We start from the raw sequence: 144,179 nt of genomic DNA on the forward strand, positions 1-144,179 counted from the left end.
TTCTGGCATTAAGCAGCATTACCCTTAGTTTTTTCCCTTTTTTGTGTTCTAGGGTGGTAGGTTTAGAATTTGAGCCTTGCCTAAAAAAGGCACTATGGGGGTGGCAAGAGCCTTTGCCAATATCCGGAATCCCAGGGGTGACAGGTGCAAGCCGTCCCTTGCGAAGCAGCGTGGCTTGTCCAGCATGTCATCCCAGGCAGACAGACATTGGATCCCCTTTGAATGACACCAGAGTTTAAGCCAATTGTTAAAGCTGATCATCTTATCTCTGTATTGTGGCATCATTCTTGGTGAAGGTAGGATACTGCTCAAGGTCAGGGTCATACCTGCCTGGGCTACATAATCAGAGAGCTCCTCAATGTCTCTTTTCATGTAGTCCAAGGAGGTACGTCTCAGGTCGTTTACACCAGCGTGGACAATGACTGAGTCGTATTTGTACCTGCTGTTGAGAGACCTGAGTGCTTGCGTTATGTGGCGGATTCTAGCGCCCGACAGGCAGCTTACTGTGACCTTCTCCTTACTCAGTCTGGTGAGCGGGACGTCAGTGTGTCTGACTATGGAGTCACCAATGACTAGTGTGTCTGGCATTGTGTTTGGCCTTAAGGGCTGTGACTGTTTGACACTCTGACTGTGAGGTCTATGTGTTGCAGGTGTTGTGTTCGGAGGTGGTGGATGTTTGGGTGTCTGCTTTGGTGGCCTCTGCTGTTTTGGTAGATTTTTGATCAGAGCCATGAGTATGTCTTTGTGTGTTTATGTGTATGATTTGAGGTTGTGATGGTACTATGTGAGACTGGGTCTATAGTGTGTGTGGTAACCTTCTCCTCCTGACTGGTCTTGCCAGTCCTATGTTGAGAGAGCTCAGCCTCCAGTTTGGCCGTATAGTTGCAGCTCTCGCATGTATTTGTGTTTTGTGGGAGGAGGAGGAGAGGGTTGTCTGTGTACATGAGGCAATTGTAACATTGCCTCAATATTCCCAGGTTCACCAGCTGAGCAGGAGAGGACACTAGCAACTGATCCCTCGACATGCTAGAAGGACTAGACAAAAAACTTTAAAAGAGATTCCGGGGACGTGGGTGACCGAGAAATGGGGGTTTGCCTTTTGGGGTGCTATCTATAAGAGTGCCGTATCAAGGTAATAAGTACTGTAGGAGCAAGTGCTAGGTTTAACAGATAGAGAAAAGTCTACTTGGAGTCAAGTAGAGATGATCTTTTAGGTATTAGAGAAAGTGCTAGTAACAGGGATGCTTAAAGGTAAGATTGAAAAGAATGCACTCTGCAGTGTGCACTAGAGAAGTTAGATATGAAAGTAGGTAACTTGAGTTTTACCTGTTTAAAAAGTTAAGGTTTAGTGGAGAGTTACTATTTTTAAAACAGCAAGATGGACTGAAAGGGGTGGTTACTTTTGTATTTTGGTACTATGAAATACTGTAGGATGGCCAATAAATTTAAATAATTGAAGGGTGGGATTACAAAAGTGATGGTTTTGTGATTACTCACATAAGCCAGTGAAAGTAGAGAGAAATGAGATATATGGTCAGATTAACATAAGAGGCGGGCAACTAGAAAGACAGTGGTATTTAACAAGACAACTTAAATGGGTGGGAGGGAGGGAAAAATTCTGCCTGACTCAGAACAGAGAGAGCTGTGGTCTCTTTTGAAGTTTTAATATGCTGTTAAAACAGAATGCAAGCAAAACACAAGGTAAAGAAAACAAACTACAGTATTCAAAATATAGAAAGGCAATACAGAAATACAAATTGGTGGTGGATAAACTTTACCTATGGGCAATTTTCAAACCATAGGCCCTTGCACGCATTTTAGCACCATGGACACATGCATGTGTTCTTTAATTCACCATCCTGCTTGTATTAAATTATATTCCAGGTATAATATAGCACCACTTGTTATAATTTGTTTTAAATTTGTAGTTTTGAACATTTTTCCAGTAAGCAATGAAACTAAATGTATGAAACAATAATTATAAAACTGTTCATAACTTTTCAACCATAAAATGCCACTCAATATCAGTCAATATGCACAATTTATGCAGAAGTAAATATCACCTGAATAATTCCACATTAAAGAGATCTGTAACTAATGTAGAGGGTGCTGCTAGCAAACAACTTTATATTTCCATGTTTCACCTACAAATTCAGTGCCAGCTGCCCTTAAAGAAATAATTGCCTATGTTATGTTAAATAAATGGTAAGCTGGTAATATTTCAATAAGGAATGGATGGCAAACCAACAACAGGTTCCCAGTTACTAGGCATCTCATCCAAAGGAGAGCACACTCAGGACTGCAGCACCCCCCTTAAAGTACAACACAGTATCAGCAATACATCTACATGGTATGAGAGTAGAGCCCATAGCTTTCTGCATCAAAAACAAGCTTGCTACCTGTTGTGCTACTAACACTGCTTTCAATTTCTGTAGCACAAATAGTGATCACCATTTACTAAAAAAAACAGTTGCATATTGAAAACAGACTTAGCATGAACAGCAGTAAACTTCTTTTCCATTGAAGCTCATAATTCCTTGAAAATGAACTGAAACTAACAATTCTTTCAAAATGCACTGAAACTCAGTCTCTCGAAAATGCACTTTGAGTGCTCTGGTAGTTGGTGTAGAGGATTCAGGCTCTTGTCACCTGTAAGTAAGGTACAGGGTTTGAGTCTGAGCAAATTAACTTACCTGCCCTCCCTAACTAGGGCATTACCCCCCCCCCCACACACACACACACAAACACACACATGCCAAAGGGAGCTGTTAAGAATGATGCTCTTAAAAAAAATATTTAATTTTTTTATTTTATCAAAAACTAAATGCCATAGTAGCCCACAGGCCAGCGGGTCCCATCCCAGCCATTGGGCCCTAGGCGACTCTAGTGCTGGATCCAGTTCTGCCTGCAGGTGCAAGATTTATAAAATGCCTTCTCCCTGTGGTAGTGCATGTTTCTGCACATACACCATGAATGCTACCACAAGAATATGGCATGTAGAACTAAGTATGTATCCTGACTGATTACTGCATACCATTCAGCCTTCTTTCATGTAAGTGCTTGTATTGCAGTGAGTCAGACATCTCCCACCCCTCAGAATGGTCCAGCTATTTTTAATCATTCACTTCCACCCTCCCCCATATAGTTCCTGTAGTGCTAATCGATCCTGGTTTGCATGGGTCAAAGCTTCATCCTTCTTTCTCTGTCTGCCTGTCTATCTATCTATCTATCTATCTATCTATCTATCTATCTATCTATCTATCTATCTATCTATCTATCTATCGACTGGGTAAGCCCACTGGACAAATTTCCCCTTTTCAGGGGCTACCAGAGAGCACTGTCTAGTTAAGCAACTTACTCAGAGTCACAAAGTAGGTAGATGAAGGAATAAGGAATCAAACCATGTACACTGGACACAAGCAGCAGCTCATTAACAGCTCAGAGCTTTAGTCCTCTTTGCTAGTGGCTAGACTAACATACCAGGCTATTGATAAAAAGTTGAGATGAAACTAATTCCTAGTATTAAATAGTCCAAAATTAAAAGTTGATAACTAGGAAATAAATAGAAAAAAGTCAGACATGAAGAATTAGCACTTTATTGGCAGCAACAGTAGAACAGAAGAGGTCCCGGTTGGAAAGATGGGCTTTAAAGCAATAGGGATGAGAAAACAAAGAGGTGAAAGGGGAAGATAAACTGATGATTAGAAGAATTGGACCATAAAGAAAGAAAGTCAATGAAAGGACATTTTGGGTATGATAGAAGGTAGGGAAACAAGTATGAGTGAATGAAAAATAATAATGTTCTGCATTCCTTCTGAACCTTGTTTGCTCTAGCCTAAACCTTGTCACCACAATAAACAGAACATGCTGGAGGGATAGATTCCTGTCCCAGAGACTTCCCATACTCTGGAACAGACTACCTATGTCAAACAGAGCTCCTCATTAGCACTCTTCAAGAAAAATCTTGATGATTGGATGGGTAATAAGAAATTCACCCCGGGGATCACTTCTGTGGTTCTGCTTGACAGGGGCACATGAAAACAATTTTCTTGGGTGGCGAAAGCCAGGGTATCTTTTTGGCTAGGCTTGTATAGGCCCTAGGGCCAATAGCTTTGTACCTGCCTATGAACCTATAACATCCACAAATTAGGAACTTTGAATTGATGGTGGAAAAGGAACTAAGGCAGATCATGAGATCTTCTAGACATTTTAAACATAACCTTACTGCTGGGGAATGGAGAGTGTTGAATGAACTAAAGTATAACAATAAAGTTCGTGTTATGAAGCCTGATAAAGGGGGGATCAGTGTTAATGGATGAGGTAGTATATGAAGGTAAGATGATGGAAATATTGGGGATTCGGATACCTATTCGAGGGTATCTAGGAATGAGATTGTGGTGGCATACAAGAAGATTGATTTGGTTATCAACAATTTGTTGATGGATGATCTTATTGATATGGACACCTAAAAATAACTACATGTGGTTCCCCCCCCCAGGATAGCCACCATCTTTGGTATACCCAAAGTTCATAAGGACCCTGTAAACCCCCCTTAGACCTATTGTTTCCGCAGAGGGGTCAAAAACCACCCCCTTAGCTAAATTTGTCGACAAAAGATTGAAGGCCTTGTGGGGTTCAGAAAAAACTATTTTAAAGGATGCTTGGAAATTTCTAAAGGGCATTGATTTAAGTCAGCCCTTTGATAACATTATCTTTGTCATAAATGACATTAAAGACTTGTTTACAGTCATCCCACATGAAGTTGGCCTAGGTTGGCTGGAGGAAGCTTTGGTGGGCAAAGTATGTCCATCAACTGACCAATTACATATTGTCTTACACCTTGAAATTGATTTTGAAAAATAATTACATCTTTTATGGGGGTGAATTCTTCCACCAGATTAAAGGTGTTGGTATGGGGGCCAATTGTGCCCCCACCTATGCCAATATTATTCTGGCCTGGTGGGAGAAACATTTTGTGTTCAATTCCAGATTTAGTAAGCGTTGGTCACATTACCAAAAGTTTTTGGACGACATTTGTATATTTTGGAATGATTCCGAAGAGGTTTTGGGTGAATTTTTGGGATATATACAAACTATTACCACCTTTTTGCATTTCACGAGTAGTATTAACTATGATAGGTTGGATTTTCTAGATGTGAGTCCTTTGAAAACCTCTAGGGATATTAAGTCGCAAATGATTCGTAAGAACACTTTTTCTAACTCATACCTGCATTTCTCTAGCGCTCATCCACTTATACAAAAAAAAAATATATTTAAGAGCCAACTTATACAGGCTAGCAGGATGACATCTGTGGATGATGACTTTGAGGTTGAATATGATTTTATTGAAGGGCTGTTTTTAGAGAGGGGTTACCCTGGACAAATATTGAAGGAAACACATGGGTATGTCAAAAGCTTTCATCATTCAAGGTACTACCCCTTGTTGGGTAAGGGCCTGGAGACTATCTGTCAACAACTGGTTGACAATGAACATGTAGATTACTCCAGAGCCCTAATATTGAATTATAATGTGGATTCCAAGGCTATTGTGGAAGTGGCCAGTAAGGAATGGGACAAATTTTGCTCCTTCATTGATTTGGGTGGCATTAAAAAGGAGCCCATTAAAATTATATATAAAAGGGGTAGAAATTTGAAAGACCTATTTGAAGGAAGTAAGCCCCTTAAACTAGGCAATAATCATAAAAGGAAAGGTACTTTTAAATGCGGCTCTTGTGCTCAATGCAATTTTATTTTTGACACTGACTGTATTTATTTTCCTAGTAGAAATAAATATATTCATAGTCAATGTTTTAGTAATTGTAATATGAATGGTTTAGTGTATATAGCTATATGTAAGATCTGTAGGGGTTTCTATGTGGACAAAACCGAACGTAAACGTAAGAAGCGTATTTATGAACATATGTACGAGGTTAGAAAAGCTAATGTGAATAACGCTTTATACAAACATTCATTGGTTTGCCCACAAGCATCTTACACTTTTTTTTGTTTTAGAAGTGGTTATGGTTGATGTTAGAGGAGGTGCCTGTGAAACTACCCTAGAGTATAGAGAATTACTTTGGCAAATTACTTTGGATGCAGCTAAACCCCCAGGCTTAAATGAACTTGTTTCTTTAGCACCATTGCTTAAGCTTAGGGCTGCAAAGTTGTAATGATTATATTCTTTCATTTTTTATTACAATATTATACAAAATGTTATAGTTATATATATTGTATACATATATATATATATATATATATATATATATATATATATATATTTTTTTTCCATATTTTAACATGCTTTTAAGTTATTTATTTAGATGTTCTGGAGCATTTCTCCCCGGGCCTCCACTGAAAACAGGATCTGTGGAACCTAGTCGGACTTTCCCGGTCAACAAATGTTAAATAAATAAATAAAAAAATAAATGTTTATTAACTATCACATCTTCCCAATACAGGACATTTATTTGAATGTTTTGTATAGTTCAGCCTGTATAGAGTAATTTTTGTTATTTAACAAGGACCAGGTGATATTTGATTACGTGTGATGTAATATATTCAGTTAGTGTGTTACTGGTTAGTTTTTAATTAGTATGAGTAGATTAGGGTTGTAGTTAGCTGATGTCAGTATTCTGATGAAATTTTTTTATCTGACGAAAACGTATGTGAAGTGTTGTCAGCGTTTAATAAATTTGGTGTTTCTCAGACACTGGCTTTCCTCCTGCTTCCTCTACCTTTTTAGGGATTAATTCACTTATTTTTGATCCCTGCCCATCAGAGACATGGGCCAGACTGGGGATGAATTTGGGGTTTCCTATCAATCAAGTGTTTTTGAATGGGGTCAGGAATGAACTATGCTTCATGTTAATGGGGAGTGTACTCCACAGAGTGGGGATCCTTTGAAACACATATTGATCTCTCCAGTATGTTCTGTTTATGTCACAGGCAAAGCTCAGGTCATTGGATCTAGTGTTTCTGCTGCTGTTTGTTTTGTGGATGTGCAAGAGATCCATCAGAGCTGCATCTCAGAATGCCTTATATACAAGGTATAGCTTGCCTCACAGCAAGCTGTAGAAGACTGAGTATAGAAATAGGGCCTTAAGGTGATCTGTGTAGGATAGGGTATTCATACCCTGGATTCTCCTGGTGAACAACCTTTAAGGGCATTCCAGCTGTTGCAAGTGCCTGGTTAGGTACATGCTAAAGGAGGCATTGTACTCACTGATGGGTCTGATAAGGGTGAGTAGAGCAGTACTGTAACTTTCTTGGAAATGGATGCCATACCCTTGCTTATGAGTTGGGTGACATAAAATGATTTTCTTACTGTCTTGCCTACATGTTGGTTGAAGGTCAGATTACTGTCTACACGTTTCCAGATCCCTAACTATCGGGTCAACTCTTACAGGTGTTTTATCAGTGGAGTAATTAGCTTGCTTGGACAATTTCCCAAAGGGCATTATAATGCATTTTTTACACTGAGTTTTAATCTGTGGTTTTAACACCAGTCAATTGTTTGTGTTAGACCATCTTGTAAGATGTTGGTATTGTGGGATTGAATCTATGATAGCTCCAAATTTACAGTCATCTGTGAACATGGTGAGCCAGTGGTCTTTATCATTAGCCTTGACTTCCAATAAGTGGATGCCAAACAGTAGCACGCACAACACAGAACCCTGGAGTACTTCATTGGTGACGGGTGTCCTGGTGGATGTGGTCTCACCAATCCTGACTTCTTGTGTCCTGTCTGTGAGCCAGCCAGCAATCTAGCAAGTTCTGAAAGTTTGTCAACAGTAACTGAATGTAGTATTGCATCAAATGCCTTGATCAAGTCAAAGTAGGCAGCATGCAGCATTTTCCCTCATCCATAGCCTTGGTGATCCTTCACAGAAGTCTACCAGGTTGAGTAGGCAAGAACTTCCCTTAACAAAGCCAAACTGGCAGGCATCCAGTGTCTGTAGGTTGCTATTGTCCTTGTTGATCATTCTATTGATAATTCATTTTATGTGTTTGCATAGTAGACTTGCAAGACTGATGGGTGTGCAGTTCCAGGGTCAGTTGATGGCTTATGCTTTTGAAGAGGGATGACCTTTGCAGCCCTCCATTTACCTGGTATGTAACCTGTGTTTTAAGACTTTATTTGAAGAGTGCCTCATGTGGTCCGGCTAGGTCATGTTTTAGGCTTTTTAGGAAGCAACTGGGGATATTGTTGGGCCCACATAAGCTGTATTTTGGCCTTAGAGAACGCCACCAGGACCTGCTTCCTCATTGATATTTGGGGTAGAGATATTCTAGAGGGGTATACATAGGAAGTAGTGGGGCGAGTGAGGGTGAGATTAGAGCTAATTTTATCAGACAGATTTACTATGTCACCCTAGTCAGTGAAGGTTGTGCCATTACCACCAGTTTTGCACAGTTCTGAGTGCTACCTTTAAGATTCCTGACATACCCGAGGGAGGGCTTGTGATTTTTCTTAGCCTGGAAGGTTATCCTGACCTTGTAAATGGTCTTGTTGGACTTCATTTGACCTCCTAGTTTCTTGTTTAGTTGAATCAGAGAGCTCCTGTCTCTATGAGAGTTGCAGTTTCTGATTTTGGCCATTACTTTTTTCTTTTGTTATACACCCTGTTAAAGTAAGGATTCCACCACTGGGGATTGTTTTTGGTGTTAGATATGGACTTACTTTTGGGTAGTATGGCACCCTCAGTACAACCATTTATATGTTTGTACAGGGTTTCTGTAAACAATTCTGCATATATAGCTGTGTTTTCAGGGTTTGGGGGAGTCGTGAATTTTCACAAACCGTGCTTAATAGGATGTAGTTTGCTTCAGAATAGTTCCTAACCCATATAGGTTTGGTTGGGTTTTCTGGCTTGATTTTTATTTCAAGGTAAACAGCTTTGTGGTGTAACCTCACCAATGAAGACGTGACTCTGTGGGGGCAGTCTGCCATGTTGGTGAGTACTAGGTACAATATTTTTGATCCTCTGGTTGGAGCATGGACTATCTGGTCCAAAGTGTTTGTGTTGATAAAGTCCAGGAACGTTGTGCCTGTGAGTTAGAGACAGTGTATATTTCTCAGTCTATAGAGGGGTAGTTAACATCTCCCATAAATAGGGTATTTGGTTAAATGGTGGGCACCAACCTAACTCTAGGTAAGAGATGTTAGCTTCATGGGTCGTAGAGGGTGACCTGCAGCTTGCCAGGATATGGTAAAGAACCTTGTCTATGGAGATTGTACATGGATGAACTCCAGGGCATCATCCTGGATTTGTATTTGTTGCTAATATAGATTGAGACACATCCACCTTTAGTCCGTGTATGTTCTGCTGTTGGTCTAAATGTGTGGAATGCACTGTAGCATTCCACTACCAGAGTACTTTCTGTGGCTTTAAACCAAGTCTCAGTAACAGCACATATCTCTGCATTCTTCACAGTGAGGAGAGCTTGGGAGGTGTGGAGTTTATTATTTAGGCTCCTAGCACTGAGCAGTAACACCTTAAGGTTGCTTTGAGTGTTTTTTTTTTTTGCTATGGTGGTAATTTTGTCATTTTGACATTGCCTAAACAGGGCTCTAAGGGGTAGATAAAGTTTTATCCAAAGACTGAAAGCCCAGGGGGGACAGGTGCAGACACTTCTTGTTACCCATGTCCTCCCATGCTGATAGATATTGGATTCCCCTGGAGTGGCACCAGTAGCACAGCAGGCAGTACTGGGGTACATTTTCTGCTTCCCACCCATAGATCTATGTTGGTCTTGAATATGGACAGACATGAGCATTGTTTTATGTGGATGGGAAGCCTGTTCTAAAGCAGCTGTATATTCTGCGAGATAAACCTCTCCCTCCAAACCATTTTGTTGATGTTGCAGAAGAGGTTTAGATCCCTAAACCAAGTATTTCTGATACCATTGGACTTGCTGATGTGCAGTAAATCCATCAGTATTGGTTCAGAAGATGCCTTGTATGGCAGACATAGGTCATCTCTTAGCATGTTGTAGGATACCAAGTATAGTGATAAAGCTTTAAGTCAGTCGATGTAGGGCATATTGTTTAAGTGGTATCCTTTTAATGAAAAGACATATTTTTATATATATATATATATATATATATATATATATATATATATATATATATAAACAAAAAAACTAGGTTAGGGTGAATATTACTTTACTGAAATACTGAAACAAATTCCATCACATGATTTTCTGTAATGTTGTAAAAGTTCTTTTCCTTACCTCTCACTTTTGACTGTCCCATAACATCGGCCCACTGATCAAGGAAGACTGCCAAATCCAGAAACACTATCAGTAACCATATTCATAGTGGCAGTATGCATTCATCACCATCACACATACCACAAAGGAACATAATGGACCAATAACTTGCCTTACATTTAGGAGAAAACGCAATCATGGCAAGAGAAGAAAAGGTCAGTAAAAGAAAGTCATATGGAACAATGGATCATTTATTGCTAAATAAAGACATAATGGAGAACTGTAAAAAGGGGAAAACTCTAAGCATGGCATGGACTGACTGCAAAAAAGCATTTGATGGTATCCCATACTCATAGATGAAAGAGTGCTTAAAAATGTGTAAGATACATCCTACACTGATCAACTACATGGCAGTGACCATGAAACAGTGACAGACCACCTTGCAATTAAGCCACAATAAAGGGCAAATTATTATTCCAGGGATAAAAATCCAAAGGGGGATATTCCAGGATGACTCCCTGTCACCTATGCTATTCTGTCTTGCCCATAACCCATTAAGCTGTCTACTTAACAGATTAGGCCATGGCTATAATTTGAATCCTAGAAAACAAAGTGTAAAGACTTCTCATCTTCTCTTTGTCGATGATTTAAAACTGTATAGCTCTTTAGATGAGGAACTGAAAGCACAACAAGTTGTCAAATTTTTTTCACATGATATAAGAATGTTATTTGGTCTTGATAATTGTGCAAAAGCAGCCTTTAAAGCAGGAAAACTGCAACGCCAGGAAAACATAAGTCTGGGACAAGAATGTGATACATACGAACTTGAACAAGAAGGAGTCTATAAATATTTGGGAAATGATGAAAAATCAACAATAAAACACGAACAAATGCAAATAAAACTTAGTAAGGAATATTTTAGAGACTTAAATTAATCCTGAAAACAGCACTGACATCTAGGAACAAAATTCAAGCTGTAAACCAATTTGCTCTTCCTGTCCTAACTTACAGTTTTGGAGTGATTGAGTGGCCCCAAAATGTGTTGTATAGATTATATAGGAAAACAAGAAGCATACTTCATGCTCACCAAATGATTTATAAAATCAGTGCATACCAAGATTATATATTCTACATTAATCTGCTCAGCACCATCACTTACCACTCTACAACTACTCACTCAGGAATCCGTTAGCTCTGTGGAAAGATGGATTACTGATACCCAACTTATCCTAAACCCCAACAAAACTAAATTGCTCCTATTCACCCTCAGCTCTGTGGAAAGATGGATTACTGATACCCAACTTATCCTAAACCCCAACAAAACTAAATTGCTCCTATTCACCCTCAATAAATCTAAATCCAACCCATCTCCTTTATAATCACATCTAAAAATGTCATTGTCATTTCACCTTCTGCCCAGACCAAACTCCTCGGTGTAGAAATTGACAAAACCCTTCTCTTTGATGTCCACATTTCACAAAACATCAAAAAGGTAGACAAAAAAATGGGAACACTATATAGACACAAAAAATTCCTCTCAGATCAGGCACGGATCACCCTATCCCAAACACATCTGTTGTCCACTCCAATGTATGCCGCACCAGTTCTTACCCAGATCAGAAAAATTGATCTTGCCATGTTATAATAAAATGGTCAAGTTTGCTAACAACTCCACCTTCAGAACCCATCACTGTCAAGCTCTAAGGGAGCTACACTGGCTCGAACTTCCACAACTACTTCTTTACCACCAGCTTGTCATAGCCTACAATATTCTAAAGTATCCTGATAAAATCCTAGCACTAAGTCAACTACTCACTCACTACATAGCAAATCGTCCTCTCCGCTCTATTGAAAAATCACCCCTCTGCATTTCTGGGGTTAATAACATTGCAGGGAAAGCTTTATTCTCTCACACCATAGCTAAATCCTGGAATAACCTCCCCCCTTCTCTGACTTCTACCTTCACTATTACACAGTTTAAAAACTCACTTAAATCACATCTAATGAATACCTGGCTATGTTCATGCATTACATAATATTCATTGCTTTTACAACGCTACACAACTTCCTTCCTATAATACATACTGTAAATATGCTTCATTGTTTATAACTCTAAAAGTTGCTCTCCAGTTTAGTGCTACTTTGCTAACCATGTTGCATTAGTATATACTGTTATTGCTTATATGTGCTTGTCTGTCTCTTATTCTGTTTATTGTTCTCTACTGTGGAGCTTTTCTCCCCGTTCCTCCACTGTAAATGGACCTGTGTCCAGTCAGACCATCCCGGTAAACAAATGTAAAATAAAATATATTCCCCATTTTGAAGGCAGTATAAGCCTCCTTGAAATTGATTGCATGTATAGATCTGCAATTCTGTGACTGCATACATATCTGCTGACCATACAGGACCCAAACATAGAGAAAGTTTTGAAACATGAAGAGAATACATCTAGGATTACTTCCCTGCTTCGTCTAGCAAAAGCATATTGACGTCAAGCAGGACAAACAAAACACATGCAACACATACTTCAATAAATCAGTGTGTCAACCAATCACAGCCCTTAAGGCCAAACACCTTGCCTGATACACTAGTAATAGGTGACTCTATAGTCAGACACACTGATGTCCCGCTGACCAGGCTGAACAAGGAGAGGGTGACTGTGAGCTGTCTATCGGGAGCTAGGATCCGCCACATAACACACACACTCAGGTCACTCCAAAGCAAGTACAAATATGACTCCGTCATTGTCCATGCTGGTGTGAATGACCTGAGATGTACCTCCCTGGACTACATGAAAAGAGACATAGAGGAGCTCTCCGATTATGTAGCCCAGGCTGGTATGACCCTGACCCTGAGCAGCATCCTGCCCTCACCAAGAATGATACCACAATACAAAGACAAGATGATCAGCTTTAATAATTGGCTCAAGTACTGGTGTCATTCTAAGGGGATCCAATGTCTGTCTGCCTGGGATGACATGTTGGACAAGCCACTCTGCTTCGCAAGGGATGGCTTACACCTGTCACCACTGGGCTTCCGGATATTGGCTAAGGCTCTTGCCACCCCCATAGTGCCTTTTTAGGCAAGGCTCAAAAGACAAACCCACCTCCTTAGAAAACAAAAATGGAAAAAAACTAAGGGTAATGCTACTCAACGCCAGAAGTCTAAATCTCAAGATGCAGGCACTTGATGCACTCCTCAGCATGGAGAACATCGACGTCTGTGCAGTAACGGAAACCTGGTTCAAGGCTCCTGAGAGCACCCCAGCGCTACCAGGCTATACCTCGTATCATGCTTTTCGGCCCCAAAACCCGGGCCGAACCACAAAGGGAGGGGGAGTGTCCATATTCATCAAAGACACCCACACCTCCAGGTTAGTAGCAACACATGAAGCATCAGAGAACATACAGGTGCAACTAACCATAGTCAAAACTGTTATACAACTGGTAGCATGTTACAGACCAACCTCCCAATCTCAAGAACCCCACTCAGCCTTCCTGAAGACATTGGAGGATATGAATGTATCACAAAATACCATCATACTGGGAGACTTCAACTACCCAAACATAGATTGGGTACATTATTCTAGCCCTAATACCCTAGCCCAAAGGTTCCTGGAATTCATAAATTCAAATGCACTGGAACAACTAGTCACCTCTCCCACTAGGGGAGATAATATACTAGACCTGATCATCACAAACATGGGGACAAAATGCTCCACACCGGAAGTATACCCCTCACTAGTGAGATCTGACCACAAACTAATCATCCTGGATATACATATCCCACCTCCACCCCCAGCACAAAAGACCACAGTGAAAAACTTCTCAAAAGCAGACTTCACTCTTCTTAAGACTGAGATGGTATCCTTTAAGCCCACTGTGCCAGTGGATACCACATCCCACAATGCCGAATCCTTCACAAATGCTTTCTATGGACATCTCCAAGAATGCATGGATCATGCAATCCCAAACAAATCCAAGTCCCTTTCCACCAAAGGTAAGCATCCTGTCTGGTGGACCTCAGCCATAAACAAATTGTATAACAACAGAAGGAAGCTACTGCACGTCAGAGCAAAATCCCATGAAGGGAAGACATCTCTGATCAACATTAGCAGAAAACTACGTTCTCTCATAAAAACATCCAAGGCCAACTTTGAGAGAAAAATCGCTAAGGACACTAAAGATAACCACAAAGCCTTCTTCAGCTATGTTAGAAACCTGGGCAGAAACCCTCAGATATGCTCAGAGTCGGTTCACAACAACAAAAAATACACTGAACCCACAGATATTGCCAACATTCTGGCTGACAGGTTCAGTGCAAATTTCTCCCCTCCCTCACCCTCAAAAGAATAAATACTTATCCCAGCTGAATGTAATCACCCTGTCATCTCAGATGTCCAAGTGAGAACCACCCTAAACAAAGCAAAAAACACAGCATCAATGGGACCTGACGGTATCCCGGGTTGTGTGTTACGTGAACTCCAAGAGGAGCTAAACCCACACATAAAAATGCTATTTAACCTTAGCCTTACTTCGGGATATGTACTGGAACACTGGCGTACAGCAACAGTGGTCCCACTCCACAAGAGGGGTGCCTCTACAGACCCTGGAAACTACTGCCCCATAAGCTTAACCAGCCTGGTCTGCAAAGCTATGGAAAGAATCATTATGGAACTCATAAACAGAGACATAGGGGACCTACAGACACTTGACCCCACCCAGTTCGGCTTTGTAAAGGGCAGATCCTGCCTTTTAAACCTGGTTGACTTTTTCGAAACAGTCACTAGAGCCATTGATGATGGCAAAGCAGTCCATACAGCATACCTGGACTTGGCTAAGGCCTTCGACACAATACCCCACTCAGGCATCATAGATAAGCTCAACAGCTTAAAAGTAAACCCTTATGTCACTAGATGGGTTGCAAACTGGCTAAAGGACAGAACCCATAAAGTTAAAATCGCTGGAGCAATGTCAGACTCAAAGCCAGTCACAAGTGGTGTCCCACAGGGATCTGTCCTGGGACCCCTCTTGTTCGGCATTTATTTCTCAGATGTTAAAGCAAACATGGGAGGGCTGTGGCTGACAAAGTTCGCAGATGACTGCAAACTAGGCGCCATAGTCGATACTCCAGCAGACACATACATCCTACAAAAAGGCCTCACAGAAACGGACAACTGGTGCCGGAGTCACGGCCTTAAACTAAATGCCAAAAAATGTATAGTCATCCCCTTTGGGAAAAACAAAGTACCCACAAATTATCACATAGACAGCAACCCACTGAGTACAGAAAAAGTAATCAGAGACCTAGGGACCCAAGTTGACAGCGACCTCTCATTTGACACCCACGTTGCCAAAGTGGTTAGAAAAACATTCTACCTTGCACACCTCATCATGAAGGGATTCACATCCAGATCCAGGGATGTCATTGTACCCCTATATTCCTCCCTCATCAGACCCATGATTGAGTACAATGCCCCATTTGGTATGTACCTCACCCGGCATTTGCAACAGCTGGAGAGACCACAAAAGTACCTCACCAAGAGGATCAAGGGTCTCCAACATATGTCTTATTCTGCCAGACTAAAGAAACTTCAGCTCTATTCAGTAGCATACCGCCTGCTCAGAGGTGATCTCTGCCTGACGTATAAGGCCATGTCCAATCAGGATCTGATGGACATGCTCCACCTCAAAAAATCCAAATCCATCAGGACCACGAGAGCTAAAGACTTAAACCTCAGCACAAGTATGAATAGGACATGCTGGAGGGATAGAGTCATAACCCAGAGGCTTCCCATGCTTTGGAACAAGATCCCAGTTCGTATTAGGCAGAGCCCCTCACTGACTCTCTTCAAGAGAAATATTGATGAGTGGATGGGAGATCGTAAGTTTACCCCAGGGGTCACATCTGTGTCACTGCTAGACAGGGGCACAGTAAACTAATTCTATTATATAAGGGTCCTTCATTGTGTCACTACTAGACAGAGGCACAGTATTCTAAATTTATTCTGTACATTTTTTGTACCATTTCATGGGGTGGCAAAAGCCACATCACTATGGCTAGGCTTACAAATGCCCCAGGGCAGATAGCCTAGTACTATACTATGAAACTATGAATGGAAATCAAACCAGAAGCAGATAAAAATCAGGCGATAACTGAATGTGCTAAAAGCAAAAGAAAGAATATAAGGTGAAGGATCAAATGAGAAGGCAAGAAATGTGGAAAATGCATAAATATAGTTGTAAGTATAGACAACTTCTGGAAGAACCTCATGTTGATCAGGATTGAAAGCAGGAATGGTTAAGAAGAGGCAAATTCATACCAAAACATGAAAGGTTAATAATGGCATCCCAAGACAGTGAACTACACACACGTTGGTGTACAAAGTCCATTGAACATGAGAGAGAAACAGATAAATGTAGGTTTTGTAAAACAGAACTGGAAACAGTTGCACACGTTGTTGCTGGTTGTGAGATACTAATTACAGAAGGACTGTATACTGAAAGGCATAATAATGTGGTAAGACTGTTGCACTGGGGATTGTGTAAACATTATGGTTCTGAAGTAGCTGAAAAACACTGGAAACATGGGCCACAAAGCATCATAGAAAATGATAAAGTCTACATCACATGGGACCACCCATTACCAACAGTTCAAAAGATAGATGCTAGAAAACCAGATATAGTGGTCCATGAAAAGAAGACAAAAGTAGCATTGAACATTGAGATCGCTACGCCCAGTGACTACAGTTTCTTAGGTGCAGAGACACACACAGTCATAAAATATCAGGATTTGCCGGCAGAAACAAGAGCAATGTGCAAGAAAGATAGCCAGACAGTTCCAATAGTAGTAATGGCAACAGGTCTTATAAAAAAGAATCTACAATCGTATTTAGATATGGTACCGAAACATGTAACTCCATATGAATTGCAGAAGTTGTCTTTACTGGGCACATTACGGGTGCTGTGAAGAGCACTTCTGGCTGACATCAAAGATTGAAATAATTCTGACTTCATGAACTTTAATCTTACTTGACTTAGGAATGATAATAGAAACCCAAAACACTTGGAGAAATTAAAAAAAGAGCATAACTCATGCCAATATACTAAAATAATCTATATTTTGAGAGCCACAACTACAAGGTAAGATGCCTTGCCATTATTCAGTTTGCTCAGAAAAAAAGAAAGTTATAAGCAATTGCTGTTATTACAATCTGAAAAGTTTGAAAAAATGGATGTATCATCGACTGATGCATGACATGTCCCCCCTCCCTGCAACCCCAGCCATTCAGGTCCCATTTCTGTACCCTGCCCCCAGCATTCCTTTTAAAATATTTCATTTAAAAGAAAATTCTTCTTTTGAAGTGTAGCACCTGTTTGCTAGATATGTAGCAAACAGTTGCTACAATTTATACCTGCTGGAATCACCTACAGGCCTTCTCCCTTTATTCTTTTTTCCCTTTTATGTCTTATAAACTCAATGAGTAATGGATCCAAAAAAGTGCTAAACCATAAAAGTTGAACAGACTTCCACTAAAACCCACCCGCAAAGATCTAAATAAGCATTGTGTGTCTGGGGTATAGGTAAGTCTTGATCCTTCTGGGGTGGAGGTAAGTGTTGATGCATCTTTCCTTATGGAGCCAAGTTCCCCCACACCCCTGAATTTATATATGTGTATATAAAAGAAGAAACTCCACAAAAGTCATATGTCATACTGATCATCCTACTACCATTTGCTGTTTGACTGTGAGTCTAAGGTCATGAGCTACGTAGAATTAACAATATATGCCTTTTTATACAGGAAAGTATAGAACAAGGAATAAGATATAAAGTACCAATTTTCTGAACTACTGAAACAGTCCATGAAGTTCAGAAAAAAAGGATCACCACTAAGTGTAATTGCCCACCACAAGTACGTCAATTATTGAAACAGTGAGAAATGTGATTCAGAGACATCCAGGGCCATAATGAAAAAGACCTCATAATCAACGCATTAACATATCTCTAAATCACACTGGCTAACCCTAACATTGTCAGACCCAATGACAGCGGTGTTCTTGCTAACAACCCATACATCACATTGGCAAAGGCACTCCCCTGACATTAATACATAAACAAACACATTCAGATACCCATGTATACACACATACACACACACATGCATTTCAGACAATTGTGTGTGTGTATATATACCTATTTGTATGTATATGTATGTGTATATATATATATATATATATATATATATATATATATATATATAAACACAGACACACACACACACACACATATATATATATATATATATATATATATATATATACATACATACATACATATACACACACGCACATATTCACACTAATACTGCCCCCTACTCTGTGCCTTTGCTGAACTTACCTGCATGGCAACTGCTTCCATAGGAATGAAATGGCAACTGACATCTTTGATAATGTTCAGTTTTCCTCCAACAGTGAAATTTTACACTGCTCAGTGATTCTTTGACTTGCTCTGCAGTATATATCAGAGCAGCTTTCATTTCTAGGGGATAGCACATGGTTAATTAGCATTAACCACTCCCCGGGATGGCTGAGAGAGAGAGACCATCCTCTGTGCTGAGGACCTTGCTAACAAGAAACCTCAGCGGTAGAACAGTGTAAGAATCAATAAAGCTTATCATATGGGGGAAAACAGCTATGTTAAAGCATTCCCCTCACAGTAAGCCTTTCTATATCCTGGCCAGTATGTTTTCATTTATTTATGTTCCATAACAACATGACACATGAGGCTGCAAAGGAAAGAATCCCAGGCAGGTGAATGTGAATATGTTTTATGGTGCCTCTTTACCATCTTTAACCTCCCTTTAAAGCACTAACTCAGTAAATCTTTTTCTGGCCTTCTAATACTTCACTTTATTTTAGTACTTAAACTACTTCTAATTTAGCATAGCCAAATGTGACATTCCATTGCTACTTCTCTGTTAACATTTAAACTGGTAATGTAAAAGCAACGGAACAGTCAACCAGATAAATAATAGAAACACCTGCTCCAACCAGGAAACACCAACACGAAGCAATCGACTCTCCTGCTTCAACAATTACAGCACCAGCACAAAAAACAGTTCACGACTCACTTTCTTCCCAATCCTTTTATTGTTCATAGGTTAGTACTAAGCTAACTGCCCTTGGGAGCCATTTTTTTAAGCCTAGCCAATTATCCCTTGTGAGACTCAAACCCTGCACCTTGTGTTTGTAAGGCAAACACCTTAACCATTACGCCACCCTCCCAATGGATATAAAATCACATCCGACAAGTTGGTTAAGCACTTTCATCTAACAAGACTTCATCAGAACACTGACTCAATATTCTTTGGTCCCTTTATACATCCTCACTTTTACACATAATTACTCAATTAACTTTTAAAGTGCTAGTGCATTAACCATTGTATCATTATGAATTCTAAATGACAGTTTCTTCATACATACTTGCTAAATAATATATATATAGGTATAAAAAATTATTACCACCACCATTGGGTGACTACTATTAAACTGGAGGTATGAGTTACTGAACGTTTCTTTCCTATATAAATTAGATCTAAACTTCCCTTTCTCTGGTGTAATTTTTGTATCTAAATAGGGTATAGACCTTTTGTCTTCTCCAAAGGTGAATTTTAAATATTCACTACACATATTTAAATAGCTCTTAAATAAATGTACAAAATGCCCAAGTTATTATGTGGGCAAGGCTACCAGATGCTTAAGAAATAGAATATATGACCATGAGTATAGCATCAAAAAGGGTGATGACAAAAATGCACTTTGGAAGCATGTAAGGGACAATAATGATTGTACTAGTTTCCAGTTTGGGATACTTGAATTAGTTAAGGCAAATCCTAGGGGAGGTGACATTAAGAGGATAGTAGGGGAGAGGGAAGTGAGATGGCAGATCAGATTAAATGCATCCACACCCCCAGGAATAAATGAGTATCTGTCAATAAAACCCATCCTGGAAGCTGTTAGAAAATAGTTAGGGTAGAAGGGTTTGTAAAAGGCTTATAATAAAAAGGCTTTTATATTTTTACTTGTATTTTAACATTTTGGTCAGTGTAATAATATACATATATTTATATATATTAATTTACCTATTATTCATTGCAAATTTTAATATATTATGGAAGTGTAAGTTATTTTGAGTGAAAGTAATAATTTTTTATACATATATATATATATATTATTTAGCAAGTATGTATGAAGTAACTGTCATTTAGAATTCATAATGATATAATGGTTAATGCACTAGCACTTTAAAAGTTAATTGAGTAATTATGTGTAAAAGTGAGGATGTATAAAGGGACCAAAGAATATTGAGTCAGTGTTCTGATGAAGTCTTGTTAGATGAAAGCGCTTAACCAACTTGTCGGATGTGATTTTATATCAATAAAAGGATTGGGAAGAAAGTGAGTCGTGAACTGCTTTTTGTGCTGGTGCTGTAATTGTTGAAGCAGGAGAGTCGATTGCTTCGTGTTGGTGTTTCCTGGTTGGAGCAGGTGTTTCTAACATTTAAACTGGCTTATTCCCTCTAATTCCTGGCTCTAATTTATTTTTTAAATTACTCTTACCTATCTTATACACCCACCTTCCATCTGTAAATTCTCAATAAATTGTTGTATATTAATGTTTATGAATATCAACACAAATTTTATTATACTGACTACTATGCTAGGTATACATTGTAACTACATTATAAAAGCTGTTATTGTTAATATTGATTACATTAAATTTGTTACCTTGGAGCTTTTCTCCCCAGACCTCTACTGAAAAAGAAAACCTGTGCCCAGTCGGACTTTCCCATTAAACAAATGTTAATAAATAAATAAATAAAACATATACATTTCTGCATTCTGTGGAGCTCAGTTATGTGTTATTGCATATACAAATTGATCCCAGTGAAAGAACTCCATTCTGGTTGGTAGAAATACCAGCTATGACAGTAATTGTGCAGTTCTAAGATCAGTCATTTGTGCTGGTGTAAGCAAAAGTACCAATGCTAGGAAAATCTCGAAAGAATTACAATTTCACCAACAAACAGGAAAAAAATGAAGGTTTATTCAATAAAACCTGGTGCCCTGACTCCATATCTTTGTTCACATTTATGATGAAGAATGCAGTATAAATGGGAACATACAAGAACAATTAAAAAAATTGGGTACTAAAATAAACTCATTCACAGCAATGTATGATATGAAGTTCTACATTCATGCTGTATAATATCACATAATAAAACTTACAAATGAACAAAGCTGCTTGTTCTTTCATAATCACTTCTCTTAAATCATGCTTTGAATTAATTTTCAGTTACATTTTAAATATCAGTCTATTTAAAACTAATTATTTCACAATTAATAGTTACCAAGAATGTTTTGCTACAGTATTTCTTAGAATTGTCATTTATTTTTATGGTGCAATGGTTGATTGGAGTTGAAGCATGCCTTGAGAAATTAGATAGGAAAAACAGCCCTAATCCCGACAATGTCTACCCGCTTTTCTTAAACTTCATGAAAAATGCCTTTCCAAACCCAATGCCCATGTTTTTGACTTGTCACTACCAACAGGAATTCACCTCAGACAGTTTAAAAACTCTCCTAGTAACAGTCATCCCTAAAAAAACCCACTTCAAAATATCCCCTGCTGAGTTTCACCCCATCTCTATTTTTTTTGACTTGTCACCAAAGTTTTCAAAAACACCTGTATGACCAGATGGTGGAAGGGGTGGGTGGTTGGCATCATGGTTAAGGTGTTTACCTAACAGACACAAGGTGCAGGATTTGCTTCTCACATGGGGTAATTGGCTAGGCTTAAAATGGCCCACAAGAGCAGTTAGCCTAGTACTAATCTATAAACCTATAAGATGTTGGAGCATCTCAAAAATATAGGCTTATAACAGATTCACAGCATATGTTTAGAAACAGCAATAGCAACCTCACTCCCATCTGTACTGTTACTGATAAGATGATCTCAACAATTGAAAAGGGGCATTTGTCTGAAGCCAGCAGTATATATCTTACCAGATCTATTGAGGCTGCAAACTATCAAATTCTTCAGCAAAGAGCTGGAATTGCTCATTTTAACCCTAATGCATTTTTCTGGGTCAGGAATTAAAAGCAGAATAGATCATTTAAAGTCAAAGCAGGTAATCTAACCATGACCGAAGGCCAGTTTAGACGGGAACTCCAAAGGGATCAGGCCCATCTTATTCTCCACCATTTTAAATAACATTAATACAATCATACCATCCACAAATATCTCCCTGTATGCAGACCAGAAATGTAGTTAAGTTAGCTGGCATTCTGTGCAGTTCTCCAATCTGGCTTCAGCTGTTCTGTGCAAATCCTTGATCTGGCATCTCCTTCAAAGAAAAAAAATGTTCTTCCTGAGTTGAGGTAAAAACAAAAAATCTGCTTGGAAACTGTAACAAACCAGTAACAAGAGACTTGCTACAGTTAAAGTAATACTAGCAAAGTGCTTCAGCCATGACAGTAGATAGTATCAGCATTAATTTCTGAATGCTGGTCCTGCACTAACACACTATTAGCATCTGCCGAATTTGCTCCCTAAGACTTTGCACCTGTGGCAGATGCCTCCATTGCCCATCTATCTCTACACTTTTGATGTGATGTTCTCATGGTGCACAAAATAGGATTAATACCCTAGAACTACAATAAGTACTACAAAATGAATTCACCTCCTTGTCTGTACTGATAACTAAAAACTGCTGAAGGTAAGTAACAATAAAATCACCAACACAATTGGGGCATCTGTCTTATCCATCTGCCTCCTAAAAATTATTATACCCACTAATGTTCTCATTAATACCATTCACCACTACAAACATTTAGGCCTTACACTTGATCCCACTCTTTCTCAGTGTAATCACACAAACAGATAATGTAACTAAAAGTTTTTTCTCTTTCTTAAAGGAACTCATTCTAACTACCTCACCCAAAATGCCAGAAGTGCAATAGATAAGAATACACTTATTGCTGGAATACACTCTGCACATACTGACCCTACAGTGGAAGTTGCTAGGTTATCTGGAGCCCTATGTACTTCTGCAGTTTAGCATCTCCCATGATGAGTTATGGAGCAAGAAAAAAGAAACTTCTCAAAGCTGAGGACCTCTCAGAGATGAGAAGCAGCACTACTGCACAATGGACATCTGCATTATGCCCCCTAATGCCTTGCATCTGGGGCAGCTACCTCCTTTGCCCTGCTCTAGCTTCACGTTTACCCTACTCTCTACTTGCAACACCAACGTAATATAAACACATACTACTGTAATGTATTGATTTACAAATATCTCCCCTCCTTGTGAGGATTACTGTATTTCACACCAAAAAGCCATCTGCCTATCTACTATAGCTAGATTCAATCTCCTGTTATCCAGCCTTATTGTCAAAATCCTCTGTGAACACCATCTTTCCTGCCTTGGCTCTAAATTGCAAGTAAAACACTTTAATACTGCAAAACCAATATAACATCTTTGCACAATAGTGAGGCTTCCATTCAATTTGGAGACAGAAATTTTAGTAAAATTGTTCTTGGCAACTTGAGCAGCTTTTCTCAGGAAATAAGACATGTTCTGTTAAGTGAACGCAAGCATTTCTGGAAGGAAGTAAATCTTCTCACAGGCTACAAATCCACTGATCCCACCTGTCACCATCCAGACCTCTTAAGACCAGCTCTCAACCCCTGACTTTCTCAAGGAATTCAGACATCTCCCCAGTACCACAACCTCTACCCCCTTACTCACCCAGTCCTTCCTTTTATCCCTCTCTTCTCTTTAAAGAAACTTAAATAAACTCTCATCCACCTGCCTTCTCAAACAGTGTCAGCCAGAATATGCCCTCCCTCCACCCTATCACCATCCTCCCTACACTTTGGAAAATACCTGGAAATTTAATCTACAACCATCTGTCCACTTACATCCAGCAGTACCATCTCCTCACTCTTAAACATCATGGATTCTAAGCTGACCAGATTTAAATTACAGCACTGTGGTCACTTACAGTTGAGATCCTTCTCAACGTGGATAAAGGAAACCTTTCAGGAGCTCTCTTCATTGACCATATCAAAGATCTTATTGACCACTTCCTGCTCCTTCACTCCCTCCAAGAACTTAGGGTTAGCCTCGACATTGTCACCTGGTTCCAACATTTCTTAACAAATAGGTATTTCTGAGTCAAAATAGACTCATCACTTTCAACCCTAGTAGTACCCCTTACCAAAGGAATGCCCTAGTAATCCATTCTTGCTCCAATGTTGTTTTCCATCTTTTTTTAACAAACTACCCCTCTGATCTGTCTACGCTTCCTGTCACTCTTTTGAAGAAGACATGGTTATTGTTTAATCCAGTCCCTCACATTCCCAGCTTCAGTATGAACTCCACTCCCTTAATTCTTGACTAAACAAACATGAGCTACTCCTAAACTCCTGCAAAACAAAAAGTATGATATTTGGAACCTTAAAAAAATCATAAAAAATTCAACATTGCAGACCTCAGTGGTTCCTCAATAAAATAATCACATCCTTTAAATACTTAGTTTTATGGCTAGACCAGTCACTTAACTTCCAATACACATTAAAACACCAGGAAAAAGATCAGTTTTCTTTTATTCTATTCCTGGAACATATCTACCTTTCTCTCCAGACCATCTAGAGCTGCAACAGGCAAAGGAGTCCTCCTTCCTCAGTTTGAATACTGGTTCCCCATCATAGCCACAGCCTCTAAAAAAGTCATCCACTCTACAGTTCATGAAAATAAAATCTGTTGATTCATCTCCAATCCCCCCTCAGAAACACCACTACATCACTCTCTCCAAAGCCCAATTGCTACCAGTCTCCTACAGAGCTGAGCTATTAGGGTCTCTTTTTTTTTTTTTTAGACTACATCATCCATGTGCCTTCCCACCTCTTGCAACCCAACTCCATAATAAAACCACACATGTAAATATTTATATGTATGCACAACATAAATACATGCATTTCAGTTTTTTATACAAAAAGTATTTTAACATTTTGCATTTATTTGTATTTTGTAATATTTATATGTATATATTTATAAACATATATATAAAAAATGTATTTTATAGCATTTTATTTTGAATGATTGGTCATTGTATATTTTGCCCTTTTAGAAAAGTATGTTTTTGTTAGCCCTTTTAAATTTCATTCAACACAATTGAATTAATTAATTATTACATCATTTTTATTGTGAATTTTGATTGGGTATTGCTACTTCATGTGAGTATAAAAATAATTTCTTTTTTCTTTATTGTTGAATCTGATGAAGTCATGTTAAGCAGGATGAAATCACTTATTCCTTCATCTTAATAAAGACATTTGTTTGGATCTACTGCATCGTTTCACATTGGGAGTCTTTATGGTCTTAGTTCCATACAAGCCTGAACTTACAGTGTATTTTTCTTTTGGCTGGTTTTTACTGCTACATTTTGTAGTTGGATTTGTTAGCCCAACATAACGCATCAGAGCTAAGATTGGTTAAGACAGCGATTTACGTCGTAGCCTGCTATAGATCCCAGTCATGCCCAAGACTCACACTCCACATTCCTAAGCATCCTGAATGATGCCACAATATAGAGACAAGATGATCAGCTTTAACAATTGGCTTAATGTCTGGTGTCATTCAAAGGGGATCCAGTGTCTGTCTGCCTGGGATGACATGCTTGACAAGCCACGCTGCTTCGCAAGGGACGGCTTGCACCTGTCACCCCTGGGATTCCGGATATTGGCTAAGGCTCTTGCCACCCCCATAGTGCCTTTTTTAGGCAAGGCTCAAATTCTAAACCTACCACCCTAGAAAACAAAAATGGGAAGAAACTGAGGGTAATGCTGCTCAATGCCAGAAGTCTAAATCTCAAAATGCACGCACTCGAGGCCCTTCTCAGTATGGAGAACATCGATGTCTGTGCTGTAACTGAAACCTGGTTCAAGGCTCCTGAGAGCACCCCGCACTATTAGGTTTTACCTCATATCATGCATTCCGGCCCCAAAACCCGGACCACACCACAAAAGGAGGGTGTATCCATATTCATAAAGGATACCCACACCTCCAGGTTGGTGGCAACGCATAAGCTCGGAAACCATCCAGGTGCAACTAACCATAGGCAAAACTGCTCTACAAATTGTAGCATGCTACAGGCCACCCTCTCAAACTCAGGAACCCCACACAGCCTTCCTGAAGACACTGGAGGGTATAAATGTATCTCCAAACACCATCATATTGGGTGACTTCAACTACCGAATATAGACTGGGAACATTACTCAAGCCCTAACTTTCTAGCCCAACGGTTCCTGGAGTTCATAAATTCAAATGCCATGGAACAGCTAGTCACTGTTCCCACGAGAGGAGAAAATATACTAGATCTCATTGTCACAAACATGGGGACAAAATGCTCCACACCGGAAGTATATCCCTCATTGGCGAAATCTGATCATAAACTAATCTCACTGGAAATCCACATCCCGCCCCCACCCCAAACAAAAAAGACCATAGTGAAGAACTTCTCTAAAGCAAACTTTACACTACTCAAGACTGGTGTGGTATCCTTCAAGGCCCCTGAGCCAGAGGAAACCGCAACCCAAGCTGCGGAAGCCCTTACAAATGCCTTCTATGAACACCTCCAGGACTGCATGGATCAGGCAATCCCAAATAAAACCAAGACTCTTTCCACAAAGGGCAAACGTCCAGTCTGGTGGACCCCAGCCATTAACAAACTTTACAATAAGAGGAGAAAGCTATTACATGATAGAACAAAATCCATAAAAGGGAAGTCACCCCTGATCATTATTAGTAAAAAAATACGAGCACTCATAAAATCAACTAAGGCCAATTTTGAGAGAAAAATTGCCATGGATTCAAAGGACAATCATAAGGCCTTTTTCAGCTATGTTAGGAACCTGGGTGGAAACTCCCAGATATGCTCAGAATTAGTCCAAAATGATACAAAAATCACTGAACCCACAGACATTGCCAACATACTGGCAGACAGGTTCATTGCAAACTTCACCCCTCTCTCCCCTAAAGGAGAGATAACTATCCCAGCCCAGTGTAGCCTCCCGGACATCTCAAATGCGCAGCTGAAAGCTCCTCTCTCTAAAGCTACAAAGACAGCATCAATGGGACCGGATGGTGTCCCCGGCTGTGTGCTACACGAGCTAAATGAGGAATTAAACCCGCACATAAGGCAGCTGTTTAATCTCAGCCTTACCACAGGATACGTGCCCAAGGAGTGGCGTACGCCAACTGTGGTCCCACTCCACAAAGGCGGCGCCTCTACGGACCCTGGTAATTACCGCCCCATAAGCTTAACAAGTCTAGTCTGCAAAGCTATGGAGAGGATCATAATGGAGCTCATAAACAAAGATATAGGGGACTTGCAGACATTGGACCCGACCCAGTTTGGCTTTGTCAAGGGAAGATCATGCCTTTTGAACTTGGTAGACTTCTTCGAAACAGTCACCAAGGCCATTGATGAGGGAAAGGCAGTCCATACAGCCTACCTTGACCTTACAAAGGCTTTCGACACAATACCCCACTCGGGTATTGTAGAAAAACTTACCAGCTTAAATGTAAACCCATATGTCACAAGATGGGTTGCAAACTGGCTTAAGGACAGAACCCACAGGGTTAGAGTTGCTGGCGCTGTGTCAGACTCCAAGCCGGTCACAAGTGGTGTCCCACAGGGCTCGGTCCTTGGCCCCCTATTGTTTGGCATCTACTTCTCAGAAGTACAGGCCAACATGGGAGGACTTTGGCTGACAAAGTTTGCAGACGACTGCAAACTGGGCGCCATAGTGGAAAGTGCATCGGACATGGATATCCTTCAGAAGGGACTCACGGAAACAGATAGCTGGTGCCAGAGCCATGGCCTGAAGTTAAATGCCAAAAAAATGTATAGTCATACCCTTCGGGAAAAACAAGGTAACCCCAAGCTACCATATAGGTGGCAATCCACTAAGCACAGAAGAGGTTATCAGGGACCTGGGGACCCAGGTTGACAGTGGCCTTTCTTTTGACACTCACGTTGCTAAAGTGGTTAGAAAGACCTTCTACATTGCCCACCTGATCATGAAGGGATTCACATCCAGATCTAGTGAGGTCATTGTTCCCCTGTACTCTTCACTTATCAGACCAATGATCGAGTACAATGCCCCATTCGGAATGTATCACATCCGACATCTGCAGCAATTGGAGAGACCCCAAAAGTTCCTCACCAAAAGGATAAAGGGACTCCAAAATCTGTCATATGCTGCCAGATTGAAGAAACTCCAGCTCTATTCAGTCGCATACCGTCTGCTCAGAGGTGACATGTGCCTGACATACAAGGCCATGTCCAACCCGGAATTAATGGACATGCTCCACCTCAAAAAATCCAAATCCACCAAAACCACTAGAGCAAGCGACTTAAACCTTAGCACGGATATAAATAGGACGTGCTGGAGGGATAGATTTATCACTCAGAGACTCCCTATGCTGTGGAATAAAATCCCGGTCCATGTGAGGCAGAGCAGCTCGCTGACTCTGTTCAAGAGAAATCTAGACCTGTGGATGGGAGATCGTAGGTTTACCCCAGGAATCATCTCTGTGTCACTGCTGGACAGAGGCACAACAAACTAATGGGCACAGTATTTTTTCATATAAGGGGTGGCGTAAGCCACAAAAATTTGGGCTAGGCTTATAAATGCCTTAGGACAGATAGCCTAGTATAAACCTATGAACCTATGAAACTATGAATATTAGGGTCCAACCTAACAGTCTCATACTGGGTGACTTCAACTACCCCTCCATTAACTGGGAAAACTACTCATGTACCAATACACTTGCCCAACGTTTCCTGGAATTCATTAATTCCAATGCCCTAGACCAACTTATTCTTACCCCCACTAGAGGTAGCAACATCCTTTACCCGGCATTCCTAACATGGGTGACCATTGCTCTATACCAGTAGTCAACTCCTTCTTGGTTAGATCCAACCACAAACTAATCACCTTGACAATCCACATCCCTACTCCCCCCCCCGCAAAGGTAACCACCACTATGAAAAACATCTCCAAAGCTAACTTTGGGCTCCTAAAAACAGAGGTGGCTAACTTCACGGCACCCATACAAATCGAGAATAGTTGCATGACAGCCATATCATAAGCAAATGCACTGTTCATAGGTTGATACTAGGCTATCTGCCCTAGGGCATTTATAAGCCTAGCCAGAGTGTGTTTGGCTTTCGCCACCCTTTTAGATTAGTTGACTGTGCCTCTGTATAGTAGGTCACAGAAGGTAGCCCTTTTAAGGTTAGTTTACTGCACCTCTGTCAAGCAGGGACACAGAAGAGATCCCAGGGGTAAACTTATGATCTCCCATCCACTCGTCAAGATTTCTATTGAAGAGGGTCAGTGAGGGGCTCTGCCTAACATGGATTGGGATTTTGTTCCAGAGTGAGGGAAGCCTCTGGGATATGAATTTGTCCCTCCAGCATGTCCTATTTATTTCTGTGCTGAGGTTCAAGTCCCTGGAGCGTGTAGCTCTAAGGGATTTGGATTTCCTGAGGTGAAGCATGTCCATTCATTATGGGTTGGACATGGCTTTATACGTCAGACACAGATCGCCTCTGAGTAGGCAGTACGCAACTGAGTGGAGCTGGAGTTTCTTTAGCCGAACTGCATAGGGCATCTGTTTGAGCCCCTTGATCCTCTTGATGAGGTACTTTTGGGGTCTTTCCAGTTGCTGCAGGTGTCGGGTAAGGTACATCTCAAATGGGGCATTGTATTCAATTATGGGAATGATAAGTGATGAGTAGAGGGGCACAATGACCTCTCTTGATCTAGATGTGAACCCTTTTGTGATAAGGTGGGCTATATAGAAGGTCTTTCTAACCACTTTGGCAATGTGATTGTCAAAGGAGAGATTGCTATCTACTTGGGTCCCCAAGTTCCTAATTACTTCTTCCGTACTTAATGGATTACCACCTATGTGGTAATTTGTGGGCACTTTGTTTTTCCCAAAGGGGATGACTATGCACTTTTTGGCATTTAGCTTCAGGCCATGGCTCTGGCACCAGTTATCCATCTCTGTGAGACCCTTTTGGAGGATGCTTGTGTCAGCTGGAGAGTTGATTATGGCACCCAGTTTGCAGTCATCTGCGAACTTGGTCAGCCATAGTCCACCCATGTTAGCCTGTACCTCGGAGAAATATATACCGAACAAGAGAGGTCGCAGGACTGAGCCTTGTGGGATGCCACTTGTAACTAGTTTAGAGTCTGACATGGCACCTGCTATTCTGACCATGTGGGTTCTATCCCTGAGCCAGTTTGCAACCCATCTTGTGACATAGGGGTTGATATTTAAGCTGGTGAGCTTATTTATGATGCCCGAGTGGGGTATTGTGTCAAAGGCTTTTGCGAGGTCCAGGTAGGCTGTGTGGACTACCTTCCCTTTATCTATGGCTTTGGTAACTGTTTCAAAGAAGTCAACCAGGTTCAAGAGGCAAGATATGCCATTAACAAAGCCAAATTGGGTAGGATCCAGTGTCTGGAGGTTCCCAATGTCTTTGTTTATGATTTCCATGATGATGCACTCCATAGCTTTGCAGACCAGGCTAGTCAGGCTTATAGGGCGATAGCTTCCAGGGTCTGTTGTGGCACAACCTTTGTGGAGTGGGACCACTGTTGCTGTATGCCATTCCTTAGGTACATATCCTGTAGTAAGGCTGAGACTGAACAGTGACTTTATATGAGGGTTTAGTTCTTCTTGGAGCTCATGTAAGATGCAGCCTGGGACACCGTCTGATCCCACTGATGCTGTGTTTTTTGCTTTGGAGAGGGCAGCTCTCACCTATGTATCTGTGATCTCAGGAAGGCTACACTCTGTTGGGATAGACATTTGCTCTTTTGGGGGTGAAGGGGGGGAGAAGTTTGCACTGAACCTTTCTGCCAGAATGTTGGCAATATCTGTGGGTTCAGTGTATTTTTTGTCATTTTGCACTAACTCAGAACATATCTGGGAGTTGCCTCCCAGGTTTCTGACATAACTAAAGTAGGCCTTGTGATTATCCTTAGTGTCTTGTGCAATTTTTCTTTCGAAGCTGGCCTTACATGATTTTATGAGGGATCGTAGTTTCTTGCTAGTACTGATCAGAGACGCCTTCCCTTTTTGGGATTTTGCTCTATCATGTAGTAGCTTTCTCCTTCTGTTGTATAGCTTATTTATGGCCGGGGTCCACCAGACAGGTCTCCTGCCTTTGGAGGAGTGAGTCTTGGTTTTATTTGGGATAGCATGCTCCATGCATTCCTGTAGGTGTCCATAGAATGCTTTTGTAAAGGATTATGCATTTTGGGCCATATTTTTCACTAGCCCGGGGGCTTTGAAGGATTCCACCTCAGTTTTGAGAAGTGTGAAGTTTGCTTTTGAGAAGTTCTTCAATGTGGTTTCCTTAGCTGGGGGTGGGGACGGAATATGGATGTCCAGTGAGATTAGTTTATGGTCTGATCTTACCAATGAGGGGTATACCTCTGGTGTGGAACATAGAGACCCTATGTTGGTGATGACTAGATCCAATATGTTTTCCCCTCTTGTGAGAGTGGTAACCAGTTGTTCCATAGCATTTGAGTTTATAAATTCTAGGAAACATTGGGCGAGGGTGTTTGGGCTTGAGTAGTTGTCCCAGTCAATATTTGGGTAGTTGAAGTCACCCAATATAATGGTGTTTGGAGAGCCCTTCATATTCTCCAGTGTTCTCAGGAAAGCTGAGTGAGGTTCCTGTGTTTGGGAGGGTGGTCTGTAGCAGGCTACAAACTGAAAGGCAGTTTTGCCCACTGTTAGTTGCACATGGATGGTCTCCATCCAAAGATGTACACAAATGCATGGATCTCGCCATACCCAATAGGACCAAGATGCTCTCCTCCAAAAAAAGGAAGTCAATCTTGTGGTCACCTGCCATAAACAAACTCTACAACAGAAGGAAGAAACTGATCCAGTATAAGTTGAAGTCCCATGACTGGAAAAACCTCTCATCACCCTCAACAAAAAGTTGAGATCCCTCATCAAATCCTCTAAAGCTAGCTATGAAAACAGAATTGCAACAGATAGTAAAGACAACCACAAGGCCTTCTATAGTTATGTAAATAATCTCCACGGCAATACCCAGATTTGCTCAGAGCTACTGCACAATGGTACATACTATACCGAGCCAACAGATATTGCCAATATACTGGCCGACAGATTAAGTGCCAACTTTGCCCATCTCAGTCCCCCTCAAAGGACCAATCACAATACCAGTAGATTGCTAGGCACACAATATTACTGCTGCACAGGTTAAAACAGCACTGTCCAAGACCATGAATACAGCTTCTATGGGACCTGACAATATCTCTGGCTGTGTTCTACATGAACTACAGAGTGAACTGGCACCACACCTGTGTGCCCTGTTCAATCACAGCCTCACCTCAGTCTTTGTCCCTACTGAATGGTGCACTGCTACAGTCTTTCCTCTCCACAAAGGATGAGCGACTACAGACCCTGCGATCTATTGCCGCATTAGCCTAATGAGTGTAATATGCAAAGCTATGGAATGCATCATTATGGACCTAATAAACAAGGATATAGGGAATCTCCAAACTCTGGATCCCACACAGTTTGGTTTTGTGAAGGGTAGATCATGCCTGGTCAATCTGGTGAACTTTTTTGTGCAGTCACCAGAGCTGTGGATGAAGGCAAGGTGGTTCATTCAGCCTACCTTGATCTGGCTAAGGCCTGTGATACCATTCCCCACTCAGGAATCATAGAAAAACTCACTAAGCTAGGTATCAACCCCTATATCACTAGGTGGGTTGCAAACTGGCTCACAGATAGAACTGACAGTGTGAAAGTAGCTGACTCCAAGAAAGACTGCCGACAAGTCGTGAGTGGAGTTCCACAGGATTCGGTCCTGGGTCCTCTTCTGTTTGGTATCTACTTCTCTGAAGTTCAGGCCAACATGAAGGGACTCTGGCTGACAATGTTCACAGATAACTGAAGGTTGGGAGGTATTATTAACTCCCCAAGTGATGTTGACATCCTGCAGAAAGGCCTCACAGAGACCAACAACTGGTGTCAGAACCATGGCCTTAAGCTCAATGCCAAAAATGTTTCGCAATCCCCTTTGTGAAAAACTTAGTTCCCATGAATTACCACATCAATAGTAGTCCACTGAACATAGAAGGTGTTATAAGAGATCTGGGAACCTAGGTTGACAGCAACCTCTCTTTTGACCACTACATTGCCCCTGTGGTCAGAAAGTCCTTCTATGTGGCACATCTCATTACTAAGGGATTTGCATCCAGGAAAAAAGAGGTCATTGTCTCCCTCTACTCTTCCCTCACTAGGCCAATCATCGAGTACAATGCCCCATTTGCCTTGTACCTCACTAGACACCTGCAACAACTGGAGAGGCCGCAAAAGTACCTCACAGAGATTATCCTAGGCCTTAAACACTTGTCCTATATGGACAGACTCAAACAATTCCAACTATTCTCTCTGTCTCATATCACCTACTTAGAGGCAATCTCTGCTTGACTTACAAAGCCATGTCTGGCCTAGCTCTGTTAGAAATGATAGATCTAAAGAAATCCCAATCCCTCCACACCACACTCTCCAGAGACCTCAACCTTATTACCACAATCAACAGAAAATGCTGGACAGACAGGCTCATAAGTAAGAGACTGCCCATGCTATGGAACAGACTTCCCATGCATGTCAAACAGAGCACCTCACTGGCCCTCTTCAAGAGAAGTCTTGATGAGTGGATGGGAAATAGAAAATTCACCCTGATGATCACACCAGTGGCTCTACTAATGTCGGGTGGCATGATGCCAAGGTAATCCTATGGGCTATGCTTGTAGAGGCTCCAGGGCCATTAGCCTAGTACACACATATGAATCCATGAACCTATGAATTGCTTTTTGTACCTGGATTTGGCAGTGAAGTAACAGAAGTCCAGAATTTTTTTTTATTAGAATGCAATTTTAATTACTATTCTTTCTTATCTTTGTTGATAAGTCTTTTTGCCGTTTACAAAGCTGTTTAAGTATTATAAGGTCTGGGGTGTGTTTATTAGCTTGCCATCATTTCCAGATTTTATCCTGGGTGTACATCAGATCTTTAGTAGGTTTGATTAGTAATGGGGCGTAGTGTGTTTTGATCCCCCTTATACTTAGGTGTCCAAGGCTATTTAGCATATTCAGAAATGTGCTATTGAAATAGTTGCATCATCAAGTGAGAGTGTTTTTAGGTTATACCAGTTTATTTTTTTTCTAGAGTATCAATGAATGTAAGTGGGTTAAATTTAGTCAGGTTTCTTACTTGTTTATATTGGTGTTGGTTTTGATAGAAGGGAGGAGTATGGAGAATAAAGGCAGGGAGGAAAATGATCACTCAGGTTGTTTGGGAGACTACCTGCTTCAGATATTTTGTTCAGGTCATTGACTAAAATCCAATCTAAATGGACCCATTGTTTTTGTCTTTGTTAGGTCTAGTTGGGGAACTGATGAGTTGTGTGAAGTGGAATAGATTAATATTTGGGGAAGGGAGGTTAGAAGTAAGGTTTAGCCAATTTATATTTATGTCACCTAGAATGACAGTTTAATTTTTGATATTAGTAGAAATCCAAGGCAGGATATCATCTAATAAGGGTAAGTAAAGAGCTAAGATATAAACATTTTTGCAGTTATAAATTTTAGAAGAGAAATAAGGATTTCAGCATTAGAAAATTGAGGAACATGATTTGTATAAGGGACTATAGTATAGGAGTTAGAAAAGATCAGTGCTACACTTCCTCCTTTTTGTGAGGTCTGTCAGATCTCATTGTTTTATACCCTAGAGGAGAAATTCATAGTCTTTAATGTAAGGTTTTAGCCAGTTCTTAGTGGTGGCAATGATGTCAGGTTCATTATGAGATATTTATGTGTGAAAGTTAGGAATTTTGTTATGAACACTTTGTAGATTTAAAGATACCATGTATACAAATTTGTGAGAATTATTGCTGAATATTGGGCTGGCAATGTTATTTATAGGGAGACCTGTATGTCACCACATATTGGGACAGAAATAAACTTAAATGTGTATGCAAATGGCTTTTATTTATTTTATTTATTTATTTATTTACTTAACATTGGTTGACTGGGAAAGTCTGACTACGACAGCGGAGGCTCGTGGAGAAATGCTCCAGTGGTATGTCTTTGGAATGTTTGAGGAAACCGGAGTACCCAGAGGAAACCCATGTGAACCCAGAGAGGACATGCAGACTCCACACAAAAGGCAACCTAGCCGAGAATCGAACATGAGAAGCTCTTGTGAGGCAACAATGTTAACCGTTGAACCACTGCACCACCCAGTGAAAGTAAGTGAAAATTGTAGCATGGTGTGCTTGAAAAGAAGAGGTATTGTTGGTTATCAGGATAAAATGGATTTTGTTTGTAGTTGGGATAATTTTCACTGTATATTGAAAGAGAGGGTTTCTTTGGTAGAGGCTAGGAGAAATGTTTGTGTAGCTGTTAAATTGGATAGACAAGGAAGTGGTAATAGTAGCAGGCTAAGGAGGCAGGGAGATAGGGTTTAGAGCAGAGATGTTTAGTAGAGAAAAGGCAAGTATAGTGGAAAGTGAGAAAGAAAAAAATGTGTGAGGTTGATGAAAGCATGGTTATAGTTGGATGAGAGTGTTAGATAGTTTAGTAACAGTAAATTAGATAAAGACATGTAGTAATAGTGTGGGAGATTATGCAGAAAACAGTGAGTTACTAGTAGTTACTTAGGAAAGTGGTGTGGAAATGAGAGGTAAAGGTAAGGAGAGTGTGTGTTATAATATAAGTGATAGCCTGGATGGCAGAGAAGTAGATGGAGATGAGAAGTAAAAAAGAAGGTAGACGTAAGTTAAGGAGAGAAGAGGGAAGGGTATGGATAATTTGGCAGGAGGAGGAGAAATTGTGATTAGCTGGAGGAAAATGAGTGGGAGGAGTAGGTAGAATATATGTTTAGGGTGGGTGGAATTTGGGGATAGGGTAGTGAAGAGGAAAGAACCCAAGAGAAGCAAGGGCGAATAAAGGGGACACAGCCAGACCACAGGTCATATATAAACTCAGAAATAAAAAAAAAAAAACAGTGTGTGCCACTGAAAGCAATCTGAAACCAAGAATAACTAAACAAGCCAACATTGTGGCATACTTCCCAATAAGGCCGAGATTGTAAACAGTCCAAGCAGCAGTCCGAAGAATGTGCATTAAAATGGGCATGACACAAGCTTTAATAAAACCTAATAAAACAAGAAACCGTCAACTGCTTTCATCCATAACATTGGACTTCATCAGAACCATTTCAAATTATTAAACTTCGCTGAAATAGATAAAGTCATCATGTGATGCAATCATATGAATTAATAATTTCATCTTAAAGGTAAATAATCACCAAAAACAATAAAAACCACCAAAATAAATTGTCCAACAAAATTAATATAATATAATATTATAAAACCATAGCCCTCTTCCTTAAAATAGGTATGATGGTCATATCACATGATGACTTTTAACTATTTAAGTAAAGTGTAATAATTTGAAATGGTTCTGATGAAGTCAGAAAAATACAGTAATCCACTGCCTTTATTCTTGATAACACTCCGGGTTCATTTGGGGATGCCTCACGAGGGGTTGAAACAGTGGAAATTACAAAATTAAACATAGTATTCCATTGCCTTTATTCTCAAAAATGCTCCTTGTTCATTTCGAGGTGCTGCATGGAGGAGCTGAAAAAGAGGAACGTTTTTATTTTTATTTATTTCCAGTTTGATTACCGGGGAAGTCCACTGGGTCCAGAAGACCCGTTTTCAGTGGAGGCCCGGGGAGAAAAGCTCCAGGATAAAGAAATGCAAAAAAGAAAGATATACAAAATCAACCAAATACAAATAAAGTAGTAATATACAAGAACAATTATGTACATTCAGTGTCATGCATATTCAGCAGGAATCAAATTGTATAGGTTACAACTTATGTACATACAGTGTTAGGCATATTCAGCAGGAATCAATGTGAATTGTTATTAATGAATTTTACAGATGTTTTCATTTGAGCAAGCCACTTGTGTTGTGGTTGGGGAAGCACCTTAACATACATGCATATTAATAATAGTGATAACACTTTACTTGTGCTCAAAAATAAAATAAGCTATTTACAATATTTACAAAGTTGAATTAGTGTGCTGTTTAGTTCTAAGAGATCAGAGCTTAGATTGACTCATGGGTGAAGTAGCTATGGGTAATAGAGAGGTAAGAAAACTGGGAGGAAAAACCTCTTGGGGGCATGTTCTAAGTATTAGGTCGGGTGAAAGCAGGTGCATTTCCATTTGGTGGACAGGTGTTTGAACAGTAGAGATTTGAAGTTTTCTGAGTTAGTTGTAGTTCCTAACATGGCAGGGAGAGAATTCCATTTCTTGCCTAGTGAGAAAGATAGGAGACGTTGGCCGGCAGGACGTTTAGGTTTGTGGATAGAGATTGTTTTGGTGTTCAGATCTGAGTGTTCTGTTGGGGTTATAAGGGGGGAGGATATTGGTTAGGGCTGGACATTTAGTTGGGTGAAATATAAGTCTGTGAGCAGTGGTGAGTTGGAGGTAATCCAGGTAGTTTGTGAGTTCTAGCCAGTTCAATGATTGTAGGGTAAGGCAGTGATGGTGGATTTTTTAGATTTTGGTAGCAAATTTGGAGATCTTATTTTAGCACTTTTCTAGTTTGGAAGTGAGGGAGGAGGAGGATAAGTTAGTTAGGAGAGGGGCGCCATATAATAAGGATGGAAGAAGATAAGTGGTGGCCAGAGTATGCCTAGTGAAGTTGGATAGAAAGTGATTGTTTCTGTACAGCATACCTAGCTTTTGGTGTGTTTTCTTAATATTTTGCTGAATGTGGATATCGCACTTGAGGTATTCATCAATAGTGATACCAAGGAGTTTAGCAGAAGGGACCACTTCTATAGGTGAGTTGGATCGAGTAAGGACTTTGAAAGCATTTTTGTCATAGGAGAACATCTTTGAAGGAGGGAATAGTAGGATTTTTGATTTATTTGCACTGAGGGAAAGGTGGTTTTGTTGCATCCAGTTTTCAGTGGTTGTAAAAGCAGTTTGGGTTTTGGTCAGCAGTTCAGAGGGTTTTAAAGCGGAGCAGACTAAAGATGAATCATCTGCATATTGAATGATTTTAGAATAAGGAAAGGCAGTGTGAAAGTTGTTGATGAAAATATTAAACAGCATAGGCCCAAGTATAGATCCTTGTGGTACACCAATAGGGGTAGGCAGGAAGGTAGAGGTGGAGTTCTTCCATTTAACTGCCTGTGATCTTTCTGACAGATAGCTAGAGAACCAAGATATAGTATTTGGAGAGAGATGAAGGTTTGAGAGATGATGGAGAAGGTGATTGTGGGAAACAGTATTGAAGGCTTTAGAAAGATCAAGTAAAACAGTAGAAACTAGGTGTCCAGAATCACGGGCTTGGTTAACAATATCAAGGAAATAGAGTAGAGTGGTTATAGTACTATGTCCTGGGTGGAAGCCATGCTGGGTGGGTGTCAGGAGATGGTTGTGGGTCAGGAAGGGCATCAGTTGGGAGTGAATGCATTTTTCTAGGATTTTGGAAATTGGTGAGAGGAGAGCAATAGGACAGAAGTTAGAGATGCTGGTGTTTTTGCCTCCCTTGTGAAGAGGAAGAATGTATGCTGAGCGCCAGAGTGTAGGGGTGTAAGATTCCTTTATGGATCTGTTAATTAGGATGCTGATTGGGAGAGCAATGCCATCAGCTGCACATTTTAGGAAGGAAGAGGGAATATTGTCTGGAGCGTTGGTGCAGGGTTTGAGTTTGGACAGATGTCTTTTTATAAAGTTTGTGGAGACAGGTTTGAGTTTGAACATAAGGGGAGGGTTGTTGGGGGATTTAGATGGAGAGAAATGTGATATTGGATGGTTATTGTTGGGGAAGGTTTTGGCCAAGTCAGAAATAGTTTCTGTGAAGAATGTGTTGAATTCTGAGGCTAGTTCAAGGTTGGATTTGCTTGGGTCTGGACAAGGGTTATTTCTGGAGCCTGGATTGAGAAGAGTGTTTATAGATTTCCAAAACTGTTTTGGGTTTTTGTTGTTGTTTGATTGGAGGCTAATATAATAGGAATTTTTGTCCTTAGTGATTAGCTGTTTAACAAGGTTGCAGAGCTGTTTGTATGGGAGGAAGGTATTGGGCAATTTATTGTTGTGGTAAAGCTTCCGTAATTTGTCTCTTTAGAGCATGATTTGTTTTGCATCTTTGGATAGCCTTGGAGCTGTGTTAGTTCTTATCCTTTTGTTTCTTAGAGGGGTTAGGAAGTTTAGAGTGTCTAAGAAAATTGAGTTGAAGAAGGCTATAGCATTGTCAAGAGGAAGGGCGTATAGCTTTGCCAGTTCATTTGTTTGAGAATATTTGAGAAGGCTGTGGGGTTGAAGTGACTAAGGTTGCGAATAAGGATGTATTGGTATTGGTGTTGGTGTGGTTTGTAGCTGGTGGAACAATGGATGAAAGCTGGGAGGTGGTCACTAATGGTGTCAGGAATAGTGCCAGAGTTGGTTATTTTGTTTGGATGGGAGACTAGGATCCAATCAATAGTGGATTGAGGGGGACTTGTTTTGTTGGGTCTGGTGATGGATAGGATAGTTTTAGTAAAGTTATAGAGGTTTATGGAAAGAGAGGGAGAGGGAGTATTGAATTTGTTCCAGTCTATATTAACATCCCCAAGATTATAAGTTTCGTAGTTAATTATAGTAGAAGCCCACAGGAGAATATCCTCAAGGACAGGAATATTGTTACCAGGGGAAATATATAGGGTAATGATGCAGATATTCTTGTGTTTATTTAGTTTTAGAAGTCTAACTGTAAGTTCAGTGTTTTTGAATTGTGGAATTGGAATTTGGAGGGGGATTATGGTTAGAAGGTTGGAGTAAATTAAGGCAGTGCCGCCACCTTTTCTGTTTAGTCGGTCATTTCTAATGGTGTGAAATCCTGGGGGTAGAAATTCTGAGTCGGGGATCTAGGGTTTGAGCCATGTTTTGTTGATGGCTAAGATGTCTGGTTGGTTATGACTTAGCCAAGCGTGAAATTGGTGTAGTTTATTGTTAAGGCTCTAGGCATTGATAGTAAACATTTTAAGAGTATTGTGAGGGGAGGAGGGAGATAAGGGGAAGGTATTCTTAACTAGTGGATTAGGACCAGGGTTAGGATGGATATCTCCGGCTAAGATTAGGTTATTGCAGGTAGTAACATTTGGCCATTTAGGTTTGCTGAGTAAGAGGTAAGGTAGATCTAGGCTTAGTTTTTGTGTCAGTAACTTAGCTGAGGTGGATAAGATTTTTGGTTGGAAAAGGGGCAGTGGGTTAGGCTGAATGAGAGAGGAGGAAATAAAGTGGAAGTGTAGTAAGGTTGTGGGTGAGGTTGGGTAAGTGTGTTAGTTATTGTTGGAGCAAATATAGGACAGGAATTGTAAGAGTATGAGCTGGCATAGCATAGTGGTATTAACAGAAGGAGGAAACAAGGGGCCTTGAGAGTGTGGATAAGTAAGGAGAGCATGACTATGCAAAGGGAGAATGATAAGTATAAATTAGGAGGAGTGAATGATAGCTTTAAGGAGGAATAGAGTTTGGGAAAGATAAGAGAAGATTAGGTGAGCTTTGGTTGCTAGTGAGGTAGAGAGAATGATGTGTTTAAGTGGGATGATTCTAAGTGGGTGAGGTGATGAGGGAAGAGTTCCTATTGGGTAATTAAATTGGGTGGGTGGAGTGAGGCAAGAATAACTGTAGGGACACTGGGGTGGGTGGGAACTGGGGGTCGGGTAGGGGAGCAGAGTGAGCCCGCAGGACGAACGGAGCAGGGAAGAGCCAAAAGAGAAAGCAGCAGAGCAGAAACCAGTGGAAAAAAAAAACTATCAATGGAGCAGGGAGTAAGCTCAGAAATGAAGAGGTACTATGGGTATGGGGCAGGTTTGAAACCTGTAAAGAAAACTATAGTGGGGGGGGTTATTTAATTAGGAGGGAAAAATAAATGCAGAGATAGGGTTATGTAACAGTAGCAAGAGCCTGGAAGGAAAAAGGAGGTGATGTACTGCCACCTAGTGGCTTAAGTGAGAACTATCAGGGCCTGAATTACAGGGATACAGGTATTTAGAGTCTAGGGTAGGCTGCTAGCAAGCACTCAAGGGAAAAAAAACAATAAATGCACATTTAGTGATATGCAGCACTATAGAGTACATAAGCGTTTCAGACAGGAATTGGGTGCAGTAGTAGTACCAGCAGGCAACTTGACAAAATTAAATACGGTATTCCTCTGCCTTTATTCTCAAAAATGCTCTGGGTTCATTTCATTATACTAATATAAATTCAGTGATTTAATTAATTTATTGTGTATTAAATGATTATTTCTGCTAATTTTTCATTTCATGAAATGGGGAGTATGTAGGTCCAAATAACCTTTACAGTGATTTTTTTGTATGTTTTTAACAGATTATTTTATTAGGTTTGTTTGTTTGTTTGTTGGATGCAGCTAATATGTGGTGCTAAAACTGTAAGTATTAAAAATTATTTTAATATGGTGAGTGATTACATATATATTAATCAAACACATTTTTTATTCCTTTATTTGATTAAGCTAGTTTACCAAAATTGTATGCATGGCAGATTGGCCTACCCCTTCACCCAAGAAAAAAAACAGTAAATTTATATAAAATGTAGATCCTAATGTTAAAAAAAGAAACATTTTTAGAGCTTAGACAAGATTTACTGCTTGGGACATCCTAAGGGCACAACAAAAACATCCTCAACTTTTTATAGTATCAACGACTTTCATTATGATTCTGCTTTATTTTGGGAATCAAAATTTAATTTTATTTATTTGGGTGGCACAGTGGCACAGCAAATATTTTTTTCACCTCAAAAGGTTCTCTGCTTTGATTTTTGCCTGGGTACCTTCTGTGAGGAGTCTGCATGTCCTCCCTGTGTTCATGTGGGTTTTTTCTGGGTGCTCTGTTTTCCTCCCATATTCCAAAGATATGCAGTAGGTGGAACAAACTCTCTTAATTGACCATACATAGATGTCTGCATGTATTTGTGTAGTATCAAGGAACAACCACTGCAGGGCTAGCCATCTGCTAGTGGTTTGAACCCTGGCTCTAGATGATTGTCACTGTTGATGCAGTGCCCCAACCCATGTGAAAAAATGGGAAAGGCTTGTGGATGGATGGATGGACGGACTTATTTAAGTTTGTTAACCAAGTAGGTGACAAGCTCTAAGGACACCTTTCAGTCACAACCTTAGCCAAAAGGCAGAAAAATTAGGTAGTAACATTGCATAACCAATATATTCAAGACTCAAACAATATACCATTTTGTAGTCAGTTTGATTTCTAAGTTGTCACGGAAAAAAAATCTAGTAGTGATATCCTATTTTCAAAGTAGTCAGTTAATTTGATTTAAAATTATTTTCTTTTTTACAGTTTCATGGGGATTAGCTTTATAAATGCAGAGGTTTGAACAATTGTGATTGTTTTATGTTAATCATATCCCGAATAATCTGTTTTTATCTGCCAGGGAAGTAGGAAGGCCTGTACATACCTATATCCAGCTTCAAAGAGTAAATCAAATTTTAAAAATTCTGCCAAGCTATATATATGGAACAGCTGGGCATTTGAATTTCGGCCCATTCTTTGCAGTGTCTGTAAATTGTAAAGTGTATTCCCTAGACCTTGCTTCTTGATTCATGTTTTTTTCTGCTCCAGCTTTTTCCTACAGTTTTCCACTGAGTTTAAACTTTTTTTGTTAAATTGTGAGTTCAATGTCTAAGATTTGGTGAACATGGGAGACCATATGTAAATTACTGACATTAAATGATCCATGTGTGAACTGAATTCACATAGAAATGAGCAGTTTAGTAAACATTTCATGCAGCCTTTAAATTTAAATATTTTTTATGATGTAGGAATTGTAATGGGGGTAAGATCAAATAATTCTTCAGAAGTTTTGTTGTGTTTTGTTTCTGTTTGATTTGTTTAAGATAGATTTCTTTATGGGCAGATATTTATGATAAATTGTTTGTGTAAGACTCAGAGAAATTCCAGGTCCCCTCAGAATTCAAATTCATGTACTGTAATTAATATTGTGTAAACTGGACTGAATTTATATTTTCCAAAATTAACTGCAAAGTTCTTATCAAGTTTTGAAATAGTTTCTCTGTGTTAACTGTTTCGGACTAAAGTTTGACAGTAATACAATTTCCATGGAATGCATTTTGTTTTCTTTAAATTTCCATTGTGACATAAATTGGCTGACTGAGATAGTCGTGTGCAGAATTATGAGACAGCAATCTTTTGTGGTTTTTACCAGCAGCCATTTTTATGACAACATCAAAGTATGTTGTTTAACTCCTTAACTCATACATTGGTCAAGGAAGAAGTACTTTACAGCTTAGGCTGGGCTCCATCTTACTAAATGAATTGAAAAAGTGAAGAGCATAGCAAGATTTTAGCAGCACAGCTATCATGATGACAGAGATAAAAAAATCTGTTTACAAAACTTGAAAGCAGTGTTGGATTTCAGTAATTAATGAATTCTGAATAAAAAGATAGTCATTAATTAATTTCTTGCACTCAGTTTTTCCTGATATGTATTATTTTATACACTGTTTAATGAAGGATGAAATCTTAAGTCCATAAGTAGCATGAGGCAGTTTTAAATTCTGCTTTCCTTAATCTTTGTCTCAGTCATGCAAATATTTCAGTTGACTCTTCAGATAAATACAATAAAGAAAAATAAGCTGCTTGACCATGCATCCACAGAGTATTATATTAGTGAAAGGTGGAGGTGCAGTAAATAGAAAAAATGCTTATGTTTCAGAAAAAAAAAAAAAACAATATAACTTGGGTGCAGTGTAAGTTGCAGGTATTTCTTTTAATGCAAGATCAATTTAGAAACCCACTACTGAAAATATGTATAGATAGGAGGCTTAAATTAAGACTGGAGTTACATGTTAAAAAAAAATCCCATACATGTCAACCAGAGCACCTCACTGGCCCTCCTCAAGAGAAAACTTGATGAGTGGATGTGAAATAGAAAATTTACCCCAGGGATCACTCCAGTGGCTCTACTCGACAAAGGCATTGGGAACTAAGGTTGGGTGGCACGATTCCAGGGTAATCCTATGGACTAGGCTTGTAAAGGCTCCAGGACCATTAGCCTAGTACACACTTATGAACTTATGAACACAGTTTTCCCTCACCTTTACTGGAGAACAGTGTGAATGCCTGGGCTTGCAGACAAAGTTTTTTATCTAGTGTTTAGAACTCAGTTTGAAGAGTGTTTTTTTTTTTATCTTCTGACAGCTTGGCTTTCGCCATTGATTTATGAGTTGCACAGATCGTTTGTGATTTCTAGTAATTAAATTTTGCTCTTTTAAAAGAAATATCACAAGGTGTTTTATTTATCATATATAAAAAGGGTGCCTTTTAAAATAGTACCCTTACCGTCTTTTGCCATTTTTCCATGGTTGGATCACGCATGACATACTGTGGTTTAATTTGTTTGTAGTGTTGAAAACATAGATTCAAAGACACTGGGATATTTTTTTTTCTTTCTATCCCTCCATCAGCTCTTCTTCAATCAGTCAGCCAAGTCTTTTTGTTGTGGGGTGGGAGCTGATTGTGGGAAGGTATCATACAGGCACACACCAGAGGTTTTATATATATATACATATATATATATATATATATATATATATATATATGTGTATATATATATATATATATATATATATATATATATATATATATATATATATATATATATATATATATATAGAGAGAGAGAGAAAGAGAGAGAGCCTAAACCCTTGCCCTTCATGGCTGATGTGTGCACCTGCAGGCAGAGCCAGACCTTGGTCCAATGGGGTCTTAGACTAGGTAATGGATTTTGGACCCCTACACACAGCAACCCACACCCTGTAGTCATAACAGAGTCCCATTACTTGGCTATTTCTCCCCAGTTAACATGAACACTGTTCAAACCTGTCAGTGCGCATGCTATTTTCTTCTTTACTTCTACAATGATTATAGATATTTGGACTTAATTTAAAACTTTTATTTTAAATTTTATAGCACAAACAGTGATAGACCTTTGCTAGCTAAAACAATACAGTCTCAACATGAAAACAGATTTAACATTAACAGCGAACTTCTCTGCCGTTGAAACTCACAATCATTAAAACAGCATTGAAACCCACATTCAAAGAAAATGCATTTGGCCAGTGCTCGATAAACTTTACCTATGGGCTATTTTCAAACCAAAGGCCCCTTGCACACATTTTAGCACCATGCACACATGGATGTGTTTTTTTTTAATTCATCATCCTGCTTGTATTAAATTATATTCCTTGTATAATATAGCAGCACTTATTATAATTTATTTAAAATTAGTAGCTTTGAACATTTTTCTAGTAAGCAATGAAACAAAACGTATGAACCAGTAATGACAAAACTGCCTATAATATTTCAACCATAAAAGGCCACTCAATATCAAATCAATATGCACAATCTCTGCAGAAGTAAAAGTCATCTGAATAATTCTGCATTAAAGAGATCTGTGACTAATGAAGAGGTTGCTGCTAGCAAAGAACTTTATATTTCCATGTTTCATCTACAAATTCAGTGCTAGCTGCCCTTGAAGAAATAATTGTCGATGTTATGTTAAAAAATGTCAAGCTGTTAATATTTCAATAAGGAATGGATGGCAAACCAACAACAGGTTCCCAGTTACTAGGCATCTCATCCAAAGGAGAGCACACTCTGGACTGCAGCACCCACGTTAAAGTACAACACAGTATCTGCAATACATATGCATGCTATGAGAGTAGAACCCATAACTTTCTCCAGCAAAAGCAAGCTTGCTACCTGCTGTGCTAAAAACACTGATTTCAATTTCTATAGCAGAAATAGTGATCACCATTTACTAAACAAAACAGTTGCATGTTGAAAACAAACTTAGCATGAACAGCAGTAAAGGTGTCTTCCCTTGAAGCTCATAATTCTTTGAAAATGCACTGAAACTCACAATTCTTTTAAAATGCACTGAAACTCAGTCTCTTGAAAATGCACTTTGAGTGCTCTGGTAGTTGGTGTAGAGGATTCAGGCTCTTGTCACCTGTAACTAAAGTACAGGGTTTGAGTCTGAGCAAATTAACTTACCTGCCGTCCCTGACTAGGGCATCACACACACACACACACACACACACACACACACACACACACACACACACACACACACACACACACACACACACACACACACTTGTATGCACTTACACACATACTTATTTGTATGCACTTACACACACACACACACACACACACACACACACACACACACACACACACACACACACACACACACTTATTTGTATGCACTTGCACACACTTATTTGTATGCACTTACCTTAATCCTGAAGTGGCAGGAAGAAATGTTGGTAATGCTTAAATTCCATGTGCGAATGCGGAAAATCAAAAACAACAGCAGATGTGTGCATCAGCACATGCACAGATGCAAAGGCCATAGGGCATTCATTGCAACAGCAGAAGTTGTAAACATCAAATGCATGCACAGATACAAAGGCCAAAGGGCACTGTTAAGAATGAATGCCCTTAAAGAAGATATTTACTTTTTTTATTTTATTAAAAGCTAAATGTCGTAGTAGCCCACAGGCCAGTGGGTCCCCCACCAGCCAGGAAGGGCCCCATCCCAGCCATTGAGCCCTAGGTGACTCTAGTGCTGGATCCAGATCTGCCTGCAGGTGCAAGATTTATAAAATGCCTTCTCCCTGTCATTTCTGCACATACACGATGAAGGGCTACCACAAGAATATGGCATCTAGAACTAAGTGTGTCCTGACTGATTACTGCATACCATTCAGCCTTCTTTCCAGTAACTGATTGTATTACAATGAGTCAGACATCTACCACCCCTCAGAATGGTCCAGCTATTTTTAATCATTCACTTCCACCCTCCCCTCATATAGTTCCTGTAGTGCTAATCGATTCTGGTTTGCATGGGTCAAAGCTTCATCCTTATTTTTCTGTCTGTCTGTCTATCTATCTATCTGTCTATCTTTTTGTTGACGGGGTAAGCCCACTGGACTAATTGCCCCTTTTCAGGGGCTACGAGAAAGCACTGTCTAGTTAAGCGACTTACTCAGAGTCACAAAGTAGGTAGATGAAGGAATAAGGAATCAAACCATGTACACTGGACACAAGAAGCAGCTCATTAACAGCTCATAGCTTTAGTCCTCTTTGATAGTGGCTAGACTAACATACCATGGGGCCGTGATCATGATACCAAGATACTGATAAAACGTTAAGATGAAACTAGTTCCTAGTATTAAATAGTCCAAACGTCAAAGTTGATAAATAGGAAATAAACAGAAAAAAGTCCGACATGAAGGAATAGTAGAAAAGAAGAGGTCTCGGGAGGAAAGATGGGCTCTAAAGCAGTAGGGATGAGGAAACAAAGAGGTGAAATGGGGACGATAAACAGATGATTAGAAGAATTGTACCATAAAGAAAAAAAAGTCAATGAAAGGACATTTTGTGTATGACAGAAGGTAGGGAAACAAGTATGAGTGAATGAAAAAATAATTATGTTCTGCATTCCTTCTGAACGTTGTTTGCTCTAGCCTGCCTGTCAAAAATATGACAGGCAGGCTAGAGCAAACAAGGGTCAGAAGGAATGCAGGACATAGCAGGCAAAATGCGTCAGGAGAAACACAGAAAAGGAATAATACAGAACCAACAGAAGAACATCTGCAGTGGTGCAGCGGTAGCATTGTTGCCTTACAGCAAGAGGTTCTCCCATTCGATTCTTGGCTGGAGTGCGGGGAGTGCCTTCTGTGTGGAGTCTGCATGTCCTCCCCGCGGTTAGGTGGGTGTTCGAAAAAGATGTGTAAAAGGGCGTGTCTTCGTTGAAGGTTGAACGTCGAGCTGGCACCTTGGCGTTCGTGAAAATCTACTGCCAATCATTAGCGGACCGGTGTTCCGCTGTGGTGACCCCTAACCGGGAAAAAGCCGGAAGACAAACAACAACAACAGAACCAACAGATGAGAATTTAGGAAAGAGAGAACCAATGACACTAAAGGCAGTAGCAAAAAGAAACTACTAAATAATATTACATATTTAATGTAATAAAAAGAAACAGACAAATAAACACACACACGAATAAATGGATAAATACATAAATAGATCTACACCTGTGATGGCCAAGGAAATTGAGGCCATCTGTGACTGGTTTATAAAGAAATCTGGGTCAGTTAGTATTACAGGAATGCATTTTACCACATGGAAAAGGTTTGATTCCTCAAACTTTTAATGAGCATTTCCCTACTCTGAACACAGAACAACAACAATATTTCAGAAATACAACTACTTGGTAATATACATTGATCTAACTATTGCTTTTACATAACAAAGGAAAATGTCCATCAGAATATGATTCCAGTCAGTAATGTGCTACAGCTTAATTACATGTGCAAGGATGGTTAAACGGCAGGGCTGGTATCATTTTTCAGCTAGATTTCTGTGAACGTAAATTACTTCTGATAAGTAGACACAATATGAACATGTTCAAAAAATGTAACAACATTTTTTTATTTACATTTATGGTACTGTAATGAATGGGGGTTTGACATTCAGTATTTCTTTGGAGACTTCATTTGAAATTTCTAAGCATATGCTCATATATAGGCAGTACTTAGTATTAAAGTAAATGGGTGCACACAGTGGGCGTATCATATATATGTGCTAGCGTTTTAAAGATATATGTATACACACACACATATATATGTAGATACATATATATATATATATATATATATATATATATATATATATATATATATAGAAAGAGAGAGAGAGTTTATATATATATATATATATATATATATATATATATATATATATATATATATATATATATATATATATATATAGTTCAGGGGTTCATTGTTAAGTACTAGGCTAGTTGCCCTTATGGGTTATTTTGAGCCTAGTCAGTTTACCTCTTGGTGCTTGAATTAACCTGTCCCATTTAGAGTTAGATTGTCCTTACCCATTTCATAATCAATAATTATATATTATGCCTAGTGAGAATAAATGGGATCATACCATAGTTAATTTGCATGTGATAAAGCATTTAGGGTTCATAGGATTATACTAAACTAATGATCATCAGGGTCTTTACAAGCATAGCTGTGCAACCCAACTCAGCTTTGTCCCCAAGTTCCTTGGACACCTCAGTGGTGGGGTATGAGATGGTTAATGGTTAAGTGGGGCGGGGATGTTAGTTGGGGATTAATTTACTTACTTTCGATCCCTACCCATCAGAGACATGGGCCAGACTAGGGATGAATTTTGGATTTCTCATCAAGTGATCAAGTTTTTTTTGAATAAGGTTAGGAATGAACTATGCTTCATGTTAATGGGGGGAGTGCTCCACAGCGTAGGGATCCTTTGAGACACATAGGTTCATAGGTTTATACTAGGCTATCTGCCCTAAGGCATTTATAAGCCTAGCCCAGAGTTTTTGTGGCTTACGCCACCCCTTATGTTAAAAAATACTGTGACCATTAGTTTGTTGTGCCTCTGTCCAGCAGTGACACAGAGATGATTCTCGGGGTAAACCTATGATCTCCCATCCACCGGTCAAGATTTCTCTTGAACAGAGCCAGTGAGGTGCTCTGCCTCACATGGACCGGGATTTTATTCCACAACATAGGGAGTCTCTGGGTGACAAATCTATCCTTCCAGCATGTCCTATTTATATCCGTGCTAAGGTTTAAGTCGCTTGCTCTAGTAGATCTGGTAGATTTGGATTTTTTGAGGTGGAGCATGTCCATTAATTCCGGGTTGGACATGGCCTTGTATGTCAGGCACAGGTCACCTCTGAGCAGGCGGTATGCGACTGAATAGAGCTGGAGTTTCTTCAGTCTGGCAGCATATGACAGATTTTGGAGTCCCTTTATCCTTTTGGTGAGGAACTTTTGGGGTCTCTCCAATTGCTGCAGGTGTCGGGTGAGATACATCCCGAATGGGGCATTGTACTCGATCATTGGTCTGATAAGTGAAGAGTACAGGGGAACAATGACCTCACTTGATCTGGATGTGAATCCCTTCATGATCAGGTGGGCAATGTAGAAGGTTTTTCTAACCACTTTAGCAATGTGAGTGTCAAAAGAAAGGCCACTGTCAACCTGGGTCCCCAGGTCCCTGATAACCTCTTCTGTGCTTAGTGGATTGCCACCTGTATGGTAGCTTGGGGTTACCTTGTTTTTCCCGAAGGGTATGACTATACATTTTTTGGCATTTAACTTCAGGCCATGGCTCTGGCACCAGCTATTAGTTTCCGTGAGACCCCTCTGAAGGATATCTGTGTCCGATGTACTTTCCACTATGGCTCCCAGTTTGCAGTCATCTGCAAACTTTGTCAGCCATAGTCCTCCTATGTTAGCCTGTACTTCTGAGAAGTAGATGCCGAACAACAGGGGGTCAAGGACTGAGCCCTGTGGGACACCACTTGTGACCGGCTTGGAGTCTGACATGGCGCCAGCTACTCTAACGTTGTGGGTTCTGTCCTTTAGCCAGTTTGCAACCCATCTTGTGACATATGGGTTTACATTTAAGCTGGTAAGTTTCTCTATAATACCCGAGTGGGGTATTGTGTCGAAAGCTTTTGCAAGGTCAAGGTAGGCTGTATGGACTGCCTTTCCCTCATCAGTGGCCTTGGTGACTGTTTCGAAGAAGTCGACCAAGTTCAAAAGGCATGATCTGCCCTTGACAAAGCCAAACTGGGTCGGGTCCAAAGTCTGCAAGTCCCCTATGTCTTTGTTTATGAGTTCCATTATGATCCTCTCCATAGCTTTGCAGACCAGGCTTGTTAAGCTTATGGGGCGGTAATTACCAGGGTCGGTAGAGGCACCGCCTTTGTGGAGTGGGACCACAGTTGCCGTACGCCACTCCTTGGGCACGTATCCTGTGGTAAGGCTAAGATTAAACAGCTGCCTTATGTGCGGGTTTAGTTCCTCCTTGAGTTTGTGTAGCACACAGCCGGGGACACCATCCGGTCCCATTGATGCTGTGTTTTTAGCTTTAGAGAGGAGCAGCTTTCACCTGCGCATTGGAGATGTCTGGGAGGCTGCACTCCGCTGGAATAGTTATCTCTCCTTTTGGGGGGGAGAGGGGGGTGAAGTTTGCACTGAACCTGTCTGCCAGTATGTTGGCAATGTCTGTGGGTTCAGTGATTTTTGTATCATTTTGGACTAATTCTGAGCATATCTGGGAGTTTCCACCCAGGTTTCTAACATAGCTGAAGAAGGCCTTATGATTGTCTTTTGAATCTATGGCAATTTTTCTCTCAAAGTTGGCCTTGGATGATTTTATGAGTGCTCATATTTTTTTACTAATAATGATCAAAGGTGTCTTCTCTTTTATGGATTTTGCTCTATCATGTAACAGCTTTCTCCTCTTATTGTAAAGTTTGTTTATGGCTGGGGTCCACCAGACTGGACGTTTGCCCTTGGTGGAAAGAGTCTTGGTTTTATTAGGGATTGCCTGATCCACGCAGTCCTGGAGGTGTTCGTAGAAGGCATTTGTAAGGGCTTCCGCAGCTTGGGTTGTGGTTTCCACTGGCTCGGGGCCTTGAAGGATACCACACCAGTCTTGAGTAGTGTGAAGTTTGCTTTAGAGAAGTTCTTCACTGTGGTCTTTTTTGTTTGGGGTGGGGGCGGGATGTGGATATCCAGTGAGATTAGTTTATGATCTGATCTCACCAATGAGGGATATACTTCCGGTGTGGAGCATTTTGTCCCCATGTTTGTGATGATGAGATCTAGTATATTTTCTCCTCTTGTGGGAACGGTGACTAGTTGTTCCATGGCATTTGAATTTATGAACTCCAGGAACCTTTGGGCTAGAAAGTTTCAGCTTGAGTAATGTTCCCAGTCTATATTCGGGTAGTTGAAGTCACCCAATATAATGGTGTTTGGAGATAAATTTATACCCTCCAGTGTCTTCAGGAAGGCTGTGTGGGGTTCCTGAGTTTGAGAGGGTGGCCTGTAGCATGCTACAAATTGTAGAGTAGTTTTGCCTATGGTTAATTGCACCTGGATGGTTTCCGATGCTTCGTGCATTGCCCCCAACCTGGAGGTGTGGGTATCCTTGATGAATATGGATACACCCCCTCCTTTTGTGGTGTGGTCCGGGTTTTGGGGCCGGAACGCATGATATGAGGTAAAACCTGATTATGCCGGGGTGCTCTCAGGAGCCTTGAACCAGGTTTCAGTCACAGCACAGACATCGATGTTCTCCATACTGAGAAGGGCCTTGAGTGCGTGCATTTTGAGATTTAGACTTCTGGCATTGAGCAGCATTACCCTTAGTTTCTTCCCATTTTTGTTTTTTAGGGTGGTAGGTTTAGAATTTGAGCCTTGCCTAAAAAAGGCACTGTGGGGGTGGCAAGAGCCTTAGCCAATATCCGGAATCCCAGAGGTGACAGGTGCAAGCCGTCCCTTGCGAAGCAGCGTGGCTTGTCAAGCATGTCATCCCAGGCAGACAGACACTGGATCCCCTTTGAATGACACCAGAAATTAAGCCAATTGTTAAAGCTGATCATCTTGTCTCTATGTTGTGGCATCATTCTTGGTGAAGGAAGGATGCTGCTCAGGGTCAGGGTCATACCTGCCTGGGCTACATAATCAGAGAGCTCCTCTATGTCTCTTTTCATGTAGTCCAGGGAGGTACGTCTCAGGTCGTTCACACCAGCATGGACAATGACTGTGTCATATTTGTACTGGCTGTGGAGTGACGCGAGTGCTTGCGTTATGTGGCAGATTCTAGCGCCCGATAGGCAGCTTACTGTGACCCTCTCCTTGTTCAGCCTGGTGAGTGGGGACGTCAGTGTGTCTGACTATGGAGTCACCTATGACAAGTATGTTTGGTGTTGTATTTGGCCTTAAGGGCTGTGACTGCTTTGCACACTGATTTTGTGTTTTATGTGTTGCCTGTGGTGTGTCATGAGGTGGCGGTTGCTTGGGTGTCTGCTTTGGAGGCCTCTGCTGTTTAGGTAAATTTTTGCTCAGAGCCTCCGAGTATGTCTTTGTGTGTTTATGTGTTTGATTCATTGTTGTGATAGCTTTATGTGAGACTGGTTTTGTGGTGTGTGTAGTTGCCTTCTCCTCCTGTCTGGTCTTGCCAGTCCTGAGTTGAGAGAGCTCAGCCTCCAGTTTGGCTAAATAGCTGCATCTCTCGCAAGTATTTGTGTTATGTGGGAGGAGGAGAGGGTTGTCTGTGTACATGAGGCAATTGTAACATTGCCTCAATATTCCCAGATTCACCAACTGGACAGGAGAGGACGCCAGCATCTGGCCCTTCGACATGCTAGAGAAATTAAGAAGTTTGGGGTGTAACTGAATGAGAGAGGACTTAGTAAGGAAGTGGGTACTCCTGGGGGGGGGGGGTATCGCTAGTGAGGGACTTCGTATAATACAGAAGTGCTAAGCCTGAAAAGAAGATGCTTTTAAGACAAGTGCTGAGCTTTTTTTTTTTTTTTTGATCTCTCCATCATGTTCTATTTATGTCACAGGCAAAATTCAGGTCATTGGATCTAGTGTTTCTACTGCTGTTTTTTTTTTGTGGATATGCAAGAGATCCATTAAAGCTGCATCTCAGAATGTCTTATATACAAGGTATAGTCTGCCTCACAGAAACCTGTAGAAGACTGATTGCAGAAATAGGGCCTTAAGGTGATCTGTGTAGGACAGGGTATTCATACCCTGGATTTTCCTGGTGAACAACATTTAAGGACATTCCAACTCTTGCAAGTGCCTGGTTAGATACATGTCAAAGGAGCCATTGTACTCAATGATGGGTCTGATAAGGGTGAGTAGAGCAGTACTATAACTTTCTTGGAACTGGATGCCATACCCTTGCTTATGAGTTGGGTGACATAAAATTATTTTCTTACTGTCGTGCTTACATGTTGGTTGGAGGCCAGATTACTGACTATACATGTTTCCAGATCCCTAACTATCGGTCAACTCTTAGGGATGTTTTATCAATGGAGTAATTAACTTGGGTGGACAGTTTCCCAAAGGGCATTATAATGCATTTTTTTACACTGAGGTTTAATATGTTGTTTTGACACAAGTCATTTGTTTGTGTTAGACCATCTTATAAGATGTTGGTGTTGTGGGATTGAATCTATGATAGCTCCAAATTTACAGTCATGTGTGAACTTGGTGAGCCAGAGGTCTTTTTCATTAGCCTTGACTTCCAATAAGTGGATGCCAAACAGTAGCATGCTCAACACGGGGCCCTGGAGTACTTCATTGGTGACAGGTGTCCTGGTGGATGTGGTCTCACCAATCCTGACATCTTGGGTCCTTTCTCTGAGGCAGCCAGCATTCTTGCAAGTTCTGAGAAGTTGTCAACAGTAACTGAGTGTAGTATTGCATCAAATGCCTTGATCAAGTCAAAGTAGGCAGTATGCAGCATTTTCCCTCATCCATAGCCTTTGTGATCCTCTCACAGATGTCTTCCAAGTTGAGTAGGCAAGACCTTCCGTTAACAAAGCCAAACTGACCTGTGTCCAGTGTCTGTAGGTTTCCAATGTCCTTGTTGATCATTTTTTTGATAATTAATTTCATGGCTTTGCATAGTGGACTTGTCAGACTGATGGGTGTGTAGTTCCAGGTTCAGTTGATGGCCCACCCTTATGAAAAGGGATGACTTTTGCAGCCCTCCATTTACCTGGCATGTAACCTGTTTTAAGACTTTATTTGAAGAGTGCCTCAAGTGGTCCTGCTAGGTCATGTTTTAGGCCATTTAGGAAGCAGCTGGGGATATTGTTGAGCCCACATAAGCTGTATTTTTGGCCTTAGAGAATGCCACCAGGACATGTTTTCTCATTGATATTTGGGGGAGAGACATGCTAGAGGGGTTTTCATAAGAAGAAGTGCCGCTAGTGGGGGGTGAGGTTAGAGTTAATTTTATCAGACAGTAGATTTACTATTTCTCCCTAGTCAGTGAAGGTTGTGCCATTACCACCAGTTTTGCACAGTTCTGAGTGCTACCTTTAAGATTCCTGACATACCCGAGGGAGGGCTTGTGATTTTTCTTAGCCTGGAAGGCTGTCCTGACCTTGTAAATGGTCTTGTTGGACTTCATTTGACCTCCTAGTTTCTTGTTTAGTTGAATCAGAGAGCTCCTGTCTCTATGAGAGTTGCAGTTTCTGATTTTGGCCATTACTTTTTTCTTTTGTTATACACCCTGTTAAAGTAAGGATTCCACCACTGGGGATTGTTTTTGGTGTTAGATCTGGACTTACTTTTGTTTAGTATGGCAGCCTCAATATAACCATTTATATGTTTGTACAGGGTTTCTGTAAATAATTCTGCATAGATAGCTGTGTTCTCAGGGTTTGGGAGAGTCGTGAATTTTGACAAACTGTCGTTTAATAGGATGTAGTTTGCTTTAGAATAGTTCCTAACTTTTATGTGTTTAGTTGGGTTTTCTGGGTGAATTTTTATTTCGAGGTAGACAGCTTTGTAGTGTGACCACACCAATGAGTATGTGACTCTGTGGTGGGCAGTCTGCCATGTTGGTGTGTACTAGGTACAATATTTTTAATCCTCTATTTGGAGCATGCACTATCTGGTCCAAGGTGTTTGTGTTGATAAAGTCCAGGAACGTTGTGCCTGTGAGTTAGAGACAGTGTATGTTTCCCAGTCTGTAGAGGGGTAGTTGACATCTCCCATAAATAGGGTATTTGGTTAGATGGTGGGCACCAACCTAACTCTATGTAAGAGTTGTTAGCTTTATGGGTCATAGAGGGTGATTCGTAGCTTGCCAGGACATGGTAAAGAACCTTGTCTATGGAGATTGTACATGGATGAACTCCAGGGCATCATACTGGAGTTGTATTTATTGCTAATATAGATTGAGACACATCCACCTTTAGTCCGTGTATGTTCTGCTGTTGGTCTAAATGTGTGGAATGCACTGTAGCATTCCACTACCAGAGTACTTTCTGTGGCTTTAAACCAAGTCTTAGTAACAGCAAAGATGTCTGCATTCTTCACAGTGAGGAGAGCTTGGGAGGTGTGGAGTTTATTATTTAGGCTCCTAGCATTGAGCAGTAACACCTTAAGGTTGCTTTGAGTGTTTTTTTTTTGTCGCTATGGTGGTAGTTTTGTATTTTTGACATTGCCTAAACAGGGCTCTAAGGGGTAAATAAAGTTTTATCCAATAACTGAAAGCCCAAGGGGGACAGGTGCAGACAATTCTTGGCAAAGCAACCAGGTCTGTTAACCATGTCCTCCCATGTTGATAGATATTGAATTCCCCTGGAGTGACACCAGTAGCAAAGCAAGCAGTACTGGAGTAAATTTCCTTTTTCCCACCCTTAGATCTAAGTTGGTCTTGAATACAAACAGGCATGAGCATTGTTTTATGTGGATGGGGAGTCTGTCCCAAAGCAGCAACATCTTCTGCGATGTAAACATCTCCCTCCAAACCATTTTGTTGATGTTGCAGAAGAGATTTGGATCTCTAATCCAAGTATTTCTGATGCCATTAGACTTGCTGATGTTCAGTAAATCCATCAGTATTGGTTCACAGGATGCCTTGTATGCTAGACACAGGTCACCTCTTAGCAGTCTGTAGGATACCTAATATAGTGACAGGGTTTTGAGTCAATCCATGTAGGACATATTGTTTAAGTGGTATCCTTTTAATGAAAAAAAAAGTATATATATATATATATATATATATATATATATATATATATATATATATATATATATATATATATATATATATATATATATATATATATATATATATATATATATATATATATATATATATATATATATATATATATATATATGTAAACAAAACACTGGATTGAGATGAATATTACTTTACTGAAATACTGAAACAGCAACATGAAAGCATCCTTCATAACATTATTTCCACCAGTCAATTTAGTGTAGTAATGTAATAAATAAATAAATAATTAAATAAACTAACAAACCAGTGAATAGTTTTACAACACATATTCCAGCACAAGAAACAATAAACATAGCGAACAACTGCAGTAATAAAATACAAATCAATAGTAACAATGTCCTACAGCCAACGTATATGCTGTCGTTTATATATAAAGTAGTGTGTCTTGTCAGTTAGGTGCAGAGGTTTAAAAACTATACACTATTAATTCTACACCATGTAGCAGCCCTCAGTTTGATTCCCACACCATCCATTTGTCTAATGTTAAACTCTGAGTAAGTGACTTAAGCAAACATTGCTCCCAGGTTGACTCTGAGAAGGGAATATTCATTTCCAGTCAGCTTATCCAGTTAACCTATATATATATATATATATATATATATATATATATATATATATATATATATATATATTTAGTTTGGGTGTAACCACAAACATTCAATGTAACAGCTTTCAGAGCATATGAATAAAATTTCAAGGCAGACAACCTTTGTATTACATCCATGACACTTGCACAATACCTTAACAAAACTTTATACAAGTTTGTATCTATGTGTCTCTGAGCATCTAGAAGAGAGAACATTGACACTACAACCATTGAATCAAGATAAATGAAAACACCACTAATTGGAAAAAAAGTGTTACAACACACTACATCAAAAGCAATCCAGATAATTTAATAAATGCTGTGAGACAAAGCCGTCAAATCCTCAAAAACACAAACATTAGAAGCATGCAAATGTAGTGTAATAAAATGTACTAATTCCTTCACATGATTTTCTGTAATGTTGTTTACAAATTCCATCCCATGATTTTCTGTAATGTTGTTTACAAATTCCATCCCATGATTTTCTGTAATGTTGTTTACAAATTCCATCACATGATTTTCTGTAATGTTGTAAAAGTTCTTTTCCTTACCTCTGACTTTTGACTGTCCCATAACATCGGCCCACTGATCAAGGAAGACTGCCAAATCCAGAACCATTGTCAGTAACCATATTCATAGTGGCAATATGCATTCGTCACCATCGCACATACCATAAAGGAACATAATGGACCAATAACTTGCCCTATGACGATGTATAAACTATACACCGGAATTGATACCGACAGAATTTATAGTAATTTACAAGAAAACTCAGTCATGACAAGAGGAAAAAAAGGCAATAAAAGAAAGTCATATGTAACAATGGATCATTTATCGCTAAATAAAGTGATAATGGAGAACTGTAAAAAGGGGAAGAATCTAATCATGGCATGGGTTGCCTGCAAGAAAGCATTTGAAGGTATCCCATACTCATAGATGAAAGAGTGCTTAAAAATGTATAAGATACATCCTACACTGATCAGCTACATTGCAGTGACCATGAAACAGTGGCAGACCACTTTGCAATTAAGCCATGATGTTGTTGTTGTTTGTTTTTCTGCTTTTCCCTGTTAGGGGTCGCCACAGCAGACCTCCGGTTCGTTAATGATTGGCAGTTGGTTTTTATGGTGTCGAGTTGCCAGCCCGACGCCCAACCTTCAAGGAAGGCACGCCCATTCAACGCATGTCTTTCGAACGCCCACTTGACAGCAGCGAGGACATGCAGACTCCACACAGAAGGCACTCCCAACCCAAGCCGAGAATCGAACGGGAAAATCTCTTGCTGTGAGGTAACAACGCTACCGCTGCACCACCGCTGAAGTCATGATAAAGGGCAAATTATTATTACAGGGATAAAAATCCAAAGGGGGATATTCCAGGATGACACCCAGTCACCTCTGCTATTCTGTCTTGCCCTTAACCCATTAAGCTGTCTACTTGTAACAGATTAGGCCATTTCTATAATTTGGCTCCTGGAAAACAACAAAGTGTAAAGACTTCTCATCTTCTCTTTGTTGTTGATTTAAAACTATACAGCTCATCAGAAGAGGAACTGAAAGCACGACTGCAAGTTGTCAAAACTTTTTCAGATGATATAAGAATGTTATTTGGTCTTGATAAGTGTGCAAATGCAACCTTTAAAGCAGGAAAGCTGCAGCTCCAGGAAAACATCAGTTTGGGACAAGAATGTCATATAAAAGAACTTGAATAAGAGGGAGTGTATAAATATTTGGGAATTGATGAAGGATCAACAATAAAACTTGAACAGATGCAAATAAAACTTAGGAATATTTTAGGACACAAATTAATCCTGAAAACAGTAATGACATCTAGGAACAAAATTCAAGCTATAAAGCAATTTGTTCTTCAGTCCTAACTTAACAGTTTTGGAATGATTGAGTGGCCCCAAAATTTGTTGGATAGATTAGATAGGAAAACAAGAAGGATGCTTCATGCATTTCAGGTGTGTGTGTGTGTGTGTGTGTGTGTGTGTGTGTGTGTGTGTGTGTGTGTGTGTGTGTGTGTGTGTGTGTATATTTATATGCACACACACACACGCACACACACACACACACATATATATATATATATATATATATATATAGACTCACACACACACACACACACACACATATATATATATATATATATATATATATAGACTCTCTCTCTCTCACACACACACACACACACACACACACACACACACACACACACACACACACACACACACACACACACAGTAATACTCCCCCCCAACTCTGTGCCTTCACTGAACTTACCTGTGTGGCAACTGCTTCCATTATTGAGTTGAGATCTGAAAGAGGTGAAAGAGGAGACATCTTTCAGATGAAGGGAGAAGGATTGCCAGGGTGTGGGTGCAAGAATGGAGAAGGATTGGTCTGTCAGTGTAGTTTGGTTTGAGGTGTCTGGAGGGAAGGAGTTGATTGGAAGAGGTTGTGGAGATTGTAGGGGCTGGTTTTATTATGGAATTTGGTTGCAAGAGGTAGGAAGGCACATGGATGAAGTAGTCTGAAAAAAAGAGATCCTAGGAGTAGCTCAGCTCTGTAGGAGACTGATAGCTATTAGGCTTTGGGGAGAGTGTTGTAGTGGTGTTTCTGAGGGGCGGGGGATTGGAAATGAATCATCAGATGTTGTTTTCTATGGACTGCAGAGTGGATGAGTTTTTTTAGAGGCTGTGGCTATGATGGGGAAACAGTATTCAAACTGAGCAAGGAGGACTCCTTTGCCTACTGCAGCTCTAGTTGGTCTGGGGAGAAAGGTAGATATGTTCCAGGACTGATCTTTTTCCTGGTGTTTTTAATGTGGTATTGAAAGTTAAGTGACTGGTCTAGCCATAAATAAGTATTTAAAGGATGTGATTCTTTTATCGAGGAACCATTGAGGTCTGCAATGTTGAGTTTTTTAGGATTTGTTTTAAGGTTCCAAATATCATACTTTTTGTTTTCGAGGAGGTTAGGAGTAGCTTATGGTTGTTTAGCCAAAAATTAAGGGAGTGGAGTTCAGACTGAAGCTGGGTTTAAATAGGTGAATGTGAGGGACTGGATTAAAGAATAACCATGTCTTCTTCAAAAGAGTGACAGGAAGCTTAGAGAGATCAGAGTTTGTTAATAAACATGGAAAACAACAGTGGAACAAGAATGGATTACTAGGGCACTCCTCTGGTAAGGGGTATTAGGGTTGAAAGGGATGAGCATATTTTGACTCTGAAATACCTATTTGTTAAGAAATGTTGGAACCAGGTGACAATGTCGGGGCTAACCCTGATTTCTTGGAGGGAGTGAAGGAGCAGGAAGTGGCAATAAGATCTTTGGTATGGTCAATGAATAGAACTCCTGAAAGGTTTCCTTTATCCGCGTTGAGAAGGATCTCAACTGTAAGTGACCCTAGTGCTGTAATTTGAATCTGCCCAGCCTAGAATCCATGCTGTTTAAGAGTTAGGAGGTGGTACTGTTGGATGTAAGTGGACAGTTGGTTGTAGATTAGATTTTCAAGTATTTTCCCAACTGTAGGGAGGATGGTGATAGGGTGGAAGGGGGAGGGGCATATTCTGGCTGAGGCTGTTTGAGAAGGTAGGAGGATGAGAGCTTATTTGATGACCCAAATGTCGTGATGGTTTCCATATGTATTGCTTTGTTTTCTAGGATAAGCAGAGGTTATAAATATGTAGAAAAGGTGTGATAAGAAAGTCTTTGCAGAGTGATATAAACCAAGGGAGTAAATAGTTTGCACCAGGGATGCATCTAGGGGTATGTTTTCTAGTAGGGGAACAAGTTCTTTGCATGTAAGTTTCTTTAAAGAGAAGAGAGAGATAAAAGGAGGGACTGGGTGAGTTGGGGAGTGGAGGCTGTGGTACTAGGGAGATGTCTGTATTCCTTGAGAAAGTCGGGGGTTGAGAGCTGATGTTAAGAAGTTTGGATGGTGACAGGTGGGATTAGTGGATGTGTGGCCTGTGAGAAGATTTACTTCCTTCCAGAAATACTTGTGTTTTTTAACAGAACATGCCTTATTTCTGTGAAAAGCTGTCCCAGTTGCCAAGAACAATTTTACTAAAATTTCTGTCTCCAAATTGAATGGAAGCTTCACTATTGTGTAAATATGCTGTATTGGTTTTGCAGTATTAAAGTATTTTACTTGCAATTTAGAGCCAAGGCAGGGAAGGTGGTGTTCACAGAGGATTTTGACAATAAGGCTGGATAACAGGAGATTGAATCTAGCTGTAGTAGATAGGCAAATGGCTGTTTGGTGTAAGATATGGTAATGCTCACAGTGAGGGGAGATATTTATAAATCAATATATTACAGTAGTATTTGTTTATGTAAGTTTGGTGTTGTAAGTAGAGAATAGGGTAAATGTGAAGCTAGAGCAGGGCAAAGGAGGTAGCTGCCCCAGATGCAAGGCTTTAGGGGACATCATGCAGATGCCCATGGTGCAGTAATGTAGTGCTGCTTCTCGTCTCTGAGAGGTCCTCAGCTTTGAGAAGTTTTTTTTTTTTTTTTTGCTCCACAACTTATCATGGGGGGGGGGTACAAAACTGGAGAAGTGCATAGGGCTCCAGATAACCTAGCAACAGTTCTACTCTATGCTTAGTATATGTAGAACGCATTCTAGTTTAAGAATTAATATATTTTTATCTATTGCACTTCTGGCTTTTTGGGTGAGGTAGTTAGAATGAGTTCCTTTAAGAAGGACAAAACAATTTTAGTAACATTATCTGTGTGTGTGATTCCATTGAGAAAAAGTGGAATCAAGTGTAAGGCCTAAATATTTCTATTGCTGAATGGTATTAATGGGAAAATTAGTGGGGATGAGAATTTTTAGGAGGCAGAAGGATAAGGCGGATGTCCCAACTGTCTTGGTGATTTTATTGTTACTTACCTTCAGCAGTTTTTAGTTATCAATACAGACAAGGAGGTGAATTCATTTTGTAGTACTTATTGTAGGTCTAGGGTATTAATCCTATTTTGTAAAGTGTAGAGATAGATGGGCAATGGAGGCATCTGCCACAGTTGCAAGGTCTTAGGGAGCAAATTCGGCAAATGCTAATAGTGTGTTAGTGCACGACCAGCATTCAAAAATTAATGCCGATACTATTTACTGTCATGGCTGAAGCACTTTGATAGTATTACTTTAACTGTAGCAAGCCTCTTGTTACTGTTTTGTTACAGTTTCCAAGCAGATTTTTTTTTACCTCAACTCAGGGAGGACATGTTTTTTCTTTGAGGGAGATACCAGGTCAAGGAATTGCACAGGACAGTTGAAGCCAGATTGAAGAACTGCACAGAATGCCAGCCAAGTTAGCTCCATTTCTGGTCTGCATACAGGAAGATATTTGTGGATGGTGTGTTTGTATTAATGTTATTTAAAATGGTGGAGAATAAGATGGGCCTGATCCCTTTGGAGCTCCCATCTAAACTGGCCTTCAGTCATGGTTAGATTACCTGCTTTGAATTTAAACGGTCTATTATGCATTTAATTCCTGACCCAGGAAACTGCATTAGGGTTAAAATTGAGCAATTCCAGATCTTTGCTGAACAGTTTGATGGTTTGCAGTCTCAATAGATCTGGTAAGATCTATAATGCTGGCTTCAGACACATGCCCCTTTTCAATTGTTGAGATCATCTTATCAGTAACAGTATAGATGGGAGTGAGGTTGTTATGGCTGTTTCTAAACATATGCTGTGAATCTGTTATAAGCCTATATTTTTGAGGTGCTTCAACATCTGGACATATAGGTGTTTTTGAAAACTTTGGTGACAAGTCAAAAAAAATAGAAATGGGATGAAACTCGGCAGAAGATGTTTTGAAGTGTTTTTTTTAGGTATGACTGTTGCTTGGAGAGTATTTAAACTGTCTGAGGTGAATTCCTGTTGGTGATAACAAGTCAAAAACATGGGCATTGGGTTTGGAAAGGCATTTTTGTGAAGTTTAAGAAAGGAGGTAGACCTTGTTGAGATTAGGGCTGTTTTTCTATCTAATTTTTCAAGGCATGCCCCACCTCCAATCAACCATTGCATCATAAAAATAAATGACAATTCTAAGAAATACTGTAGCAAAACATTCTTGGAAACTATTAATGGTGAAATAATTAGTTATAAATAGACCAATATTTAAAATGTAACTGAAAATTCAAAACATGATTTAAGAGGATCAGCAAGCACCAAGCAACACAAGAACAAAAATGATGAACTGAGTATGAATAACTGCTCGTACGACAAGGATGTGACCACGAATTATTCAAAAACAACACAGCAACAACTCCTGGTTAAGCGCTTTCGACTGTGCAACAGTCTTCCTCAGAACAATAAAATGTAATGACCATTTCATTATATACACTTCCCTTAATTGCATAATGATGTAATTGATATAAAAGTCCGCCAAAAAAATTAAAAAGACATTTCATTATTTCCACATGTGAAATAAACTTTTCTCATATATATAATACTTGATTCTCTCATATGGTAAACAATAAAATATTCTACATTAAATTATATTTTTATATATATATATGCTTTTTAATGTAGAATATTTTATTGTTTACCATATGAGAGAATCAAGTATTATATATATGAGAAAAGTTTATTTCACATGTGGAAATAAAGAAATGTCTTTTTAATTTTTTTGGCGGACTTTTATATCAATTACATCATTATGCAATTAAGGGAAGTGTATATAATGAAATGGTCATTACATTTTATTGTTCTGAGAAAGACTGTTGCACAGTCGAAAGCGCTTAACCAGGAGTTGTTGCTGTGTTGTTTTTGAATAACTCGTGTTCACATCCTTGTCGTACGAGCAGTTATTCATACTCAGTTCATGATTTAAGAGGAGTGATTATGAAAGAACAAGCAGCTTTGTTCATTTGTAAGTTTTATGAAGTGATATTAAACAGCATGAATGTAGAACTTCATATGATACATTGCTGTGAATGAGTTTACTTTAGCATCCAGTTGCTTTTTTTTAATTGTTCTTGAATGTTCTCATTTATACTGCATTCTTCATCTTAGATGTGAACAAAGATATGGAGTCAGGGTACCAGTTTTTTACTGAATAAACCTTCATTTTTTCCTCTTTGTTGGTGAAATTGTAATTCTTTCTATATTTTCCTAGCATTGGTTCTTTTGCTTACATCAGCACAAATGGCACATAATTGAGCTCCACAGAATATTGAAATGTATATTTATTTATTTATTAACATTTGTTTACTGGGAAAGTCCGACAGGGCACAGCTTTCCTTTTTCAGTTGAGGCCTGGGGAGAAAAGCTCCAAGGTAACACATTTAATGTAATCAATATTAACAATAACAGCTTTTATAATGCAGTTACAATGTATACCTAGCATAGTAATCAGTATAATAAAATTTGTGTTGATCTTCATAAACATTAATATACAGCAATTTATTGAGAATTTACAGATGAAAGGCAGGTTGTATAAGATAGGTAGGAGTAATTTAAAAAATAAATTAGACTCAGAAATTAGAGGGGATAAGCAAGTTTAAACATTAACAGAGAAGTTGCAATGGAATGTCACATATGGCTGTGTTAAATTAGTAGTTTAACTACTAAAATAAAGTGAAGCATTAGAAGGGCATAAAAAGATTAAGTGATTTAGTGCTTCAAAGGGAGGTTTAAGATAGTAAAGAGGCACCATAAAACATATTTACATTCATCTTTCCTTGAAGATATACTTCTTCCCACTTGCCTGGTATTCTTTCCTTTACAGTCTCATGTTGTTATGGAACATAAATAAATGAAAACATACTGGCCAGGATTTAGAAAGGCTTACTGTGAGGGGAATGCTTTAACATAACTGTTTTCCTCCATATGATTAGCCTTATTGATTCTTACACTGTCCTACCACTGAGGTTTCTTGTTAGCAAGGTCCTCAGTACAGAGGGTGGTCTCTCTCAGCCATCCAGGGCTTAGTGGTTAATGCTAATTATACAACGACCCCCCCATTAAATATTCAAAAACATGCACGCTGATTGGTCAGCGTGCACGTTGTAAATCAGAGTTATAGTAACGGAAAAAGGTCCGGTCGCCCAAACTTTTTCCATTACTACAACTCTTTTTTCACACTGTTTCGCTATGTTAAAGGAGTTTAACATAGCGAGACAGCTTTGAAAAAGCAACAGAGATTCTCCGTTGCTTTTTTAAAGCTGACTCGCTATGTTAAACTCCTTTAACTTAGCGAGACAGTTTGAAAAAGCAACAGAGATCTTGCTTTCTCCGTTGCTTTTTTCAAAACTGTCTCGCTATGTTAAATGGATTCAACATACCGAGACAGCTTTTAAAAAAGCAATGGAGATTCTCTGTTGCTTTTTTTAAAGCTGTCTCGCTATGTTAAACCCATTTAACATAGTGAAACAGTTTGTAAAAAGCAACGGAGATCTTGCTTTCTCCGTTGCTTTTGCCCACAGTTCTGATGTACTTCGTAGGCATACGCTTGCGCAGTACATCAGAACTGCCGCAGAATACCAGACAGCTGCGGAAGGGCAGCAAGGAGGCATTATACAATGCCATTATTTAAGAAAAGTCATTTTTTTTCTTAAATAATGTCATTGCATAATAACAATAACCCACTTCTGGGTGTGGGTAATGCTAGATTTACCCACAGTTGGCTTTGTTTGACCACTCGGGCTTTGCCCTCGTGACCAAACCATGCCAACCATGGGTAAATCCAGCATTACCCACACCCAGGAGTGGGTTATTGCTATATTAACCATGTGCTATCGCCTAGAAATGACAGCTGCTCTGATATATGCTGCAGAGCAAGTCAGAGAATCACTCAGCGGTGTAACACTTCACTGTTGGAGGAAAACTGAACATTATCAGAGATGACCATTGCCATTTCATTCTTATCAACAGAGATATAGGAGATCTCCAAATACTTCACCTGACCCAGTTTTGTTTTGTTAAAGAGAGATCTTGTCTCTTGAACTTGGTGAACATTTTTGAGACAGTCACCACAGCATTGGACGAAGGCAAATCTATGCATACCACCTACCTGGACCTGGCCAAGGCCTTTGACACTATTCTCCACTCAGGCATCATTGATAAACTGAACCAGCTGGAGATCAACATGTACAGTGTCAGCAAACTGGCTCAAAGATAGAATGCACAGAGTCAAAATAGGTGACTCTACCTCCACCAGTAGCCCTGTAACCAGGGTGTTCCACAGGGATTGGTGCTGGTACCCCTGTTGTTTGGAATCTACTTCTCAGATGTACAGGCTAAAACAAAAGGCGTATGGCTGGCAAACTTTGCTGATGATTACAAAATGGGTGCAGCATTGAGTCCTCAGATGAAGTCAACATCATACAAGAGGGACTTACGCAGATAAACGACTGGTGACAAAGTCATGCACCTCATTGCCATGTTTCTGTTTAGCAAATTGCACATTCATTTGAATACATTTGCCTTTCCTTTACAAATCTTTGCAAGCAGTTTGCTTCTAGTACATATTCTGCATTGTGAATTAAAAAACAGCAAATTGTTTCCTTTCATTGTTATAAGCACACCTTTTACAAGAAGCTTAAATTTCAGCTGTACTATTCCAATGTGCATCTCATGCCTTTCTTGTCTCTATTACTGTTACAAACTGTTCACACTTTAGTTCACATTTTTAACTTTTTATTTGACTTAAATTTTATCTGGCACACATACATTTCCTTGATTAATTCATCTAACTTTGTACTAATAATTTTACTTGCTATGCATAGATTTGCAGATTTTGTTAAGATCAAGAGTGCTTCTGTTAATGCCCTACCCTTTATTTGATCTTTTTTTTTTTACCACAAACATTTAATTTCATATTAATCAATCATGCAACTCACTAAATTCACAGTTTTTGGCTTTCTTCTTCAGGTCAGTAACAGAAGCTTCTTCATTCTCTTTTGGATCCTTCTTGTAAAGAACAAATAGTTAATACATGGCAATTTCTTTTTAGGCTCATGATAATTTCTGAACTGCTTTTTAATTGCTACTGTTTTTTTTCTTTCTTTCTCCTCTTTAGGTAAAGATTTCCTAACCCATGGCTCAACACCGGATAACTATTTTTCCGGATCACATGTTGGATCCCTGGGACAGCTCTACATAAGCAGCTTGCACTGATTTGCAATCTCTTTATTCTAACCGCTGGGACTGGGACTTTTTATCAGACACTTTTAATTGAGCTTAGCCTTTGTCATTAAATGCAATTTCAGTGACTGTTCCTGAGTCTGCGAAAGGTTTTACAATATAAGCAAAAGTGCCAGGTGAAAATCTGACCCCTAAAACAAGCTGACTGTAATGATACATACCATAAAATCAACATTTCCATATCTTGCAGGATCTCTTTGTTCTAATGCACAGCCATTTTAGAGATGGTGTATACAAGTAACACGGTGTAGGAGTGCAACCTCCCATATTATAGGTATAGGGGGGCCCTACTACAAAAGTGTTTAAGCTTTGAAGCAAATTTCAAATGTCACAGTTTCCATGATAGATTGCATTTGTGACTGAGCATTTTAGTGTCAGTCATTAATACACCAAATATATTTCATCAAGCCTATTAATACAAGTACTCTGCAATGATGCTTATAACAATTCCCAAAGATATGAGGGTGCTGATGGCAATATACATTGCACCATTTGGCATCCATTACAGCTTCTGCCCAAGTCTTAAATTTCTGTATCAAGCTTCACAAAATGTTTTGCAAAAAAATTCATTCTTATTATCCCCAACTACCTCACGTTTATCATATCTGTCACTATGGAAAGTGACTTGGACAGGATAGCTATCTTGGAGTCACATGTTAAGACTTCTTGGAGCACAGATAAATGAGTTTTCAGTAGCACCAAAATCAGAGTGCAACATTTCTTTGTCCTTAAACCATCATTTTATTTTTTTACAAACAAGTGGATACACTTGTGATAGTATTTGGTCATTTTTTGTATAGATAACTGTACAATTACCAACATGCAGTATAGGTGCATAGGTCTGCAAATTTACGTCAAGCTTACAACCTACTGGATTATGAGAAGCTTCTTTGCAATAAAATCCATGCTAGTTTAAGTGCCACAGTTTGTAACTGGATCTTGTATTTCTTATCTTTATATTCCGATGTCAATAGAATTTGACTCAGTGGCTTTACTTGGTGCCATGAATATCTGTACACAGTGTGTATATAACTCCATTGTCACTGTACTTCTCAGTGTTGTTTTTCAGTAGTACTAGTAAGACACTTTATGATACTTAATTGTATTTGAAAAATAATTTATACCAGTTTTTGGTTGTTGCTGGGTAAGGATTTTTTTCTCATTTTCTTTGTTTTGTTTTCCTTTATTGGAAATAGTACTTTACTAAATATTGGTTAGTATTTGTAATTGTTTGCACAAATACAATATGAATGAGGGTAGCGAAGGCAAGATTTATAGAGGCCATTTACGCTATTGTGAAAGGCTTTAAAAATAATCAGATGCAAGTTAGAACTGTTGTAAAGAGTGGTATGCTAATGAGGCAGTTTTGCAATTCATAGTCCGACATCCCTGCGGTATACACTTCCATTGTTAAAAACAATGCTTCACCTTTGATATTGGAGTAGCAATCCACAAACTTGCCCCCAACAATCCCTTCAGTAGTTTATCCAAGTATGCACAAGACTTCCCTGACACAAAAATGATTTCCCCCAGCAACTCCTTCATTAGTTGTCTTAAGTATGCAGAAGCACTAAAATAAAACGATGAATTATTTTGCCCAGCAATCACTTCAGCAGTCTGACCATGTATGGACAATACTTCCCTGAGACAAATGAATTATTTCCCCAAGCAACTGCTTCAGGAGTATGTCCAGGTATGCACAAGCACTAAAATAAAGCATTTCTCCAAGCGACTCCATCAGTAACATTTCCTAGTATGCACAATCAGTAAAATGAATCATTTCCCCAAGCGGCCCCTTCAGTAACATGCCCTAGTATGCACAAACACCAAAATGAAACATTTCCCCAAGGGACCTCTCCAGTAAAATGTCCAGGTATGCAGAACCACCAAAATGAAACACTCCCCCAAGAGACCCCTTCAGTAACAAGTAACATGTCCTAATATGCAGAAGCACCAAAATGAAATATTTCCCCAAGTGACACCTTCAGTAACATGTCCAGGTATGCACAAGCACCAAAATGAAGCATCTACCCAAGCAATCCCTTCAGTAACAAGTTGGAGTATGCAGAAACACCAAAACAAAACATTTCCCCAAGTAACCCCTTCAGTAAAATGTCCAGAAACACACAAGTAGCAACCAATCTTCCGTTACTTCTTTGAATTCTCCTGGAAAACTGCTGTTTGCTGGAGTAAGTTCAGGGCTAGTTACATGCTTAATATGCAAATGAGCTAATTATAGATTCATGTCTATGAACCATACTCATATGGATAGATGTAAAGCCCCTTAGTGTAATAGCTGTCCCCATATCACTTGTGTGTTAAACATGTTACACTTTTGCAATGGGGGGTGTTTACAACAACATTTTTGCAATAGGGGTATTTACAACAACTTCACATGTAGGTATTCATGTTGAAAGTCTGGGATTTGCATAGCCACGTAGCACCACCTTTTGCAGATCACCTCTACGAAAATGCAAAGCTCCAGATGAATACTGCCCACGTGTTAGATCTGCTCTGTACATTATATGGACAAGTTTGTTTTAACTCGTTTTGAATCAGATATGTCACATGCAAATAAAATGTTATTTAACTATCTCTCTGTCTCCATTTGACAGTGTTAGTGCATTCCAGTTGTGATGTCTGTAAAACTACACGATTGCCATCTAGTATCTGTTGCATTTTCTACTACCTCACACAGTCAATTTGGAAGTCAGTGAATATAAGAGAGGAAGTGTAAGCATTGATTAAACTTGTAATTCTCATACCTCTCAATCTGGACAAAACCACAAATAATGGAAGGACAAAGGCATAAAATTAGGGACACATTTTAAGTATTGCTGTTACAAAGCTAGAAAGTTGTTAGAACAATAAGTTTTGCATCTGCATGCACTTCCTGATGGAAGTAAAGTCTGAAATGCAAATGTATGTCATGTGACTACAGTCAACAGTGTGATTTGCCATAAAAATATACATTTTATGAAGAATAGATTATCAGACAAAAATCTGGAAATTCTGTGATAATTTGGACAGTTTAGAGATATGATGACACCAAGCTAAGAGCTTTTCTTTCTGGGCACATTCAACTTAAGTTAATTGCCTTGAAGTAAATCTTTGGCTCTCTGTGTACCTTCTTGGAGGTCCTGTAATAGAACAGTAGCAGTTCTACAAGAAGCAACATCATATGCCAACGTAATGGGCAAAGATAAATCAAAGTAGATAAGTACCTTTTCCAATGTAATCACTTCCTTTGCTTCCTTGAAAGAACGTCTTACAATCCACAGTCCTTTTCCATTCATACTTGTCCAGAAAGAGCATCTGCAGTGGATGTAGTATGGTTCAGAGGTTCCACAGAAACGTATACTGTTAACTTATCAGTCTTAGCTACAACCTTGGTTGTCATAGCTAATCTGTCCTGTGACTTGTGCAGTTAATTTTTGTTAACTACTTGCCTGCAATATGCAAATAATTCTTTGAAATACTCAAATTTCTTTCTGTTTAGTCAAAGCATATACCTTCCACAAGTTTTCATGGAGTTCTTCACAATTCTGTTCGTCTCTAAGAGCACATTTTGGTAAAATTACTAATTAGGAATTCCTTGTAATCCTTGGTCCATTGCCGACTACCAAGCAGCAGGTGTAGAGGCCACTCTTCCAATCATTCTATTGTAGACTAGAACAACTACAATTTCTGAAAGTCTTCTTTACTTCCATTTACACATATATCAGCATTATGGTACCTTTCAAAACAAAAATGTCCTCCACAAAAATTATGGCATCTGGAAAAGATCATTTGATTGCTGGCAAGAGATCCTGCACAGCATTTGATACTGGACTGACAGTAGGCTTAAAATCCCCACAGCTGTGAACTTAGTTTGAGTTGTCTTTTTGTTTTCACTGCTGGATTATAGGTGTATACTATTTACTACTCTACTTTATGTAAGTTCTGCAGCATTTCTGACCCTTGTTATAGTCATAAATAAATAACATTAAGAATTTACCTTATATGCCTTTAGTCAGGAGCAACACTTCAGGATGTGCAAACAGAAATTTTATTTTTACAGCGCTGGGCGTCAATCTTCACAGTTCTTGATGAAGCATTCTCACTTTACATAGAAAAACTGTATTTTTATACATTTTCTTATCAAAGTGCTTATGCAGTTTCATTATGTTACAATGACTGTCTGTGTTCTATAGAAAACTTTCCAAATGTCCTTATCCCTCGTGATTTTCACGTAACTGTGTTCTAATTTAATTTGAAGTAACTTCCTGAAATAGCTGGTTTAAATCTGTCAAAATAGGGTGTAATAGTTTTTTTAAACTCCTCCTTAAACCTTCATGTTTTTTTTTTCAGTTAGAAAACATTTAGACATAGTATGCAAATTAGCATACTATGGGGGGAGGGCTGTGGCCTAATGGTTAAGGTGTTTGCCTTACAAACACAAGGTGCAGGGTTTGAGTCTGACATGGGATAATTGGCTATGCAAGGGCAGTTAGCCTAGTACTAATGTATGAACAGCCAGTTCACTTTTTAGAGGGTGGGAGGATGGCATAATGGTTAAGGTGTTTACCTTACAGACACAAGTTCCAGGGTTTGATTCTCACATGGGGTAATTGGCTAAGCTTTAAATGGCTCACAAGGGCAATTAGCCGAGTTCTAATCTTTGAAAGCATTATCCCCCTCCATTATTTTTTTTAAAGATGCCAAAAAAATCTTCTGCAGAGGCAATAGCCTCTTGTCCTACCCTATCATGTGAGCACTTGTGATGAGCTACAGAACTGTCAAACACTAGTGCTCTTTTTGGAAAGGTAGAAGCTTGTTGAGAATGAGAGGAAGAAGAAAGAAAGAAAAACTTTTTTTTTAACTGCAGATGCCTGTTCTAGGGATGAGAGTTGAACAGGAGAATTAAGTTCAGATATAACAGTACCATGCTGACCTTATGTTCAAAAATGCAGAGGTCTAAGAAACAGCAGAATCTTGTACAGGGGCCACCTATACCAGTACGTATGGGGGTGGGGTGCAGTAGCTACTGTGTGATTATCATCCACTTTAAAAGTCTCTGCTTTTTGGCCAACCTGTTTGTTCCAAACCTGCTAAGACAGGATAAAGGGATCCCTTTTTACTGGTCTGTACTGCCTTTCTAACCTCTTTTACTTGTTTTTTTTTTTCAAAATACCTTTCAATGTCAGCAAGTTAGTCTTATCATAAGTTCCATTTAATTGAAATACCCCACCAGCACAATTCTTAGTTAGCTAAAACCAGTCATGCAAATATTTACAACTTTCCTTCCCATAGTTAAAATATATAAAATATGTCGATATTCCCTTTTCGAGGATTTGATCTTGCTTGCTTGTCTTTGCTCCATTTTTCTTATTGTATAAATCAGTAATAATAAAAATGTAAGGCTTACCTTACAACTCCTGGATTCTGGCAATTCTAAAGAGGGAAAATAACTGTAGTAATCCACACATCATACAGGGAGGGAAGGGTAGGAAGTCTGTCATCATGCAGCAACAGAGGAGAAGTTTCAATCAGCTTTTTCCCACAGCACCCCCTTGATTTCATCCCTGTGTGAGCTCAAAGGTTACAGCTCCAGCATTGTGATTGGGATAGTGGGGCAGATAGGTACTGTGTCCAGAACTGACCACTCATTTGGACCCTCTGAGGGTACTTTCACACAATCACACTAAGTCCCACCATGCTTTTGGGCTCATGAATTTATTTTAACAATGCATACCTCTCACTTCCTGTCATACATTAGGCTCATGAATTTAACAGTATATAGTCTACATCCCAATCATGCTATAGGCTCATGAACTTGTTTTAACTTTACAGTCTACATCCCAGTCATGCGGTGGGGTCATGACCTTGTTTTAACTTTATAGTCTACGTCCCAATCATGCGGTGGGCTCATGAACTTGTTTTAACTTTATCTTTAGCTCTTAACTTTTTCTTTTCTTTCTTTCATACATTCATACATTGACAGAATAAAAACATCTCTCATACTTCTTACCTTTCAATCCTGAGAGTACCGCCCTTGACAGAAGGCGCCTCCTTGTGTTAATTTGTCCTTTACTGTATGTTCACATACATTTACTTTACTCATTTACTGTGGGCTCCTCCCACTATTACTTGTATATCTTACAACCACTCAGTCAAACAAAAACACATTCATGCACTTATACTATAAACACAGTCATGAAGTTATACTACAAACATAGTCATGCACTTACATTTGCTAAAATCATCTAAAAAAAAAAAAGAAGGAAAAAAACACAAACCAACCCTTTTCCCTTTACAAAACAATTCCCTGCCAAGGCTAGTATGTTTGCACGCCCTGAATAGCTGCACATCTGAGTCTCTGACTATTCCATACAAAGCAGTGTGGAATTCACAGAAAATCTGTGATGGGCTCTATTCCAGAACTGCACTGCAGCAATACCAAGTTCAGATCCGAGTCATGGCACCAAATTGTTATAGTCAAAAATAAATAACATTAAGAATTTACCTTATATGCCCTTAATCAGGAGCAACACTTCAGGATGTGCAAACAGAAATTTTATTTTTACAGCGCTGGGAGTCAGTCTTCACAGTTCTTGATGAAGCATTCTCATTTACATAGAAAAACTGTATTTTATACATTTTCTTATCTAACCCGATCATGCATGCAGCCTCATTACTTTACAATTATTCTGACAAATGAAAAACTTTGCAAATGTCCTCATCCCTCGTGATTTTTGCCTCAGACTTCACGTGAACACCTTCCTATACATGATTCACCTGCTTCCAAAGGGTCTTGTTTCTGACCTTGGATGTTTCAAATCTGCCCTAGCAACAACGCACTAGCCTGGAGGAATCAGGCTAACAAATTCCTTTTTGTAATAACTACATGCCTCACTTTATGCAACATGTACTATTCTCTCTTATTACATACTAAAAGAATGCAGGTTGAAATGAACAGTAATACTGTGGCTTATGAAGCTGTATTTTTCCCAGCCCTGCAGACACATTTTATTTGCTTTTTTTAACAATAATATTATAGCATCATTAATAAACTGAAATTAATATACATTTTAATAAGCTGGTCTTGTCCCATAACACCCTGTTCATTTAACTTTTTATGTTTGGTATGAAAATGTAAGGCATTTTATTGGCCTAGATTAATTTTGAGTCATCATTTAGTTCAACCCTCATTTCTTATCTTTATTTAGTTTTAGTTGTCCAGTGTCTTTGGAAATACTTGCCTGGATTCTGCCAGTGAGTGTGACAATTCCCATCTGTTTAAATATTTCTCAACAAAATATTGTAAAGTAAATAAATAAATAAATAAATAAATAAATAAATTAATTAACTAACCAAAAACCTGACCTCTCATAACCCCAACTTGTTCTTGATATTTTGGTAACATAGAACAAAATAATCCCAGTCCCTATCTATAATGTATCATCTAAACTTATGATATCAAACTTCAGTCTCACTCTGCCTTATCAGTGCAGGAAGTATGTAAAACAAGACTGAGCAACTAGATTCCTTTTCCATCAGTACTGTAAAAATAGAAGTAGGAATTTAATATTCATATTATTGTCTAGGCATCTGGTCTACAGGTGGAAAACAAGTTGGCTCAGCACTTATTTTTCCCTCTTCTAAACTTATTGCTCTAGGTTCAAATTAAGCTAAGAAATAAAACAGCTAGCATGTACGAGCATGAGTTTCTATTAAATAAATGTGTTACACTAATTGAAATAAATTAATATAGCTTAGTAAGTAGATGTTAATTTAAGTGATGTCCAGCATTAACAAGGCAGAAAAAGTCATTTACTTTAGTTAAGTGTGCCTCAACAATGACAGGAAAATCAAATACTAGAACAATAGAAAATATAAAGCAACTGCGCCCTGTGGTCATTTACACCTTGTCAGTATCCCCCTTGGATCCTATCTCCTTTTTCAAGGAGTAATCTGCCAGTCATACCAGTGATAAATTTGTTACTGCCTATATATTTGTATAATTACTTTTTGAAGGAAGAAAGTGTGTTACATTGCTAAATTTGGAGTGGAAGTTTGTTGAAGAGAAGGGGTAAGTGTTGCATGACAAATCTATCTTTCCACCATTTTTGTTTATTTGCTGAAGCAGGTTTAGATTTATGGTTCTAGTGTTAGTGTGACTGTTTGATTTGTGGAGATATAATAGATCTTGGACTTAGGATACCTATAGGACACTGAATAAAGGAACAGTTCTTGTTTTGCAAGCCTGTGATCATCTTAATTAGAAAACTATAGGGTCTTTCCAGTTACTTCATATATTCTAGTGAGATACATCCCAAAAGGAGCATTGTATTTGACAGTAGGTCTGACCAATGTGGCATATAGATTTGGATCTAGATGAAATACTTTTTGCAATCAGCTGCACTAGGTAAAAAGATTTCCTCACCACTGTTGCAATGTGATGGTCAGAGTCAAGGGAATAATCTACCTGTGTCCCGTGTTGCCTCACCATACTTTCATTTTGAAGCAGGGTGTTGTCTATACTATTAGATAGATGAAGGGATTGTTTACCAAATGCAATGATATTGTACTTTCTAGCATTTAGTTTTAACTTATTTATTTTCTGAGCATGAGTTGTTGACATGAGTTCCAGTTGATGCTTTTCATATCAGAGGGGGGCTTGAGGATGACACCTAGTTTACAGTTGTCTGCAAGCTTCCTCAATCACTGGACCAGTCCAGTCAATTTTGAGCTTAGACCAGGGGATTGAGATTCCTCTTGTGTGAATGTGTCTAGCAGAAACCAGTGGGATTATCAGCACATGATACATCGGTGCACATACTTGGCAACATCACTAAACATGTGACAGTAAGCTACTTGTCTTTATGTCTTCTTCTGTTTCCTATATAGGTTCATAGGTTGGTACTAGGCTATCGGCCCTAGGGCCTATACAAGCCTAGCCATAACAATTCCCTGGCTATTTCTTCCCACAATATTTACTTCCCTGGACCCCTGTCTAGCAGGGTGCCTGACATGATCTCTGGGGTGAATTTCCTATCTCCCATCCAATTGTCAAGGTTCCTTTTGAAGAGGGCCAAAGAGGCACTCTGCTTGACATGTATGGGCAGTCTATTCCAGCGTCTGGGGAGTCTCTGGGTCAGGAACCTATCCCTCCAGCATGTTTTGTTCATTGTGATTACAAGGTTTAGATCCCTGGAGTGTGTGGCTCTGAGGGATTGGGATTTCTTTGTGTAGCATGTCCAACAGCTATGGGTTTGATATGGCCTTGTATGTTAAGCAGAGATCACCTCTGAGTAGATGATATGTGACAGAGTATAGCTGGAGTTTTTTTAGATGGTCAGCATAGAGCATCTGCTTTAGGCCTGTGATTTTTTTAATGAAGTATTTCTGTGGCCTTTCCAGTTGTTGCAGATGTCTTGAGAGGTACAAACCAAATGGGGCATTATATTCTATAATGGGTCTAATGAGGGATGAGTACAGTAGGACAATGACCTCCTTTTTTTTGGATGAAAAGCCCTTAGTGATGAGGTGTGCCACATAGAAGGATTTCCTGACTGTTGTGACGATGTGGTTATCGAAGGTGAGACCAGTGTCCACCTGTGTCTCTAAGTCTCTTATTACTCTTTCGGTGTTTAGTGTACTGCCACCTATGCAGTAATTCATGGGTACATGTTTTTTCCCAGAGGGGATAACTATACATTTCTTGGCATTGAGCTTGAGCCCATGGCTCTGGCACCAAGCTTCTGTTTCTGTAGGGCCTTTTTGTAGAATATCCACATCATTTGGGGATTCAATAATGGCTCCCAGTTTGCAATCATCTGTGAACTTTGTTAGCCAGAGTCCCTTAGTGTTGGCCTGTACTTCAGAGAAGTAGATGCCAAACAAGAGCGGTCCCAGGACTGAACCCTGAGATACTCAACTTGTCACTTGTTTGGAGCTGGATTCGGAGTCGGCTACTTTTATAGTGTGGGTTCTGTCAGTAAGCCATGTTTACTAAAAACGTCCAAAAACTAATAGGCACAAGACGAGCGTATACTGCAAAGTCCAACAAGGTTTAATAGCTGAGTAAAACAAGTTTACAGCAATCAGTAGTCCGGTGCACACTACGGTAACTGCCAAGCAATAAAAAGTTAAAAACGATCTGGCTGCACAGAATCCAAGTCACAAAGTGTAAAGTGCTTTTCCTTAGGAAACACTTCTCCTAACTTCTTCAGACAATAGTGCTCAGAAAGAAAATTCAAGTTTAAGTATTATCCTAGTGACTCATACTTGTTAATACAATTAAGCCAATTAAGCACAGTCACATAATTTAAAGGTATAATCCTAAAATACTGAAGTCAAACAGTTTGTTTTTGTTAAAGCATTAGGTAAAATGAGTGCCTTAGTTTTATAAAAAAAACAAAGTTCTGTTGTCTTGTAATGGAACATGTAGTAAGTAAAATAGTATTAATTAAAATCATAGTTAGCTCACTTTACTTATAGCTAATGTTCTAGGACCCGTGGAAGTAGTAATATTTTCATAAAAAACTGTGTTGTGTAACGTTTCTTTTCACCTATAAAAGGTGGGTGTAACTTAGCAATTATAACCTCCCTAGGGCTAATGAGCATCTATTATTTAACCATCTAACAAAAATAATGTATGTACAGCTGCTATCTCTTAAGGGTCTTTAATTTTAGCACACATAGAATAGAAGTAATTTCATTCAAGCCCAGTGGAAAGCATGCATTGAGTGTAAGCTACCACAAAAGTTCCAGTTTCTCCAACATAAGTGTAGACGCCTCTCCTCTACTATTCATCTCAGTTGAGTCGATGGCCTTAAATTTAAAACTGTGGTTCGGGTTTTCAGTGCAGTGTCTAGCTGGTGGGCTCTCCATTTTCCTTTTGTTAATGTAATAAACATGTTCACAAATCCTCTCCTTAAACTTACGTTCAGTATTGCCTACATAAAAACTAGGGCAGCACTGACATAATGCTACATAGACTAAGGCTTTGGAGTTACAGTTAAACTTGTTCTTCAGGAAATAGTCTCACCCCCTAATAATGAATTTTGACCCTGTAGCACTGTGTCGACACTGGATACATGCCTCACATTTAAATGTCCCTGGGGTACCTCTAAAAGTGCTGTAACTACTTTTCAGTAAGTTTTTTTAGGTTCCTTCCTTTTTTCCAGGTGACCAGCGGTTTGTCTCCCAACTTTCCTTGTATATCCTTATTGGATAGTAACAACTGCCAGTTTTTGCCCAGTATTGTGGTCAGGGCTTCATAATCTAAAGAGAATGTAATCACGAATCTCATACAATTTATCTCCCTTTGTGGTCCAATACTATTCCTAACTACGGGGTTACTCAGTTCTACTGAAATGTTTGTTTCCAAAGTGTGAGCTGCTGTCCATCCTTGGGAGAGGATGGGTCTGAAGTGGCCAGAGGCCCTTTTACTACTCACCTCCCTTATAAGGTCAGCAATCAACTCAATGGGGTATCCCCTCTTGAGGAACATGGACTACAAATGTTCACATTCCTCAAAGAAGAGGTCATCCTCTGTTGTCATCCTGGCCACTCGTACCAGTTGGCCCTTCACTACACTCCTCTTCTGGTGCAATGGGTGAAAACTAGTGTAATGCAAGAATGAGTTAGAGTAAGTACTCTTTCGGAAAACCCTTGCTAGATATTTTTTTCTGGGCTCTGTCTTTAGATAGTTCAACATCCAAGAAGCTCATAGAATCTATGTGGATGTTACTAGTAAACCTGAGAAAGGCGGTGGACCTATTAAACTGCTCCAAAATTTCAGCAGCTAGTTCAACACCCACTTTAATAATCATAGAAATGTCATCTAAAAAGCGAGTGTAATAATAAATACACTCATTCATTCCAGGGTTATCAAAAATGGTGTCTTTTTCCCATTTGGCCATGACTAAATTGGTGAACCTAGCCCCACAAGGGGAGCCCATAGCTACACCAATCTGCTGTCTGAAAAATTATTTTTCAAAGGTAATATAGTTATTGGGCAATGTTATACCTAGCAATTCCTCCACCAATCTCAGTTCTGAATGTTCTGCCCCTTTAAATCTCATATGTTCGATAACCCATTCTATTCCCAAGGTTTGTGGGATCACCGTGTATAGATTGCAAACATCCACTGTTAAAAAACAAAAGTGCACATTATAAGCTATAGAGTTAATACTCATCAAAAATGTCCAAGAGTCTTTGCAAATTTGAGGTTCCAGGGCCACAAATCTCTTCAGAATGTCATCTATCACCTTAGCACAAGAATAGGTGATTGATTGTCAAGCGTCCACTAAGGGCGCATAGGTGGATCTCCTTGATTCTTGTGGATTTTTGGTGTTCCAAAAAGTACAGGTAGTCTAGGTGATGGTACTGACAAATAGTTAAACATGTCAAGGTCGATGAGTGAGTCAATGAACATATCATTCAGGAACATTCTGATACAGTTGTACGCTATGTTCAATTCGTTCAGGCTCACTTTAATATATGCGTTACTTTCAAGTATCTTCCCCATTCTTTCCTTGTAGAGGACTAACGAAAAGCGCTTTACACTTTGTGACTTGGATTCTGTGCAGCCAGATCGTTTCTAACTTTTTATTGCTTGGCAGTTACCGGAGTATGCACCGGACTACTGATTGCTGTAAGCTTGTTTTACTCAGCTATTAAACCTTGTTGGACTTTGCAATGTATGCTCGTCTTCTCTTGTGCCATTCTGTCAGTAAGCCAGTTGGCAACCCATCGAGTGACATAGGGATTAATTCCCAGATTAGTAAGTTTATCTATGATTCCATCATGGGTGATGGCGTCGAAGGCCTTGGCGAGGTCCAGGTAGGCTGTGTGGACTGCCTTACCCTCGTCCACAACTCTGGAGACTGATTCGAAGAAGTCAGTCAGGTTGAGGAGACAAGATCGGCCCTTCACAAACCCAAACTGGGTGGGGCTCAGTGTTTGAAGGTTGCCAATGTCTTTGTTTATAAGTTCCATGATAATACATTCCATGGCCTTGCAGATCAAGCTCCTCAGACTGATGGGACGGTAGTTCCCAGGATCTAAGGTGGATCCCCCCCTTGTGGAGTGGCATAACTGTAGGTGTGCACCACTCAGTGGGCATGAAGCCTGCATTGAGGCTATGATTAAACATGATACTTAGGTGAGGTGCCAGTTCATTTTGTAGTTCATGTAGTGCACATCTCGGGATGTCGTCTGGTCACATGGATGCTGTATTCCTAGCTTTGGAGAGTGTGGTTTTTACCTGTGTGGCCATTATTACCGGAATTTGGCAATCTTTTGGTATTAAGATGGAGCCTTTAAGGGGTAAGAGGGGGGTGACATTGGCACTGAATCGATCTGCCAGGATATTGGCAATATCCTTGGGATCAGTATATTTAATGCCATTCTGTTGTAGCTCAGAGCACGTCTGAGCATTGCCATTTAGATTCTTGACATAACTATAGAATGCCTTGCGGCTGTCTTTGGAATCTTTGGCAATTTTATTTCCGTAACTAACTTTGGAGGATTTTATGAGGGATCTCAGCTTCTTATTGAGGCTGGTAAGAGATTTTTTTGCATCCTGGGATTTTCCTATTTTCTGTAACAGTTTCTTCCTTTTGTTGAAAAGTTTGTTTATGGCAGGGGACCACCATATTGGCTTCCTTTTTTTGGAGGAGAGCGTCTTGCTTCCATTTGGGATGGCACTATTCATTCATGAGTGGATGTGCTCGTACAGTGCCTTAGTGTAGGATTCAGCAGTTGAACTTTCAGTTCCCGTCTGCATGGGTGTCATGAAGTTTGTCACTTCTGACCTGAGTAGCATGAAGTTGGCTTTGGAGAAGTTTTTTATGGAGGTATCCTTACTGGGGGTTTGGGGAGGGATGTGGATATCAAGGGTGATTAGCTTATGGTCAGACCTGACCAATGTGGGGGTGACCATAGGTATGAAGCATTGATTTCCCATGTTGGTAATGACCAGGTCTAGGATACTGGAGCCTCTGGTGGGACTATGGATTAGTTGATCCAGGGCACTGGAATTTATGAATTCCAAGAACCGTTGGGCAAAAGTGTTGGTACATGAGTAGTTTTCCCAGTTAATTGCAGGATAGTTGAAATCGCCCAGTATTAGGGTGTTTGGTTGTATCTTAATATTTTCCAGTATGTTTAAAAAGGTGTAGTGAGAATCTTGGGGCATGGTGCGGGATCTGTAGCAAGCTACAATTTGGATTGTAGTCTTACCTAGTGTTAGTTGCACCTGGAGAATTTCAGATGCATTGTGTTGAGCAATTAGCCTGGTGGTGTGAATATCCTTGGTGAATATGGACACTCCTCCACCTTTAGTGTTTCGGTCCTGGTTTGGTGGCCGAAAACTGTGGTATGAGTTGTAGCCTGGTACTGCAGGGGTGCTGTTTGGAGCCTTGAACCAGGTCTCAGTTACTGCACAGATATCGATGTTCTCCATTTTTAGGAGTGCCTCGAGAGAGTGCATTTTGAGGTTTAGACTTCTAGCATTGAGTAGCATTACCTTCAGATTTTGCATGCTTAAATCTGTTGGGTTCCTATAACAAGATCGAAGATGCATTCTTTCGACTGCGTCTTGGTCGAACTGAAAAGACTGAAAATGCAAAATATCGGAGTGGCTTTTAAGCAAATTCTTTCACTGGGTATGAATTCACTTGGTCACTTTGTTACTTTACCGTTTTTGGCACTGTAGTGCGATCTAGGAGTTGGCATATTTAAATAGGGGGTGTGGGGGGATGAAGCCCCCCACTTAATGTAATGTTTAAAGTGTTTTCGTTTCTTTTTTTTTTGTTGGAACAACGATTTTTTCCCTTGGAAAAAAAACACTGTTCTGATAGTTCGACATTGTAAGTTTTCACTTACATAGGGTCGATTAATCACCATTCGCTTTTTTAAGCATTCGGTGATGTAATATAGACCCTATCTGTTACGGTGGTGGTTTTGTTCTTTGAACTTTGCCTAAAAAGGCACTATAGGGGTGGCAAGAGCCTTAGCCAGTAACCTGAATCCCAGGGGCGACAGGTGCTGACCATCTCTGGCAAAGCATCATGGTCTGCCAGTCATATCGTCCTAGGCAGACAGATCCCCTTTGAATGGGGGATAGGATCCTTTTGGCTCATCATGTGCATGCTGGAGCCTTGTGTCCAAAGGTACTACCCACTGGAATCTATGTGGAATGTTTCCAGTCCTTAAAAAGAGAGCAGCTTTAAACAAAATGCTGTCTTTTTGGTTATACATGGCCTTAAGATCATGGTTGTTCTGTAGATCACTTTCAGAAAGTTTATTTGCATTGGGATCTTGAAAGAAACAATAACACTTGCCTACAGTTTCATCTTTCTGCTGCATGTTTTTGAAATCAGAATCAGACTTGTTACTGTACAAATGCAGAAGATATTCATGTTCTTGTCTTTTTTTGCTGATGCGTAACTGAATCTATACTTGCTTGAAATGGAGTAAAGTCCAAGATTTTATCTTTTAAGGGACCTTCCTTAGCCAGGGCATCAGCAAGGCACTTCCAGTTTCTGTGCAAATGCACTACTGAGTAACCCTTGAACTTTTTCTAGTACACTGTTAAGTGATGATCTTTCATTGCCTGATCTGTAACAGAGATTAGTTTGTGATGCATGACTTTTTCTTCTTTAGAGTTGATCATGCCATTTATGTTCCAGCCTTGTAAATGTGTGAGGAACTTATGTCTAGCATAATCAGAGTTTGTACATATTACGATGTCCTGCAAACTAAACTGGACTGCTGTTTGTACAGCTACATATACAGCTGCTAATTCACCATACTGGTTTGTTCAATGCCCAGGCTGATACTTGATAGGCGGTCATGGTTTATAACCATGCCATACTGTCCCCAAGCCACTGGGCTCATTTCCATCCTGACTTAAAGAGAAGCCATCAACAAATACTTTAGGAAGGTTTTTGCATACATTTTCATCATAATGTCAGAGTCTACTTTGCTGTTTAGTACAGTATAAGGCTGAGTCTTACTTTTTTAATATTTTTATTAAATTATCACTTAAGACAAACACCAAGTACATTAATAGAAAAGAAAACCATCTTAACATTATCGCATGCATTATACATTACGTATGTGTTTTATTTCTTTATAACAACTGTCATTCAGTTCAACATTACATAATTTGCTCAATTCCTGCCTTTCCTTAAACTTCACTCTTTTTACCGATCATTATTTTGCTTGTTTTGTTCCCACAAATTCCATTTGGTTATAAGTAATTTGCTCCTTCGATTTTCTAAAGATTCTACTTAAGTTCATAAGTTAGGTAAAGTGTTCAAGCCTTACAGCTTTCAAGGAGCACTATCTCAGTAATTACTGGATCAAACACCATAACACCGGCCCAATCATCCAAAGACTTCTTAAATTTTACTGGACTATTTGCACTTCTGATATATTCAGATAATTTATTTCATAATTGTGCCATCATGTGTGTTAAATAATGGGTTCTGTTCATTTTATTACAGATCTTTAAACAGAATGTTACATTATGATGTTTATATACCTTTGGAATATTATATACTTCCAAATCCAATAAAGACAGAAGAAAATAGTCACTAAACACCTTATAGGCAAATATAAGTCAACCTCTGATATATTTGTAATGGAAAGTGTAGACTCATGGAAACACATACATCCTTAAAGCATGATGACAATATCAGGTATTCTTTTTGTAAATGTATATTGTACTGATTTTGTGCAATTAAGCTATCAATTGTTAATAGTACAGAACACGATATTGCATTTCACAATTGATCTGCTATATATACCTTAAATAACTTGCTAAGATCATAATCTCAATGTAAAGTTTTTGAGAATCAAACCCATCTGTCTCAAAGCCGTATTACAGATGGCTGTCACATGATTTTCAAAACAAAAAGAGGAATCAGTCAGTATGCCAAGATCATTATATTCACTAACTTATACTCTTGATTTAAAGTTTCAAAATACTCAGTTATGTCAAGAACTGCATTTTTCATCTCATTTAATGGTGTAAACCTTAAATCATTAGTACCTCCCTGCAAAATAAATTTATTATAGGTCAGATTAAACCTAGTTAATGCTGGCAGCAAATCTATATAATCAATTGACTTCAATCCCAGAAAAGAAGAAACTAATAAACTATTTATTCAGTGATGTTATTAGACTAACAGATAACAGTGCATTTTACATGTGAATCCCCAGTTGCCAGTAGTTCAGAATAACATAATTTTCCACTGTTATCTATTAGCGAAGACTCTTCACTGTGTTTATTAATATCTTTATCTTCACTAAATAACCATGCCAAAACCCTTCTTTTAAGCTTTCTTACCAGTGACATCTCTTGCCATCCTTCATTCTGGACAATAATACAATTACTAATATCATCAGAGAGAGGATTATATGAAATACTACCAGTTCGAGAAAAATAAATATTTTCCAAACTTACTGTGCTCAAAACAATATTTTCTTTACTAGAATGAATCAAATATTAATGTCTGCTTATATTACTACATTCAGCTTCAGACTCATTTAATACTTTCTTAGAATTAGGAGATAGAGAACCATATAATGGTGTAAGTCTCTTATACTTCAAGCTATACCCTTCAACCAAAAAATCTTCACTCCAGTATTCAATACTTCAGTTACAGCTGGTGTAGACTTTGATTTCCATTTTCAAGTAATTACTTTTTTGACAACCAATGGCTTTAAACTTAATACAACCCAAGTCTAGGAAATTCAGATCCTGTGTCCCAGCTCAAAACAGCTGTTTTCTTAATTGCAGCCATTTGCTCTCCTAAAATTTCTGACAGTACTCTGTAGGAAGGTTTTAAAATCTGACAACTTATTACACTCCCAAGAAACATGTTCCCAGTTACCTCTCTCTTTCCCATCACACCGCCATCATTTGCTATCGACTTGAAGAAAAGCTATTGTGGTATAAAAATATCTATGCAAACATTCCTAACTAAAAATTCCAAGCCTTCTGGACTTTGTTGCATCCTTGGGAGCCATATATATGTCCTTACATTGTACCTATGTAAATTGCATTTCCATTTCACTCTTCTCAGTCCTCTCCAACCTCATCTGTTTGATTATAATGATGAGTCTCTTTGAGCTGGTTGCTTGGGCTCTTAAGACTCTATATAGTCATTAATTTGCAGATCTACTAGCCCTTGGGTAATTTGGCTATTTTTGTTACTGGCATATTTTATTTCCAAAGACTGGTCTTGGAGTGCTAAAGTCCAGGTCACACTTCTGCTACTAGACACATTACCAGTCCAAATTTGTCAGGCTTCCCAGAAGGGCAGTGAGCTAATGATGTGTCTGGACCACAACATTTTTTGCCACAGATACAGTTTATGAATCTCTGTATGACCCACACAGTGGAAAAGGAGACCTTTTAAACTCAGAGAACTTTTTCTCTACCTTACTTAGTGTCTTACTAGCATAAGCTGTAATACTGTAATCAGTCAGCATCATGCTTTCAATATTGGATGGCACTGATGCTGCTGTCAGTACACCCTGCTTATAACTGAAAATCTTTATCCATCTGTGGATATGCCAGGTATGTAACATGGCTAAAGCTATCCTTTAAATATTGCATTCCTTTTTGCTGATCTTTCCTGTCCCATACCCAGGGTTCCAACTTTTTTAACACTTTGGTGAGGGGATTGCCACCTCTGCAAGTCCTGAATAAACTGCTTACAAAGCTGTATAGCTCCTTTTTTAGGATTAATATATTCAATATCCTCCATTTTGTTTGTTGTTTTCAGGAAGTAGTCCATCTGGTCTAATTTCCTACTCTTGGTAGTTGACTTTGTTTTTGATCCACTGTCCTTTTGTAAGGAATAATGTGGCCTCAGCATTCTTGTTTAACACACAGGTCACTTCATCAAGATACTCTTATAATGTTTTACTTTTGGTTAGTACATTATCCATGAAAATCAGATTCCCTCTACTTTCTGCATCAGGCATGACCTTGTGCAGGAAGATATTGTTTTCAGCCAAATGCGAAAGCCAGTTCCTACTGGTCTTGGGGATTTACCATAAGGCTCCAAACTCCAACTGAATTATACATTGTCATGAAACATTTTGTACCCTCGATGCTTTGGTCCAGAAATATTATGGACTAGTTCAATAATAGCACCTCCTGATTTAGCTTTATGTTGTTTTCAGTGAGCATTCACTTACCTATGGACTTGAAAATATGCCAGATAGGAGAGGTATACATAAAATATACCTTCCTTATAATTGCCCTGTCCATCAGTGTCCATCATTGTATGCTCATAAGATGCCAGTGAGATCCTGTCCTGACATACATATACTGAGCCCTTAATAGGATCAGATGGCACCAAGATAATGTGAAGGTCAGTTACCCCACATTCATAAGTATCTTTTGCAACCACATGTACACACTGACTAAACATCTCATGCACTGCTTCTATTTTTTATATCTCAGAGCTACATGCCTTGAATAGTCTGCTTACTCTGAACCTGGAAATCTGGAAAAGGCACATTGTTACCAAGTTTCAGTTTGTGTCCTATTATGTTAGATACATTTTCCACATCAACTGTGCACAATTCCTTAAGCTGTTTTGTTTCTCTCAGTGCATGCAACAACACAAGATAATCACCACTAACTTCATATAAGTTTACTTCCCTTTTGGCAGTGTGACAGATTTCCTGCCGTAGGATTAAACCACTTGGCAGTGATCCGAGTTCTCCATACATTTCAATGTTTTGCATGACACTTATAGTAACTCACCAATAACAAGAATTCCAACTCACAGAAGGACTCCCTTATTATTGTACTGAGCTCAGAGTGGGCTTCTATAGCAATAGGGCTTGCTGTTGGGTTTTGCACAAAGGCATGCATTAATCTACATCCGATGTCTTAGTAGGGTATGGAGGGTTATTTTAATCTCACATCTTTCAAATGTTTGCTAAGAATAAACAGTGCAGTTTAGACAGGCATTTCTAGACCATTCTTAATATTAGCCCTGTGATGATGTGAGACATTGCCAAGTATGCCAGGAGAAGTAGGCCAGGGGATGTGTAACATATGACAGCATAGCTAGCTGGAATCTTGTAAAGAAATATATGTCATTTATATATCAAATTGATTTGTACAGATACTTGTATTGAAAAATAAATTTGTAAAGCTGCTTATGTTAAAAAATGTACCAACAGTGTGTTCTGCAGGACAGAAAAAAGAAATATACTTGTATGTCAGACTGTATTATAACTATTGAAATTAATATTATAACAGAGGATACAGGAAGAGAAGAGGTTACTATCAGTTCAACTAATTCTGAAAAATAGCATGAAATTAAATTACTTCATTTAGACTATAAAGATTGCATCTTACCATTCTGATTGGAGTTAGACACATAATGTTTGTGCTGGAGAACAGTTTATTAGCTCCTGTAGAAAAAGTCAAAGTGTTTTAAAATTTTATGACTTTCAGAAGCTGCAACAGATCTTAGCAAAGCTCTAATGTATATGTATTAATGACACATATGCATGAGATTCTGGGTCAGTTGCTAGGAAAAGGGTGTAGTGTGGGAACCAGAAGTCAGATGACAGAGGCAGTAGGTGCTAATTTTAATATCTGCATGAGACAAACACCCTGGGAACTTGGGTTGAACTTGGCTAGGCTTATAAGTGCCTGGGGCTGTTAGCGTAGTAACCTCCTATGATCCTATGACCAGATGTATGTATTGTCATTCTGTAATCCAGGGCAAAAAATAATTTTTTAATACTACATGAGACTGAAGTCTCAAAATAGTCTGTTTTGAAACCTGACATAGAAGAATAACTGGCCTACTTCATCTTGTCTTGCTCTAGTAAGTTCTTTAGATCAGTCATGAAAGTATTGTGAGATTACTTAAGTACTGTTTTTCTGTATATATTCTGTATGAATCGATTCATCTGTGTTATTTTAATATTCCCTGTGATTGAAACTATTGTATTTCTTGTAAATAGATTTTCACATTCTTTTATTATTTATTATTAAATATATATTCACCTGTTCATTGTGGCTGGTCTTTAAGAGAATGTTTTAACCTTTGAGATTATTCATATCTCTTTGGTGACTCTGTGGCCACTCCTGAAACTCTTACTGCATTCTTCAAACACTGTCATTTGTATTAATATTAATTTCACTCAGTATGATTGCGTACCCTTATAAGAGCCTTAGAGTATCTGGCTTCGGAGTGTCTGGTGGCAGTGTAACTACCTAGTAGTCTGGGAAGAAGTGGGCATAGCTAGTTAATCTTTGTGAGCAGTTTCCATGTGTGTGTGTGTGTGTGTGTGTGTGTGTGTGTGTGTGTGTGTGTGTGTTTGTGTGAAAATGAAATCTCAAAGAGTATGTGTATGTGTCAAGTGTTTGGGGTGGGGACACATAGCAAAGATTTCAGTACGTGACCATTATCTCCTTGTATAGAACATTAATACATATATCCTTGTATAGAACATTAATAAGATCCACATACTGTCTCAGGCACACCAGGATATCTAGACCTATGTACAGGGGGAACGTTGAGAACCTTTGCCATCTGTGTAGTGTGCTGCAGTGTCTTTTGTCCTGTCTGGTGGGTTAAAACATTGATTCATGTACTCTTTAAATTTGCATTGTGATTTGGAACACCTTTTAACAGCTCTGACTTTTTAACAAATCTCAGACCAACCCTTTTTCTCTTTACTATTCTATAACACAGCTCATTCATAATACAGTTTTCATAACCCAAGAAGCACATGGCAGATCTATGTGACTTGTTTGTGTGCATGCAGAGTTTCTGAGGACCACACCTGAGAAGCTTTTGTGGTTTGAGTAAGTTACATATGAGCACTTCCGCATATGGGGTCCATATGTGTGGGTGCAGTGAGTGATGTGTGTGAGTTGCTGACAATCTGTTTGATGCTTTTTTGTGTCTGTATATGAGAATCCAGCCTCCAGTGTCAATGTGTAACTTTATCTCTCAAATACTCTATTTGTCTATTTGAGAATTAAGTGATTGTCAGTGTACATAAGACAATTGCTACATTGCTTTAGGATGCCTATGTTCACCAGTCTGGATGCAAGAGATAGCAGGAAAATGCTCATTCATGGTTGCAAGTCCTAATGTGTACTTGCAAGGGATAGGAGTGCAGGCTGTTTGTAACCAGACGAGGGAAGGGTACTTACTTGGTGTAATCTGCAGCTAACCTAACCAGCAATGTTGCCCAGCACCCAAACCAGATGCTTTCTGAGCAGCAATAGTCATGGGTGCTATAATAAGGTTAGGTAGGCCTTAACAGTCCTAACTAAATGTGTAAATGCTGCTCAACACCTTCTGCCACTAGATGAATAATCCTAGTCCTTCTAATGTAAAAGCACAGTAAAAGAGTGTCTGGATTTAAATATTACCACAAAGAAACTTAATGGAAGGCAATAAGCAATTCAAGATAACAGCAGTGTACTTTAAACAGCTTATAAAAGTGTGACTATTCAATAAAAGTACTCAGCTTTGTAGAAATGAGCCAAGAGTCACTCAGTTGTGCAGAATTTATAAACACACTAAAAACAAGGTAAGCTTATTTGTAAGCCCGCGGGCCAATATAACAACTACATGCAGGAATCTCTAGTATGTTTCCCCAACCTAGCAGACCAGGCTATCACACACTGCCACTAGATGGAAAATTCTCTGTTCTCTTGAAGCAGCAACACAGAAAAGAGCTTGCTAAAATGATAGCTAGCTAGCTAATGAATTCACAGTAAGTAAATCAGTAGAGGAGACAATGAAAGGCAAAATGCCAAAAGACAACGCCACAGATATATCCTGTATGTTTAAGTATAGGTTCATAGGTAGGTACTAGGCTATCGGCCCAAGGGTCTATGTAAGCCTAGCCAACAAGATTCCCTGGCTTATGCCACCCAAGAAAGTTATTTTCCTGTGCCACTGTCGAGCAGAGACACAGAAGTGATCCATGGTGTGTATTTCCTATTTCCCATCCACTCATCAAGATTTTTCTTGAAGAGTGCTAATGAAGAACTTTGCTTGACATAGATGGGTAGCCTGTTCCAGAGTATGGGAAGTCTCTGGGACAGGAATCTATCCCTCCAGCATGTCCTGTTTATTGTGGTGACAAGGTTTAGGTTCCTAGAGCGTGTAGCTCGGAGGGATTGGGATTTCCTTAGGTGTAGCATGTCCAACAGCTCTGGGTTTGACATAGCTTTATATGTTAGGCAGAGATCACCTCAGAGTAGGCGATATGCTACGGAGTAAAGCTGGAGTTTTTTGAGACGGTCAGTGTAGGGCATTTGTTTGAGGCCAGTAATCCTGTTTGTGAGGTACTTCTGTGGCCTTCCCAGCTGCTGCAGATGTCTTGGGAGGTACATTCCAAAAGGGGCGTTGTACTCTATAATGGGTCTAATGAGTGTCGAGTAGAGGGGAACAATGACCTCTTTTTTCCTGGATGAGAACCCTTTTATGATGAGGTGTGCCATGTAGAAGGACTTCCTGACTACTGTGGCGATGTGACTATCAAAGGAGAGACTAGTGTCCACCTGGGTCCCAAGGTCTCTTACCACACATTCAGTGTTAAGTAGATTGCTGCCTATGTGGTAGTTCATGGGTACAGAGTTTTTACCAAAGGGGATGACACTGCACTTTTTGGCATTGAGCTTGAGGCCATGGCTCTGACACCAGGCATCTGTCTCAGAGAGGCCCTTCTGTAGGATGTCCACATCATTTAGGGACTTGACTATGGCTCCTAGTTTGCAGTCATCTGCAAACTTCATTAGCCAGAGGCCTTCTGTGTTAGCCTGTACTTCAGAGAAGTAGATACCAAAGAGGAGAGGTCCCAGGACGGAACCCTGTTGTATTCCACTTGTCACTGCTTTGAGGTCAGATTTGGAGTCTGCAACTTTTACAGTGTGGGTTCTGTCAGTGAGCCATTTGGCAACCCATCTTGTGACATAGGGATTTATACCTAGTTTAGTGAGTTTAGTTATAATTCCAAAATGGGGGATGGTGTTGAAAGCCTTGGCGAGGTCAAGATAGGCTGTGTGAACCACCTTACCCTCATCTACAGCTTTGGTGACTGCCTCAAAGAAGTCAGTCAGGTTCAGGAGGCATGGTCTGCCTTTCACAAACCCAAATTGGGTGGGATCCAGAGTTTGGAGGTTACCAATGTCTTTGTTTATGAGTTCCATGATGATACGTTCCATGGCCTTGCAGACCAGGCTCGTCAGGCTAATAGGTCAATAGTTCCCAGGATCAGTGGTGGCTCCCCCTTTGTGGAGTGGGATAACTGTTGCTGTACACCATGCAGTGGGCACAAAGCCTGATGCGAGGCTATTATTGAACATGGTGCTTAAGTGGAGAGCCAGTTCGTTCTGAAGTTCGTGTAAAACGCAGCCTGGGATGTTGTCCGGTCCCATGGATGCTGTGTTTTTGGCTATAGATAGTGCAGCTTTTACCTGCGTAGTTGTGATTACAGGGACTCTGCATTCTTCCTGTATAGATATGGGCCCTTTAGGGGTTGGGGGGTAAAGTTAGCACCGAACCTATCTGCCAGGATGTTGGCAATATCATTTGATTCTGTAATTAACCAATGAAAAAAAGCATGTGAAATGTGCAGCCTAAGTAATTTAAGTGTCTATCTGTCACATAAAAAAAAAACTCCAGGCCAAGTGGATTTCTCATAACAGAAAACAAAATGGAACAGGTAAAACAGAAAACTGCTCTATCAGTTTAAGCAAATCACAGATTTTTCTCATCAGCAGGGAGTCACCACCAGTACTTGTAGTTTTAGCAGGTCTAGTGTCTTATCAGAAAAGACAACGCCAAAGATATACTCTGTGTATTTAAGTTTCACTCGAGACACAAATTAACCAATGAAAAAAGTATGTGAAATATACAATCTGAGTAATTTGACTATCTGCCACATAGAACAAAAACATCAGGCCAAGCAGATTTCTCTAAACAGAAAACAAAATGGAACAGGTAAAACAGAAAGCAGCTCTATCAGTTTAAGCAAATCAGACTTTTCTAACCAGTAGGGAGTCACCAACAGTGCTTGTAGTTTTTGCAGGCTTTGAGTCTTATTTGAAAAGACAAGATAAAGGTGTTACTACTGAATACTAGGAGTCACATATATACTCTGTATATTTAAGTATTACGCAAGAAACAAATTAACCAATGAAAAAAGCATGTGAAATGTGCAGCCTGGGTAATTTAAGTGTATATTGGCCACACAGAACAAAAACACCAGGCCAAGCAGATTTCTCAAAATAGAAAACAAAATGAAACAGGTAAAACAGAAAGCAGTTATATCAGATTAAGCAAATTACAGACTTTTCTCACCAACAGGGAGTCACCAACAGAACTTGTAGTTTTAGCAGGCTTTGAGTCTTATTTGAAAAGACAAGATAAAGGTGTTACTTCTCAATACTAGGAGTCTCAACAAGAATATTTACTCCGTAGAAGCTCTCCTCAGCCTGGAAAATATTGACATCTGTGCAGTTACTGAAACATGGAAAGCAACCTGGCAGTCACAGTATAACACCTTTAATACATTCAGACTACCCACTGAACATGAAAGAGCAAAAGGTGGACGTGTATTTATCTATATAAGGGATAAGCACAACTCAAAGCTGATCATATAATATGATATGCTTGAGCTACTCCATCCCCAACTAACCCTGAGAAAAAAATATTACCATATTCTTTCTAGCTACAGGTCCTCCACCATGAACCAGGAAACCCATACATCATACCCAAAGTTACAATAATCACTCACTAACCAGCCCAGGGTGATTTTAACTGTCCCTCCATTAAATGAGTGGAAAACATAACCGCTAACATACAGGACCAAAGATTTCTTGACTTTGTAAATTCAAATGCCCTGGAGCTGCTAGTGTGCTCTCCCAGGGGAACAAATATCCTAAATCTGGTACTCAAAAATATTGGAGAGTACTGCAACCCCCCCCCCCCCCATAGTGTGATGACCTCACTAGTAAGATCAAATCAAACGTGGTCTCCTTTGAGATAACGGTAAAACTAGTCTCCCCCACCTAACCCCAAAATCTTTAAAAACTTCTCCAAGGGAAATTAAGGGATGGCATAACTAGTTTCCAAACTCCCCCAAATCCAGAAAACACAGAAACTTATGCAGAGACAAAAAGCCCCGTATGACCATATAAACAACTGCATAGAAATGTCAGTATCACATCAAAATAAACCCAGGTCAAACTGCAAAAGCAAGCCACCTTGGTGGACCCCTGGTATCAGTAGGTTGTACAACAAAAGAAAGAAAATCCTGTCAAGAAGTAAGAGGGAATGTACACAACAGAGCAAAAAATCTCTCATGAGTATACATAACCAAATCAGGGACCTAGTCAAGTCTCTGAAAGTAGACTTTCAGGTAAAAATAGCCACCAAAGCTAATGAGAACCATAGGCTATTTTTCAGTTATGTCCGCAGTCTTAAGAGCAACACCCAACAATGTGCAGAATTAGTTGTAGATGGCATCACTTATACTCAGCCTGAGGATAAAACAAATCTGTTGGCCATGAATTCAGATGGAATTTCACCTCCTCACCACCCAAAGTTGTCACCCAATAAGTACCCTCCACCACTCCATTGCCAATTATCACCAGAGAACAGGTTGTTACTGCGTTCTGTAAAGCTAAAAATACGGCTTCAGTGTGGCCTGACGATATACCAATTTGCCTCTTAAATAGCTTACATAAGGACTTATCAAGCCCATTTGGATCTCTATTTAACCACAGTCTCTGGACTGCCTTTGTCCAGATAGAGTGGAGGACAGCAACAGTCATTCCTCTACATATAGGGGGACCATCTACTGACCTGGGAAATTACAGACCTATAAGTTTGACTAGACTTATTTGTAAGGCCATGAAAAGAATAATTATGGACCTGATAAATAATGACAAAGGAAACCTCCAAATGCTGGACTCGACCCAATTTGGCTTTATCAAGGGCAGGCTATGCCTACTGAATCTGGTGGATTTCTTTGTAAAAGTCACTTAGGCCATTGATGAGGATAAAACAGTACATACCACATAATGAAGTTAATTTTTTTATAGATTGTAATCCAGACAATTATATTCAATCCAACATGGATTTGGAAACACATGTCATGGTGGTAAATAATACAACTGATGTTGATAAAGCTATTAACACTACTGAACATGCCTTTTTAAGTAATCCCATTATAGTGACGAATGAAAATCAAGATTTTAAAGTGTTTAATTATTCCACTTTAACTATTAGTAGAAAACATGTAAATTTGTTTTCAAAAGGGTTTAATTTTGTCCCTTGTAAAAAAGGTAGTCTAGTGGAATCGATACTAGACTTAAAATTATTTACACGAAAATTAAATTTAAAAGTATTTTTTCAGAATAAAATAGATGGCCAAAATGAACAATATAACAATTTTACAAAACCAAGTTTATTTAATTCGCCCATGAATGAAGATATAGCTATTTTTGAAAAAATAAGTGAATATGATGTAAGAATGTTTCATAAAACATATAAAAATAAAATACATTCAAATATGACAAATGAGGAACAAATTCTATTCAAAGAAATAAGTAATAACATGAATATAAGTATTATGAGGCCAGATAAAGGCAATGGTACGGTCATCATTGATAATAATGATTATAGTACATATATGACTAATATGTTATTAAGTGATACTTATGTGGAAGTGAGCAAAAATCAAGTTAATATAGCCTTTAAGAGAATAGATATATTATTGGATGACATGTTATATCAGGGTGAAATATCTGAAAAAGAACATGAATATTTACACAATGAAAATCCAGTAATAAGTGGTATCTTTGGAATTCCAAAGATACATAAGGGCCTTAATAATTTTCAGTTTCGACCCATCGTAGATGGGAAAAGAAGTAAAACATGTTATATAAGTCGTTATTTGGATTATTTTTTTAAGGAGAGTATGACATGGTTCAGTTATATTACTAAGGATTCATGGGATTTCTTAAGTAAACTTAAAGAAATTAAAATGGAAAGTGAATATAGTTTTGTAACAATTGATGTCTGCAACCTTTTTACAACTATTCCTCATGACATTGGCTTAATATGGCTCGAAGAACAATTGTTTGAGACACATTTATATGAGCAAGAAAAAATTAATACATTAATCAATCTGATGGAAATTGTTCTAAATAATAACTTTTTATTTTTTGAAGGGAGTTATTACCAGCAAATAAGCGGAGTAGCAATGGGGGCACCATGTGCCCCCATGTATGCTAACTTGATTATGAGCTATTGGGAAAATAATTATTTGTTTCAATCTGAATACTATCAATATATTAGGATGTACACCAGATATATTGATGACATCTTTATTATCTGGAATCATGATAAAAAAACGTTAAAGTCTTTTTTGGAATATATCAATACAACAGTTAGATTCTTAAAATTTACTCATCAGATTAGTAATGATGACATCACTTACTTAGATGTGAATATTATATATAATAAAGAAACAAAAAGTTTAAAAACAAAAATTCATAGAAAATCAACATTTTCAAATGCGTATTTGCATTTTAGTAGCTGGCACCCTGACCATCAGAAAAAAGCCATTGTAAAAGGGCAGATGGTCAGGGCAGCCAGAATGGTAAGTGATGAGCAAGATTTTTTAGATGAATTACAATATATAACACAACTTTTTACAAATAGGGGTTATCCCGAACAGTTTTGTATGAATATATATAATGAAGTGAAAGAAAAGAGGAAAAATGCTACGTACACAGCAATACTAAAATCTGTTTTTTTAAATCAAATGAATACTACAAGTACATCCAGGGTTCAAAACAAATATAATGATGTTCCTTTATATATAACTACCTATAATGATTCCTATAAAAACATTGAATCAATAGTGAGAAAGAATTGGATCATGCTGGTAAATGAAAGAATTTGGAGACAATTTTTTCAGGGATCAATAAAATTCGTTTATAGGAAATGTCCATCATTTAAAAATTTATTTGAACATAAAGGAAGGGTGGATAGATATAATACTAGAATCAAAGGAAATTTTAAATGTGGAAAATGTACTGTATGTAGTCATATACAGTGTACAGGTATTGATGTGATTGTAAATGGTTGCAGAATTAATATAAATGGGCATTATAATTGTTTTACATCGAATGTTGTATATTTGGCTTTATGTCAACAATGCAGAGCTTTTTATGTAGGAAAAACTAATAGGCATTTTAGAGAACGGATAAAAGAACATCTTTTAGATATACAACATCTTAAAACAACAAATGCTTTGGCCAGGCATGTTATTGACAACATAGATCATAAATTTATGTTTTGTATTATTAATCAAATAAAATATGATCAACAAGGGAAAATTATTAAATATCATTTAGATATGGAAGAATTAAGATGGCAACTCCAATTGAATTCATACAATCCACCTGGGTTGAATGAATATTTAACCATTATGCCATTATTAAGAATAAATAAATTAAATGGCACATAAAATATATATGAGTTTTATAACCATATATTTATATTGTGGTTGTTGTTTATTTGAATATGTGATACAGTAGTGGATGTCGTAGTAGGGTCACTATTATTTGAAAATACATATATATATATATATATATATATATATATATATTTGCTGTGAACATTTTTAATTTTAAATTCATATTAAAATAAAAGTATATAAATTGGTATCAATTTGTATTCAAAATTAATATTATAGTAATTATGTTTTATTAGTTAAATAAATCAAATATTTATTAATTATTATATTATATATCAATTATGGATCATATTTGTTACAGTATATGTATATGGTAGTAAGATATGTTTAGTTTAGTTAAATTAGTTTTATTCATATAAAGTAGTATCATCATGACTTATTAGTAATATTTAGGTAGTCACAAGTTTTATTATAATGTATTATAATTATATTGTTATATACGATATTCTATATACGATTATGTATAGTAACATATATTTGTAATGTTTTAGGACTATGTACAAGGTTTTTAAATGTAAATATTATTTCATATAATTAATTGATCTATTGGAGCAGTTTTTAACACATATACAATTTTACAAGTAAAGTTTGGTGTCCCTTTAAGGAATGAAGTCAATTAAATACAATGGAAAAAGGGAATTGACATTAATTAAGTAATTAATAGCATTCAAAACAGTATTTAAACGTGGTGTAAAAACAGTTGTTTGTATTCTGATGAAGTTCGTAGGAACGAACAAAACCTAGGTAAATAAAGGACTTTTCAGTGTGAAACGTTGTGGTTGTGTTCCAGAAATTAATTACAGCTTTGCCTAGAAGTGAAGTTCTTATCTTGTAAGTTGCTGTTCTTATCTCCTCATTGGCGTTGCCTCCATCTCGCTATCCAGGGACAAATCAGGGACCTAGTCAAGTCTCTGAAAGTAGACTTTCAGGTAAAAATAGCCACCAAAGCTAATGAGAACTATAGGCTATTTTTCAGTTATGTCCGCAGTCTTAAGAGCAACACCCAACAATGTGCAGAATTAGTTGTAGATGGCATCACTTATACTCAGCCTGAGGATAAAACAAATCTGTTGGCCATGAATTCAGATGGAATTTCACCTCCTCACCACCCAAAGTTGTCACCCAATAAGTACCCTCCACCACTCCATTGCCAATTATCACCAGAGAACAGGTTGTTACTGCGTTCTGTAAAGCTAAAAATACGGCTTCAATGTGGCCTGACGATATACCAATTTGCCTCTTAAATAGCTTACATAAGGACTTATCAAGCCCATTTGGATCTCTATTTAACCACAGTCTCTGGACTGCCTTTGTCCAGATAGAGTGGAGGACAGCAACAGTCATTCCTCTACATATAGGGGGACCATCTACTGACCTGGGAAATTACAGACCTATAAGTTTGACTAGACTTATTTGTAAGGCCATGAAAAGAATAATTATGGACCTGATAAATAATGACAAAGGAAACCTCCAAATGCTGGACTCGACCCAATTTGGCTTTATCAAGGGCAGGTTATGCCTACTGAATCTGGTGGATTTCTTTGTAAAAGTCACTAAGGCCATTGATGAGGCTAAAACAGTACATACCACCTACCTCTACCTGGCCAAGGCATTTGACACAATTCCTCACTCAGATATTATAAATAAACTTACAAAGCTGAGCATAAGTCCCTATGTCACCAGATGGATAGCCAGCTGCTCATGGACAGGACACATGTGGTTAAAGTTGGTGAATCCAGATCGAGCAAGAGGCCAGTTACTAGTGGTGTGCTACAGGGCTCAGTGTTGGGACAACCTTTGTTAGGAATATACGTCTTTGAAGTCAAAGCTAATGTGGAAGACCACTGGATGACAAAGTTTGCCATTGATTGCAAGCTGGGGGGGGGGGTAATCATTGAGTCTCCCAATGATGTAGATATCCTTCAAGAGGCTCTAGATCAGACAATGATTGATGCCAGAACCATGGCCTAAAACTAAATGCAAAAAAATGCAATATTATACTCTTTAGAAAGTCAAATACCCATGCAAATTACAACATCAATAGCACATCCGTAAGACTAGACTTAGAGATGAGAGATGTAGGTACGCCGATAGATAGTAGACTGCTGTGTGTCCATAGTGGTGAAGAAGTCCTTCTATGTGGCACAACTTATAAGTAAAGGTACGGCATTCATATCCAAAGAAATTATAGTCCCACTATTTATAGCCTTCATTAGACCAGTAATTGAGTACAATGTGTCATTTGGCATGCACTTAACTAGGCACTTAAAGCAGCTGGAATGACCTCAGAGATTCCTCACAAAGAAAATACAGGGTGTAACCAACTTGGGCTATGCAGCCAGACTCAAAGCCCTATCCCTGTACTCTGTCTCCTACATACTATTAAGAGATGACCTATGGCTAACCTACAAGGCACTCCCAAATACAGCCTTGATGGAGCTGCTAACATCTGGAAGTCAAACAGCTGGGTCAACCAATCTAGAGATCTAAACTTAGTCAGTGACTGAAAGAAAACATGCTGGAGAGACAGATATGTGTCTTAGAGATTGGCCCGTCTTTGGAACAGGTTTCTTATTCATGTTAAGCAAAGCCTTTCCCTGACCCTCTTCAAACACAATTTGGATCAATGGATGGGGAATCACAAAGTCACATGTGTGGTAATGACTATGTCCCTTATGGACAGGAGTGATCTGTAACATACGTGTGCCATCCTCTTGCCTCTAGGGGCCATATATTGATTACAATTAGATTATATTGGCTAGGCTTGTAAGGGCCCTTAAGCCATTAATGTAGTGATCTGCTATGAATCTATGTGACTACAAACCTTCTGCTTTAACTGATGTCCATATTTCATTTCCCCTGCCTACATGCTGCAAAGAATTGATTCATGACCTAATGAACTTTCTTTTGCATTTTCCACATAGCGTAGGGTGATCAGCATGTGGTACTGCTGCGCCAGTGTTCAGACAATCTTCTGAGATAAATGGGTGTACTTCTTTAGTGAAGAATTTTAGACCTCTGGCTTTATCTCAGTTTTCACTTTGTCCTCCTTTGACAAGCATACCACATAAGCTCTCTGTCTCCATGGGATCAGATCTTCAGAGTTTCCAAGCATTGAAACATTTGGCACACCAGACATTATAAAATCACTTTAATCATAGCATGTTCTTTTTACAAATAGCATAACTCTGCCTGCTTAAGATCCTTTAAACTCTAATGGGCTTTTTCACTTGTGACCATAAGACCACAAGTAAATAGTCAATTACAGACCTAAACCTTTTAAGCAGACCATTTGCCAGTTAAGAAGTCATATGGTAGCTTACTGGTGACATGCACTTGATGTCTCACTTCCAATTTTTCAAACTTTACCTTTAGCTATACCTTCCCTCCATGTGGTTGTTCCCTTCCTATGGAGTCTGTAACCTGCAGGCCATCAGGGAAGATTTTCTGTCTCTTTGAATCTTGTAATGATCTACCCAGCTTATTATAGAAGCTCTTTGGCATTAGAGTTACTTCACTCCCTGACTCTTGCAAAGTCTAATGACGAAGGTGCTTTTCACATTTACTTCAAAGTAGAGCCTATCTGTAACTCCCTTAAAAATTACTTTGCCCTGTTAGAATTTATTTTGCCCTGTTCTCTGTAACAAGGCAATATCAACACTATGGGCAGTAGAAATTTTAGGAGTTTTCGGTAAGAAGTCACCTATGGAGACTGCATTTTCTGTTACCTTTACCATGCATAATCTTTTCAAATCAGTAACCCTATCAGAATCATTTACCTTGCCAGCCTGAGAGCAGACAGGATAAACTAGTCACTGGTCATTGGAAGAACTGTTGTCAGTGGAGGTAGGATTGGTGGGTGCTCCAGACTCAGGAGAATGAAATCCAGGAGGCAGTGAAGCATTTTGTTTCTAAAGAGTTTAGAACCGGGATTCCAATTTTACTAGCTGTTCCCATATCTGTCTGACCTCATTCTGTGACCTTCTTATTTCTTCTGTCATCCGTTTTCTGTGGGAAGAATTAGGTGTGCTTCTGGGCTGGCCCCTATTATAGTTTTGTTACCCCCTGTAATAGTCCCTGCCAGAACCATGTGTTTGATCATCTTTGTTTCTTCTATCATTTTGTCTACCAGCACTATACTCTATATGACTGTCCCTGGGTCAGATAGGACTGAGGGTAGGAATAGGACAGAGGAGATCTGAGCTACAGAGGAGTTGGAGGAGCAGAAGGCATTTTTCTGGTGTAGCTGGTTCAGTTAGCACCCTGTGTTGGCACTATAAAGCAGCACTCCACCGTCTCAGTTCTTGAAGTGAAGAGCAAAAACAGCCTCCCCCCCCCACACACACAAAACTAACGTTCCTTCTACTGGCTCACCAACCAGGAGGCCAGATGCATGAGATGCCCCCTTCCCTCCAGCTTCATCCATTCAGTTACCATTTCTTTGCCCTGCCCCAACCTTCATTTTAACATATTTTATTAAAAAAAAATCCTTATTTTAAATTGTAGCAAACTGCTTGCTACAAATGTAACAAACAGTTGCTACAGTGTGTACCTGCATGCACAGAGTGATGCAGTGCTCATATTTCAGTTAAAAAAACTTTTAAGCTGTAGCAAACTGCCTGCTACAAATGTAGCAAACAGTTGCTTTGCTACACTTTATTCCCTGCATATATGGATTGCTACAGCACTCAGGTTTTATTTAAAATAAATTTTTTTTTTGTTTTACTTTTAAAGTGTAACAAGCTGTTTGCTACAATTTAGACATCACACGGAGTGGTACAGCACTCTGATTGCAAATGGAATATGCTTTTAAAAGCTAGTATTACATCAAAGCATGATTGGGATCATCTGATCTCGCCACTCAACAGTTTGTGCCCAGGGCTGTTGCCCCTCTCTCCCCACCCTAGTTATGCTACTGGCATTTTCTGAACTACAAGGGAATTGGAACTAGCTTCTGCTTGAACATGGGTATTAGCCTGTGCAGGTTGTTTATTTTACCTGTTGCATTTTGGATGAAGCAACTAATTTTCCTACACCAAGATATCAAAAACTTTGACATCTAGCACCTGAGTTTGGCAGTAGTTATTACCCCTTTTTTGTGGCAGGGCTTCATTCCTCATTTAATGAGTTTTCAGATATTTACTGCCTTGCCTATAACCCACTGGACAGTTTGTGGTTTCTCTCTAAGTTTTAGGGATAATTGTGTCCTAATGTGGAAAGGTAAAACTCTGGAAGTAAAATATTACTCTCTGCACCTGAAAAAAAATCATCATCTGTAAAATAAGCATCCTTCAATTGATTATAAAATTACTGGAGTGTTGGTGGGTAACACATTTCATTAGGTAGGCTGCCTGTCAAGGCTTTCTCACACAATGACACCTTCCAAGTTCCCTTTTTGAAAACCTCTACAAGTTCTGTGGCTCATTTTTACTTTCCTCAGATACTCTTGCTGAGTCTATCTTTTCAGTTTATGTGGAATACTTGATTAGGAAAAGCTGTTCCTCTTTGTTGGGGATGGATAAAGTTTCAAGGTACTCTTTCAGGTTTTGAATATTTCGGAAAACATCACCCATTTTTGTAGCTGAACTTGCTGACAGGCACCTGTTTTAGGAGTCACAAATCCTCTCTTGTTTAAATTTTTACTACTATTAGATTGGTGGTCATAATTATCAGTATCACTCTGGCAGTTAGCCCTCTTCCTCGTCATATACTTCCTTGGTGGCTATTTACGGTATAAGACTTTCTATTTTGGTATTTGAAATTCTGCCTTTTCGGTGCACTGCCACTACCACAATTTTAGTTAATTTTTATTTTGGCTATAGTCTCTGACATTAGCTTTTTCATCTGCTTTTTTACATGCCCTAGGTCTTTTCATTTCAGTTTTGGAAATTCACACTGACATCTCTGTAAGTACTCCATATTACTCTGTACACTTCTCAAAAGAGATTTCTTTCTGAACAGGCAATATTCCAATCTCTGACCTGTTGTAGCAGCAGGACCCTATGGCAACTGCCTTTCTGTGAGTGTTACACAATGAGATGTTGACTCAGACTTAATTCTAACAGCAGTGGCTGCTGTATTTTCCATTTGGGACCAGTATGACATTTGTTCAGACTCCCTTGTAGAGAAATGCATGCAGACTGCTGGTTTGAATTTTCCTTAAACAAAACTCCACAGTTACTAAATAGTTAGCCGTGTTATATTGGTTATCCAAAAAAAATAACAGCAGCAATAATGCAGTTTAAGGCAAATGAAAACGAATACAATATTCTTATAGATGTAGACAGTTTTTTTATGTCTATATATTTACAAAGTATAACACAGTTTCCTAGTTATTATTTTCAGTTAATTTTGAGTATTTATTTAGCTTATGCTGGCACAGGAGCCCTTGTTATTCTGTCAGAAGAAATAGGGGAATGGAGTGTTTATATTACAAACTGTGGGTTTGGTCTACAGGTGAAAAACAAGTTGGCTCAGCATGTATTTCCCCTTTTCAAACCTGTTGCTCTATGTTCAAATTAAGCTAAGAATTAAAACAGCTAAAGTACACCAGGTTCAATTACTATAAAAGCAGAATTTATTGAACTATTAAAATTAAATTAATATAATTTAATGAGTATACATTACTTAATTCTGCTGTACAACATTAACAAGGCAGAAAAATGTCTCTTACATTTGTCCTATGCACTTCATCAATGTCAGGAAGGTCAAATAATATTTTAAGTTCTGCAAAAGTTTTTCTTTTACATCCTGGGTAGACAATAACCTTTGGGGTTCATGTTTAGTCCTTGTTCTGGCTCCTCCTGATTGAATGTCTTTTACTGGGCTTTGTTTCTTAATGAGCGCTATAAATGCACTTCTGATTTCTATGTCCTCTCTCTGGGGAATCCAGACAATTGAAATAATTCATTTCACATTGACACTAACTCCTCTTTAGGCAAAATTCCATTTCAATTACAGGCAGAACTTGGCTCGTTCCCCTCTTAGGCAAACAGCTTTCTCACTGCAAATAGATCTCTTTTGCCTGTGTGGATAAGCAGGGCCTAAGAATAAGCAAAATGAAATATTACAGCTTAAGTTCCATTCCCAGAATGTAGGCTGTAAAGCAGTCCTCTGTCATGTAATGAAGACAGGCACCTCCTCAGAGTTCAGCTGGTGTGTTAGCTGAACAGCTCAGAATAGGCTGGCTGAACTGTTGAAGAACTACAGTCAGAATGAATGACTGTAAACGTTTCTCTCCAAGTATATGTCTTTTGCCAAAAGGAGAGACATTTCTTTGCTCTCTGTTATGGACTGATTCTAAATGTTGTTCCCAACATGTAATTTTTGAGGCTAATTTTTGTGTGTGCATTAGTGTTTATGCCAGTGCAACACAGGTCTATTTTTCTGTGCCTAAGTTTATTATTCTTTGACAAAAATATGTTTTGGAAAAGATAAAGAAATTTGGTTTGAGAGCATTCAGCCACTTAACAGCATTCTCTGAGTTTATAACTTTCTTTACCCCTTGACAATTTAATGCCCCATAGAAAGATAATCTCCAGTTCATATGTCTGGCTTTGAAGTCTTTTCTATTTATTCCATTTGAGTAGTGCCATTCAGTCTACATTTTCTGTGACCTGAAAATGGACACCAGAAGAGATAGCCACAAGACCTCTTTTTCCTTCTAGAAACAAAACTTTGAAACTACAGAGTTTCTGCACTGTTGTTTTCTAAGTAACTAAAATGCGTGTAGACTGCTGGTTTGGATTTTCCTTAAAAATTTCCACAGTTACTAAATGGTTAGCCATGGTATTTGTTCTTTGCAGGGGTAATATTACCACATTATATATCAATACATTAGTAAGGTCAATGCACATAAATGCATGAATGAAAAAGTAATAAATACAATCAATGCACGGCAACAATGGCATTATGCAAGCAATACACAACAGTACACTTACCTTGTTATAATGAGGTTAATAATACAAATAGCTATAATAATAGTAATAATAACTATCAATATTAGTATTTTATTCTGAAAAGTACTTTATTCCTGCACTCCGTCTCCCAATATTTTTGTTGTCACTGAATCCTGGTTGAAAGATGACACATCTAGCCTCCAAGTTTCTTTCAAAATTATTAATATACCTCTAACTGTAGGCTCACTGAATAAACAGGAGAATGAACTCTGATACTCTTTAAAACTTCAATACCAATTTCACTAGTTACTCCACCTTTTATTGTAAATCCCAGAGATCCTAACTAGTTTATCATTAAAACTTCAATTGATTATTTCATGTAATTCTATATACTTAGCTATAGTCTACCATCTTACACTTCTCAGCAAGTAAATATTTCAAGACCTAATAATTGCCATTCTAAAAGCAGCCTCTCCCTTTCAAAATGTGATGATCCTAAATGGCTTCAACATAAATATTTAAATGTTCATAGAAGCAGTTTCACAGACCATGATTTAACTTGGTTAATACAAAAACCTACAAGATAAAACAACTGTATTTCCAGAAATCATACTTTACATGTCTGGTTATATATAGCTAGCTACATACAAACACAAACATCTTTCCATCTAAAATTCAAGACAAGTGTCCAGTAACTTTTTCTAATTTAAAACAAACTACAACAGATAGCATTGCTTAACTTGTCAATTTCTGTGCTACCCTCCAAAAATGATGAGTCTTAAAAAAAGTACTGAAAGAATATAGATTGGACTCCCATTCAGAACAGTCAACCTCCCACATAATTGATATCATGAACAATACTCAAAACACCCACTTCCCCAGACAACAAGACTACTTAAGCCCAAAACTAGACTTTGGTTCACACAGTTGCTTAAATGTTCCTCATACTCAAAAAGAAACCCTGGATTATGTGGGGAATCTAAATCTCTCAAAACACTAGAGACCAAACGATATGTATATATATATATATATATATATATATATATATATATATATATATATATATATATGGATCTACTTCATATGGTCATCATTTCAGAATGTCGAAGACCATATGGCTGAGACTATATGACCGACATTCGAAATGTTGACCATTGAAAAAAAAAAAAACAACAAAATCTTACCTTCACGCTGCATGCCCCCCCCCCCACCCCGGAACTTAAATATCCCAACTCCGAGATCATACTACAGTGCAGAAGGTAGAAATCTTTCCATTCTGCACTGTACGGAGATGCCGGTTCCGCATGGTCGACATTTCGAATGTCGATCATATGGTCTTCGACATTTTGAAATGTTGACCATGTGAAGGGGACCCATATATATATATATATATATATATATATATATATATATATATATATATATATATATATATATATATATATATATATATATATATGTATATACCCTACAAGACTCAGAAGCATAGCTAGCTTAACCAGCACCCTGTGCAAATCCCATGAACTAGCTCTCCCCTCCTGTCCTCAGCTCTTCAACTGAGGAGCAAAAAAAAATACTTCCACAAAACCTCCAGGATTCATTCTACAGATCCTACCCAGTAAGCAAAAAAAGTCCATTCCTTTTACTGACACACCAACTGGGAGGCCAGAGATATGTCTGCCTCTCCCTCCCTTCAGTTCCAGCCATTCAGGTCCCATTCATCTGTCCTGCCCCTGTCCCACCTTCCTCACACTGTAATGAAAAAAAACATTTCTTCTTTTAAACAGTATCAAACTGCTGCCATAAAGTGTTTGGAAGAAATTAATTTTGAAAAGAGAAACATTTGCAATTTCTACCCTGGGAGGTTTTAAAGTGATATGTGTGTGTGTGTGTGTGTGTGTGTGTGTGTGTGTGTGTGTGTGTGTGTGTGTGTGTGTGTGTTTGTGGAATTTTGCAGACTGTATCAAATTTCCTATGGGTTGGTAGCTGATTGTCAGAAGAAATGCTGGCAGCATTGAAGGCATCCTCCTTTCAGGGTGCAAGAACAGGGAAAATCACCACTAGTTGAGGAAAATCCACCAGTAACAATTCATAATTCCATTTCTTTTTCTTTCCACTTAAATAACCCCTTCATCTTGTCAACAGTGTCAAAAAAAGACAATTTTTGAGGAAATGTTTTCTTCAGAGTAAGACTTACAGTTCTTTACAGTAGAAAATTGTGAGGCATAATTTATGCCTAGTTTCTGTACCTCGGACTCTGAATAAGAATCTGATGGTGAGGGTGACCTTTTCCGTTTATCTTGCTGGCAAGATTCAGATTGTAATGAGTGAAAGGCTTTAAATAAGCCTTTTTCAATGACAAAGCAATCATCTTTCAATCCATTAGCTGAAGGGGATACAGGAATGGATTTAGTCTGTGCCCCCCCCCCCCGAGAGTGTCTGCAAAAAAGGAGCACTCATATGTATGGTCATCTCCCGCGAATCTGACTCCTCAGCACAGCCCTGTAAGGGAATTGCATCAGCTCCCTTCTCCATTGCTGACAAGAATGATTCTCCCTTTCCTGAAGTGGACAGATGTGCCTGCATCTTAGCTTTTAGTGGAAGGCTCCAAAATGCCACAGTGGGATTGCGCAAAGAAAGTTGAAGCAAGGAGAAAACCAGAGTGGAAACCCAACCTTCGTTGGATACTTTTGTCTTCTTGGGGACTGGAAGAGGAGAAATGGTTGAGGAGCTGGAACCCTTGTCCATCAGTCTACCAATAAGAGCCTTTAACTTTTGGTTTTCTAAATGGAACAAAAGGGTGCAATGTCTGTTTCTTAGGGTTTTAGCAGTAAAAGATGAATGGACTGGACAAGACTGAATGTCTTGTTCTTTCCCTAAACAAAAAAAGGCAAGACATGTGCTGATCTTTGTAGGGTATCTAGTAATCACATGAACTCTTTCCCTTTCTCTTAGACATAAATTCTTAGAAAACAACACCAGTGATGTATATAGTTTTGTGTTAGTATTACGTTAATAGGTTTTAGAGGGTATTGGGGTGTGTTTTTTTTTTGTTTGAGGGGTTTCAATAAGAGAAAAAGGTTTGTAAGCTGTGACAAGTCATAGGCTCAAATGGATATGACAAAAAAACAACTGTATAAAACTTCAACCTGTCAAACAATGTATGCATGTAACACAAAAGCTGGAACTAGGCATTTAACAAAGGTGGGAATAACATTTTAATGCTGATAAAATAAAAATGAGACACTGATGCTTTCCCAAATATCTGTTAAAAAGAGAGGAATTTAAGGAATGGGAAGTAGAGATTATTTAGGCGCTATTAGGGAGGATAGAAATTTCTTCTGAAAATATAGCTAGGGAGTGGGATACAATTAAGGTCGAGTTTAAAAATAGGGTGGAAATAAAAGAAAGGTAGCTAAGGTTAAGAAGTAGCAAGAATTATTTTGAGAGACTGACAAATGTTAAAGTATTGCAGAATAGGGGGAATCTCACAGAACAAGAATAGGATCAAGAAAATAAGGGATTACCTCGATAATATGCACAAGTTTAGAAAGTTTGCTGTTAAACAACTGTTTTTGATAAATGTAGAGCGCAAAAACCTTTAGCAGAATGGCTCAGGCAACAGAATGTAGAAAGGGCCGTCACCAAGCTTAAGGGAGCCTATAACAAGGAAGGTAATGAGATCCTATAGAGGTATTAGAAATATTTTGAAAACTCTATGAAGGTCTGTATCAAGCAGAAAAATATGGAAATCAAGAAAAGATACAAATGGAAATGTTATGTAAAAATTAAATATACCAAGGTTAGAGGTAGATGAGGCTCAGTTACTAACTGCTAGGATAGGAGGAGATGAGATAAAAAATGTGATGTATACCCAAGCTACAAGAAAGTCTCCAGGAATAGATGGCATTCCTGTGGAAGTTTGGAAGCTAGGAAGGAAAAAAAACTGACACAAATCTGGAAGGTTTTGTTTAACAGTATTATAAGAGGAGGAGAACTACCAACATCTTGAAGAAAACAGTGGTAGCTGTAATACCTAAAGAGGGTAAAAATCCTTCAGACCCAGCTTCATACAGGCCCATTTCAATTCCAAACCATAATTATAAAGTGTTCATGTCTATAATGTTTAAAAGAATGACAAAAGTAATGCCAAATTTGATAGGTATGGATCAGTGTGGTTTTGTGGAGGGGAGGCAAACATTTGACAACATTAAGAGAACATTGATGATCCAGAGGGAAGCAGAATGTAAGAAAATGCCATTGTTGTTGGTGGGTCTTGATGCAGAGAAAGCATATGACAGAGTAAGCTGGAACTGTATGAGCAGGGCAATGGAAGCGTTTGCATTTCCTGAAAAAATATAAGGTAGAGTAGAAAGATATATGAGGGATTGGAGGCAAAAAGTAAAGTGGGTGGGGTCCTCTCTGATAATTTCTGCTTAAGCAGAGGAACCAGGCAGATTTGTTCTAGTTCCCCTTTATTATTTGCATTATATTTAGAAACACTGCAAAGAAAATAAAGAACTCAGAAATTCAAGGATATAATTGGTATGGTATTTGCAGATGATATTATTTTATACCTGGCGAAACCAGAAACAGACATTACAGTGTTGTAGAACATTTTGAGACAGTTTCAAATCTTTTTGGGATACAAAATTAATGAAGCTAAAACAATGACAATAGTGGTAAATGATGTACCCACACATGAATTGGTTCAGCAATATCCATATTTATGGGGACATGATAAAATGAAGTATTTAGGAGTATGGATTAAAAATGATTTTGCTGCGTCAGCTAATGATATGTGGGAAGAGACTGAACAAAAGATAATACAAAAACTGAGAAATGGAAGCTTTGTTATGTGGATATGGATAGTAACATATAAGCAATCAAAATGGTTTTAGTCCCTTTAGTCTTATACACAGGTCAGGCATATTTTTATCAACCAGGGAGAAGTTGTGAATAGCAATTAATAAAGAGATGAAGGACTTTTTCTGGGAGTGGAAGATGGCAAGAGTCAAATGGGATAAGCTGATTCTTCCAGTCAAACAAGGTGGATTGGGATTACATTTTGTGAATGGGGTATTTCAGAGCTACACAGTTAAGGCTCCTATACATAGCACAAGCAGAAAACTATAATTCAAAGTGGAAAGGGACAATGTTGAAACAGGGGGGAAGCTAAACAAAAAGGAGAAAAGAATTTTGGATGCATGCCTTTAAAGAGAATAACAATAATCATACAGAATATTATATCAATAAAGTAGCAGAAAGTATTCTAAGAAGTAAGCCAACACAGGAATGCAGAAAGGAGATTCTGCCATTAGGGATGACTGGAATTAGGGCAGTGGTGTTGCTGGGGGGGGGGGGACAGTTCACCCCGGGTGGACTGTCAAAATTACTTTACTTGTTTATTTAAAATCACCCCTGGTGGGACTGTGACATTTACTTTACTAGTTTAATAAAAAAAATGTTTTTTAAGGGTGGCATTCTTCTTTAAGAACAGTCACATAGCCAGTCCAGTTCCTGCCTGCCCGAACAATTTTAAATACAGTGTTTTGCTTCTTCCCTGGTAATTTTACAGTACAGCTTCTTATTGCTACCAACAAGTGTATTTGCTGCTTCACCAAGTGTGTGTGTGTGTGTGTGTGTGTGTGTGTGTGTGTGTGTGTGTGTGCGTGTGCGTGTTTCTGTGTGTGTGAGTGTGTGTGTGTGTGTGTGTGTGTGTGTGTGTGTGTGTGTGTGTGTTTGTGTGTGTGTGTGTGTGTGTGTGTGTGTGTGTGTGTGTGTGCGTGCATGCATGCGTGTGCATCTGTGTGTGTGTGTGTGTGTGTGTGGGTGTGGATGTGTGTGTGTGTGTGTGTGTGTGTTGCCCCAGTGAGGTATACCTGGTGGTTAGTGTTACTCAGGCTCAAACTCTGTCTTTTAGGTACAACAAACAGGAGACTGAATTGTCTACCCACACCACCACTTGTGAGTCAAGGAGTTGAGTCCATAGCTCTCAGCTATCCAGATTTTTACAAAAATGTCTGGAATGTTTGGCTCAGACGTTTGATCTGTTACTCTTAAAATTTGTGGTTTTCTGGCAAACCAGTGAGAACTGAATTCACTAAATAATGATAGCCAAGTGTCAGTCTTCCTATCTTTCAGAAAATGCATGGTAACACAAAACATTTTATTCTAGCAACTTTCTTATATTATACAATCAATGTTTAAAATATGTCCCTGGTTTTGGGCTTTTGTCCTCCCCAAATAAATGTTGGCCTTTTCCAGATTTCTTGTGCTGCAAAGTTGAGAGATAGCAGATTTTACAAGCAGCTGACAGCTTCAGGGGAAGAGAAGTTTAGTGCTGCTTATGCCAAGTCTGTTTGCATTGTTATTAGCACAACAGGTAGTAAACTTGCTTTTGATGCAGAAGGCTGTGGGTTCTACTCCCACAGTATGAAGATGGATTGCTGATACTGTACTGTGTTGTACTTTTAAGGGGGTGGATGCTGAATCCTGAGAATGTCCTCCTTTGGAGGAGAGGCTACGTAGTAAATATGAATGTGTTATCAGTTTGCCAGCCATTCCCAACTGCAATATTACTAGCTTATACTTTTTTTAATGTAACGTAGGCAATTTATTCTTCAGGGCAGCAGGTACTTTATTTCTAGAGGAAACATAAAGTTGTTTGCTCACAACAACTTCTTCATTAGTTACAGATCTCTTTAATGTGGAATTATTTAGATGACTTTTACTTCTGCAGAGATTGTGGATATTTACTGATATAGGTGGATTGTAATGATAGAAGTTTGAGTAGACGTTTATGATGGAAATGTTCTGAATTGGGCAGTTTTGTCATTATTGGTTCATACATTTTGTTTCATTGCTCACTGGAAAAATGTTCAAAACAATAAATTTAAAACATGCTCTAACAAGTGTGCTGCATTATAGAAGGAATATAATTTAATACAATCAGGAAGGTGAATCAAAGAACACATGTAGGTTTGCATGGTCCTAAATATTTGTGCAAGAGGCCTATGATTTGAAAACAGCCCAAAGGTAAACTTTATCCTCCACTGGCCAGACGCATTTTCTTTGAATGTGGGTTTCAGTGCTGTTTCAATGAGTGTGAGTTTCAAGGGCAGAGAAGTTTTAGTGCTAAGTCTGTTTTCATTGTGAGACTGTATTGCTTTGTTTAGTAGATGTCTATCAGTGTTTATGCTATAAAATTTAAAGTAAAAGTTTTAAATGAAATCCCAATAATCATTGTAGAAGTAAAGCGTAAAGCAGTATGCACATTACAGTGTTTATGGTAAATGGGGAGAAATAGCCAAGTAATGGGACACTGGAATGGCTGCAGGGGGGAGAGCACTGTGTATGGGGGCCCCATTTGACCATACCTTTGTGAGGGGGAGGGGCAACAAACTGAAAGACAGCTCCGGGTGGCACAAACTCTAGCTATGCCACTGAATTAGGGATATAGACAATAGCCAAGAAGGGGCTGAGATTTTTTGGAGAATACTGACAAAGGAACCAAGGTATTGCGAGCAAATAACTAGAGAAGAAGGGTAATAGAATGGGAAGAGGCCAAGAATTTATTTGGACTGCAGGTTTGATATCAGAGTATAGGCAAAGAGAAAGAAATATATGTATATATATCTGTCTCCCAAGTATGCAACAAAATCTAGATCATTTCGGATTTTTGCTTGAAAATGTTTATATAGATATTTTTATACCCCAAGCTCTAGAGAATTTTTCCTAGACTGCAAATGTTGGAGGTGTCAGGGGGAACTTTTTATGTTTGGTATAAAAATGTAAGGCATTTTATTGGCTTAGATTAATTTTGAGTCATCATTTAGTTCAACCTCATTTTTTATCTTTATTTAGTTTTAGTTGTCTAGTGTCTTTGGAAAATACTTGCTTGGATTCTGCCAGTGAGTGTGACAAATCCCATCTGTATAAATATTTCTCAACAAAATATTGTAAAGTAAATAAATAAATTGATTAATTAATTAACTAACCAAAAAACCTGACCTCTCATAACCCCAACTTGTTCTTGATATTTTGGTAACATAGAACAAGATAATCCCAGTCCCTATCTATAATGTATCATTTAAACTTATGATATCAAGTCTCACTCTGCCTTATCAGTGCAGGAAGTATGTAAAACAAGACTGAGCAACTAGATTCCTTTTCCATCAATACTGTAAAAATATAAGTAGGAATTTAATATTAATATTATTGTCTAGGCATCTGGTCTACAGGTGGAAAACAAGTTGGCTCAGCACTTATTTTTCCCTCTTCCAAACTTATTGCTCTAGGTTCAAATTAAGCTAAGAAATAAAACAGCTAGCATATACGAGCATGAGTTTCTATTAAATAAATGTGTTACACTAATTGAAATAAATTAATACAGCTTAGTAAGTAGATGTTAATTTAAGTGATGTCCAGCATTAACAAGGCAGAAAAAGTCATTTACATTAGTTAAGTGTGACTCAACAATGGCAGGAAAATCAAATACTAGAACAATAGAAAATACAAAGCAACTATGCCCTGTGGTCATTTACACCTTGTCAGTATCCCCCTTAGATCCTATCTCCTTTTTCAAGGAGTAACAGGCCAGTCATACCAGTGATAAATTTGTTAATGCCTATCTATTTGTATAATTACTTTTTGAGGGAATAAAGTGTGTTACATTTCTAAATTTGGAGTGGGAGTTTGTTGAAGAGAAGGGGTAAGTGTTGCATGCCAAATCTATCTTTCCACCATTTTTGTTTATTTGCTGAAGCAGGTTTAGATCTATGGTTCTAGTGTTAGTGTGATTGTTTGATTTGTGGAGATATAATAGATCTTGGACTACTAGATACCTATAGGACACTGAATAAAGGAACAGTTCTTGTTTTTTAAGCCTGTGATCATCTTAATTAGAAAACTATGGGGTCTTTCCAGTTACTTCATATATTCTAGTGAGATACATCCCAAAAGGAGCATTGTATTTGACAGTAGGTCTGACCAATGTGGCATATAGATGGATAAGAATCTCCTTGGATCTAGATGAAATACTTTTTGCAATCAGCTGCACTAGGTAAAAAGATTTCCTAACCACTGTTGCAATGTGATGGTCAGAGTAATGGGAATTATCTACTGTGTCCCGTGTTGCCTCACCATACTTTCATTTTGAAGCAGGATGTTGTCTATACTATTAGATGGATGAAGGGATTGTTTACCAAATGCAATGATATTGTACTTTCTAGCATTTAGTTTTAACTTATTTATTTTCTGAGCATGAGCTGTTGACATGAGTTCCATTTGATGCTTTTCATATCAGAGGGGAGCTTGAGGATGACACCAAGTTTACAGTTGTCTGCAAGCTTCCTCAATCACTGGACCAGTCCAGTCAATTTTAAGCTCAGACCTGGGGATTGAGATTCCTCTTGTGTGAATGTGTCTAGTATAAACCATTGGGATTAGAAGCACATGATACATCGGTGCACATACTTGGCAACATCACTAAACATGTGACAGTAAGCTTCTTGTCTTCATGTCTTCTTCTGTTTCCTATATAGGTTCATAGGTTGGTACTAGGCTATCGGCCCTAGGGCCTATACAAGCCTAGCCATAACAATTCCCTGGCAATTTCTTCCCACAATATTTAATTCCTAGGACCCCTGTCTAGCAGGGTGCCTGACGTGATCTCCGGGGTGAATTTCCTATCTCCCACCCAATCATCAAGGTTCCTTTTGAAGAGGGCCAAAGAGGCACTCTGCTTGACATGTATGGGCAGTCTTTTCCAGAGTCTGGGGAGTCTCTGGGTCAGGAACCTATCCCTCCAGCATGTTTTGTTCATTGTGATTACAAGGTTTAGATCCCTGGAGCGTATGGCTCTGAGGGATTGGGATTTTTTTGTGTAGCATGTCCAACAGCTCTGGGTTTGATTTGACCTTGTATGTTAAGCAGAGATCACCTCTGAGTAGATGATATGTGACAGAGTATAGCTGGAGTTTTTTTAGATGGTCAGCATTGGGCATCTGCTTTAGGCCTGTGATTCTTTTAATGAGGTATTTCTGTGGCCTTTCCAGTTGTTACAGATGTCTTGAGAGGCACCTACCAAATGGGACATTGTATTCTATAATGGGTCTAATGAGGGACGAGTACAGTAGGACAATGACCTCCTTTTTTCTGGATGAAAATCCCTTAGTGATGAGGTGTGCCACATAGAAGGATTTCCTGACTGTTGTGGCGATGTGGTTATCGAAGGTGAGACCACTGTCCACCTGTGTCCCTAAGTCTCTTATTACTCTTTCGGTGTTTAGTGTACTGCCACCTATGTAGTAATTCATGGGTACATGTTTTTTTCCCCAAAGGGGATAACTATACATTTCTTGGCATTGAGCTTGAACCCATGGCTCTGGCACCAAGCATCTGTTTCTGTAAGGCCCTTTTGTAGAATATCCACATAATTTGTGGATTCAATAATGGCTCCCAGTTTGCAATCATCTGCAAACTTTGTTAGCCAGAGTCCCTTAGTGTTGGCCTGTACTTCAGAGAAGTAGATGCCAAACAAGAGTGGTCCCAGGACTGAACCCTGAGATACTCCACTTATCACTTGTTTGGAGCTGGATTCGGAGTCGGCTACTTTTACAGTGTGGGTTCTGTCAGTAAGCCATGTTTACTAAAAACGTCCAAAAACTAATAGGCACAAGACAAGATGAGCGTACACTGCAAAGTCCAACAAGGTTTAATAGCTGAGTAAAACAAGCTTACAGCAATCAGTAGTCCGGTGCACACTCCGGTAACTGCCAAGCAATAAAAAGTTAAAAATGATCTGGCTGCACAGAATCCAAGTCACAAAGTGTAAAGCGCTTTTCCTTAGGAAACACTTCTCCTAACTTCTTCAGACAATAGTGCTCAGAAAGGAAAAACAAGTTTAAGTCCTATCCTAGTGACTCATAGTTGTTAATACAATTAAGCACAGTCACATAATTTAAAGGTATAATCCTAAAATACTGAAGTCAAACAGTTTGTTTTTGTTAAATCATTAGGAAACATGAGTGCCTTAGTTTTATAAAAAAACAAAGTTTTGTTGTCTTGTAATGGCACATGTAGTAAGTAAACTTGTATTAATTAAAATCGTAGTTAGTTCACTTTACTTAGAGCTAATGTTCGGGGACCCATGGAAGTAGTAATGTTTTCATAAAAAACTGTGTTGTGTAACGATTCTTTTGACCTATAAAAGGTGGGTGTAACTTAGCAATTATAACCTCCCTAGGGCTAATGAGCATCTGTTATTTAACCATCTAACAAAAATAATGTATGTACAGCTGCTATCTCTTAAGGGTCTTTAATTTTAGCACACATAGAATAGAAGTAATTTCATTCAAGCCCAGTGGAAAGCATGCATTGAGTGTAAGCTACCACAAAAGTTCCAATTTCTCCAACATAAGTGTAGACGCCTCTCCTCTACTATTCATCTCAATTGAGTCGATGGCCTTAAATTTGAAACTGTGGTTAGGGTTTTCAATGCAGTGTCTAGCTAGTGGGCTCTCCATTTTCCTTTTGTTAATGTAATAAACATGTTCACAAATCCTCTCCTTAAACTTACGATCAGTCTTGCCTACATAAAAACTAGGGCAGCACTGACATAATGCTACATAGACTAAGGCTTTGGAGTTACATTTAAACTTGTTCTTCAGGAAAGAGTCTCACCGCCTAATAATGAATTTTGACCCTGTAGCAATGTGTCGACACTGGTTACATGCCTCACATTTAAATGTCCCTGGGGTACCTTTAAAAGTACTGTAACTACTTTCAGTAAGTTTTTTTAGGTTCCTTCCTTTTTTCCAGGTGACCAGCGGTTTGTCTCCCAACTTTCCTTTTATATCCTTATCAGACAGTAACAACTGCCAGTTTTTGCCCAGTATTGTGATCAGGACTTCATAATCTAAAGAGAATGTAGTCACGAATCTCAAACAATTTTGCTCCCTTTGTGGTCCAATACTATTCCTAACTACGGGGTTACTCAATTCTATCTCTACTGAGACGTTGGTTTCCAAAGTGTGAGCCGCTATCCATCCTTGGGAGAGGATGGGTCTGAAGTGGCCAGAGGCCCTTTTACTACTCACCTCCCTTATAAGGTCAACAATCAACTCAATGGGGTACCCCCTCTTGAGGAACATGGACTTCAGAAGTTCACATTCCTCAAAGAAGTGGTCATCCTCCGTCGTCATCCTGGCCGCATGTATCAGTTGGCCCTTCACTACACTCCTCTTCTGGTGCAACGGGTGAAAACTAGTGTAATGTAAGAATGAGTCAGAGTAAGTACTCTTCGGAAAATCCTTGCTAGATATTTTTTCTGGGATCTATCTTTAGATAGTTCAACATCCAAGAAGCTCATAGAATCTATGTGGATGTTACTAGTAAACCTGAGAAAGGTGGTGGACCTATTAAACTGCTCCAAAATTTCAGCAGCTAGTTCAACACCCCCTTTAATAATCATAAAAATGTCATCTAAAAAGCGAGTGTAATAATAAATACACTCATTCAGTCCAGGGTTATCAAAAATGGTGTCTTTTTCCCATTTGGCCATGACTAAATTGGTGAAACTAGCTCCACAAGGGGAGCCCATAGCTACACCAATCTGCTGTCTGAAAAATTATTTTTCAAAGGTAATATAGTTATTGGACAGTGTTATACCTAGCAATTCCTCCACCAATCTCAGTTCTGAATGTTCTGTCCCTTTAAATCTCATATGGTCAATAACCCATTCTATTCCCAAGGTTTGTGTGATCACCATGTATAGATTGCAAACATCCACTGTTAAAAAACAAATGTGCTTATTATAAGCTAAACAGTTAATACTCATCAAAAATGTCCAAGAGTCTTTGCAAATTTGAGGTTCCAGGGCCACAAATCTCTTCAGAATGTCATCTATTACCTTAGCACAAGAATAGGTGATTGATTGTCAAGCGTCCACTAAGGGGCGCATAGGTGGATCTCCTTGATTCTTGTGGATTTTAGGTGTTCCAAAAAGTACAGGTAGTCTAGGTGATAGTACTGAAAATAGTTAAACATGTCAAGGTCGATGAGTGAGTCAATGAACATATCATTCAGGAACATTCTGATACGGTTGTATGCTATGTTCAATTCGTTCAGGCTGACTATAATATATGCGTTACTTTGAAGTATCTTCCCCATTCTTTCCTTGTAGAGGACTACTGTAGAGGCTTCTTACTGAGGCTGGTGAGGGAGTTTTTTGCATCCTGGGATTTTCCTATTTTCTGCAACAGTTTCTTCCTTTTGTTCAGGGGACCACCATATTGGCTTCCTTTTTTTAGAGGAGAGTGTCTTGGTTCTATTTGGGATGGCACTATTCATGCACGAGTGGATGTGCTCGTACAGTGCCTTAGTGTAGGATTCAGCAGTTGAACTTTCAGTTCCTGTCTGCATGGGTGTCATGAAGTTTGTCACTTTTGACTTGAGTAGCATGAAGTTGGCTTTGGAGAAGTTTTTTACGGAGGTTTCCTTACTGGGGGTTTGGGGAGGGATGTGGATGTCAAGGGTGATTAGCTTATGGTCAGACCTGACCAATGTAGGGGCTAGGTATGAAGCATTGATTTCCCATGTTGGTAATGACCAGGTCTAGGATACTGGAGCCTCTGGTGGGACTATGGATTAGTTGATCCAGGGCATTGGAATTTATGAATTCCAAGAACCTTTGGGCAAAGGTGTTGGTACATGAGTAGTTTTCCCAGTTAATGGCAGGGTAGTTGAAATCACCCAGTATTAGAGTGTTTGGTTGTATCTTAATATTTTCCAGTATGTTTAAAAAGGTGTAGTGAGAAGCTTGGGGCATGGTGGGGGATCTGTAGCAAGCTACAATTTGGATTGCAGTCTTACCTAATGTTAGTTGCACCTGGAGAATTTCAGACGCATTGTGTTGAGCAATTAGCCTGGTGGTGTGAATATCCTTGGTGAATATGGACACTCCTCCACCTTTAGTGTTTTAGTCCTAGTTTGGTGGCTGTAAACTGTGGTATGAGTTGCAGCCTGGTATTGCAGGAGGCCTTGAACCAGGTCTCAGTTACTGCACAGATATTGATGTTCTCCATTTTTAGGAGTGCCTCGAGAGAGTGCATTTTGAGGTTTAGACTTCTAGCATTGAGTAGCATTACCTTCAGATTTTGCATGCTTGTATCTGTTGGGTTCCTATAACAAGACCGAAGATGCATTCTTTCGACTGCGTCTTGGTCGAACTGAAAAGACTGAAAATGCAAAATATCTGAGCGGTTTTTAAGCAAATTCTTTCCCTGGGAAAGAATTCACTTGGCCGCTTCATTACTTTGCCGTTTTTGGCACTGTAGTGCGGTCTAGGAGTTGGTATATTTAAATAGGGGGGTGTGGGGGGATGAAGCCCCCCACTTAATGTAATGTTTAAAGTGTTTTCTTTTCTTTCTTTTTTTTTGTTGGAACAGAGATTTTTTTCCCTTGGAAAAAAAAATGCTGTTCTGACAGTTTGACATTGTAAGCTTTCACTTAGATAGGGTCGATTAATCACCCTTTGCTTTTTTAAGCATTTCGTGATGTAATATAGACCCTATCTGTTACGGTGGTGGTTTTGTTCTTTGAACCTTGCCTAAAACGGCACTATAGGGGTGGCAAGAGCCTTAGCCAGTAACCTGAATCCCAGGGGCGACAGGTGCAGACCATCTCTGGCAAAGCATCATGGTCTGTCAATCATGTCGTCCCAGGCAGACAGATCCCCTTTGAATGGGGGATAGGATCCTTTTGGCTCATCATGTGCATGCTAGAGCCTTGTGTCCATAGGTACTACCCACTGGAATCTATGTGGAATGTTACCAGTCCTTAAAAAGAGAGCAGCTTTAAACAAAAATCTGTCTTTTTGGTTATACATGGCCTTAAGATCATGGTTGTTCTGTAGATCACTTTCAGAAAGTTTATTTGCATTGGGATCTTGAAAGAAACAATAACACTTGCCTACAGTTTCATCTTTCTGCTGCATTTTTTTGAAATCAGAATCAGACTTGTTACTGTACAAGTGCAGAAGATATTCATGTTCTTGTCTTTTTTTGCTGATGCGTAACTGAATCTATACTTGCTTGAACTGGAGTAAAGTCCAAGATTTTATCTTTTAAGGGACCTTCCTTAGCCAGGGCATCAGCAAGGCACTTCCAGTTTCTTTGCAAATGCACTACTGAGTAACCCTTGAACTTTTTCTAGTACACTGTTAAGTGATGATCTTTCATTGCCTGATCTGTAACAGAGATTAGTTTGTGATGCATGACTTTTTCTTCTTAGAGTTGATCATGCCATTTATGTTCCAGCCTTGTAAATGTGTGAGGAACTTATGTCTACCATAATCAGAGTTTGCACATATAATGATGTCCTGCAAACTAAACTGGACTGCTGTTTGTACAGCTACATATACAGCTGCTAATTCACCATACTGATTTGTTCTATGCCCAGGCTGATACTTGATAGGCGGTCATGGTTTATAACCTTGCCATACTATCCCCAAGCCTCTGGGCTCATTTCCATCCTGACTTAAAGAGAAGCCATCAATAAATACTTTAGGAAGGTTTTTGCATACATTTTCATCATAATGTCAGAGTCTACTTTGCTGTTTAGTACAGTATAAGGCTGAGTCTTGCTTTTTTAATATTTTTATTAAATTATCAGTTAAGACATACACCAAGTACATTAATAGAAAATAAAACCATCTTAACATTATCGCATGCATTATACATTACGTATGTGTTTTATTTCTTTATAACAACTGTCATTCAGTTCAACATTACATAATTTGCTCAATTCCTGCCTTTCCTTAAACTTCACTCTTCTTACCGATCATTATTTTGCTTGTTTTGTTCCCACAAATTCCATTTGGTTCTAAGTAATTTGCTCCTTCGATTTTCTAAAGATTCTACTTAAGTTCATAAGTCAGGTAAAGTGTTCAAGCCTTACAGCTTTCAAGGAGCACTATCTCAGTAATTACTGGATCAAACACCATAACACCGGCCCAATCATCCAAAGACTTCTTAAATTTTACTGGACTATTTGCACTTCTGATATATTCAGATAATTTATTTCATAATTGTGCCATCATGTGTGTTAAATAATGGGTTCTGTTCATTTTATTACAGATCTTTAAACAGAATGTTAAATTATGATGTTTATATACCTTTGGAATATTATATACTTCCAAATCCAATTAAGACAGAAGAAAATAGTCACTAAACAACTTATAGGCAATTATAAGTCAACCCCTGATATATCTGTAATGGAAGGTGTAAAGACTCACTGAAACACATACATCCTTAAAGCATGATGACTTAATATCAGGTATTCTTTTGCAATTAAGCTGTCAATTGTTAATAGTACAGAACACAATATTGCATTTCACAATTGATCTGCTATATATACCTTAAATAAACTTGCTAAGATCATAATCTCAATGTAAAGTTTTTGAGAATCAAACCCATCTGTCTCAAAGCCGTATTACAGATGGCTGTCACATGATTTTCAAAACAAAAAGAGGAATCAGTCAGTATGCCAAGATCATTATATTCACTAACTTCTAATAAATCAAATGTAGATAATGTAATAGATCTCCTTAATTTATGTTTGCCAAAATACGACATTACACTTTTTCACTAAATGAAAAATCAGCTATAATAGCCCACTTAACTAAACATAGTAAATACTATATCCATTGAAAAGCTTTTTAAACTGTAGTTAGTGAAAAGCTTTTTAAACTGTAGATTAGTTTTCCCAAGGTTTTATTAATCTAATATTGTAGACAAAAAAAACAGTTGTCTTAGCCAGTTATTAAAGAATTTTGCCTTTGACCACTGGTAATCCGACTAGTGCAAGCTAGGAAGGATTTCACATAACACATACTCTTGATTTAAAGTTTCAAAATTCTCAGTTATATCAAGAACTGCATTTTTCATCTCGTTTAATGGTGTATACCTTAACTCATTAGTACCTCCCTGCAAAATAAATTTACTATAGGTCAGATTAACCCTAGTTAATGCTGGCAGCAAATCTAAATAATCAATTGACTTCAGTCCCAGTAAAGAAGAAACTAATATACTCTTTATTCAGTGATGTTATTAGACTAACAGATAACAGTGCATTTAGGTGTGAATCCCCAGTTGCCAGTAGTTCAGAATAACATAATTTTCCACTGTTATCTATTAGCGAAGACTCTTCACTGTGTTTATTAATATCTTTATCTTCACTAAATAACCATGTCAAAACCCTTCTTTTAAGCTTTCTTACCAGTGACATCTCTTGCCATCCTTAATTCTGGACAATAATACAATTACTAATATCATCAGAGAGAGGATTATATGAAATACTACCAGTTAGAGAAAAATAAATATTTTCCAGACTTACTGTGCTCAAAACAATATTTTCTTTACTAGAATGAATCAAATATTAATGTCTGCTTATATTACTACATTCAGCTTCAGACTCATTTAATACATTCTTAGAATTAGGAGATAGAGAACCATATAATGGTGTAAGTCTCTTATACTTCAAGCTATACCCTTCAACCAAAAAATCTTCACTCCAGTATTCAATACTTCAGTTACAGCTGGTGTAGACTTTGATTTCCATTTTCAAGTAATTACTTTTTTGACAACCAATGGCTTTAAACTTAATACAACCCAAGTCTAGGAAATTCAGATCCTGTGTCCCAGCTCAAAACAACTGTTTCCTTAATTGCAGCCATTTGCTCTCCTACTATTTCTGACAGTACTCTGTAGGAAGGTTTTAAAATCTGGCAACTTATTACACTCCCAAGAAACATGTCCCCAGTTACCTCTCTCTTTCCCATCACACCGCCATCATTTGCTATCGACTTGAAGAAAAGCTATTGTGGTATAAAAATATCTATGCAAACATTCCTAACTAAAAATTCCAAGCCTTCTGGACTTTGTTGCATCCTTGGGAGCCATATATATGTCCTTACATTGTACCTATGTAAATTGCATTTCCATTTCACTCTTCTCAGTCCTCTCCAACCTCATCTGTTTGATTATAATGATGAGTCTCTTCGAGCTGGTTGCTTGGGCTCTTAAGACTATATAGTCATTCATTTGCAGATCTACTAGTCCTTGGGTAATTTGGCTATTTTTGTTACTGGCATGTTTTATTTCCAAAGACTGGTCTTGGAGTGCTAAAGTCCAGGTCACACTTCTGCTTCTAGACACATTACCAGTCCTGTTTGTCAGGCTTCCTAGAAGGGCAGTGAGCTAATGATGTGTCTGGACCACAACATTTTTTGCCACAGATACAGTTTATGAATCTCTGTATGACCCGCACAGTGGAAAAGGAGACCTTTTAAACTGAGAGAACTTTTTCTCTACCTTACTTAGTGTCTTACTAGCATAAGCTGTAACACTGTAATCGGTCAGCATCATGCTTTCAGTATACGCTGGCTCTGATGCTGCTGTCAGTACACCCTGCTTATAACTGAAAATCTTTATCCATCTGTGGATATGCCAGGCATGTAACATGGCTAAAGCTATCCTTTAAATATTGAATTCCTTTTTGCTGATCTTTTCTGTCCCATACCCGGAGTTCTAACTTTTTTAACAGTTTGGTGAGTGGATTGCCACCTCTGCAAGTCCTGAATAAACCGCTTACAAAGCTGCATAGCTCCTTTTTTAGGATTAATATATGAAATATCCTCTATTTTGTTTGTCGTTTTCAGAAAGTAGTCCATCTGGTCTAATTTCCTACTCTAGGTAGTTGACTTTGTTTTTGATCCACTGTCCTTTTGTAAGGAATAATTGGCCTCAGCATTCTTGTTTAACACACAGGTCACTTCATCAAGATACTCTTATAATGTTTTACTTTTGGTTAGTACATTATCCATGAAAATCAGATTCCCTCTGCTTTCTGCATCAGGCATGACCTTGTGCAGGAAGATATTGAAATCCACAGATTAGTTCAGGAACCCACACAACACTTATTCCTGATGTACTGTTTTCAGCCAAATGTGAAAGCCAGTTCCTACTGGTCTTGGGGATGTACCATAAGGCTCCATACTCCAACTGAATTATACATTGTCATGAAACATTTTGTACCCTCGATGCTTTGGTCCAGAAATATTAAGCACTAGTTCAATAATAGCACCTCCTGATTTAGCTTTATGTTGTTTTCAGTGAGCATTCACTTACCTATGGACTTGAAAATATTCCAGATAAGAGAGGTATACATAAAATATACCTTCCTTATAATTTCCCTGTCCATCAGTGTCCATAATTGTATGCTCATAAGATGCCAGTGGGATCCTGTCCTGACATACATCAAAGTAGAGCCTATCTGTAACTCCCTTAAAAATTATTTTGCCCTGTTCTCTGTAACAAGGCAATATCAACAATATGGGCAGTAGAAGTTTTAGAAGTTTTCGGTAAGGAGTCATCTTTGGAGACTGCATTTTCTGTTACCTTTACCATGCATAATCTTTTCAAATCAGTAACCCTGTCAGAATCATTTACCTTGCCAGCCTGAGAGGAGACAGGATAAACTAGTCACTGGTCATTGGAAGAACTGTTGTCAGTGGAGGTAGGATTGGTGGGTGCTCCAGACTCAGGAGAATGAAATCCAGGAGGCAGTGAAGCGTTTTGTTTCTAAAGAGTTTAGAACCGGGATTCCAATTTTACTAGCTATTCCCATATCTGCCTGACCTCATTCTGTGACCTTCTTATTTCTTCTGTCATCCTTTCTCTGTGGAAAGAATTAGGTCTGCTTCTGGGCTGGCCCCTATTAGAGTTTTGTTACCCCCTGTAATAGTCCCTGCCAGATCCATGTGTTTGATCATCTTTGTTTCTTCTATCATTTTGTCTACCAGTACCATACTCTATATGACTGTCCCTGGGTCAGATAGGACTGAGGGTAGGAATAGGACAGAGGAGATCTGAGCTACAGAGGAGTTGGAGGAGCAGAAGGCATTTTTCTGGTGTAGCTGGTTCAGTTAGCACCCTGTGCTGGCACTATAAAGCAGCACTCCACCCTCTCAGTTCTTGAAGTGAAGAGCAAACCCCCCCCCCCCCCACACACACAAAACTGATGTTCCTTCTACTGGCTCACCAACCAGGAGGCCAGATGCATGAGATGCCCCCTTCCCTCCAGCTCCATCCATTCAGTTACCATTTCTGTGCCCTGCCCCAACCTTCATTTTAACATATTTTATTTAAAAAAAATCCTTCTTTTAAATTTTAGCAAACTGCTTGCTACAAATGCAACAAACAGTTGCTACAGTGTGTACCTGCATGCACAGAGTGATGCAGTGCTCATATTTCAGTTAAAAATAACTTTTAAGCTGTAGCAAACTGCCTGCTACAAATGTAGCAAACAGTTACTTTGCTACACTTTATTCCCTGCATACATGGATTGCTACAGCGCTCAGGTTTTATTTAAAATAAAAATATTTTTTTGTTTTACTTTTAAAGTGTAACAAGCTGTTTGCTACAATTTAGACGTCACATAGAGTGGTACAGCACTCTGCAAATGGAATATGCTTCTAAAAGCTAGTATTACATCCAAGTGTGATTGGGATCATCTGATCTCACCACTCAACAGTTTGTGCCCAAGGCTGTTGCCCCTATCTCCCCACCCTAGCTATGCTACTGGCATTTTCTGAACTACAAGGGAATTGGAACTAGCTTGTGCTTGGACATGGGTATTAGCCTGTGCAGGTTGTTTATTTTTACCTGTTGCATTTTGGATGAAGCAACTAATTTTCCTACACCAAGATATCAAAAAATTTGACATCTAGCACCTGAGTTTGGCAGTAGTTATCACCCCTTTTTTGTGGCAGGGCTTCATTCCTCATTTAATGAGTTTTCAGATATTTACTGCCTTGCCTATAACCCACTGGACAGTTTGTGGTTTCTCTCTAAGTTTTAGGGATAATTGTGTCCTAATGTGGAAAGGTAAAACTCTGGAAGTAAATTGGTACTCTCTGCACCTGAAAAAAAGTCATCATCTGTAAAATATGCATCCTTCAATTGATTATAAAATTACTGGAGTGGTGGTGGATACCACATTTCATTAGGTAGGCTGCCTGTCTAGACTCTCTCACACAATGACACCTTCCAAGTTCCCTTTTTGAAAACCTCTACAAGTTCTGTGGCTCATTTTTACTTTCCTCAGATACTCTTGCTAAGTCTATCTTTTCAGTTTATGTGGAATACTTGATTAGGAAAAGCTGTTCCTCTTTGTTGGGGATGGATAAAGTTTCAAGGTACTCTTTCAGGTTTTGAATATTTCGGAAAACATCACCCATTTTTGTAGTTAAACTTGCTGACAGGCACCTGTTTTAGGAGTCACAAATCCTCTCTTGTTTAAATTTTTACTACTATTAGATTGGTGGTCATAATTATCAGAACCACTCTGGCAGTTAGCCCTCTTCCTCGTCATATACGTCCTTGGTGGCTATTTAAGGTATAAGACTTTCTATTTCGGTATTTGAAATTCTGCCGTTTTGGTGCACTGCCACTACCACAACTTTAGTTCATTTTTATTTTGGCTATAGTCTCTGACATTAGCTTTTTCATCTGCTTTTTTACATGCCCTAGGTCTTTTCATTTCAGTTTTGGAAATCCACACTGACATCTCTGTAAGTACTCCATATTACTCTGTACACTTCTCAAAAGAGATTTCTTTCTGAACAGGCAATATTCCAATCTCTGACCTGTTGTAGCAGCAGGACCCTATGGCAACTAACTTTCTGTGAGAGTTATACAATGAGATGTTGACTCAGACTTAATTCTAACAGCAGTGGCTGCTGTATTTTCCATTTGGGACCAATATGACATTTGTTCAATTTTCCTTGTACAGAAATGCATGCAGACTGCTGGTTTGAATTTTCCTTAAACAAAACTCCACAGTTACTAAATAGTTAGCCGTGGTATATTGGGTGTCTAAAAAAATAACAGCAGCAGCAATAATGCAGCTTAAGGCCAATTAAAACAAATACAATATTCTTATAGATGTAGACAGTTTTTTTTCTGTTTCTATATATTTACAAAGTATAACACAGTTTCCTAGTTATTATTTTCAGTTAATTTTGAGTATTTATTTAGCTTATGCTGGCACAGGAGCCCTTGTTATTCTGTCAGAAGAAATAGGAAGGAATGGAGTGTTTATATTACAAAATGTGGGTTTGGTCTACAGGTGAAAAACAAGTTGGTTCAGCATGTATTATAGCAATAACCTACGCCTGGGTGTGGGTAATGCTGGATTTACCCATGGTTGGCGTGGTTTGGTCACGAGGGCAAGGCCCGAGTGGCCAAACAAAGCCAACTGTGGGTAAATCCAGCATTACCCACACCCAGAAGTGGGTTATTGCTATTATACAATGACATTATTTAAGAAAAAAAAGAATTACTTTTCTTAAATAATGGCATTGTATAATGCCTCCTTGCTGCCCTTCCACAGCAGAATGTCTGGTATTCTGCGGCAGTTCTGATGTACTGCGCATGCGTATACCTACGCAGTACATCAGAGCTGTGGGCAAAAGCAACGGAGAAAGCAAGATCTCTGTTGCTTTTTACTGTTTCACTATGTTAAATGGGTTTAACATAGTGAGACAGCTTTAAAAAAAGCAACGGAGAATCTCCGTTGCTTATTTTAAAGCTGTCTTGCTATGTTAAACCCATTTAACATAGTGAGACAGGTTTAAAAAAAAGGCAACAGGGAAAGCAGGATCTCCATTGCTTTTTACACACTGTCTCGCTATGTTAAAGGAGTTTAACATAGCGAGACAGCTTTAAAAAAAGCAACAGAGATCTCCGTTGCTTTTTTTTAAATCTGTCTCACTATGTTAAACTCCTTTAACATAGCGAGACAGTGTTTTAAAAAAGACTTATACTAATGGAAAAAGTCCGGGCGACTGGACCTTTTTCCATTAGTGTAAATCGATTTACAATGTGCACGCTGACCAATCAGCATGCACGTTTTGGAATATTAATGGGAGGGTCATGGTATAATTCCCCTTTTCTAATCTGTTGCTCTAAGTTCAAATTAAGCTAAGAATTAAAATGGCTAGAGTACACCAGGTTCAGTTTCTATAAAAGCAGAATTTATTGAACTATTAAAATTAAATTAATATAATTTAATGAGTATACATTACTTAATTCTGTTGTACAACATTCTCTTACATTTGTCCTATGCACTTTATCAATATCAGGAAGGTCAAATAGTATTTTAAGTTCCCCAAAAGTTTTTTTTTACATCCTGGGTAGAAAATAACCTTTGGGGTTCATGTTTAGTCCTTGTTCTGGCTCCTCCTGATTGAATGTCTTTTATTGGGCTTTGTTTCTTAATGAGCGCTATAAATGCACTTCTGATTTCTATGTCCTCTCTCTGGGGAATCCAGACAATTGAAATAATTCATTTCACATTGACACTAACTCCTCTTTAGGCAAAATTCCATTTCAATTATAGGCAGAACTTGGCTCGTTCCCCTCTTAGGCAAACAGCTTTCTCACTGCAAATAGATCTCTTTTGCCTGTGTGGATAAGCAGGGCCTAAGAATCAGCAAAATGAAATATTACAGTTTAAGTTCCATTCCCGGAATGTAGGCTATAAAGCAGACCTCTGTCATGTAATGAAGACAGGCACCTCCTCAGAGTTCAGCTGGTTTGTTAGCTTAACAGCTTAGAATAGGCTGGCTGAACTGCTGAAGAACTACAGTCAGAATGAATGAATGAATGACTGGACAAGTTTCTATCCAAGTATATGCCTCTTGCCAAAAGGAGAGACATTTCTTTGCTCTCTGTTATGGACTGATTCTAAGTGTTGTTCCCAACACATAATTTATGAGGGTAATTTTTGTGTGTGCATGTGTGTGTTTATGCCAATGCAACACAGGTCTATTTTTCTGTGCCTAAATTTATTATTCTTAAAATATGTTTTGGAAAAGATAAAGAAATTTGGTTTGAGAACATTCAGCCACTTAACAGCATTCTCTGAGTTTATAACTTTCTTTACCTCTTGACAATTTAATGCCCCATAGAAAGATAATCTCCAGTTCATATGTCTGGCTTTGAAGTCTTTTCTATTTATTCCATTTGAGTAGTGCCATTCAGTCTACATTTTCTGTGACCTGAAAATGGACACCAGAAGAGATAGCCACAAGACCTCTTTTTCCTTCTAGAAACAAAACTTTGAAACTACAGAGTTTCTGCACTCTGTTTTCTAAGTAACCAAAATGCATGCAGACTGCTGGTTTGGATTTTCCTTAAAAATCTCCACAGTTTCTAAATGGTTAGCCATGGTATTTGTTCTCTGCAGGGGTAATATTACAACATTATATATCAATACATTAGCAAGGTCAATGCACATAAATGCATGAATGAAAAAGTAATAAATACAATCAATGCACGGCAACAATGGCATTATGCAAGCAATACACAACAGTATACTTACCTTGGTATAATGATTTTAATTATACAAATAGCTATAATAATAGTAATAATAATAACTATCAATATTAGTATTTTTTTCTGAAAAGTACTTCATTCCTGCACTCCCTCTCCCAATATTTTTGTTGTCACTGAATCCTGGTTGAAAGATGACACATCTAGCCTCCAAGCTTTCTTTGCAAATTATTAATATAGCTCTAATTGTAGGCTCACTGAATAAACAGGAGAATGAACTCTGATACTCTTTAAAAATTCAATACCAATTTCACTAGTTACTTCACCTTTCATTGTAAATCCCAGAGATCCTAACTAGTTTATCATTAAAACTTCAATTGATTATTTCATGTAATTCTATATACTTAGCTATAGTCTACCATCTTACACTTCTCAGCAAGTAAATATTTCAAGACCTAATACTTGCCATTCTAAAAGTAGCCACTTTCAAAATGTGATATTCCTAAATGGCTTCAACATAAATATTTAAATGTTCATAGAAGCAGTTTCACAGACCATGATTTAACTTGGTTAATACAAAAACCTACAAGATCAAACAACTGTATTTCCAGAAATCATACTTTACTTGTCTGGTTATATATAGCTAGCTGCATACAAACACAAACATGTTTCCATCTAAAATTCAAGACAAGTGTTCAGTAACTTTTCCTAATTTAAAACAAACTACAACAGATGGCATCGCTTAACTTGTCAACTTCTGTGCTACCCTCCAAAAATGATTAGTCTTAAAAAAAGTACTGAAAGAATATAGATTGGACTCCCATTCAGAAGACTCAGCCTCCCACATAATTGATATCATGAACAATACTCAAAACACCCAGTTCCCCAGGCAACAAGACTACTTAAGTCCAAAACTAGACTTTAGTTCATACAGTTGCTTAAATGTTCCTCATAATCAGAAAGAAACCCTGGATTATGTGGGAAATCTATATATCTCAAAACACTAGAGACCAAATGATATAAATGTATATATATATATATATATATATATATATATATATATATATATATATGGATCTACTTCATATGGTCAACATTTCAGAATATCGAAGACCATATGGCCGCCGAGACTATATGACCGACATTCAAAATGTTGATCATTGAAAAAAAAAACACAACAAAACCTTACCTTCACGCTGCATGCTCCCCTCCCCCCCAGGAACTTAAATATCCCAACTCCAAGATCATACTACAGTGCAGAAGATAGAAATCTTTCCATTCTGCACTGTATGAAGATGCCGGTTCCACATGGTTGACATTTCGAATGTCGATCATATGGTCTTGGCCATATGGTCTTCAGCATTCTGAAATGTCGACCATGTGAAGGGGACCCATATATATATATATATATATATATATATATATATATATATATATATATAGGTTTACTATCATTAATTCGAAAATAAAAACAAATCATGTCTTTATTTTCGAAGTTTTACATCGGAAATGAACATTTCCGAATCCACCTAACCTTGAAAACAAGGGTGTATTGTCGAAAATGTCGCTCGCGACATTTACAGCAATACACAGCAAACCCAACCTTCCCATAACCACCTATCTACCTAACCGACACACCCCTGCACCCTGTGCCCCACCCCCTAACTTAATATTCCAACTCCGAGATCGCACTACAGTGAGGAAAGGGATGTATTTCCCTAACCGCACTGTACCGTGATCCACTCCCATGAGCGAAAGTTGGAATTGCGAATGCACAGTCCATTCGCAATGGCAATGTTCGCTCACATCACCTGCCGCAATATGAAGTGTTCGAACATCTGCTGTTCGAATACTTCATAGCCGTGCAAGTGCACGTCGGCATTGTGATGGTAAACCATATATATATATATATATATATATATATATATATCTATATATATATATATGTATATACATACCCTACAAGACATAAAAGCATAGCTAGCTTAACCAGCACCCTGTGCAAATCCCATGAACTAGGTCTCCCCTCCTCTCCTCAACTCTTCAACTAAGGAGCAAAAAAAAAAAGACTTCCACAAAACTTCCAGGATGCATTCTATAGATCCTCCCCATTATGCAAAAAAAAGTCCATTCCTTTTACTGGCACACCAACTGGGAGGCCAGAGATATGTCTGCCTCTCCCTCCCTTCAATTCCAGCCATTCAGGTCCCATTCGTGTGTGTTGCCCCTGTCCCACCTTCCTCACACTGTAATGAAAAAAAACATTTCTTCTTTTAAACAGTATCAAACTGCTGCCATAAAGTGTTTGGAAGAAATTAATTTTGAAAAGAGAAACATTTTCTACCTTGGGGGGGTCTTAAAGTGGTGTGTGTGTGTGTGTGTGTGTGTGTGTGTGTGTGTGTGTGTGTGTGTGTGTGTGTGTGTGTGTGTGTGTGTGTGTGTGTGTGTGTGTGTGTGTGTGTGTGTGTGTGTGTGTGTGTGTGTGTGTGTGTGTGTGTGTGTGTGTGTGTGTGTGTGTCTTGCCCCAGTGAGGTATACCTGGTGGTTAGTGTTACACATGCTCAAACCCTGTCCTTTAGGTACAACAAACAGGAGACTGAAATATCTACCCATACCATCACTTGTGAGTCAAGGAGTTGAGTCCATAGATCTCAGCTATCCAGATTTTCACAAAAATGTCTGGAATGTTTGGCTCAGGCTTTTGATTTGTTCCTCTTAAAATTTGTGGTTTTCTGGCAAACCAGTGAGAACTGAATTCACTAAATAATGATAGCCAAGTGTCAGTCTTCCTATCTTTCAGGAAATACATGGTAACACAAAACATTTTATTCTAGCAACTTTCTTATATTATACAATCAATGTTTAAAATGTGTCCCTGGTTTTGGTCTTTTGTCCTCCCCAAATAAATTTTGGCCTTTTCCAGATTTCTTATGTTGCAAAGCTGAGAGATAGATTTTAAAAGTAGCTGAGAGCTTCAGGGGAAGAGAAGTTTAGTGCTGCTTATGCCAAGTCTGTTTGCATTGTTATTAGCACAACAGGTAGTAAACTTGCTTTTGATGCAGAACTTTGTGGGTTCTACAACCACAGTATGAAGATGGATTGCTGATACTGTACTGTGTTGTACTTTTTTTTTTTTTAAGGGGGTGGATACTGAATCCTGAGAATGTCCTCCTTTGGAGGAGAGGCTACCTAGTAAATATGAATGTGTTATCAGTTTGCCAGCCATTCCCCTACTGCAATATTACTAGCTTATCATTTTTTTTTAATGTAACGTAGGCAATTTATTCTTCAGGGGCAACAGGCAGTTTATTTCTAGATGAAACAATGAAATATAAAGTTGTTTGCTTGCAACAACCTCTTCATTAGTTACAGAGCTCTTATATGTGGAATTATTTAGATGACATTTACTTCTGCAGAGATTGTGGATATTTACTGATATTTGGTGGATTGTAATGACAGACGTTTGAGTAGATGTTTATGATGGAAATATTCTGAATTGGGCAGTTTTGTCATTATTGGTTCATACATTTTGTTTCATTGCTTACTGGAAAAATGTTCAAAACAATAAATTTAAAACACGCTCTAACAAGTGTGCTGTATTATAGAAGGAATATAATTTAATACAATCAGGAAGGTGAATCAAAGAACACATGTAGGTTTGCATGGTCCTAAATATGTGTGCAAGAGGCCTATGATTTGAAAACAGCCCAAAGGTAAATTTTATCCTCCACTGGCCAGATGCATTTTCTTTGAATGTGGGTGTTAGAAAAATATGTATTAATGTGTGTGCTTAATGCTAATTAGAAGCTAAAAGAGTTAACACATTTTTCATTCTATTTTATATACACTATTTTATATACAGCTTAGTTTTATATGAGACTAAAAGATGCTTTTGAAACTGCAGTGTGCTTTCTGAAACTTGCAAGATGCCCTCTGACCTAGTAACTGCTAGCTCAGCAAAATTCATGTTTATGCCTTTCAGAAATGTACTTGAAAAACAGGTGATTATCTGCTAGGTCAGGAAGCAATGAATGAACAATGCTATATTCTATAATGTTATGATTTTGAACAATTAGCTCTGTTCGTGGTATGAGAACGTGCACAGCTGCAGAAGGAAGAGATAAAGACAAAAACTGTTGGAGAAATGAACTGCAATCTATACTTGCTTTGTGCTCAAATTAGCCGTAGTACCTTGAATGGTAACATTGCATATATCTAACCGGTGGTAGCCAAGGCCACGTTGTTTTTCTTAGGAAGTTTCTCACAAAAATTGATAGTACAAGCAGAAAAGCATGAAAACAACTGCTATGTAATTATGATGTTAAAACTTGTGATCTGCTACGTCAGCTTGGTAGGCAATGTCTTATTAGAAAATGTATAAAAATGCTGGTATTTCCTGATTCTAGTTAGACAAACTCTGTATTTTTGTCTCCTTGCTGCAAGATTAAAGTGCCTTAACCTGAATCTACCGTGTATTGATCATTTTTAAAGTATAATTTTCCTTTGACAGATTGGTCCTTCGAGCCGGATATATCTCTCGCTCTAGTTCAGGTCAGATGGGCCTGGTGGCATGAAACCATACGGGGAAGAAGCCACATCGGTTCTTCTACTTTGAAAAGACCTCCGACTGAATTGTCGTTCAAAAGAGGCCAGCCACTGTTTCTGATGTGTGATTGGAGGACGAGTCAACAGATCCGGTGGGATCAAACACGGAGGCTCAGGTAAGGATGAATTTACCTTTTTTCTGTTTTAGATCAGGGACTTGTTTGCAGTATTTTGTTTTTTGTCAGGGAAGATCTGTAAAGTGCAGATCAGGGACGAAAAAGATTGCTGTCTTGTCATAGATCAGGGAAACAGAATAGTTAGGCAGTTATTCTAGATAAACTGTGAAGAAGTGTAAATCGTGGTACCACGTGATAAAAAGGGTTACGTAACAATTTCTAACTTAGCTAAGACAACATGGGAAATCAGTGCACAAAAAGTTCCCGAGATCCGCCCTTAACCGAAGACGCGAAATATATGCAATTACAGCATGCCGACAATGTTAGGTACTATACAAAATGGGTTAATAAATACAAATTTGATGATAATGTAGATAAACCTTCACTTATTAAACTTGTTAGACAACTTAAAACAGACGCAAAAGGTCAGCTAAAAAAGCAATGTCAATTAGGAGTCCCTCATGCACACAGGTGGCTTGAGGAAGCAAACGGCAGGGAACAAAAGATTAAAAATTCAAAAGCAATGTTTTTAGATAAAGAAGACAATAACTTGGTAATAGCAACAGCCCCTCTGCCCCCTCCACTTCCCTTACCAGAATACGAAGCGAGTGGACAAGCTGAACCACCTCCGCTATATCCAGCTGTTCCTGCAAAACCAAAACTGTTTGTCAGAGATCCTATCGAGACCAGGTCTCGAACACGCAACTTAAGAGGGGATATTGAATTGTATGAAATAAATAAAAATTCACAAGCTATGAGTGAAGAAGAGATATGTCCACTCATAGAAGTACCAAATCCACAGGCAGGACAGGACCCAACTCTTCTAGTATATAGACCGTGGACACCGGAAGACATCCGGAAAGCCACAGAGGGAATTTCCCATCCGAAAGTTAATTTTAGAAAATTCTTAGAAGACTTACAGGGCATAAGGTTAAGTTACCATTTGAATGGAGAGGAAGTAGAGAAAGTAGTCAGACAAATCGTGGGTCCAGATTGACACATGATCAGTGGCAACTGGAATCCCCGTGACGCAGAATTTAGGCCACTCCCACATAGTAACGCAGAACTGGATAACAGAGTGAAAGGTCTGACAGACCGAATCTCTGGGAAATGGAAGCCAAGGGCTGACTGGACTTGCATTAATCAATGCATACAACAAGAAGGTGAAACTTTTGATAGATATTATGCCAGATTATTAGAATGTTTTAATAACCATTGTGCAGTGCAGGTACCTGAAGACCAAACACATGATTCCCCATATGAGCAGCAGCTAAAGAATGCATTTTTGAAAGGCAGTATTGCACCCATTAGCAGCTTTATTACAAAGCACACGGTAGATCATCGTACAAGTAGATTACAGTCATTACTTGAATATGCAAGACATGCCAAAAGGCATTTTAATAGCAAAAAGAAAAAGAAAACTCAAGTATGTGCAGTAGAAGACGGATCAGAAGTCTTTGTAGTACAAACTGGTAAGAAGGGTAAGAAAAATGCCCAGGGAAACAAACAATCTGATAAAAGATCAGAGGATTTTGAAGAGAGAAAGAAAAGGGGTGAATGCTTTAAATGCGGGAAAAAGGGACATTAAGCAAGGGATTGCAGGCAAAATAAAAAGGTAACCACAGAAGACAAGGAGGGTGAGGACTGACTATATGATAGTCAAGAATCACTGGAAAAGAATAAACAAGGAAAGCCAAGTGCAAATGTGATAGAAGGAGTAGAGGATGTGATAGAAGAAATAGAGGATGTGCATGAAATCACAGATAATGAAGAAAATGAAATTTTAGACTTAGCATTATTGAGCCTAGAGCTCTACTTAGCAGACACAAAACCAGAAGTTACACTTCTGGTAGAGGGGAGGGAAGTTAAATTCCAGTGTGACTCAGGGACTTCACGGACCCTGATACATCCTTCCAAACTACCAGAAAATTCAGAATCACTTGATTACATATTAGTGAAAGCAGCTAATAGACAGCTGTATCGGGAGCCACTCTCCCACAACATAGCAATAACTGACCGTGTTTCAGGGATGACCCAGAAAAGCAAAATTGTCGTTTCTGCAAAATGCCCAGTAAATCTTTTGGGCAGAGACCTAATGCAGATATTTGGCATAGCAGTAGTTCCAACTATGCAGAGTATGGAAGCACAGCGACAAATGGATACTTTTATGGTGCGACCGGAGGGTAAAACATTTTATTGGTACAGCCAGGACTTAGTTATGACTGGTCCAGGGGCAGTAACTGAAGAACTGATGAATGTAGCCATCAGTAAATCCCCCTCCCTTGACACTGATAAACAGCATTTGTTGCATTGCACTCTATATTACTGTAGCAAACCAGGACCTGATAAAGAATATGAGCAAGAACTGTTTAGAAACCATGCTAACAGATTAGTATTACGAAATTTATACTGGGACACAGAAGGAAACAGTGTAGTAAGCTGTTCACTGTCCCAGGAATTCCTAGCACTTTACAAGTCTAATCGATTACCACATGTGAGTTTGACTAAAGATAGAAATGTGAAGTGGGCAGACCTAGGAGAAAAATCACAAGATGGGAAAAGCAGACAGAGTTAGAACTTTCCGAACAGGGAGTACAAAAGCAGAAGCTGAATTGGATAACACAGACAAACCCAGCTGTACACTTGCAGGCAAGTGAGGACAGCTGAGTAGCACTCTTACTAGAAGAAGAGGAAAAAGCCTTACGAGACATACCAGAGACTCTCTGGTCAACAGGGAAATCAGATGTAGGACTTATTCGTACAGCAGGACCAGTCACTATCACGCCAAAGTCAGCATTTAGACCTCAAAAGAGACAGTATCCCTTGAGAAAGGATGCAGAAATAGGAATCAAACCTATAATAGCAGCCTTACTCAAGGAAGGAGTATTGATAGAATCTCCTGATTCACCATGTAATACACCCTTATTTCCTGTTAGGAAAGCAAATGGAGAATGGCGTATGGTCCAAGATTTACAAGCTGTAAATGATGCAGTTATACCCTGGGCACCTATGGTGCCAGATCCACACACCTTATTAAATGATTTGAAACCTCAACAAAAGTATTTTTCTGTGGTAGATATTAGCAATGCGTTTTTCTCAATACCGATACACCCTGACAGCCAGCATTGGTTTGCATTTACATTTCAGGGAAAAGGTATACATATACGCGACTACCACAGGGGTATTGTGAGAGTCCAACAATATTCACACAGGAAATGGCAAGTAACCTGGCGGGATTTATCCCACCGAAAGGCAGCCAGATTTTACTTTATGTAGACGACATTCTGCTGGCAGCCCCTACCCAGCAAGAATGCAGAGAAGATACCATAGCATTACTACAATTTTTAGCTACTCAAGGACACAAGGTGAACAAAAATAAACTGCAACTTTGGAAAAAACAGGTCAAATACCTGGGATATGTAATATCCAAAGAAGGCAGAATATTAGATGAAGACAGAAAAACAGCAATATTACAAGCACCTAAACCAACTACCAAGAAGGAAATGATGTCCTTCCTAGGTACTACTAATTTTTGTCGGAGTTGGATTCCAAACTATGCCTTGCAATCTGCTGCACTGACCAACTTGATATTCAGAAAGCCTATGGCAGCACAAGATTTATTACAGTGGACACCAGAAGCAGAATCAGCTTTCTGCAAATTGAAACAACTGATAGCATCCTCATTAGTTTTAGGATTACCAAACTATCATAAACGATTTTTCCAAACTGTAGATTGTAAGCAGGGTTATAAGACATCAGTGTTAACACAACAGCATGGGGACAAGCAACGCCCCATAGCTTACTATTCATCACAGCTAGACCCAGTGGCACGATCCCTGCCCCACTGTGTACAAGCAGTAGTCGCAGCTGCAATGGCAGTGCAGGTTTCAGCCTCAGTAGTGTTATTCCACCCTCTCACATTGAGAGTGTCTCATGCAGTCACGATTATTTTACTGTAAGAAAAAGTAGCATATCTTTCTCCTCCTAGACATCTTTCCTGTATGACCATACTGTTGAGCCAACCTCATATGACAACTGAACGATGCACAACTTTGAATCCGTCAACCTTGCTCCCAACCCCTGCAGATGGCAAACCACACTGCTTCCTGCAGGAGATTGAGCAAAAGACACTACCTAGAAAAGATCTCACGGATGTTCCCTTGGATGATGCCAAGGTGACATACTATGTGGACGGCTTGTGTAGGAGGGGTCCTACAGGACAGAATCTAGTGGGGTATGCAGTAGTTTCTGATACTGAGATTTTAGAAGCAAAGTCTTTACCGCACAACTTATCTGCACAAGTAGCAGAATTGATTGCTTTGACAAGGGCATGTACCTTGGCAAAGTGTAAACGAGTGAACATTTTTACTGACAGCCAGTATGCTTTTTCTACTGTATATGTTTTTGCGCAGCAGTGGATAAATAGAGGAATGATAACATCTACTGATAAACCAATTCATCACGCGCAATTTATTTTAGATTTGTTAGACTCTATTCAGTTACCTCAGAAAGTAGCTATTTGCAAATGCGTAGCTCATACTAAGCAACAGGATAGGATTTCAAAAGGTAATGCAAGGGCTGAAACAGCTGCAAAACAAGCAGCTTCAGCTTCAGAAGTATTTCTTTTGAGTGAGGAATTACAACCATCTGAGATTTTAGACTTAGAAATGTTAAAAACAATACAGACACTTACTACAAATGTAGAAAAACAAAAATGGATAAAATGAGGAGCAATTCTTGAGAAAGGGCTGTACATCTCCAAAGAGAGGAAACCGATTTTGCCATCTAACTTGTTTAGATATGCAGCTTTGTTGAGCCATGGGCAGTGTCATGTCTCAACAGGGGGGATGGTACAATTAGTGAATCGAGTGTTTACAACGTATGGATTTACAAACTACACAAAAAAATTTTGTGCAGCATGCCATGTTTGTAACAAGCATCATGCACAAGGAGCATTGAAACCTAAGCAAGGGAGTTTCCCTACACCACCGTATCCATTCCATACTATCGATATGGATTTTATAGAGCTGAACAAATGCGAAAATAAGAAGTACTGCCTTGTCATTATAGATATGTTTTCCAAATGGGTGGAAGCTTTTCCAACTAAAAATCCAGATGCAGCTACTGTTGCAAAAGTCCTCGTTAAAGAAATTATTCCTAGATTTGGCATACCGGAAAAGATTTATAGTGACAATGGCACACACTTTGTAAATCAAACTTTACAACAATTAAGCCGTTACTTTGGGAATTCTCTGAAAAACCATTGTGCATACCACCCCCAATCTGCAGGATTAGTAGAGAGGCACAATGGAATTTTTGAAAAATAAGCTTAGGAAATTGATTAGTGACACACAAAAGAACTGGGTGAACTGTCTACTTCTGGCACTGTTGAGTATGAGAACTGTTCCAAATGTAAAAGGGTTAACTCCTTTTGAAATTCTGTTTGGGAGGGCATATTATACACCTCAGTGGAAACCTCTCATGTCTGCAGACCAGGAGGCTGACAGTTCACTTGCAGAGTATATGAGGAGATTTTTGAATAACAAACTTTTGCAGTTAAATTCTGTTTCAGATAAAGAACAAACACACCATCGGAAGCAGCAATAGTCCCAGGCACGTGGGTCTGGGTGAAGGTCGTGAAGAAAAAGAATTGGAGTTCTCCGAAGTGGGAAGGACGGTACCAGGTGCTACTGTCAACACCCACTGCAGTCAAGATCGCAGAGTGAACATCCTGGATTCATCTGACACACTGTAAATTGGTTAAGAACTTTGAACTGGACAAAACCCTTGTTAGTGTTGTACAACAAGAACAAAATGACCAGGTAGAGAGTAAACAGGGATGCAGAACAACCTCAGAAAATTTGCATGATTATTCTGATAGCTATACTGATGACAATGATCTTTTTGCTGTGGCCTTTCCTTTTCCCAGCCACACGAGTTGAACTGAACAAACGTGATGCATTACTCATAGACTGGCATCCAAACTAACACTTACCAAGCAATTAAATATGTGTATGCTGAGACTTTTAATGTTTCGAACTGCTGGATTTGCACAGCTATACCAACAGCATACGGGGGATTATTGATGACTGCTGACCCCCTAGGGGTCAATGAGACCTGGGAAAACTTAATTTTTGATACTACACCTGTGAAATCACAAGACAAAATAGCATTGTACCTACCTGTTACACAAAAAGGGATTGTATGTTTTTATAAAAATGACACTATTCAGGTGGGTTGGAGCAATTGCAATGTGACTGTTTCTTATAAATGTTATATTAAGACCAGTAAGGCAAAAACTATTTGTGATACAAACTATGATGCATATTTTGAAAAGATGCATAGAAGTGTTAGTGAAGTACAACATAATCCTGTTCTTTTAAAGCAGCTTTCTATTATTGATAAGAAAATGTTTCATGCAGGGCAAGCTTATATCAATACTAAAGTAGAAAATTATTTTGTTTGTGGGAAAAAAGCATATAAATGGCTACCTGAGAATTGGTCCGGCAGTTGTTTTTTGGGTTACCTGGTTCCGGCCATATGACACACTGCAGCTTTGCCTCAGGGAAAAATTTGAAACGTCAGAGAGGTCAGCAGTAAACCTAGAAGTCCAATCAAGAGACCCAAGAATCCAGTGGGATGAATCGAAGCAGGGTGGAGAAACCATAACTCCATGAAAAACAAAGATAAACTGATACACATGGACTTGAGTGACACCATTATATCGTGGGCAGGCATAGCCCCTGCATATGGCGCAGTGAAATCGATTTGGGAGCTGAGAAAACTATCTAAACTTCTCGAAGTTATGAGCAATGCAACTTTTTCTGCTCTCAAATTAGTGACTGATGAACTAAATGCTATGAGAACTGTGGTACTTCAAAACCGCATGGCTCTTGACTAGCGGCGAGAGGTAGTACATGCACTTTAATCAAAGAAGAATGCTGTTCGTATATTCCTGACAACCAGCATGAGATAAACGACCATCTTGAGGTGATCAAGCAAGTGTCAACCATGCCCAAACCAGGCCCAAACCCTCTGATGGACTTTTTCCAGAATTTGTTTGGGGAATGGGGTTCCATCCTAATGAACATCCTGATTGCCATTTGTGTGGGATTACTCCTATTAGGAGTATGCATTTGTTGTGGTATTCCCTGCATGAAGAAGTTAATCAAAGATTTTATAGACATGTCAGTTTCTGAGACTTTGTATCAAAGTACTGAAATTGAAGAGTTGTTGAAAAGTGAAACACTTTCATAAGTCTAAACTGAATGACTCTCTTAACTGCAAATCCTGAATGGTAGAGGTTAGGAGAAGAAGCAAACTGTTTATGCTTTTGAAAATAGAATTAAAAAGTATTAACAGGGGGGAAATGTTAGAAAAATATGTATTAATGTGTGTGCTTAATGCTAATTAGAAGCTAAAAGAGTTAACACGTTTTCATTCTATTTTATATACACTATTTTATATACAGCTTAGTTTTATATGAGACTAAAAGATGCTTTTGAAACTGCAGTGTGCTTTCTGAAACTTGCAAGATGCCGTCTGACCTAGTAACTGCTAGCACAGCAAAATTCATGTTTATGCCTTTTGGAAATGTACTTGAAAAACAGGTGATTATCTGCTAGGTCAGGAAGCAATGAATGAACAATGCTATATTCTATAATGTTATGATTTTGAACAATTAGCTCTGTTCGTGGTATGAGAACATGCACAGCTGCAGAAGGAAGAGATAAAGACAGACAAAGAACTGTTGGAGAAATTAACTGCAATCTATACTTGCTTTGTGCTCAGATTAGCCGTAGTACCTTGAATGGTAACATTGCATATATCTAACCGGTGGTAGCCAAGGCCACGTTGTTGTTTCTTAGGAAGTTTCTCACAAAAATTGATAGTACAAGCAGAAAAGCATGAAAACAACTGCTATGTAATTATGATGTTAAAACTTGTGATCTGCTACGTCAGCTTGGTAGGCAATGTCTTATTAGAAAATGTATAAAAATGCTGGTATTTCCTGATTCTAGTTAGACAAACTCTGTATTAGCACGTTTTTGTCTCCTTGCTGCAAGATTAAAGTGCCTTAACCTGAACCTACCATGTATTGATAATTTTTAAAGTATATTTTTCCTTTGACAGTGGGTTTCAGTGCTGTTTCAATGAGTGTGTGTTTCAGGGGCGGAGAAGTTTTAATGCTAAGTCTGTTTTCATTGTAAGACTGTATTGCTTTGTTTAGTAGATGTCTATCGGTGTTTATGCTATAAAATTTAAAGTAAAAGTTTTAAATGAAATCCCAATAATCATTGTAGAAGTAAAGCGTAAAGCAGTATGCACATTACAGTGTTTATGGTAAATGGGGAGAAATAGCCAAGTAATGGGACACTGGAATGGCTGCAGGGGGGAGAGCACTGTGTATGGGGGCCCCATTTGACCATAATTTTGTGAGGGGGGAGGGGCAACAAACTGAAAGACATCTCCGGGTGGCACAAACTCTAGCTATGCCACTGAATTAGGGATATAGACAATAGGCAAGAAGGGGCTGAGATTTATTGGAGGATACTGGCAAAGGAACCAATGTATTGGGAGCAAATAACTAGAGAAGAAGGGTAATAGAATGGGAAGAGGCCAAGAATTTATTTGGACTGCAGGTTTGATATCAGAGTATAGCCAAATAGAAAGAAATGGGGGGGGGTCCTAAATGAAAGACCAGCACTGGTAGAGTTTTTAGTAAAATCTAGAACAGAAGTTGCTATTAAAAAAGGAATAATTAGTAGAGCATATAAACTATTGCATGATAACTATAAGAATCAGTCAGAGGAGGTCAGAAGGGATTGGTAAGGGAGATTGGATAAACAATGCACAAAATAACAATGAGAAGATATATATATCTATATCTATATATATATATATATATATATATATATATATATATATATATATATATATATATATGTATATATATGTATCTGTCTCCCAATATATATATATATATATATATATATATATATATATATATATATATATATATATCTGTCTCCCAAGTATGCAACAAAATCTAGATAATTTCGGATTTTTGCTTGAAAATGTTTACATAGATATTTTTATACCCCATGCAGCTCTAGAGAATTTTTCCTAGACTGCAAATGTTGGAGGTGTCAGGGGGAAGAAAGAGGTACTTGGGAACATATTTTTTGGGAGTGAGGTGGGTTGCCGGACTTTAAGGATTCTGTGCAGAATGCACTGTTGGAGATGCTGTTTGGGTAGATTGGTGTGACAAGGTAGATGATTTTTCCTGAGCTGTGGTGCAAACTCGGAGTTGCCTAGACATGATAAGGCCTTGGTCTGTCTAATTATGGTGGCTGCCAAAAAACGATTACTGGAAAATGGAAGTCAAAATCTAAACCAACTATATTAGAAGTAGTGAATATAGTGACAGACATAAAACTGGAATTGAGATCTTTAGAAAAGGGTAGGAGCAAACTACACAGGAAAAAATGGGAATTGTGGGAACAATACATACAGGAGAGGAATAATATTTGCAACTGGGAGTGTGTTAATATGGTTTGTTATGTAAAATGCTTGCAACTAGGATTGGGTCTGTGTGGTTTTTTTTTCATTTATATAAATGTATGACTGCTTACATCATAAATGATGGTTTAATAAAGATCTTTCTTGTTTTTAAAAA

Source organism: Protopterus annectens, chromosome 2.part2, assembly GCF_019279795.1.
Source record: "Protopterus annectens isolate FY-2018-M chromosome 2.part2, PAN1.0, whole genome shotgun sequence".
Classification (NCBI taxonomy): domain Eukaryota; kingdom Metazoa; phylum Chordata; order Ceratodontiformes; family Protopteridae; genus Protopterus; species Protopterus annectens.